General features: G+C 38.3%; 2 protein-coding genes and 1 pseudogene across 6 annotated transcripts in view; 2 read left to right on the top strand and 1 right to left on the bottom strand.

Annotated features, from left to right (window-relative positions):
* CUNH9orf64 (chromosome unknown C9orf64 homolog) overlaps nucleotides 1–3110 on the top strand; it is a 13505-nt gene extending 10395 nt beyond the window's left edge. For all 3 annotated transcript variants that reach the window (XM_029201330.1, XM_029201331.1, XM_029201328.1), the window contains exon 4: nucleotides 1973–3110. In XM_029201330.1, the coding sequence (XP_029057163.1) occupies nucleotides 1973–2205 (233 nt within the window). In that variant the 3' untranslated portion in view covers nucleotides 2206–3110. The remainder of the gene's footprint in view (nucleotides 1–1972) is intronic.
* An 11514-nt stretch (nucleotides 3111–14624) lies between these two features.
* On the top strand, nucleotides 14625–103525 carry KIF27 (kinesin family member 27). 3 transcript variants are annotated; one of them, XM_029203846.1, is made up of 18 exons: nucleotides 14625–14722; nucleotides 18578–18962; nucleotides 25271–25471; nucleotides 28536–29479; nucleotides 34013–34156; nucleotides 40512–40718; nucleotides 48323–48492; nucleotides 48989–49092; nucleotides 50709–50864; nucleotides 53865–54070; nucleotides 60473–60670; nucleotides 68248–68361; nucleotides 70961–71137; nucleotides 77281–77496; nucleotides 85625–85831; nucleotides 87311–87509; nucleotides 89468–89632; nucleotides 102719–103525. In XM_029203846.1, the coding sequence occupies exons 2-18, from the start codon at nucleotides 18665–18667 to the stop codon at nucleotides 103201–103203; spliced, it is 4191 nt and encodes a 1396-aa protein (XP_029059679.1). In that variant the 5' UTR covers nucleotides 14625–14722; nucleotides 18578–18664; the 3' UTR covers nucleotides 103204–103525. The 3 variants fall into 3 exon arrangements, with proteins under 3 accessions (XP_029059679.1, XP_029059681.1, XP_029059680.1); XM_029203848.1 differs by lacking the exon at nucleotides 89468–89632 and having other exon boundaries at nucleotides 102719–103473; XM_029203847.1 differs by lacking the exon at nucleotides 50709–50864 and having other exon boundaries at nucleotides 102719–103473.
* Nucleotides 55941–59260, bottom strand: LOC114883848 (annotated as a pseudogene).
* Nucleotides 103526–119089: the final 15564 nt, after the last annotated feature.

Consider the following 119089-nt stretch of genomic DNA (forward strand, 5'->3'; position numbering starts at 1 on the left):
TGGGTGCTGCTTAACTGAGTGCATCTGGCTCAAGGTTGCAGTCCAGCTGTTAGCTGGGGCAGTGGTCTTATCTAATGGCTCCACTTGGGTGTGGTATCTACCTCCAAATTCACTGTCATGGTTGATTTGGCAAATCTGGCAAGTTGATAGTCAAGTTTGAAGGAGTTGATTAGCAAGAGAACTGAAGAATAGATTTGTATGCTGGCACCTGGGGCAAAGTAAGGAAATGGAGGGACACAGCCAGTGTCTGTTCTTCCACCTGCCCCAGGGATCAGGGAGAGATGGATGGAGGGGACACTATTTAAGATCCTAGGTGACAGAGTGGAACTCAAGGGGGCTAGGGTATTCTCCCTAGGCCTCAGTGGATCACAGGGCCTCTCAGGTACTGTGAAGCTCTGTGCAAGGGTACAGATTGGTGGCCAGAGGCCAAATATAGCTTGCAGATGTGTTTTGTTTGGCTTGAACAGTGTTTTAAGTGATTTTTAATTAGTTATCAGCACTTGACAAATAGGAGATTTCACATGAAAGTCAACTTTCTGGCTTCTCTTGTAAGAGTAGAGAAATATAGGTACATTGGGTTTACCTTTACACGGGGCAGCACATGCTCTCTTGCTCACCACAGTTTGCATCTGGCAGCTGCATCCACTTACTCTATCTGGCTTATCTTTATAGGCAGTTGAGTTGATGAGCCCAGCTCTAGTCTCCCTGGCAAAGCACTGCCAGCGCCCACCCTGCAGGATCAGATATACCCTGGAGATGGGCGCTGAATATACTGCAGGTCCTATAGGAGCTCGCGGCTCCATATTCAGGCAGAGCTGACTAAAGGATCCTGAATCCAGGATGTAAGGGCAATCTGGCTGTGACATCTGTCACCCCATTGATGGCCAGGGTTGATTCGGCTGATCTGGCTGGCTAGGCGGGTGTCCCCTTCCTCCCTCGCTGCTCCATGTGCGTCCCTCCTGAAGCTGCACGCTTGGTGGAAGAGGACGACCTTCCCTGATAGAGGAGGACCATTCTTTGGTCAAAGGTATACGAGTAGCTGCACTCCCCTGCTAGAACCTCCAAACAAGCTCTCAAGGATCCTAAATCCGAAGAATGATGATGGTTTTCCTTGCTTAAGCTAAGAACTTTGATTTCCTAGGTTTTCCTTGATGTACCTGGCATGTCCCCAAGACAGTGTTAAGTGGGGAAGGGAGGTACTGTTTATTTGGCCCCCTAGGAGTCCTCCACATTTTGCAATAATGTTTTTATTTTTCCTGACATTAAACCCAAAATTTAAATCCTCTCTAAAAGTAATTTAATAATCTTGCTGTCATATTTTAAAATGTATGGTTAGGGACTTCCCTGGTGGTACAGTGGTTAAGAATCCGCCTGCCAATGCAGGGGACACGAGTTCAAGCCCTGGTCCGGGAAGATCCCACATGCCGTGGAGCAACTAAGCCTGTGTGCCACAACTACTGAGCCTGCACTCTAGAGCCCACGACCTACAACTACTGAGCCTGTGTGCCACAACTACTGCAGCCTGCGTGCCTAGAGCCTGTGCTCCGCGACAAAGAGAAGCCACCACAACGAGAAGCCCACGCACCGCAACAAAAAGTAGCCCCCGCTCGCCGCAACTGGAGAAAGCCTGCACACAGCAACAAAGACCCAGCATAGCCAAAAAAAAAAAAAGTATGGTTACCCCATACTTTTTATTTATTGGGGAGCTAGTATATGCAAGGTGCTAGGTTAGGTCCTAGGAATATTGAGACAACTAAGCCGGACATGGTCCTTGTCCTTGTGGAACTTAACTTGCAATTTTGAATTAATGCCTGAGTTTAGAAATGGTTTAAATTACCAAAAATAAATCTGAGATTTACAGTTTTAAAATCAGTACTATTTAAATACTGTGTTTTGTCCTATAGTAAAGTTTTGAGTAGATTTCATTTCATTGACTATTAGTGCTTCTTGCTCTGTCTTTTTTCCCTTTCAGGAGAAGTGCTTTCGTATGGGAATAGGCAAGAGGTGGAAATCAGAGGGTGTTCACTTTGGTGCGTTGAGCTGATCCGGGATTGTCTTCTGGAGCTTACTGAAAAAAAGGATGAAAAAACTAGTGGAGAGATCAATTCCATTCTTCTGGATTATTTCTTATGGGACTATGCCCGTGATCACAGGGAAGATATGAAAGGAATTCCATTTCATCGCACACGTTGCATATATTATTGACCCACAGTGTAAACTGATCCTAAAAAAACTTGCATTTTTTTTTTTTTCTTTGCGGTATGTGGGCCTCTCACTGTTGTGGCCTCTCCCATTGCGGGGCACAGGCTCTGGATGCGCAGGCTCAGTGGCCATGGCTCACGGGCCCAGCCGCTCCGCGGCATGTGAGATCTTCCCGGACTGGGGCACGAACCCATGTCCCCTGCATCGGCAGGCGGACTCTCAACCACTGTGCCACCAGGGAAGCCCTAAAAACTTCCATTTTTATATCACATAATTATTTGTATAATTTTGCTTTGTTATTAGAGAAGGTGGTAGAGGTTACAGCAACAAGAAAATTGATTACCCAGGCTCTCTTAAAATATTTTTCCTGACATATCACTCTGTATTGCCAACTTTTTCCTTTGTTTGCTTGTTTAGTTCTAACTATATTTTCCTTTTCTGTGGATACATGACAGAAATAGTAAAGGAAATTTAAAGCTTTCTTTAAAGCTCAGATTTCTATGTTTTTTTTACATCTTTATTGGAGTATAATTGCTTTACAATGGTGTGTTAGTTTCTGCTTTATAACAAAGTGAATCAGTTATACATATACATATGTTCCCATATCTCTTCCCTCTTGCGTCTCCCTCCCTCCCACCCTCCCTACCCAGATTTCTTAAAATTAATCATGCCTTATAATGTTATTGATCTTTGGTAATAATATTTCATCCATTCAGTTGGTATCTTTTTTCAAGGTGTCGTAATTTTCTATATACCTTAATCATTTGATAGAGAGAGAAAGTAGGGTCTTTGCTGTATGAATGCTGCTGCTCTTGTAGAAATCAATCTTGACAGATTTTTAAAAACTTCTTATTGATAAACATAATGATTTTCAATTTAGAATATCTGTCCAGTTTTCTTTTTTTCCTTCGGAGTAACTACATTAGAATTTATTGAATAAAGATTTTTAAAACTTCTCTTAAATCTGGAATGAATTATTTCCTTAAAATAGAATTTACCACACATACTTTTAAAAGGTTTGCAATGAATTTGACTATTTACTTTATGTTGCAGGACTCTCATTACCTACCAAGCAAGCACTCGTCTCCCACCTTCATCCCCACCTCCCTTCTAATGTAATCTTGATTTTTGTTACCTACCTTATCACCTCACTGTGACTTGGTGTGAATCAGAAAAAGCCGGCCTTTCTCCAAGCACTTCACTGCCATCTGCTGGAAACTTGTCATAATAGCTTTACAAATGACAATGAGTGGGAGTGTGAGTGGGGCCCCCTGGAGTCCTGTACTGCACAACTTGCCCCACCAGAAGTAGTGGTCCTGTATCAGTCTCTCCCCTATGTGACTAAGGGGAAGGTGATCTTGTCCCCAGTTCTGGAGATAGACCCGAGTTAATATGAATGGTGTATTATTCATGATGATCCTATTCTCTGCCTGTGATTGTTCTAATAATAGATATATAATCTAGTTCTGGCCAGTGACACTGGAGGGCAAGTCTGCAGGGAGGCTTATGGGAAAAGGTTTCTTCACTTTTAAGAAGGGGCCATGGGAGAAGATCCCTCTTCTTCCTCTGAGCAATGTTCTGCCTTAAATGTGATACCTGAAGCTGTAAACGATTGTGTGGAGCCAGAGCCCTCCTGAACCTGCCCTGCCTGAGTCCAACCTAGCTATGGCCTTCATTCCTGAGATAATGAGCTCAGCACCTTATTATTGCCATAATTTTGAATTGGTTTTCTGTAGAAAGTATCACAGTTAATAGTTTCCAATTTAACCTGCTCTTACAAGGCTCCAGGAAGCGCAAGCAGAACAGTTGCTTAGACCTCAGGGCTGGCCCAGCTCCTCCTCCTGTCACCCTTCTTGCTCCTGTCCCTGTCCTGCCCACCGCTGTACCCTTTCCCCTGCTTCCTGTCTTTTCCCTCTTCTCCCTCCTCCCCACCTCTCCCTCTCCTCCCCTCTCCTTCCCCCTCCAGGCTCAGCCAGCTCTGGGCTTCCTGCTTTCCCCATTTACTTCTCCATCATGTAAAAGACAGGGAAGGCAGTTTAGGGCTGTATGGTGCTCCTTGATGTCCAAGACGCAGCTGTCTTTTCTCTTGTTTACACTGAGCATAGCCTGGACTCGCCATCCAAGGTGTCTGCGTTCTAATCTAGGCAGCAGGGTTGAAGAAGCTATGAAGTTGAAGAGTGCAAGGGTTGACAGAAAGGCTCTAGCAGTTACCACGTGCAGTTTTGCTTTCATTTCACTGACTAGAACTTAGTCACATAACCACAACTTACTGCCAGGGAGGCCAGGGAACTATTCTCTATTCCAGGCATTGGGTACCAGCTAAACTAAGGAATGTGGATGAATATTAATAAACAGCAAGTTTTCGTCACCATGCATGGATTTTATAGTTTTCATACCTGATACAGACTAAGAATTTAAATAACAATTCACCTAATGGTTTTAACAGCCAATGATGCTCACTTTCCAGATCTGTTGTTTCATTAGGGATTGCAAAATAGTAATATTCTAATTCTAATATTCTTGGTTGTGTGAGCCTTGCACAGAGAGAACTTCTCTCTTGATGGATTTCAGGATAGACTGAGGAACATAATGAACTTGGAGCCACAGCTCCTGAAGTTCCAGAAGATGAGAATGTAGAAATAGGATCTAGAAAGTTTTCTGGTTATGTTGATTTATTGTGCATGCTAATCTCAAAGACAATTAATGTAAATGTGCACAGTTCCTGGAGCCCTTCCCCGCCCTCCCCATCACAGCCCTCCATTCAGGGGAGTCCTTTGTTTACTGTCATTAAACCAGTTCCCTAGCAGAGATCAAACATTAGTTCTGATTCCTTGGTGACTGTTTCCTTTAATAGCTTTTGCTTTGTAACAAGCTCAAAAAACATTTTTTAAAAACATATTTCATTGATTTCTTTAGGATTATTTGGTGGTTTAGCCGTGGTACCATGTCGATGTCCTCCAGCCAAAGTAAACAGGTTGGGTTAATTACTTGTTGCAGCATGGGATGTCTCAGTAAGAGGATGCCTTGGGGCAGGGTCTAAGGAAGCAAGGTTCTCTCTAAATTGGATGCCATCAGCCAAAGGCAATTCTGCCTTTGGCTATCTCAAATCTTATCCATAAGGAGGGCAGGCTGAAGCAAGGAAAAACAGAAATTGGTAAAGAAGCATCAGTCACTCATTTCAGCCAAGATAGTAGGATGTTTGGTTCTGTGTGTGTGGCACAGTAGCCTAGGCAAAATTATCAAGTGGCCTTATTTTGTCTCACTTTATCAAGGTCTCTGAGTAACCTTGTCTGAGATTATGTTCAACAGGCGAATACCATGGCATAGCTGTGAGTGCCAGGGCAGCTTTTGTCAGGGGCTGCTTTTGTTCCTTTCTCAACCTTTAACTTCTCCCTGATTAGCACTAAAGAAATTAATAGATTTCATTCAATTCAGTCCAGAAATCAATTAATGAACTCCTTCACTGTTCCTCTTCCCTGAAGCTGAATGGATAATGGTTTAATAATCCAGTTGCGGAGGTACAGGTTTAATGAGCCACAGTACGTGACTTGAGGCAACTACACCTTCCTTTTCCTTGTAGCTCTATGACTCATCTCTCTCTCAGTGTGCTTAGATCAGTTTTTTCCTTTTTTCTTCTTTTTTTACTTTGTTTTTTTATTCTTAGCCCTTTCGTGGATGTTATTGCCAAAGAGAATACCTGAACAAGTAAGGAAATTGACCTCATTCAGTTAATTGCAATATGAAGAGCAGCCCAGATGCGAAGATCAGGGTTTCTTGGCAGGGTGGTGTTGCCCTAGTCTTTTATAGGGAGGAGTAGACAGGTTACAGGTGGGGGAATTCACAGGTGGGTTTGTTTTGCAATCAGGAGGCATCTCAGTTCCCTGAAGAGGAAATTTTTATCTTTGTGTCTAGCTATTTTGAGGCAGACAGATAGTTCTAATCTCAGCTAATCATTCACGAGACAAAGAATGAGGAATTGGGGAGTCTGTGGCTGGCCTCCTCAACAGGTTTGGGTGAAAGGGGAAAGATCCGTGTTTGGTCTTGTCACAGTCACAAGTCAAGCAGGGAGACATGAGAAAGAGTCGACAGACAGTCTTATCTAAGTCACATGGAGAAGGGTCGTTCTTTTGGGTGAACTGTTTCCCAGAACATAAAAGGGTGGGGGATTTCAGAAAACAAAAAGTTAAAAGGTTGAAGGGATTTCTTTTTATTCTTTTTAAAAATATTTATTTAGTCATTTGGCCGCGTCGGGTCTTAGTTGCGGCATGCGTGATCTTCATTGTGGCACGTGGGATCTTTCGTTGTGGCATGCAGTCTCTTTAGTTGTGGCTTGCAGGCTCCAGAGTGTACAGGCTCAGTAGTTGCAGCACATGGGCTCTGTAGTTGTGGCATGTGGACTAAGTAGTTGCAGCATGCGGGCTCAGTAGTTGTAGCACACGGGCTCCTGAGTGAGGGCTCAGTAGCTGCGGTGTGCAGGCCTAGTTGCCTTGCGGCATGTGTGATCCTAGTTCCCTGACCAGGGATCTAACCTGTGTCCCTTCCATTGAAAGGCAGATTCCCAACCACTGGACCACGAGGGAAGTCCCTGGAGGGATTTCTTTTTTTCTAATTTTTAAAATTAATTAATTAATTAATTATATTTTTGGCTGCATTGGGTCTTCGTTGCTGTCCGTGGGCTTTCTCTCGTTGTGGTGAGCGGGGGTTACTCTTTGTTGCCGTGTGTGGGCTTCTCATTGCAGTGGCTTCTCTTGTTGTGGAGCATGGGCTCTAGGCGCACAGGCTTCAGTAGTTGTGGCTTGCGGGCTCTAGAGCACAGGCTCAGTAGTTGTGGCACACAGGCTTAGTTGCTCTGCAGCATGTGGGATCTTCCCGGACCAGGGCCTGAACCTGTGTCCTCTGCATTGGCAGGCAGATTCTTAACCAATGGATCACCAGGGAAGCCCCTCTGGAGGGATTTCTTAATGTCACTGTTTTCTGAAAGTACAGAGCTCAGGTAAAGTTCAGTGTTGTCACCATCAACCCTTTCTTGTGCTTGTGCGTTTTTTGGGAAAAAGATAAGCTGCCATGGCCTAGGCAACATTTGTATTTGCTCTCAAACCATGGGAGGTAATGATCCTCAAAGTAAGGAAGTCCAGAATTGTGAGTTCTCCATAGTATAAAGTATCCAGAGTTAAGATCCAAGGGTCTGGGCTGCCCTAAGGGGAATCACTGTATGCTCACTCCCTTGGTTCTGTCATCAGCTTTTGAACAAATCAGTTAAAATCTCTATGCCTATTTAATTTACATATGCAAGAGGATAATCTGAGTCTGATTTTCTAGTTCTGGTTCCAGTTTTCTTTTTGTATCATTTTGTAAAATATATGCATGTCTCATTTACAGGCTGCAGTAGGATGATACCGTGGTGGTTAATTTTGTGTCAGCTTGACTAGTCCAAGGTGCCCAATTAGTTGGTCAAACACTAGTCTAGATGTTGCTGTGAAGATATTCTCCAGGTGTGATTAACATTTACAATCAATAGACGAGTAAAGCAGTTACACTCCATAACGTGGGGGCTTCAGCCAATCAGTTGAAGGCCTTAAGAGCAAAGACTGAGCTTTTCAGAAGAAGGAACAACCCTGCCTCAAGGCTAAAACGTAGAAACCCTGCCTGAGTTTCCCACTTGCTGCCCTGCCCTGAAGATTTTAGACTCAAGACTGTAACATCAGCTCTTATCTGAATTTCCAATTTGCTAGCCTGCCCTACAGATTTCAGACTTGACAGCTCCCACAATCACATGAGCCAATTCCTTAAAATATATCTCTTTCTCTCTAGATAGATGAATGGATGGGTGGAGAGATAGATAGACATATATAGATTATATGTCTATAGTTAGATCTACATATCTATCTCTCTCTATATATTCTGTTGGCTCTGTTTCTCTGGAGAACCCTAATACAGGTATGAATAAATAAAATGGCAAAATAATTTTTGTCTAACTCAGGGATATCAAATATAAAATAAGAAATTGATAAATGTATAATGGGACTAAGTAATTTTTAAGATTCCTTTCAGGTATAAAATTTGCTGACTAGGGCTTCCCTGGTGGTACAGTGGTTAAGAATCCGCCTGCCAACTCAGGGGACATGGGTTCGATCCCTGGTCCGGGAAGATCCCACATGCCGTGGAGCAACTAAGCCCGTGCACCACAACTACTGAGCCTGCACTCTAGAGTCTGTGTGCTGCAACTACTGAGCCCCTGCGCCACAGCTACTGAAGCCCGCATGCCTAGAGCCCATGCTCCGCAACAAGAGAAGCCACCACAATGAGAAGCCTGCACACTGCAACAAAGAGTAGCCCCCGCTCGCTACAACTAGAGAAAGCCCACGTGCAGCAATGAAGACCCAATGCAGCCAAAAATAAATTTAAAAATTAAATCTTTAAAAGAGAAAGAAAAAATCAAGCGTGGTTCCTGTACTAACCGTATTTCAGGATAACCTGATAGTGGGAAAGCTCTTCTTTATAGAACAATTCTAGCTAATAAATGCAAAAAAGAATATTAGAATTAGAACATTACCATTTTGGAATTCCTACTGAAATAATACCTCTGTAAAATAATATCAGTGGTTGTTAAAACCATTAGGTAAAATGCTGATGGGTAAATTTTAAAGGGATGGATTAGGCTGAAAGCACCTGAACTCACTAATAATCTTAACATCACCAGAAGTGAGATACTCAGACATCATGTACCTCCTGGTGTGTTGCAATAGGGAAGTACACAGCCCTGTATTCTTGCCAGAAAAATTGAGCCTGAATCTAATCAAGAATCTAGATCTACAAGTTTACAGGAAATGTAGGAAAAAAGAGGAACAAGTTAAATGGCAACACAAAGATGCCATCGCCAAATATAGAATGTGAGATGTTCTAAAGGACAAATGGCACAGTTTCTTCAACAAATAAGTGATTAAAAAAAATGGTGAGCATTGGTGAGGATGTGGAGAAATTGGATCCCTTGTGCACTGATCGTGGGATTGTAAAATGGTGAAGCTGCTATGGAAAGCAGTACGGCAGTTCCTCAAAAAATTAAAGATAGGATTACCACACAATCCAGCAATTCCATTCTGGGTATATACCCAAAAGAACTGAAAGCAGGATCTTGAAGAGATAGTTGTACACCTTTGTGCTTAGCAGCGTTATTTTCAACAGCCAAAAGTTGGAAGCAACTCAAGTATCCAACAAGAGATGAACGGATAAACAAAATGTTATATGCATACAGTGGAATATTAGCCTTAAGAAGGAAAGAAATTCTGACACATGCTACTGAGGCAAGAGACAGATGGGCCCTCAGGGCAGACGGTTTGCGTTCGTTCCTTATAGACGGATACTCTGAGATGGGAATAACAGGACAACTGAGAGAGGAGGCTCAGCCCTGCCCAGATAGAAGATAAGAGACCTCATTCTCGAAGTTAGAAGACCTTCCCGACTACACATGTGCAGAAAGGCTCCTTGGAGGTCAAAAGGGGAGTCATGCCAAGTGACCAAACCTACACATAGGCCTCGTTGGTAGAATCCATCTTGGCTAAGAGATGCATGCACAAACATGGGAAAATCCTGAGATACACCAAATATGGACTCTGAATCAGACAAATCAAAATGATTGGTCAAAGGAAACATGGAAGAAATGCCCCATATAAGTGATTTAAACTGCTACAAGGGCGCAACTCTCTCTGAGCCTGCCTGTGTGTCTGTCCACACATACTGTACTTTTTTTTCTCTTAATAAATACTTTACTTGTTTCACTACTTTCCGTCTTTGTGGGAATTCTTCTTCTGCAAAGACGTAGAGCCAGGGCCTTGTCACTGACCACTGGTCTAGTGGCTAGGATTCAGTGCTCTCACCGCCACGACCTGACCTCAGTTACTGGCCGGGAGCCGAAATCTCACTTCAAGCCGCTGCAGGCCAAGGCCACCCAAGATCACTACAACATGGATGAAGTTTGAGGATATTTTGCTAAGAGAATAAGTCTGTCACAAAAGGACAAATACCATATGAATCCACTTATATGAGGTACTTAGGGTAGTCAAATTCATAGAGACAGAAATTAGAATGGTGGTTTCCAGGGGGGGAAGGGGTGAATGGGGAATTGTTTACTGGGTATAGAGTTTCAGTTTTGCAAGACAGAAAGTTCTGGAGATTTGTTGAACAGTGTGAATGGACTTAACACTACTCAACTGCATACCTAAAAATGGTCAAGATGGTAAATTTTATGTTATGTGTATTTTACCACAGTTTTTAAAAAGGTGGAGGTAACTGTTACTAAAAGAGAATTAAGGGACCTGTCAACCAAATGCTACATGTGAACCATGTTTGGATCCTGATTTGAGTAAATACAGGGAGAGAGAAAGATGGAGAGGGGAACAGACAGAGAGAGAGAAAGATGTACATTATGTAGAAAGCTATAGCTGAGCTCAATCTTTGAGGAGGCAGTGTTGACTTTGTCATCTGACACATATAGGCTTCAGTCTTGCCTCTGTCACTTACCAACCATGTAGCCTTGAGCAAATTACTTGCTGTCTGTTTTTTAGTTTTTTATTTCCATAAATATTTGTTGCATCTCTGCGACGAGCTTAGTATTTACTATGTATTAAACGCTGCTCAACTATGGGGGCATAAAAATAAATAATATATGGTCTCTGCTGATGCTGGAGAATAAAATGTGAGGCAAGAAATAGCAGGGATGAGTCTAGAAAGGTAGGCAAAAAGTAGATTAAGGAAGGCCTTTGTATACCATGTCAAGAAGACTGGACTTTATCATGAGAGCCGTTTTATCTTTTTCATAAAAGAGCCATGCAGTTTATACATTTTAAAATTTGTCCTCTATGTTTATAAAAATGTGTTATAAATTTAAAAAATTTAACTGCAATTCAATAAAAAAACTCAATGGAACTTTCTTCTGGAAAATGTCAAACTGATTCAAAAGTTCTTCTGGAAGAGAAATGCTAAGAATAGTCAAGAAAGTTACAATAATGAGGAAGGGCTTGCCCTATCAGCAAAATATACAGCAAAATGTGCAAATATACAGTCTGCCTCACTGAATGCTTGCCCGTATTACATTATGAAGAGATGTGGCCAACTTTATAGGCGAAAATGGTTTATCATTTTAATTTTTTAAAATATTTATTTATGAGCTTCCCTGGTGACGCAGTGGTTGAGAGTCCGCCTGCCGATGCAGGAGACACGGGTTCGTGCCCCGGTCCGGGAGGATCCCGCATGCCGCGGAGCAGCTGGGCCCGTGAGCCATGGCCGCTGAGCCTGCGCATCCAGAGCCTGTGCTCTGGAACGGGAAAGGCTGAGGTGGTGGGAGGCCCGCGTACCGCAAAACAAAAACATTTATTTATTTAATTTATTTTTTTTGGCTACGTCAGGTCTTAGTTGCAGTATGCAGGGTCTTTGTTGAGGCATGCGGGATCTTTCGTTGTGGTGCAGGCTCTTCACTGCGGCATGCAGGTTTCTCTCTAGTTGTGGTGTACGACCTTCTCTCTAGTTGTGGCTCGTGGGTTTCTCTCTAGTTGTGGCATGCAGGTTTTCTCTCTCAAGTTGTGGCACGCAGGCTCTTCATTGCGGCATGCAGGTTTCTCTCTAGTTGTAGTGTACGACCTTCTCTCTAGTTGTAGCTCGTGGGTTTCTCTCTAGTTGTGGCATGCAGGTTTTCTCTCTCTAGTTGTGGCACGCAGGCTCCAGGACACATGGGCTCTGTAGTTGTGGTGCGTGGGTTCCAGAGTGCGTGGGCTCTTGTAATTTGCAGCATGTGGGTTCTCTAGTTGAGGCGCACGAGCTCAGTAATTGTGGCAAGTGGGCTTAGTTGCCCCACAGCATGTGGAATCTTAGTTCCCCAACCAGGGATTGAACGTGTGTCCCCTGCATTGGAAGGTGGATTGTTTACCACTGGACCACCAGGGAAGTCCCTATCATTTTAATTTACATTGTTTTGGTTTATTAGTGAAGTAAAACATCACTGACATGTAAGCCAGACTTCAGCTTTCTTCTAATCCTCTGCCTTCTAGGTTCACGTGGTTTTGTCCAGCACCAAACTTGACTTAGGGGCTGGCAGATCTTTAAGTTGCTACAAACAATCCTCTGTCACAAATACCTCGGTTAGCAATGTAGACTTTACTGAAGATTTTGCAGGGGAGAGAGAGGAAGAGGTTCACCTTCCTCACAGCATGCAACCTAAAGATCTCCATTAGCCATTTCTGTTCTCCCTGGAATTCCTTTATCAGCTATCCTTTCCCTCTCTCTGATTCAGCTTCTTCCCAGCATCTTGGGCTTCCTCCATCTTTCTCATTCCTTCTCAAGAGCAGTCAAATAATTCTCCTGGTTCATATGCGCAACACCATCTTCTTCTCTGAAGCCTGGGTACCTACCAAAGGTCAAACCCAGGAGACTTAACTTCCACCTGGGTGTAGGCTGGCAAAGCATCTTCTCTGCAAACTTAACTTCCACCTGGGTGTAGGCTGGCAAAGCATCTTCTCGGCAAAAGAAGTCTGTCTCTCTACATGGATTTCTCATTCCAGCTGCTGAGTAGTAATATTCTCCATGACGTCACAGAAATGGTATAGGCAAAGGGCAGATTTGTGGTCAAGTTTGTGTCCTGCATAGATCACTATAGCAGGTGTGCAGGAAGGATTTGTGAGGGCAAGATGGGAAACACAGGAAGATCACAGGTTCTTGCCCTGCCAAATGGTGGGAGTGCAGGCTGCTGCACTCCAGCGCCCTCCCTGCACTGCTATCCAGTTGCTTTGCTTCAGTATAGAGAGGCACATGCAGCCTCTTCCCCTAGCCCTGTCCAACCAGAAGGCCAGTTTCCCCTTGGTGCCACTCCCCCAGGCTCTCCAGGTCACTCTTAGAGCCTCCTTTGACTTAAGAGAGATGCCTCTTACTTGTGAACCCTCTATTCCCCACTCCACAAGGACCAAGACCCCATGACTCTCCTTCAACACCCCAAGTCCCTCTTTATAAGGGCTATAAAAGGAGATAGGATTGGAGTTGGAATGGAATTAGTTTTGTTCTGCTGTAAGTCCTGGGGGTGAAGGGGGTGATAATGACTGGTGTCTACAATGTGGGGAACTTAAGTGACCCCTTCTCTTCAACTTTGGACTCAAGACACCAATTTGGGGGCAACAGGAAATGTCCCGTTCCAATCCTGTTAGGCATTTGCTGACCTCGTCTGCAGACATGTGGCCTCCTGAAACCTGCTGCCTAGTCTTCCCGGGAATTCCCAAACCTAAATTGTTACTGTTATTCATTGCAGTTTTGTCAGCAGACCAGTCATGATGGGCAACTTTTTAAAAAAAATTCTAAAAGTGCAACATAATTAACAAATTCACATCTTTGGATTTTAAAAATTCAAAATAATTCAATTTAATAATTTAAGCAGCTTTTTTTTCTGCTTTCACTTTTAAGTTTTATGAGAGAAGGACTGCTTTTTGAAGATACTTAGATGGTGCTATTAAAAATGGGAGGCATTGAGGCATTTAAAAGTAAATTGGAAAAGTTAAACATAGAATTACCATATGACCCAGCAATTTCATTCCTAGGTCTATACCCAGAAAAACTGAAAAAAACAAAACAAACCATTAAACAGATACTTGTACATGATGTTAATAGCAGCATTATTCATATTATTCCCAAAGTGGAAAAAAACCCACATATCCCTCGGCTGATGAATGGATAAATAAAATGTGGTATGTCCACATAACGTAATATTATTCATCCATAAAAGGGAATTAAAGTTCTGATACATGCTACAACATGGGTGAAACTGGGAAACGTTTAGCAAAAGAAGCCAGACACGAGGCCACAAATTGTATGATTCTATGACTATGAAATGGCCAGAACAGGTAAATCCATAGAAACAGAAACCAGATTAGTGGTCGCCAGTGGCTGGGGAAGAGAGGAATGGGAGTGACTGCTAACTGGTATGAGGCTTTCCTTTTGGGGTGATGAAAATGTTTTGGAAATAGGTGATGGTTGCACAACATTGTGAATGTCTAAAACGCCATTGAATTGTACATTTTAAAACGGTTCATGTTATGTTATGTCATGTTATGTTATGCGGACTTTTATTTAACTTCAATAAAAATAAACGGAATTGGTAGCTAAAATATTGAAAGCAATGTGAATCTTTCTCATATTCATCTTACAAACTCCTGGAGAGTTCTCTGGCTCAGCACTATGAGGGGGTCCCTGGGTAGTATTTACTTTGGAGCTAATCTGGGAGGCGGGGCCTCCAGGTGGCCGGCTCTAGGCTCCTCCCTGACGGGGCGGGGGCATGGGCGGGGCTTGGCGGGCTGGGGCGGGGTCTGGGGAGCTTCCGGCCGCCCTGAGGGGCGGGGGCGCGTCAGCGCGGGCTTTGCTGGTTGCCGGGAGAACCCGCGACAACAAAAGGCGCGGGCTGAGGCGGTAGATGCGGCGCGGCGGTGCGAAGTGAAGGCGAAGAGTCCTGCGCTGCGTTAACCGCGGGAGACTGGGGTTTCTCGAACCGGTCAGTGAGTGGCAGGCGGGTCGGGCCGGGCTGGCGGGGTCGGCCCTGGTGCGGCGCCGGTCAGCTCTCTGAGCCGGTGTCCCCGGCCGGCCGTTGGGAGGAGAGGGGGCCGGCCGGGGGATTGGGAGCCTCCGCGGCTCGGCTGGCGGGGAGGGCGGTCGGGGCGCCCGCAAGGCGGAGCAGTGCGTCCGAGGGGCCTGGGCCTATGCTGGGACTCCCAGGCGAGCGGCCGGGGAAGTTGGGTGCCCCTTGAGGTAGAAGGGCTTGGAGAAGAGGGACGCGCGGGAACCCCGGGAACCCCGGACCGAGCCTCACTGAATCGGATCCTGTGTATTTCTTGTTTTCGTGCTTCCAGCTGCGGTATCTGAAGAGGGATGGAAAGGCCCACCTTCCTTGGGTGTTTCGTTTTGTCACAGGCCTCCTTTTCCCATTGCGGATGTTGAAACTTCGGTGCATTATAAGTTCTGCGGAAATCTGAAAGACCCCTCCCTTAGAGCAGGTGATAATTGAGAAAGAAAGGGTGCCCAGATTCTTTCTTTGAAACACTTTTAAAATAAAACTTCGCCCACTCCAACTTTAAAAATCTTTGTTGTTTCCCCTCTTTGCTTCCTGTCTTCTCCATCTGTTCTGTATGCATTTGGGGCCTTTTCTGAGATCCTTATGAGATTCACTATCCACTTGCCAGAAAGTTTCTTAAGAAAATATTACTTACAAACTACATTTAGACAGTCACTACTTATGAAAAGCCAAGGGCACAGGATGGCAACGGTATTTGGAGACACTTTTCTGATCAACGGCTTGGCATCAGTGATCAAATATTTCTCCTTCCTTTGCTCAGATTTCAAAACTCCATTGAGTATGCCAGCCAATCAGATTTCACCTTTCTTTACATTGATTGGTGAGATTAATACGTACGCTTCTGATGGCTGTAATTGATCAGAATCTGAAGAAGTATAAGTGCTATGGATTTTTTAAAAGACATGTAAATTCTTTTTTAAATTTATTTATTTATTTATTTTAGCGGTACGCGGGCCTCTCACTGTTGTGGCCTCTCCCGTTGCGGAGCACAGGCTCCGGACGCGCAGGCTCAGCGGCCACGGCTCACGGGCCCAGCCGCTCCGCGGCATGTGGGATCTTCCCGGACCGGGGCACGAACCCATGTCCCCTGCATCGGCAGGCGGACTCTCAACCACTGCGCCACCAGGGAAGCCCAGAACCATTTATTTTTGTTTTGTTTCTTTAAACATTTTTGAGTATCTTTTTTAAGTTTTATTTAGTTTTTGGCTGCGTTGGGTCTTCGTTGCTGTGCGCGGCCTTTCTCTAGTTGCGGCAAGCGGGGCCTACTCTTCGTTGCAATGAGAAGGCTTCTCATTGTGGTGGCTTCTCTTGTTGTGGAGCATGGGCTCTAGGCGAGTAGGCTTCAGTAGTTGCAGCACGCAGGCTCAGTAGTTGCGGCATGTGGGCCCTAGGGCTTCGGTAGTTGTGGTGCATGGGCTCTGTAGTTGTGGCTTGCAGGCTCAGTAGTTGTGGTGCATGGGCTTAGTTGCTCCACAGCATATGGGATCTTCCTAGACCAGGGATCAAACCCGTGTCCCCTGCATTGGCAGGCGGATTCTTAACCACTGCGCCACCAGGGAAGTCCTGTGAACCGTTCTGAATTAACTTTTGTATACGACGTGAGGTAGGAGTCCAACTTCATTCTTATGCATGTGGATATCCAGTTGTCCCATGACCACTTGTCGAAAAGACTATCTTTCCCCCATTGAATTGTGTTGACACTGTTGTTGAAAATCAGTTGCCCATAAATGTGAGGATTTATTTCTGTATTCTCAGTTCTTTTCCATTGATCTTTAAGTCTGTTGTATGCCAGTACCACACTGTCTTGATCTGTTGCCTGGTTTTAAAATTGGGGAAGTATGTCCTCTAACTTTGTTCTTTTTCATTATTGTATTGGCTGTTCTATGTCCCTTGAATTTCCATATGAATTTTAGGATCAGCTTGTCAGTTTCTACAAAGAAGTCAGCTGGGATTTTGATAGGCACTCTGTTGACTCTTTAGATCAATTTGGGGAATATTGCCATTTTAATATGTTAAGTCTTCTAATCCATGAACATGATATGTTTTTCCATTTATTTAAATCTTCTTTACTTTCAACAATATTTTGTAGTTTTCAGAGTGTAAGTTTTACACATCTTTTGTTAAATTTATTCTTAAATTTATTTGATTCTTTGTAATGCTGTTATAAATGGAATTGTTTTCTTAATTTATTTTTCAGGTTGTTCATTGTAAGTATAGCTACCAATTTAATTTTTTTAAAACATTGTCCCTGCAATTTTTAAAAAATATTTGTTTATTTTACTTTTGGCAGCATTGGTTCTTAGTTGCGGCACATGGCATTGTTCATTGGGACGCACAGGTTCAGCAATTGTGACGCGCAGGCTCCAGAGTGCACAAGCTCTGTAGTTGTGGTGCATGGGCTTAGTTACCCGTGGTGTGTGGGATCTTAATTCTCCGACCAGGGATCGAACCCGCATCCCCTGCATTGGAAGGCAGATTCTTTTCTGTTTGTTTTTAAAAATAATTTATTTTATTTATTTATTTTTGGCTGTGCTGGGTCTTCGTTACTGCACACGGGCTTTCTCTAGTTATGTTGAGTGGGGGCTACTCTTTGTTGCCGTGCGCGGGCTTCTCATTGCAGTGGCTTCTCGTGTTTCAGAGCACGGGCTCTAGGCTTACAGGCTCAGTAGTTGTGGCGCATGGGCTTAGTTACTCCACGGCATGTGGGATCTTCCTGGACCAGGGCTCGAACCCGTGTCCCCTGCATTGGCAGGCGGATTCTTAACCACTGTGCCACCAGGGAAGCCCAGAAGGCGGATTCTTAACCACTGGACACCAGGGAAGTCCCCCAATATAATTTTTAATGTATTAATTCCACCAGAGATCTTCAGAAATAAGTACCATGTAATTTAGGAGTGGAACAGCAGTTTTTCTGTTAGTTTTGGTTATTTTTAAATAGAAAATTTAGTTTTAAATTTACATTGACTTATAGAAATCCTTAAAACTATTTTCATGGATTGATTTCTAACATTTGCGACAAAGAGGAGTTGTTATTTTTCAGTACATAGCTGTAAAATCTAAGGGTTTGCTTTGCACTACTTGTGTACATGTACAATTACCCAATTATTTCCTTGCCTTATGTTTCTTTTTAATTAATTAATTTATTTATGGCTGAGTTGGGTCTTCGTTGCTACACAGGCTTTCTCTAGTTGCTGAGAGCAGGGGCTACTCTTCGTTGTGGTGCGCGGGCTTCACATTGTGGTGGCTTCTCTTGTTGCAGAGCACGGGCGCTAGGCACGTGAGCTTCAGTAGTTGTGACACGTGGGCTCAGTAGTTGCGGTGCACAGGCTTAGTTGCTCCGCGGCATGTGGAGTCTTCCCAGACCAGGGCTCGAACCCGTGTCCCCTGCATTGGCAGGCGGATTCTTAACCACTGCGCCACCAGGGAAGTCCTTGCCTTATGTTTCTAATTCCCCAATTATTCAATATTTAGATTAATGAGCTGGGAAACATATTACCACTATAGAAAGAATGGCATAATGGAATCCCATGTACTTATCACTTTGCTTCATCATTTACCAACTCAAGGCTCCCATCCCCTAGATTATTTTGCAGCAAATCCAGACATCATATCACTTCATCTATAAATTATAGGTATACTTTTTCAAGACAGATTTACTCTTTGTAGCTATCTTATATTAGAACAAAACCTGCTTTAATTGACTTTGCTTTAGAAGCTGCTTAGTTTATTACGATAGAGAAGTCAATAACTAAATTTTGTTTTTATTTTGATACACAGGAGTCCAGATCTTACGTAAAATGGATGTTTCTCACGCTAGATACTGAATATTAAGTAGAAAATCTGTTTAGTAAAATCTAAGCTGCCATGGAAGAAATACCAGTAAAAGTTGCTGTAAGAATTAGACCTCTGCTGTGCAAAGAAGTTCTTCATAATTATCAAGCTTGTGTGAGAGTTATTCCAAACACCCAACAAGTTACCATTGGGAGAGATAGAGTCTTTACTTTTGATTTTGTTTTTGGCAAAAATTCCACTCAAGATGAAGTTTATAATACCTGTATAAAGCCACTAGTGTTGTCACTCATTGAGGGCTATAACGCAACTGTTTTTGCCTATGGACAAACTGGATCTGGGAAGACATACACCATTGGAGGAGGCCATGTTGGTAAGATTCTCATACTCTTTTACTTTTATTTCAGACAGTAGAAAGAAGCTGAAATACCACAGTGCCTGACACATAGTAGATGCTCAGCATATTAACTGAATGAAATAATCAATAGGATAACAGATGTGTTCATAAGATCATCATCTTTGAAAGATTTGCTTTAAATATTGAAGTTTCATTAAACTATTTATGATTATATTTGCTTGAGGAAAGACGTTTAAGACAATGTTCAGTATTCAGCCCTTTGCTGTTTTTCCCCAGTTTTGAGATATAATTGACATGCAACATTGTATTAGTCCAAAGTATACAGCATAATAGTTTGATATATCTATATATTGCAAAATGATTACCACAGTAAGTTCAGTTAACATCAGTCACCTCAGTTACATTTTTCTTCTTGTGATGAGAACTTTTAAGTTCTACTCCCTTAACAATTTTCACAGCTTGGTCACATACTTACAGCTATATTGTTTTTTTTTTAAGAGGCCATGAATACAATTTTAATTCCTTAAGGGAAAAGGTTATTAAAGTTATCTATTGTCCTAAAATATTTTAGCTAAAATACTTCATACCAAAAGAAACAGATCGCCATTAGGAAGAGTTTTTGATGTTTTTTTCTGCTAGTTTAAAAAAAAATAATGTTCATTGTAAAAAGAATTGCAAGTGATGCTTAAGAAATCTAATTAAACTAATGAAAGCTCCTCTCATTCCCAGGAAATAACAGTTTGATGTATACATTCAGAGTCCTCTAGACATTTTTCTAGGTATATTACAAGTACTCACACATGTAGTTTTTTGGGTTTTTTTTGTTGTTAGTTTAATTGTTTGATGAGGTATTTCATACCTGTGATTCTGTAACTTTCTTTTTGCATTTAACGATATAAAATATCATTTCATTTCTTTCCATTTGGGTCATAGAATTTCACCTCATTTTTTTTGGCTGTACATACAATGTTCCATAGTTTGAATGGATCATAATTCACCCATTCCGGTATTAATGGACAGGATTAATGGTTGGTTTTGATTTTTACTGTTATAAAAAGTTACAGTGTATATATCTTTATACATTTAACTTTGCATCCATTTGTTAGTATTTCTGTAGAATAGATTCCTAGAAGTAGATTTGTTGAGTAATGGGTATGCACATTTAAAATGTGGATAGATACTGACAAATTATCCAAAAGGGTGTACCAGTTTATATCCTGCCACCAATATGTGAAAGCCATTTATTTGCTCATATCCTTGCCAGTTACTGGAAATCAGAAATCCGAAATTTTTTTTTCACTATCTGATAAGTGAAAAATTGCACTTTGTTGTTTGAAGTTACATTTCTTGGTGTATTTGTGAAAATAGCATTTTTGATTTCCCAGGCTATCTGTAAGACACCAATTCTGGGTCAGTCATCTGCTGTTTGATTATTGACCATGCAAATAATGTAGTTTTTTTCTCCAATAAATAATTTATTGAGCTTTTGCAGTGGCTAGAGTACCATGCTAGGTACTGTGGTAGATGAAATCTCTTATTTTTCAATATGATGCTTATTTAAATTACTATTCATTTCCCTGCTTTTCAGAACCTTGGATTTACCAACTTTTACCAGGTGTAATCTTCTCTAAAAACTTTCATTTGCATACTCTTTTTTTTTTTTTTTTTTTTTTGCGGTACGCGGGCCTCTCACTGTTGTGTCTTCTCCCGTTGCGGAGCACAGGCTCCGGACGCGCAGGCTCAGCGGCATGTGGGATCTTCCCGGACCGGGGCACGAATCCACGTCCCCTGCATTGGCAGGCGGACTTTCAACCACTGCGCCACCAGGAAAGCCCTGCATACTCTTTAAATAGTGTATAAGAGCTAAATGATGGCTATTAAAGTATAAAACTTTACAGTTTTTCTCTCTGAAATAGTCTTTCAGGAATATAAGAGTGACAGTGAAAATGTGATCTTTAGGTTACCAGAATACATTTTGATGATTTATTTGTAAATATTATTTGTAATTCAGCTTTTCTTTTTTTTTAAGTCTTTTGAGTTACTCTTCTTTGTTATCTGTTGAAGTGGGAAATGAATGAGCTATTCTGATCAGCCTCATATTCTGGCTAATCTAGAATGCATATATTCAATATATGCTGGAGTTTATAGATAGTACTATTGGCTAGTTCCTGGAAGCTCTCCAAAAGGAATTTTCACTTTCTCTTGTACTGGAAAAACCTGCAGCTTCCCGTATTTGCTACATGATGGCAATCAAAGGCGGTCCAAGTTAGTAAGGTTCAGATTTTCAGGATGTTTGTTGCCAAAAATCTGAACATTGGTAATCTTCAACTTGGAAGCAAGTTGTTTTTAAGGTTCATTTGTAAGCCACCTTTTTGTAGCTTGGAATATATTTTCCATGGAACAATGCTAAAAATGGTGGGCAGTTTTCTAAATTGGCCTACAGAAACTTATTTAACTTTAAGTCCAATTTATTCTTTTACTTATTCTAAATTTTACCTTGTATATTATTTTTACTATTTTAAAAATTGTGGTTAAATAAATAAATGTAAAACAAAATTTACCATTTTAACCATTTTTAAGAGTACAGTTCTGTGACATTAAGTATATTCACAGTGTTTTGTAATCATCACTGCTCTTTCCAAAACTTTTCATCTCCCCAAATAGAAATTTTGTACCCATTAGGCAATAACTGTCCTCCCCCTGCCATCCCCTGGTAACCTCGAATTTACTTTCTTTGACTGTAAGTTTGCCTCTTCTAGATATTTCATAGAAGTGGAATCATACAGTATTTGTCCTCCTATGTCTGGCTTCTGTACTTAGCAGAATGTATCTAAAGATATCCTACATGTTGTAGCATGTATTGGAACTTCATTCCTTTTTATGACTGAATGATTTTCCATTGTATGTATAAGTCATCTTTTGTTTATCCATTCATCTGTTGATGGACACTTGAATTGTATTCCCCTTTAGGCTATTGGGACTAATGCTGCTCTGAACATTGGTGTACAAATACCTGAGTCTCTTGTATGCATTTCTGTTCATTCATGTTATTGTGTTAATCTGTGTTCTGCGTTGCGCAAGTGATGGAGGAGAAGAGGCGTAGAGATGTTCCCTTCCTCATTCCTGGATTGAGGTCTTGGCTTGGGCAGAACTGGTCTTTCTGTACCTCTCTTCTGCACACGTCCTTTGTTGCCATTAGACCCTGGCTTGCTCCCCTGTCCCTTTCTTATGCCTGTTTACCCTCAAACTACCTGTACCTTTCCATCCCAGAAATCTCAAAACATGCTTTTTGGCTAAATGTGAAAAAATACGACACAAATAATTTTTTTTAAAGGGTTCTTGCTAACATATATGAGTTGCATTCCAATGATTGGGATTCTCCCCAGACCATAATAAATGATCTAAAGAGAGATATTTTAGATATTTTAGGTACTACCTCTACCTATTTTGAACTTCACTGGTGCCACTTATGCCTATTGCATTCCTGGGGTTTTCAATAAATATTTTCTTATTAAATCTTTTATTTTTGCCTTAAACTGTTATCTAACTATCATTTAGTTTTTTTCATTGTCATGTCATTTGATTGTAAACTGTTTTTGTGCTGCTTGCAATTCTATACAGTATATTTAGTTTATTTTTAAGTTATTTATATTTAAAACTTTTATTTTTAGACTATATATATTTATTTCTAAAGGTAAAAATTCAGATATTACAGCCATAAGATAAAAGTAAAAGTTTTCCTTTCTTTTCTCTCCCTGTTCTAACTCCCCAGAGGTAACCACCATTTTTTGTGAATTTTTTCAAAAATATTCTTTGCATAGATATGTATGTTTTCTTTTATGCAAATGAATTTGCTCTCCAGTTGCTTTTTTTTTTTTTTTTACGGTACGCGGACCTCTCACTGTTGTGGCCTCTCCCGTTGCGGAGCAAAGGCTCCAGACGCACAGGCCAGCGGCCATGGTTCCCGGGCCCAGCTGCTCTGCAGCATGTGGGATCCTCCTGGACCAGGGCACGAACCCGTGTCCTCTGCATCAGCAGGCAGACTCTCAACCACTGCACCACCAGGGAAGCCCTGCAGTTGCTTTTTTTAACTTTATGGATCTTAGACATCTGTTTAACAATAGGTGCATGGTATACCATTGTTAACCATTCTCCTACTAATGGATTTATTAGTGTTTGGAATTTTTTATCAATTACAGGAAATTGTTACTGATCCTTATACAACACCTTTGGGTATGTGTATATGTATTTCTTTAGGACTATATCTGAGTCAAAGGGTGATCACGTTTCAACTTTTGATACCATTTATACTAATGTTTCTCCAAAAAAGCTGTGCTGGTTAACATTGTCATAGTATTCTAGAGGACCAGTTTGCTCACCTTGAGGAAATGGGGCATTATCAAATTTAAAAATCATTGCTCACATGACATTTTAAACAGTGAATAGTCATAAACAGTGATCACAGTTTTTCATTAATTACATTGATGTTCACAATTACATTGTGAATACAGTTTTTCATCAATTACAATGATGTGATTTTTAATAGTATTTTAGTGTTAATAATTGAGAGAATGCTGGGTAAATCAGTCTTTACTGTATCTTAAAATAATTAGTTACATTTCTCACTTCCCCTCTGTTTTACCCACTCTCGCTGCCATCCAACCACCCCACTTCTCTCTGCTCCTCTTTGCAGCAGAACCTTGAAGGTATTATCTGTGACTCGTGGTGTCAGTTCTCCTCTCGGTCTTTCTTACACTCACTCCGTTCAGACTTTCACCTCCACTACCACTGACACTGCAATTGTCGAGCTATCACAAATGACCTTCACTTACTAAATTTAGTGGTCAATTCTCATCAAACCGGCCTTTCAGCAAACTTGACGCATGCTCTCCACTTGGTTTCCAGGCCACCACGTTCTTGGTTTCCTCCTACTTAACTGGTCACTCATGCTCTCTTGCTAGTTCCTGATAAGTGAACCAACAAATGATGAAGTGCCCAGGGCTCAATGTTTGGTGTTCTTCTCTTCTGACTCTCAACTTTTCCCCTTGGTCTCATCCAGCCCTATGACGTTAAATACCATCTATATGTAGCTTCCAGTTTTTTACCTCCAGTCCAGATGACTGTCTTGTACTCTAGTCTCATATATCCAACTGCCTATTCAACCTTCCCAACTGTATCCCTAATAGATACCTCAAACTTAATAGGTCAAAAAATGAACTTCTGACATTTTCCCCTTAAACCAACTCAACACACACTCTTCCCTATATCAGTTGATGGCAACTCCACTGGCTCAAGACAAAATATTGGAGTCATCCTTGACTCATCACTTTCTGTCACATTCCATATCCAATCTGTCAGGGAATCTTAATGGCTCTCCCTTCAACATAAATCCAGAACCTGGTCAATTCTCACCTTTCTCTGCTGCCAAGCTTATGTCACCGTCATGTCCACCTCTCCCCCGAACCCTCTAGACTCCTGGATTAGTGCACTGGTCTCCTAAGTGGTCTCCCTACTTCTGCCCCTACCCTTCTATGACTGAGGCAAAACGCAGCAGACAGAGTGGTCTCTTTTAAATCCCAAGTTACTGCTCTGCTCCAGTGGCTCTCATCTCACCCAGAATAAGACCTAAAATCTATCGTGGTCTACAAGGACCTACATGGTCTTGTTTCTGTCACCTCTCTGACCTCATGCCCTGCTACTGTCCCCTTGCTCCATCTGCTCCAACTACAATGGCCTCCTTGTTTATGGATCACACCATTTTAGCACCTTTGCGCTTGCTGTTCTGGGACATTCAGATACCTACATGGCTCCTCTGCCACCTCTTTCAAGTTTCTGCTCAAAGGTCAGCTTCTCCGTGATGCCCACCCATCATGACTTTCCTATTTAAAGTTACAAGCACCTCCCATCAAATACACTTACACTTCCAGTCCCCCTTACCTTGCCCTATTTTTTTCTCCAGGCATACTTAATGCCTTTTAATATACTATATAATTCACTTATTGTTTTTAGCTGTTGTCTGTCTCTCCTAGTACAGTTCCTTAAGGGCAGGGATCTTTTCCTTGTTTTGTTCACTGATGGTTCCCAGTGTCCTAGAATACTGCCTGGCACACAGTAGGTACTATATAATTATTTAATGAATGCATGAATGAAGTTTGAGTAAGAGCATGCATGTGAAAATTTTCACTTCTGAACTTTATAGGAAAAAAATGTTTTCTTTTTCTATTTTAAAATTTTATAATAGAAATTTGAGAAAATAAATTTATTGATTGTAGCTTTTCTTATATCTTAAATTTCAGATGTGCTTTCTTTCTCTAAATTTTCAGCTTCAGTTGTGGAGGGTCAAAAAGGTATCATTCCTCGTGCTATCCAAGAAATATTTCAAAACATCTCTGAAAATCTTAGCATTGACTCTAAGATAAAAGTGTCTTATATAGAAGTATACAAGGAAGACCTAAGAGATCTTCTAGAATTGGAGACATCTATGAAGGATCTTCACATCCGAGAAGATGAAAAGGGAAACACAGGTAAAGTAGCCTACTTAATTGGTAGTCTTCATTAGCAAATGAATATGGTTTAATTCAGTTTCTGGATATTTTCCAAGGATTCTTTAAAAACAGACATAGAAACAAAATGCATTTGTTTTTGCTTTTAAATTGAATAGCTTATTGATTACCAGTAGCAGTTAACGCACCCAGGTGAAAAGTAGAAGTTCAGAGTGGTTGGTAAGATGAAGTTATTAAGGTGTAATTCCAAATACAGGTGACCCTTGAACAACGTGGTGGGGAGGGTGGCGATTAGGGGTGCCGACCCTCTGCGCAGTCAAAAACCCAAGTATAATTTACAGTCATCCTTCTGTATCCACTGCCTCAGCGGATTCAACTAACCTCAGATTGTGTAGTACTGTAGTATTTACTATTGAAAAAAATCCACATGTAAGTGGACCTGCACAGTTCAAACCCATGTTGTTCAAGGATCAACTGTATTTATTTCCTATAATTGCCACCTCCCCCGCCCCTGGGCTGATCTTAAGAAAGTGTGACATAGGCTAAAATAATTTTTGTACTTTTTTTTCTCCCAGAGTTACCCTGAGGTTGGGGATGGCTTCTCCCTTTGGTGTTTTGGTGTTCATCCAAGTTGATCCAAGAACTCTCCTTTCTTCCTTTCTGATTTTTGTCCCAGCACACCTATTGCTTCCTCTTTTTTTTTTTTTTTAAATTTAGAGCTTATGTGTTTGCTCCTTCATACTGACATTTACTCGTCCTTTGTTGTGCTTCTCAACGTCTGACGTTCTGTGCTGTCAACCTGTTAATCTCATTAAACATCTATTTGTTTGGAAATGGGAGAACGTTAGAATGGGAAGGTCAAAATACAAGTATTTTAAAGAATAACACTTTCTGATTTTCTGACTTAAAAGGTAATATGTTCAACGTAGAACATTTTGAAAATATAGTAAAGTATAAGGAAGAAAGTTAAAGATCATCTTTAATCTCAGAGCTCAGAAATAGCAACTTCCAATTTTGGTGTGTTTCCTTCCAGATTTCTTTTTCTACACACATCTGATTAAAAAAAAAAATACACTCACAACCCCACATATTGTATGGCATCTTTTTTTTTTTTTTTTTTTTGCGGTACGTGGGCCTCTCACTGCCATGGCCTCTCCCGTTGCGGAGCACAGGCTTCAGACGCGCAGGCCCAGCGGCCATGGCTCATGGGCCCAGCTGCTCCGCAACATGTGGGATCCTCCCGGACCAGGGCATGAACTCGTGTCCCCTGCATCGGCAGGCGGACTCTCAACCACTGCGCCACCAGGGAAGCCCCTTGTTTTGTTTTTTAGAAAGAAAGCATACATAGTACTTTGTGACCTTATTAGATAATTTTGTATAGTTTATCTTTTCTGGACGAAATCCAGACGGATGTTTTGAGCTTCTGTAAAATGTAATTATTGAATGTGTTTATCTTTTATTAAAAGTTACCAAAAAAATACATGTTTATTGTAAAATAGACAGTAGGGAAGTATACACTATCACTCCTCATAAATTTAATGATGGAAATACTCCACACCTGATAGCAATCCTGCAAAAATTTTGGTAGGATGTAACAGTCTTAAGACAAATTACCATATATCTTATAAAATGTCCCAATCACAACCAAAATGCATTTGTTTGACATATTTATTGAGTTTCTCTGTATCAAGTGGTAGTTGGTATCCAACCTGGATGCTGCACAATTAACATCACCTTGGAAGCTTTTTAAGAAATACTGATTTCTGGGCCCCACTTTTCACAGGTTCCGATGAATTAGTTAAAGATGGGGCGTGGGTGTTGGCACTTTCCCTTTTATAAAGCTCCCAGGTGATTTTCAGCTGGGTTTGAGGACCATAGATAGTGCTAAGCTATAGCCTAACATTAGAAAACTTTTAGAAAAGTTATACTATGATTTATGGTTAAATTGTTATATTTTATAAACTGATAGTTTAGCACTCCTTGTTGTAGTACAGGTACATTAGAACTTTAAATGAACTGGGCTGTTAAAAAAGGTGTCATGATGGAAACAATGCAAGAAAAGTGAATATTTTTTAGAGAAACAGTGACATGACAAGATCTGATTAAAGAGGAAGCTTGGTGCTGTAATTCAAGCACAGACTTGGGAGGTTTACTGCTGTGATTCAAATCCCAAATCCACCTACTCCTTTTCGAAATATTTTTGGATATAAACAAATAACACATGTAGTAAGCTTAGGTTATTTTGGGTTCTATTCTGTTGTTAAAATAGAAACTTTTTTGCCTTTTTTGAATTGCCTTGCACTCTTATATTATGTAGGGGGAAACTGTTTTTAAAATGAATAAACAGGGCTTCCCTGGTGGTGCAGTGGTTGAGAGTCCGCCTGCTGATGTAGGGGACACAGGCTCGTGCCCTGGGCCGGGAAGATCCCACATGCCTCGGAGTGGCCGTGAGCCACGGTCACTGAGCCTACGCGTCCAGAGCCTGTGCTCCGCAACGGGAGAGGCCACAACAGTGAGAGGCCCTAGCACAGCAAAAAAAAAAAAAAAAGAATAAACAACTTTATTTATATTGAAATTTTCATTTATCATTGGTTATTTACCAAAAACTTTAAACCTTAGGATGGCTTGAATATTAACGAAACTCAAAAGAAACTAATTTAATTTAATTTTAATCTACTACTGATTAATTCTTTTGAGTTATATATATATAATTAATATCTTTCAATCAGTATATTAGACTCTACAAATCAAAATACTGGAATAAAGAATTTTTCTTTTGTCATGTGTTTTAAAGAATTGAGTGTGATGTGTGATTCCAAAAAAACCCACAGATTGTTTAAAACATACATATATATGACATCTTTTAGAATTTAAACATCAAAATGAATGCCATCTATTAAAATAGTCCTGTTAGCAGATTATCTAAAATTATTTAATGATGTTGCTGATGTTACTTTTATTTTGAAATGCTATGAAGTTTTTTAAAGGGACTGTCTTAGCTGGGCGGTATAAGCAAATGATAATTGTTGTATGGTTAATTTAACTCTACTGGATTTTGATTAAAACTTGCTGTTGCTATTTTAAGTGATTGTTGGGGCCAAGGAATGCCAGGTGGAGACTGCAGATGAAGTGATGAGTCTCCTGGAGATGGGGAATGCAGCCAGGCATACGGATACCACCCAAATGAACGAGCACTCCAGTAGGTCACACGCGATTTTCACAATCAGCCTTCGTCAAGTGGTGAAAAATAAAGAGGCAGCTGAAGATGGATCGTGGTATTCCCATCAGCATATTGTCTCAAAGTTCCACTTTGTGGATTTGGCTGGATCAGAAAGAGTAACCAAAACAGGGAATACTGGTGAACGGTTCAAAGAATCCATTCAAATCAACAGTGGCTTGCTGGCTTTAGGAAACGTAATAAGCGCTCTTGGGGACCCACGCAGGAAGAGTTCACATATTCCATACAGGGATGCTAAAATTACCCGGCTTCTGAAAGATTCCCTGGGAGGCAGTGCCAAGACCGTCATGATCACCTGTGTCAGCCCATCCTCCTTGGATTTTGACGAGTCCTTAAATTCTCTCAAATATGCCAACAGAGCACGCAACATTAGAAACAAACCCACCTTAAACTTCAGCCCTGAGTCAGACCGTATGGGCGAAATGGAATTTGAGATTAAGTTGCTTCGAGAAGCTTTGCAAAGCCAGCAGGCTAGTAGCAACCAAACTAGCCAGATCCATCGGGAGGGGACTCCTGATAAAAATAGGATCCATTCTCTTGAGGAGCAAGTTGCTCAGCTACAAGGAGAATGTTTGGGTTACCAAAATTGTTTAGAGGAAGCCTTTACCTTCCTGGTGGACTTAAAAGATTCTGTCAGACTAAACCAAAATCAGCAACACAAACTGCAGGAGTGGTTTAACGTGACCCAGGAGGTCACCTCATTCAGAGGACACCAAGGCATTGGAAACCTGGAAGAAGGACCACAGCATATTACAGTTCTCCAGCTGAAGCGAGAGCTTAAGAAATGCCAGGTACTTAGACACTACCTTTGTAAGTAACTTGTTTAAAGACTAAATTTATCTGGGCAAGTAAGAGTTGTTTTGGAATTTCAGAAGTTATTTTGGAAAGGATTATATATAAAATCTCATTTGCCTTTACTCTGTTTCTTTCTCCCTTTTCCTATTGCTTTCTCCTCATAATTCATCTCTTTCTTGGTTCCTCCTCCTTTCTTCTTCAAGTGTATTTTAATTTGTTGTATTTATTAAGTAGGCTCTTGTGAGACTGGTCATTAATTTAGAGGATGAGAAGAAACACAGTTTCAGGACAAAATTAGGTTAAATTTTATTGAGTTTTTAATCCCTCTTTAGGTCAGTGCTTCTTGAAAGAAAAAGAATGCTACCTGACTCCTTGAGTTTGGTGTTTTGATTTTTTAGACAAACAAATAAATCATCATATTTGATAATATTTAAGGAATGTAGCTATGTACATGTATACATATTGTATATATGTATATTGAGTTAAAATTACATTTTCCCACTTTTCATTTGAAAAACATTTGTTATTTAAAGATTATGTGTCACTGGGGAAATAATGGAGAATAGACATACCTAGTTTTGCTTATGTGGAGTTTGCAATCTGGTGGACAAATGGATAGTCCACCATTTTTTTTAAAATAGGAAAAGATATAGGTAATAAGACGGCTTTCTAGTTAGAAATCTTTCCTCAATATCTATTTGTATGTATTAGAAAGAAACCTCTATTACAGCAATTCTCAAACTTTTTGCTCACAAGTTTTCTTTACTTTCTTCAAATTGAGGTTCCCTAAAGAGCTTTTGTTTGTGTGGGTTGTTATCTATTGATATTTACCATATTAGAATTAAAACAACAAATTTAAACTATTAATTCACTCAGAACTAACAATAATAACCCAATTACATGTTAATATAAAGAACATTTTTTCATTAAAAATAACTATTTTCCAAAACAAAAAAATTTAATAACAGTGGAATTACTTTATATTTTTTCAAATCTCTTTTCATGTCTGATTTAATAGAAGACAGGTGGATTTTCATATCAGTCAGCATGCAATTTGTTGCAATATGTTGTTTTAGTTGAAGTATATGAAGAAAATCCAGCCTCATCTAGATTTGTAGTTGGAAGAGAGGAATATTTTAATGACTTTTTCAGATAATTGTGCATATTCTTTGACATTATATCAGAACTCAACAAGCGGAAATTTCCTAAAGGTTACCTGCAATGTGGGATTTGAAACCATTTTGTTACATTAACATTCACTGATTTTTACCTTGTACTTTGAATGGATCTTTTATCCACACATGATTTTGAATCAACATGCATTAGACACTTGAAAAATATTTGATTACTAAATTATGAAGATCTTTCAATGCTGACACATTTCACTATACAGTATCAAAAAAATCACATTCCTTAATATCACCACTGATCTCACCTGCAAAGTTGTTAATTACTGGAAGCTGTCAAGTTTACAGTAGCAGAAGTGTTTTCCAAAATTCTAATTTTTGCATGAAACTTGACTTTTATCATTTGCAACAAATACTTTAGTTGTTTTCCTTGAAATGATGGTTCTGTCACACATACAAGTGTGAATAGTTTGTCTGTTGTTCTTTAGAGTAAAAATAGCACCCTATGAAAAATGTGGCTAGTTCAGCTTGCAACTCAAACAGTTGCACAAGATTTTTTGCCCCAGATAACTATCACCCTTCAGTATACAGCAGAACTACTTTATGCATACCTCCCATTTGACACATAGAATACTAAAAAAGTGCTCATGTGTTGAGATTTAATGAAATCATGTTTATTCCTTCATCAAGATATTCTTAAGTGAAACTGGCATTTGTTGGTTTGTTTGTATTGTTAGTGCACAGCAGTGAAGAATACAGTGGCTACCACTACAGTTTGGTGACACTTTCTTTATTCATACTAGGAGCCAGCAGTTTTACATATCATTGTTTTTGCACCATCAGTACAAATGACAACATGGTGAAAAAGGCAAATATCATTTTAGTATAACTAGGAAAATGGTTTTAACCTCATGGATACCCTGAAAGGATCTAAGGTTCATGCTAAAAGATTCACTACTGAATACACTACGAGAACTGCTGCTCTTTTACAAAGCTTTGATCTTTAAATATAAGCATATAAAGTACTGCTTTTAAAATCATGGATTTTTTTTTTTTAAAGGCAGTAACTCTGCTCTGCCTTTTTCTTAAATAGAGCAGGCCTGGCCCTTCCTCTTTGGTATAAGAAACTGGCAGAACATTAAGTACAGGTAATAGGAAGCTTGAACTTTGTGGTACACTATAGAAGTTGGTGGTAGAAAGCATGCTTCTAAGATGACTGATTTTGGAAGCCCACAAAACCCATCTGCTTGGGGGTGAGATGGGTAGTAACCTCCTCTCTCCGTCTGTTGGAAACTCTAAATTTAAACTTGCTCTAGATTATGTACTCTAGATTATGATATCCCAAAGATATTAACAGTCTTGATGAAAAATGGTACCATGATCAGATTGTTTTGGGAAATGCTAGGTTGCAAAAAACAAACAGGTTTCTTAATCCAAAGACTTCCCAGAACTTTGAAAAGTACTGATGTATATTGTGAGTCTCCAGGTGAGAAATATAGCATTCAGTGTTTCCCAATTTAAAAAAAATGGATTCCCTTTTTTGGTCTGCAATCTTCTAGGCCTAGTAATCTATGGCTACCACTGAACAGCAAATAGACAAATGATTGGTGTCATTCCTTACCCCATATGTCTCTTAAAAAATTGTTTTTTAAACTTCATTTCTGTTCTTTTTTTCTGTGAGAGAATATAGTAGTTAAGAACATGGGTAACAGACTTCCAAGGTTTGAATCCCAGCTCCTCTGTTTACTAGCTCTCTGACATTGGACAAATACTTAACCTCTCTGTGCTTCAGTTTCCCTACCTGTAAAATGGAAACACTAATAATAAGCTCCGTTTAGGGTTGCTTTGAAAGCTATTAGAGCATTATTAGTTCCCATGAAGTGATGAGAAAGATGCCTGAGCTATAGTAAGGCTTAATACACGTTAGCCTATTATGATCTCCTCTCATTTATTTCTCTTCTACCTGGGCCTAGGTTATACATTTGTGGCAGCTAAGGGATTGGACTCAGTAGTTGTAGGTAGGGCCACGTGCCAGGGGTTCTGTGAAGGCAGCTCATCCCCTCATAAATACCTCTTAAGTCTCTTTGTTACTTTTTTACTCCATAATTTGAACACAAGGACAGTATGTGAACATGAATATACTCAACAGATAAACACTTTTAAATAAATAATAAACAATAAAACTGTAGTTTATAAAGTATATGTAAAAATATTTAAATATTCAGCACTGGGAGAGCCGTTACATTTTAAGCTTCTCGGATGGGCAATTAATTGCCCATAGCAGAGGGTATTAACTAATGAGAATTATAGTTATATTTTATTTTAAAAACAGAAAAGTCATAAAGGTCATATAAATATATAGGGTTATAAGGACCATCAGGGCCATGCGTTCCCTCCTTATTTGGTCATTCAAAGATGCCAAGCAGAGAAAAGAAGGGACTTGCCCAAAGTCCCAAGGGAAGGCTGTAGCAAATTCAAGGCTGGCCTCAGTCCGTGGGGTCCCAGTGCAGAGGCCCATCCACCTCCACGCCACCACCTGAGAGGTCACGCACATGCTCTGGTTTTGTGAATTAAATCTTGTTTGTAAAGAGAGCACCATTTTGTAAATAGGTACTCTTTCTTCTCTTTTCCTGTGGCTTAGCGGAAAGAGCATAGGCTTCAGATCTTGGAGTTGACTGTCAGGAATTTGGTTTATCCATTGTGTTGTCCTGGGAAGAGGTGTTAACTCACTGAGCTTTAGTTTCTTCATGAAAAAGGAATCATGTCTATTCAGTGAGATATTTTTAAAATGCCAAGTTACAATCTAGCATAAAGTAGACCCTTGACCAATGTTAATTTTCTGTTTATTTAGTTCAAAATTTGTTTTAAAAGTATTATTTGCATGTCCCGAGTTTATTTGGAGACAGGCAAACTAAGAAAACTATACGTTTAACCATATTTCCAGACATCTTCAAAATATATCTCTTTTTAGTGAAAGGGTGCAAAATTAGCAAATGTTCTTTATTTAAACATCCAAATGCATTGTTATACTCTATAGGTCAGTTTGGGAAATGTGACCTCTTTGATTTTTAAAAACATTAAAATCTCATGGCAATTCTAGAAAACTTATAAAAATCTCATTGAATGTACTCTTGAATAACTGGCTTCAATCTTGAAGTGCAGGAAATAAAAGTAAGGAAAATCTTCCTGTCTTTGTGGTGACTAATTCTTACATTATAGCAGTAATAGGTCCTCTCAGCTGTTTCTGCCTTTCTTATAAAGAAACCAGAAACAAAGGATAAGAAAATTTTAAGAGACATCTTCAAGGTGTCATTAAACCACAGTTTTTGTGGTATTATGTGGGCTCTCTCTCGAGTACTTTCCACATTGAATCTCTCTTGTGCTTTCTTTCCCTCCCCACAGTGTGCTCTTGCTGCTGCTGAAGTAGTATTTAATCAGAAGGACCTGGCAGTGAAGGAACTAAAGAATCAAATGCAAATGATGATGCAGGAAAACAAAGGACATGTTATATCTTTGAAAGAAGCGCAGAAAGTGAATAGGTTGCAGGTAGAGTTTTTTAATGTACCTTGCTCTGTATATTTCATTGGAATAGTACATGACTAAATAAAATAGCATTGTAAATGATAAGTGGGAATGTTTGCAAAAATAGGTTTCAGATGGAGTTCTGAACACAAGCACCTGAAAGAGTTATTACAGTTTTCCTCCTAAATTGGTGTGAAGGGAAAACATTTTTATTGTTAGCTTGACTTATATTTCAAAAATACAAAACCTGGGGCTTCCCTGGTGGCGCAGTGGTTGGGGGTCCAAGTGCCGATGCAGGGGACGCGGGTTCGTGCCCCGGTCCGGGAAGATCCCACATGCCGCGGAGCGGCTGGGCCCATGGGCCATGGCGGCTGGGCCTGCGTGTCTGGAGCCTGTGCTCTGCAGCGGGGGAGGCCACGGCAGTGAGAGGCCCGCATACCACAAAACAAACAAACAAACAAAAAAACACAAAACCTTATACCCAGGAACTTAATTTGCAAATCATATTATGGTTATCCTTTCTTTATACTTTCCCTCCCGTTGTTTGCCAAAGTAATAGGCAATATGATATTGTCAAGTGTTGGAAGGTAAACACATAATTTAAACTTTTTGATTTGTTAGATTATCGTTTTATACTCCATCAGTGATTTGCTCTTTAATTTTGGCTAAATCTTTCAATTTCTCTCTCTTAGCTTTTCTGTATTAACATGGATGTGCCTGCAGAGTAACATGGTATGTCCCTAAATATTATACTCCCTGGCTATGAACCCTACCACCCCCCCAAACAGTTAATTTCATTTAAAGACTTTAGCTTCCTATCAAGGAGTAACTACTGCTCTGAGTAATAATCTGATTCAGGACAAATTAGACTTTGATTTTGACATTATTTTTGTTTTCTTTTTTAACCCTTCTAATTCTGTAATAATTTAAAAACATAAAACATATATAAAATAATATGTGTTGTTCAGTGATTTATCACAAAGAGAACAGCTGGGTAGCCACCACCAGTTCAAGAAATAGCACACTGCCAGCCCCTCGGAAGCCCTTAGTCTCTCCTCCTCGGAGAGAGCTGCTCTCCTAATTTTCATAATGATAATTTCCTTGCTTTGCTTTGTGGTTTTACTATGTATCCTTGAACACTACAGTTTAGTTTTTGGAATTTTTATAAATTTAATCATTCAATATATATTCTTTAGTATCTGGTTGCTTTTATCGAACATTTTATCTGTTGTGATTCATCCACGTTGTGTGTAGCTGTAGCTTGATTAGTTTATAGCTGTACAGGATTTCATTGTATGAATATACCACAATTTATTTTTCTGTTCTACTGTTGATAGACATTTTTTTCTATGAATTTTCTTAAACATGTCTCCTGGTGCACACGCACACACATTTCTTTTGGATTTGTGCCTAGGAGTTGAATTGCTAGGTCATAGGGTAGGCGAATCTTCAACTTTAGTAAATGATACCAAACTTGTTTTCCAGTTTAAACTTGCACCAGCACTGTGTGAGCATTTCTGCTGCTCCACTTGCTTGCCAGCATTTGTTATTGTAAAGTTTTAAATCTTAGGCAGTCTGGTAGGTACATAATATTATTTTACTGTGGTTTTAATTTGCACTTCCCCGATGACTAGTGAAGTTGAGCACTTCTTCATGTTTTTTTGCTATTTGGATACCTTCTTTTGTGAAATGCTCATTCGAGTTTCTTGCTTGCTTTCCTATTGGACTGAGTCTTTCTATATTATCTTCTAGGAGCTTTATTGTTTTGCCTTTTACATTTTGCTGTACAGTTCTCCTGAAATTGATTTTTGCGTATGGGGTAAAGGTCAAATTTCAATTTTTTTCCATATAGATATCCATTTGTTCCAGCGTCACTTTTTGAAAAGACCATCTTTTCACCACTGTCTTTGTCATAAATCAAGGTTCATTCATGCATGCATCTATTGTATATTTCTGGGACTTCTGTTGTATCTCATTGGTTTTTCTGTCTTTGGACCAATGTCACATTTCTTATTTATTGCAGGTTCCTAATAAGTCTAGATATTCTATAGAGCAAGGCCTCTGCTCTGTTTCCCTCCTCCCCAAGAATGTCTTGGTTGCTCCATATAAATTTTAGAATCAGCTTTTCAAGGACCACAAAAAAAACCAAAAAAACAAAACTTTTTTGTGATTTTGGTTGGGATTGCATTAAATCTATAAGATACATTTGGAAAGAGTTAACATCTTTTGATCATGAGTCTTTTCACTAACCCATGAACATGGTATATTCCTCCATTTACTCATGTTTTCTTTGGTTTTTCTCAATAATGACTTTTTTGTGTGTATGTAGAAGTATTGCACATTTTTTGTTAGATTCATTCCCAGATACTTTATTTTTTTATGTGACTATAAATGGAATCTTTTCAGATTTTCATTTTTTGTTGGTATGTGTAACTGTATTGATTTGTGTATGTTGATAGCTTATACCCAGCAACCTGATTAAATTCATTTTTTAATTCTGATATTTTATGTAAATTCTTTAGGATTTTCATTTATAATTATGTCATCTGCAAATGAAGACATTTTTATTTCTTCCTTTATGATCCTTATACCTTCTGTTTTTTTTTTTTAACCTTACTTCATTGACTGACATCTTTAATACAGTGTTGAATACAAGTGTTGATACCAAGCATCCTTGTCTTGTTTCCAACTGCTGAAGAAAAGCTTTCACTGTTTCACTATTAAGTATCATGTTTGCTGCAGATTTTTTTTTTTACTTTTTGGCTGCATTGTGCGGTATGTGGAACTTCCCCGACCAGGATCAACCTGTGCCCCCTGCAGTGGAAGTGTGGAGTCTTAACTGCTGGACCACCAGGGAAGTCCCGATATATATATATTTTTAATTTATCCTTTATCAAACCAAGGAAAATTTATTTGCTGAGAATTTTTATTATGAATGGATATTAAATTTTATCAAATGATTTTTCTTTATCATGATTTCCTCCCTTTATCCTGTTAATGTGGTGAATTATATTGATTTTTCTAATTTTTAAACCAATCTTATATTCCTGGAATAAACCTTTCTTTGGGTCATGATGTATTGTGTTGGGGGTCCCCAAGACCACCCTCAGGTTGGATGATGCACCAGGAGAACTCAGCATATAGTTGTGCTCATGGCTAAGATTTATTACTGTGAAAGGAGAGCAAAGGGAACGGGGACATAGAGTGAAGTCCAGAAGAAACCAGGCACAAGCTTCCAGGAGTTGTCTCCCGGTGGAGTCACCCGCATGTGCTTAATTCCCCCAGCAAAGCCTGTGACAACTCACGTGAAATGTTGTCTACCAAGGAAACTCAGTAGAGACTCAGGTTTTATTGAGGGCTGGTAATGAAGGCATTCTCTGCCCAGCATGTACCAAAATTCCAGACTACCAGAAGGAAAGCAGGTGTTCAACATAAACCACCTTGTCTGTACAAACACTTTGAGCACAGTGAGCCACTCTTACCAGTTAGGGTGTTGGGAACCCTCTTAGGATCCAAGTTCCCAGACACCAGCCAATGGACAACCTCTTAAGCAGGTCTTTCAAAGGATAGCAGTCAGGTCTGCTGTGTTAACTGTTTTCTACAAGTGTCCTTGATTTGGTTTGTGATTATTTTGTTTAGGATTTTAGCATCTCTATTCATGTGTGAGATTAGCCTATATTTTCCTTTTTCAAAATATTCTTGTTAGATATTGTAACAAATTAGGTTATCCTAATAATATAGGTTAGGTAGCATTCCTTCTCTTTCTATACTTTGGAAGAATGTGTGAAAAATTAGTGTTATTTCCTCCTTAAATGTTTGGTTGAATTCACCTGAAAAACATTTGGGATTGGAACATTTCTTTGTGGAATGTTTTATTATGAATTCAATCATATTTTCTTTTTGCCCCCCTTTTGATAAGGTTTATTTGTCTAAGAATCTAACAACTGTGTCTAAGTTTTCATATTTATTGGCATAAGTTTGTAATAGTCTCTTATCTCTTTAATGTTTTTAGACGTGTGATGATATCCCCCTTTTCATTCCTGGTTATTTGTGCCTTCTCTCTTTTTTTTTTCTCTTGATCAACTTCACCAGGGGTTTATCAATTTTATTAGTCTCTTCAGAGAAGAAATTCTTGACTTTGTTGATCTTCTCTAGTATATGTTTATTTATTATTTAATTAATTTCTACCCTTATCTTTATTATTTAATTTTTTCTGCTTTTTTGGGGGATAGGATCCTATGCTATCTTTCTAAATTCTTTAGATGGATGCTTAGTTCATTGAGTTTTAGCCTTTCTATATATTTTTAGCCTTCTATAATATATGCATTTAAATTTATATGTTTCCTCCTAAGCTTATTTTTACCTGCATTTCACATTTGCCTCAAAATATTTCCTAATTTTTATTGTGACTTTTTTCTTTGACCTATGGGTTGTATAGTTATTTTATTTACAACACATGGAGGATTTTATTAACTTTTAGCTTAGTTGCATTTATTAATTTTTAGCTTAATTGTATGATTTCAGTTCTTTGGGTTGAAAATTGCTTTATGGGTTAGCATAAGGCCAGTTTTTGTAGATACTACAGAAGTGTTTGAAAAGAATGTGTATTCTGCAATCATTGGGTACTCTTAATCTTGTTTATCCTGTTATTCAAATCTATATTTTTACTCACTTTTTGGGGGTCTTTTTGTCATATCAGTGATTTAGAGTGATGTTAAAATCTCCCACTATAATTTTGGATTTGTCTTGAGAATAGTGACCATTTTTGCATTATATATATTTAAGCTCGGTTATTAAGTACATAGAAATGTAGAATTGTTACATCATCCTGGTAAATTGACCTTTTTTTTAAATCACTTTTTACCTCATTTTATCTCTTCTAATGGTTTTTGCCTTAAAGTCTATTTTATATTAATATAGCTATACCAGCTTTCTTTTGATTAATATTTACATGGTATCTCTTTTTCCATCTTCTTTTTAATCCTTCTGTGTCTATTTTAGTTGTGTTTCTTGTAATTAGCAGGTTAGATAATTTTACAATTCTTTCTGACAGTCCTTATCCTTTAATTGGATTACTTAGTTCATTTCTGAATTTAACATAATTACTATTACATTCTGGTTATAATCCCACCATTGTGATTTTTACTTATCCTATCTGCTCTATGTTCCTTCTTCTCTCCTTCTTACCTTCTTTTGGATTAATTGTGTATTTTAAAATTTACTTCATTACCTTAGAAGTTGTACTTTCACTTCTTTTAGTGGTTATTCTGGAGAGTATACCATGCACCCTTGACTTAATACAGTCTAATATTAATTGGTATTTTTACCCTTTTCCTAGAGAGTATAAGGACTCCATTTAATATCCCCCGTCAACTTATATGCTATTGATGTTTTATATTTTAATTATCTGAATACATGACTTTTAAAATAAAGTTACATTTTATAGCTCAGCATTAACACAGTGAAAGTTTAGGGTTTTTTTTTTTTCTCCTATTTAAACATTATAATACATGTGAAATATTAAGATGAATGACATTTCTTATTTACATAATTTTGTGCTTATAAAACAAAGATTGATGTTAGAGCTTTCTAGATTGGATATACTTCAAAATTTTTCTTTAGAGGATATGTAAGAAGCTAAACCACACACGGTGTCTCCCCCGCCACCCCCCCATATAATTTGTTCTGCCTTTGATTTCCAAGTTCTTTCTCCCACGACTCTCAATTGCCTATCTTCTATCTCTTTGTGTTTCTGGCTTTCTTTTTCGCTGAGTAAAGGCTTTCACTTCACTGCACCTGTTACCACTTTCTGTCCCCTTTGCTGTCACCTCAGCTCTTTGCAATTTTCTACACTTTTTAACATTCTGATCTCTTGTTACTTCTTGGATTTCACTCTGAAGGTTCAAACTTTTATAAAGATCAGCTAATCACAGTGCTTCAGGTTGGCAAGCTAACCAATCACAGTGTGTGGGGCACTGTCTTGCACACTCTTTAGGCTGTATTTATTGGTGCTTACTATTCAAAAGTTTTTACCACTCAGGACAATCCTAAATTCTTGTGAACACCAGAAAGCTAGTCTTTGTTTTTTGGGTTTTTTTTTTTTTTAGAAAAAAAAATTTTTTTTTTTTTTGGCTGCGCCACGCACCCTTCAGGATCTTAGTTCCGTGACCAGGGATGGAACCTGCGCCCACTGCTGTGGAAGTGTGGAGTCTTAACCACTGGACCGCCAGGGAAATCCCAGAAGGCTAGTCTTTGGATAAATGAGGTTTTACTGTTTTGTTAAGGTAGTTGTAATTTTGGTGGATGTACAGTTATTTTTAATCATTATACACATACTGAGGTTCTCTGTTTTTAAAATTCTTATCTCTCTTCTACAAAGAATGAAAAAATAATAGAACAACAACTTCTTGTGGATCAACTGAGTGAAGAACTAACAAAACTTAACCTGTCAATGACTTCGTCAGTTAAGGAAACTTGTGGAGATGGGCCAGATGCCAGGATACCTGAAAAGAGACCATATACTGTACCATTTGATACCCGTTTAGAGCATTATATTTATATTCCAGCAAGATCAGATTCCAGGAAGGTAAAGTCTAAGTATTAATTTCTTTCTTATTATGAGATTTAAAAAATATTGTATATAATATAATATCACAGTGTATTTGTATAGTCTTAGCAGGTTTTTTTTCCATTTGGTTTCATACACTTTTGTTTATACTCTTTTGTTTGTTATGTATACTCTTTTTTAAATCATGCTTCTTTTTAATAAAAAAATTAATAGGTAGGAGAATGTATAGATATATTTGGAAGGAATAGTTGAAGATAATGCTTACATTTATCAAGGAGAAAAAAGCTACCCTTTGCTATTGTATTTTCAGACGTGACTAAGTCTGATATCTTCATGAATTTTTTCTATCTTTATTTACCCAACCCAAGTTGATGAGGTTGGAGGTATTTATTTTGACTTACTTTGCCTGTCTGATTATTTTCAAAATGACATTTATGTGTTATTCAGTCTTGCCAAGTTTGACATAATCAAGACTATATAAAAATGAGTATGAAGTTTCATCTTAATTTTTATTTATTTATAAAAAATATGTGTGTGGGTGGTAAATATGTGCATACACTGATTTCTCTTGAAAAATCAAGGAATCTCCACCATGGAAAAGACTAATTAGCAGATTCATGAATTTTGGTTTCCATTTATTAATTTTAGGACTGGAAATGATTTGTTTGAGATCTATACATTGGTTACAGTCAAAGGGATAAGAAATATGAGAGATGTCATAGACTTTGCAGTCAGGCTGGCTTGGGTGTGGATACCATCTCTATGGTGTAGGCCTGGATGGATGACTAAAACCGTATGAACCCCAGGCTCCTTATCTGTCAGAATGGGGGACCTGCGGGGGTGTATGGAGGATTTACATGAGATGTTGACTCCAAAAGTGCCTGGCACACTGCATCCTAACACATGTTCATGGGGTGCTTCTACTATGTCCCAGGCTCCATGCCTCAGAATGAGTGGGACAGATGCTACTGTTACCTCTATAGTTTTCAATTTTGAGTGGTTGGATTTAAAATTTAAACCATCGTTACTATTAATTTCAGTTAAACTTTTTAGAGTTATTGACATTTTCTTCTTGGTTGAATACATGGTGAATTTGCATAGAACATTTGAGAAGAAAGATAAGGTCTTCGTAGGATTCAAATTGGATATCTATTAATTCAACTTAATTATATATCAAGTCTTCTATATTAAAAAGAATTTTTTTTACTATTGGCTAGTAATGTGAAAGAATTTCCTGTTTCTGTTCATTCTTTGTTTTTCTTTTTAAATTTTTTTTTGGCTGCGTTGGGTCTTCATTGCTGCATGTGGGCTTTCTCTAGTTGAGGTGAGCGGGGGCTACTCTTCGTTGCAGTGTGCGGGCTTCTCATTGCAGTGGCTTCTCTTGTTGCGGAGCATGGGCTGCAGGCGCGCGGGCTTCAGTAGTTGTGGCACGTGGGCTCAGTAGTTGTGGCTTGCGAGCTCTAGAGTGCAGGCTCTGTAGTTGTGACGCACGGGCTTAGTTGCTCTGCGGCATGTGGGATCTTCCCTGACTAGGGCTCAAACCTGTGTTCCCTGCATTGGCAGGCAGATTCTTAACTATTGCGCCACCAGGGAAGTCCCTCTGTTCCTTCTTTTATTTTATAATAATAACAACATTTTTTTCTGATTATAAAAGTTAGACATTTATTATCTCTCTCAGTCTCTGTTTCTTTCTCTTTTTACTAGATGTTCACACACACGCCTGCGCGCGCACACACACAAACACGCACGCATTCTTTGAGGAGACAGAGCTCCATGGACTCTTGAGAAGGGGTTAGGCCCCTCTGTTCCTTTTTTTTTTAAGATTAAAAAAAAATAATAAATTTATTTATGGCTGTGTTGGGTCTTCGTTGCTGTGCACGGGCTTTCTCTAGTTGCAGTGAGCAGGGGCTACTGTTCGTTGCAGTGCACGGGCTTCTCATTGCGGTGGCCTCTCTTGTTGCGGAACACGGGCTCTAGGCGTGCAGGCTTTTGTAGCTGTGGCACATGGGCTCAGTAGTTGTGGCTCCTGGGCTCTAGAGCGCAGGCTCAGCAGTTGTGGCACACAGGTTTAGTTGCTCCGTGGCATGTGAGATCTTCCCGGACCAGGGCTTGAACCCATGTCCCCTGCACTGGCAGGTGGATTCTTAACCACTGTGTCACTAGGGAGGTCCCTAGGCCCCTCTGTTCTTATCTCTAGTTGTTTGATTAGACCTGAAACAGCCATGACTGGAATAAAGACTTCCACAGTTATTGTTTCAAATTAGCAAATTATTATTTTTAAAATTTTAATTAGTTTCATTGCCCCCTTTCACTTTCAAGGGTTTTGGTTTGGAAAACATATTGTGTGGTTACCATAGCTTAGGAGAGGGCAGATGCACTATAAGACTTGTAGCTCCTCTGTGGTTACAGGTAATCTCAAAGTTCCCTTATGACCAAGTGGGATTAAGATGTAACAGAAAGAAAGAACCAGTGAGTTTGCCAAAAGATTGCTGTGACATGGAAGGAAAAGACCCGGCCAGAGAGACTCTGCATTATGTTGAGGAATGGCAACACTTACTCCCAGTGCTGTTTCCTTCACCATGGATGGACATATATTCAAATTAGCAAATTCTTAGTTTTGTTTTTAAAATTTTCCTTCTACCCCAAAAGAACCCTTCTAGCCACTAAAAGAAGGGGAAAAGGGAGAAAATGCAATGATCAGCAGTTTTGAGAGTTCTCTTGCTCCTATTGTGTGTCCAGGAATCCTGGCCCCCACTCTTGCTTGGACTGGTTACTGCAGCAGACATGAAGACTTGCATGGAAAGACGCAAAGCCTGCCAAGACTTGTTCAAGTCCTGTTTCCTGTTCCATTGTTCTAGAGTGAGCAGAACGTTTCATATTAAATACCAAAACTAGTTAAATTAGGCTAAAGAAGATGTCTGAAATCTCATTTCATTTTTTCCTGGATTTCTGTCTCCTTGGCAGAAGTTGAGCTAATATTTTCCAGCTCTAATATTTTCTTTTAGAATTTAGCTCAAATATTTTCTTGAAGTAAAAATAGTCTGACAAGGGAAGTATTTCCTTGACTTAAAATACTTTCAAAGAGGGCTTCCCTGGTGGCGCAGTGGTTGAGAGTCCGCCTGCCGATGCAGGGGACACGGGTTCGTGCCCCAGTCCGGGAAGATCCTACATGCCGCGGAGTGGCTGGGCCCGTGAGCCATGGCCGCTGAGCCTGCGCGCCCGGAGCCTGTGCTCTGCAACGGGAGAGGCCACAACGGTGAGAGGCCCGCGTACCGCAAAAAAAAAAAAAAAAAAAAAACTTACAAAGGAAAAGGGGAACAATGGCTTAATTAGTTTTTAAATTGATTGCATAAAGAGTTTGATTTCATTTCTTATATGTTTGTTTATACATATTGGAGGGAAAGAGTGAAAAGATCTTATTTATTTTAAAAGTGTATTATATATATATAACTTATATACTTTTGTAGCTAGCTTTTCTCACTTAATGTATCACAAATGCTTGACAGTCATTAAATATTCTATATCATGATTTTGACAGGTAATAATATTTTATCCTAAGGACATACCATTGTGTGCTTTTTCCTATTGTTGCACATTTAAGTTGTTTGCAACCATCTCTTAATCTAAAAAGTTTAATTCCAAAATGGAATTTTAGGATTTATCTACTTATGTAGAAATCCTAAAGAAATTGCCCTTCACAACTAAATAGTATAATTTACCAAATTACTAGGAAAAACGAGAAAGAAACTCATTTGTCTCAACAGATGCCAGAAACTCATCTAATGTAAACTCATGTAAAATTGAATCTAGATTTAAATTTAAGGAAAAAAATGTAACAGAGGTTTCTATTTTCTTAATGTGGTAAATATGATATAATTAAAGCCAAACACCAGTGTTATATCAGTACATACCAAAAAGGCACTTTGGAAGGAAAAAAATTACAAAGTGGTACCAGTCTTTACTTAGGTTTAAAATAATACCATATATGCTGATGATGCTACCATTTTTCATGGATTATAAGACTCACATTTTTTTTTTCACTTTATCATCTTTGGTGGTAGGATATGTTTTACAATTGATGGTATGTCATAGATGATAGCTTTTTTCTTTCTTGCTGGTATAAAAATAATGGTGTGTCTTACAGTTGATGACATTTTAGATTTGATAAAATATTGTATTATGAAAAGGAAATAAAAGCAATAGGTAAATATCACTTTCAGTACTTGACATAATTGTATAGTAAGAAAACCAACAAAAATGTTCTTAAGGGATTTTTTTTCTTTCTTTCTTTCTTTTTCTTTTGGCTGCCTTGAGTCTTAGTTGCGGCACGCAGGATCTTTCTTTTTCATTGCGGTGCGTGGGCTCCTCGTTGCAGCACACAGGCTTCTCTCTAGTTGTGGCATGAGGGTTTTTCTCTCTCTAGTTGTGGTGCGTGGGCTCCAGGGTGCGTGGGCTCTGTAGTTTGTGGCATGCGGGCTCTCGTTGAGGTGCGAGAGCTCAGTAGTTGAGGCATGCGGGCTTAGTTGCCCCGTGGCATGTGGGATCTTAGTTTCCTGACCGGGGATTGAACCCGCGTCCCCTGCATTGGAAAGTGGATTCTTTGCTACTGGATCACCGGGGAAGTCCCAAGGGATATATTTTTTAAACCTCTGGAATCTCCAAACTCACAAAAGTGGAAATATCTGTAAAATCTTTTCTGTTTTTCCTGAATGAATTCCATTTTTATTGAGTCACAAAATTCTTATGCATTAAATCCCATACACTGAAGTCAACAGCCTTTTCAGTTTTCATTAAGATTTTATCTTTCACACAAAGGCCATTTTTTTCTCACAAAATAATTAATTAGTTTTGCTTTTTAATCACGTCTTCGCATAGATTGTTGCTCATGGTGAAGCAGAGCTGTGTGAGATGTGTCTGCTGAGCTTTGACCAGGTTCCCTTGCCAGCCCAGCACTCATTCCTGCAAAACATACCAAGTTCACAGTAGCAAAATGACAAATTACATCTTATGAACCTTTGTGGAACTCTCAAATTCAACTACAAAATTAAATATGTGAAAGCCACAATCTGGTAAATGAGTTGCAACACATCTCATGAAACAAAATCAAACGCATCACTAGTGAGAAGAGATTATCTTATTGTATGATGATTGAGAATATTATGCTCAGATCTGGGTACAACACCTAAGTCAAATTAGATTATTTTTGGAGAACAACCAAGTTGCTGAAGGACCTTGGAGAAAATCTGAAGTAACTCTAGATTTAGTCTGATTCAGAGGAGACATGATAACTGCTTTCAAGTATTTGAAGGCTTATCATTACTGTTAGACTTTGTCTCTAGAACTAGGACCAATGAGAAGCAATAAGGCAATATAAGAGGCAATATAAAGAGGGATTTATTAATGAGAACTGTCAAAGTAATATGAGAGGTCTCAGGGCTTGTGCGGGTCCCCACAGTGAATTTGTTTAAGCAGAGGTTAAATGATAATTTGCAGTATTACAGAGGAGAGTCAAACATGGGATGAGTTGAACTCTAATCTTTAAAGTTCTGTCCAGTCCTGTTGCTATGTAATTCTCGGAAAAAATGGTTAGAATAAAAAAATTGCCTTCTAGTTGGATACACTGCAGCTATCTGAATTATTACTCAGCTTAATGAGTACTTACATTGTGATCAGTGTTGCTTGGGGTATGGTTGAAAATGCAAAAATATTCTTTGTTGGGAGCAGGGAGTGCAGAAGCAACTGAAAGAAGCAGGACCCAACACTTAGGTAGGAAGGGGCCAGATTATAGAAGGCTTGGTGAGCCAGAAGGGGCTAAGAACCATTCTTTTGGGTGGAATGACTGTTAAGGAATTAATTTACTGAACGTTACTCATTGTGGCAGAACCCATTTGGTGTTCATTATTAAGCTGGGTCATTTGCTTTTCTTTGTAAAAAGAAAATTTTAAAGCAAGTTACAATCCCAGAAAACAAAGTTTGATTCTGAACAGAAAGTTTTATTTGCTCCTGAAATAAAGCCCTCCTCCCAGCCCCCACCCCCACCCCCATCAAAGAGCAACCTTGAATCCTGTTGGTTATGGTGCAGGTGGTCATGCTAGGTACAATGTGCTTGTTAGATAAATACTTCTTGAGTTGGTTCTTCTGTAAATAATTTCCATACCCCAGAATTGGGAGGCCACCTAGAAAACTTTACCCCCCATCCATCATGGTGCTGATGTGATGGATGGTCTTATTAGGTAACCAACAGTGGAGGTACAAAAATCAAGTATCAAGAAATATCCAGTATCAGGTTGGTTTTCCTGGGAGGTGGTGTGTAAAGGACCTACGTCAATTGAATCTTCACACCATGTGATATACACATTCTACTGTATGTAGTAATTTTAATAGCTTATAATGATTTATATTAATAAATTGAATGTCTCCTCTAAGATCTTATTATTTACCTTTTTTGAGAAATTACCCTCAGGTTTGGTTATAGAGAAGTGGTTAAAAAGGAAATATTTGGTAACAGAAACTAGAATAAAAGTATAAAGGCAATATCTAATTCATTGTTTTCCAAGGTGAATTTTTGAGAACTTAAGGCCAATAGAATAATAATATAGAAAGTTTCCAGGCTAGTCCATGAAAATCTATTTATCCCATGATACATATTAAGTGTCACTTAGAGCACTAATTCAGCTCTCCCTGACTACTACATGTAAAGTCTGAATAAATACATTCAAATTTTCAAATCAGGAATATTTTGCCCTGGCAGAAGGAGTGGTAGTGGCTCTGGATTTCTTCATGTGGTGGGATTTGGATTAGAGGGGAATTGCAGATCCTTAGCAGCACTGCAATTCTCCAAGTGTTCAGAAATGGGAAGATTGCGGCGGGGTGGGTAACAGTTGTCTCCTATTACACTGTGTATGGGCTTCACATTTGTTGGGGAGTGCCTGAGCTATGTTTAAGAGCTGTGATGTTGGGACTTCCCTGGTGGTCCAGTGGTAAAGAATCCGCCTTACAGTGCAGGGCCTGGTCAGGGAACTAAGATCCCACATGCCGAGGGGCAACTAAGCCTGTGTGCCACAACTGTTGAGATCACATGTCTCAACTAGAGCTGGCGCACCACAGCTACAGAGCCCACACGCCCTGGAGCCTGCGCGCCACAGCTAGAGAAGAGAAAACCCGCAGGCCGCAACTAGAGAGAAGTACACATACTGCAATGAAAGATCCCGCGTGCCTCAACGAAGATCCCGCATACCGCGACTAAGACCCAACGCAGCCAAAAATAAATAATAAAGAAATCTTTAAAAAAATATATTAAAAAAAAAAAAGAGCTGTGATGTTTTCACTCATGCCTCTTTTTGGTTTCATTTTTGAGTGCTATTTTCCTTGAAGTTATACAAGCTTTCTAGAAGAGGAAGAGCTGTGTATAGATTCTGAAAGAAGTGTGTGTCCATGAGGCACAATAGTATTATGCAATGAATTTTGACTTTTTTTGTGGGCGGGGGGGATGTATATTTTCAGTGATTGGCTATTTTAAGAGTACCTGTCTAACCTCTTTAAAAAACATTTTGAGTGATAGGATAAAAACAGACACAAAAAAATCACGTTTTTTGTTGTTGGGTGGGGGAATCACTTGTAAGGTCTACACAAGTCCTTCTGTATACTCTCTGGATCGACTAGTTGCTGGATTTCGAACACGAAGTCAGATGCTGCTGGGTCACTTAGAAGAGCAGGATGAAGTCCTCCACTGCCAGTTTTCTGATAACAGTGATGATGAAGAGTCAGAAGGCCAAGAGAAATCTGAAATTAGGTATGTTAATATAGACTGATTTAATAAACATAATTACGTGATGCAATTAATATATACAGATGTAGGTTTTTTTCATTAAAGTATATCTTTTTCCATTTAATAGGAGAGTTAAGTGGTTTTTGCTACATGTACTGTCAACTAATGTGTTATGAAACCAGTGTTTGAACACAAGTCATCAGTCTAACAACTGTAAAATAATTTTGCTTTAAAGCATTTTTGGTGGTTGAATTTTAATTTTCAGAGAGAATGATTTTGGATTTCCTAATTCTGCTGCCACAGTGGCAACAAACATGATGAATTTTCCACTGGGTCCAACATGGTGGGGGATATCTTTTTATTTTGTGGAATATTAGTAAGTTCCATTTATTTTGTATTAATCATTTAAAGAATAATTAATCAATTTAAAGAATAATTTGGGGGGAAACTAATTTGAGGGCATATTAGAAACCACTAACAGACAAGTTACCTTTGATCCTGATTTTTTTTTTTTTTTTAGACATAAAGGTTGCTCGTGGATTCAAAAGCCAGGCTCTGTTTGTTCTTTTGTTGAATTGAATGATATTCAGGATCAAACACAAAAGTCAAGATTGGAGAATGAAGGTACACAGACTTTCTCAAGTACTTTAGATCTAATATTTATGACACCTCTCTTTTTCTTCAGGCAATAATTTAAGAAGCATCTGGGAATTCTCCAAGACGGGAACTTGATTACGAGTGCTTTCCTGGCTTTTTCCTTTGTGTTCTCTGCTCTACCTCTGAATTTTTGTTCGTTTTTACTCCTTAATGAAAACAGTTTTTCCACCAATCAATTCAAGCTAGAGTTATAGGCTAAATCTCTCAGAATGGGGATTTTATATTCAAACGTGAGTTGATATACATTGTACTCTTGACTTATTTAAAATGCATCCTAAGTAACTTACTAGCTCTCTACTGCTTCACTGGCACTCATGCCTACCATTAGTGATATATTTGGCATTAGAGCCAACTTAGTCTAGTGGGTACTTATAATGTTCACAACTGATGAGAATTTATGCATCAAAAAACAGCATAAAAGACATTTATGTTGCAAAAAGTATACGCGGAGATTTTAGCTCATTTCTCTTAGCCTATGTGTGGTCACAACACCAAGAGTAAGAGTACAGAGAATATAAATAACGTGATAAGTCCTACCCTGTGAAAATAGCATCTTTTTAAGAGCCTATGGGGGACTTCCCTGGTGGCGCAGTGGTTAAGAATCTGCCTGCCAATGCAGGGGACACGGGTTTGAGCCCTGGTCCGGGAAGATCCCACATGCTGCAGAGCAACTAAGCCCACGCACCACAACTACTGAGCCTGCGCCCTAGAGCCCGTGAGCCACAACTACTGAAGGCCGCACGCCTAGAGCCCGTTGTCCACAATAGAAGCCACCGCAATGAGAAGCCTGCTCACCTCAATGAAGAGTAGCCCCTGCTTGCCGCAACTAGAGAAAGCCTGTGTGCAGCAGCGAAGACCCAATGCAACCAAAGATAAATAATTAAAAATAAATTTGAGCTTATGCGTGTAATATTAAAAAATGAAATTGAGATAAATTTTTAAAATGTATAAATAGTGTAGATAAGTGCTACCAAAGTAGCCATCCTTGAACTGTTTGTTACTGGTCTACAACCAGGTAAGAAACTTAATTTCAGGATGTAAATCAGTGCACCAGCTCCTTCATTGAGGAAGTCTCACTGTGAAAAAAATGTCAGCTGAGCTAAAAGAGTGAGGTAATTGATTTATGTTCTAGTACAAGACAGAAACAAACAGTGTGAGGCCACACTCTTATTAGCCTGGGGTAGAGGGAGACTACATTCTCTGATTACCATAAAACTATGAGTTAATAGGAAAAAAATTAAAACCTCTACCTATCTGGAGATTTTATATCTTTCTTAAATAACTCGGGTTAAAGAAAAAGTCAAATTGCAGAATATCTAAGGGTAATGAAAAACTGTGTCAGAACCTACAGGATATGACTAGAGCATATACATATGTTTTAAGGAAAGGAAAACTCACTGTGAGCTGGGAAACTAAAGTCCCAATTGCTATGTATTTTTTCCTTTTTTTTTCTGTCTGTCCCTTCCTCTGTTACCTCTAGACTGCTTGTGTGTCTGCCTTTTTTTTTTTTTTAACTCTACTTCTGTCAAATATTTCTGAGCAGATAGTTTTTATTTCTCAGTTTTGTTTCTTTTATTTTAAAGATTTAAAGATTGAATGTCTCCAGGAGAGTCAAGGGTTGAATTTGCAAAAATTAAGGAATTCAGAGCTCATGCTTACTGAAGCTAAACAAAAAATGAGGGAACTTACTATCAACATCAAGGTGAAGGAAGATCTGATTAAAGAATTAATTAAAACAGGTAATAGTATCCTGTGAACCAGCTTATATGAGAAAGAAAAGCTTCTAGGGCTTCCCTGGTGGCGCAGTGGTTGAGAGTCCGCCTGCTGATGCAGGGGACACGGGTTTGTGCCCCGGTCCGGGAAGATCCCACGTGCCGCGGAGTGGCTGGGCCCGTGAGCCATGGCCGCTGAGCCTGCGCATCCGGAGCCTGTGCTCCGCAACGGGAGAGGCCACAACAGTGAGAGGCCCGCGTACCGCAAAAAAAAAAAAAAAAAAACTTCTGAAGTTGCTTCTGATGTTGTAACATTTACTTTAATTTTTGATGCTCAGGACTATCCACGTTAGCTTGGAATTCGTTCTAACAAGGTGTGCTCTAGAGCCAGTATGTGGAGGTTAATTATCAAAAGAACTTTGTTATATTTGATTTCATCTATGAATTTTTCTAACCAGTGTGAACTCTGTGTTGTGCTGAAACTCTATGGCACTTAATGTTTTTTGCCACTCTTTAGAAACATTATATTAGGCATCTGGGATAAGTCTGAGATGTTTTCCGAGTTCATTTTTAGTAAATACTTATTTTAAATTATTAGTCTTTATTTTCTTGGATAGTTCATATTTAACCTTAATTATAAACTTTATATTTTAAATGTAGCTAATTTTTGTTTTTCTGAAGATATAAGGATTTGTCCTTGAGAGCTGTCCTCTTGAGTGAGCCAGGCTTTCATCTCCTCCCCTTAATCTACCAGGTTGGGCATATGTACCACATCCTCTCCTCACCCTGCAACTCCATTAGGCTTGCCTTAAAATGCACATCTCAAGCTTTTGGGGTTCCCCTCACTAATACACTCCAAGTGTAAGCCTTGACTACTCTGAAATTCAGTAAAGAATTGAAGGAATAAGACACACTAGCATTTCTTTCCCCCAATTTCAATGCAAAACAACTCTGGTCACATTTGGGGAAACTGAAGGAAATACTATCCTCCTCTTCTTCAAGCCCAAGACTATAATCACACTCAAACTACACGAATTGTGGTTCCCAAATCCTCTGCCAGCAAGGAGAAACCTGCCTGGCCTCTCCCTCCTCTTTCCTGCAAGCTTGCTTTCTGACTGTCGGTCCTCCTTTCTCATCTTCCTCTCCTCTAGCTGCTGTCCAATGCGTTTTCCTTTCTCATTCCTAGTGGTGTATGGGCTATGCATCGTCCCAGCTCCAGTTATCCCAGATGTTTGATTTTGACCATTCTCCTTCCTCATAGGCAGGATCAATGCCAGTAAACCTCTCTTAGGAGTATCTAGGAAATGGTTTAGGGGTTTAAATAGCTTCTCTATCCCCATGATTTTAGGGTAGTGAGTGTAGAAATTGAGGATATTTACCACTCTGAAATAAACGATTTTCTTTCATATAGGTTATCCCACCATGGGATAACTAACTAAACAAGCACACTTTTGTAACCTGGTATACCCATCCTGGTTGCCTTAAAATAGAGGATACCTGAACTTAAACAGAGAAGGTCCTCTCTTGTTCATAGAACGAAGGGCAGTTTGGAGCTTTCCTAAAGTCCCTTAGAAATGGTGATTAGCAAAAGGGTCAATGTGTACTTACTTTTCCAAGTCCTCTCACTGAAGACTTCCCCAAACAGTAGCTACTTCAGCCAAAATTAATAACAATGACAATTATACTGTATTTCATCAATTTTAATACACAATTTTTTCACATTTTAATATCTCTGAAATCAGGATGCATCTTAAAAATCAGTGGCATTTTAGCATTTTGTCATGGTGTAATTGGTACTGTATATTTTTTTTCTTAGTGGTTCATAAAATATTAGCGTGTTAAACAATTTATGGGATCACAGATTCATTAAAACATTGTTGTCATATGTATTTTGAAGTTAGTTGAAAGCATAGAATTGTAGAGCCAGAAGACAACTTACAGTGCATTTAGTTCAATAACTCCCTTTATTAAAAAATTAAGAGCTTTACAGTATACCAGTATAACAACCTGTCCTGGTGATTATTCACCCCATGACCTCTAGACTCTTACTTCCCACTGCTGCTAGTTTGCCAGTCTGGTTCAGGACAGTTGACTATTCAGAATAAATCAGAACTAAATTTTTAGGGTCAGTAGCTGGGCTTAGAATGAAAAGAGATATAGAAATACCTATATTCTATTTTTCTCTATGTTCTAAATATTCATAAGAAAAGCATTTTTAAAAAATTATCTTTAACAAGTTAAAATGAAATGAAAAAGGAGAGGGGGCTAGCTCTATATTAAAGGACTCTTAAGAAACATAACAATAAGATGTACTGTGACCTTGTTTGGATTGTGATTAAAATAGACTAATTGTAAAAGACATTTTGAGACAGTTGGGGAAATCTGAATAGGAACTGGTGGGTATTAGCATTGTTAGGTGTGATAATGACTTTTTGGTTATTTCCATATTCTGTTTAGATGCTTATTGAAGTATACATAGGTGATGACATTATATCTGGGATTGCTTTAAAGTTTTTAAGTAAATTGAAGAAAAAAAAGTATAGATGAAGTAAGTAGCTGTGGCAAAATCTTGATAACTGTTGAATCTGGGTGATGGACTTTCATTATATTATTTCTCTACTTTTGATATGTTGAAAAATTTTCATAATAGTAAAATAAAAGAATTCGGAGACAGATTATGGGTGGTAGGAAGACAAAGTGTAGTAAGCAATAGGCCAGTGAGTCACCCCAAATACCTTTTAACTGAAGTTTGATGCCAGCAAAGGTAAACTGCAAATTCAGAACAAAAGATGAACCAGGGAGAAGATAGAATGGCACCAGATGGGGACAGTCATTAAGGAACTAATTATTAAAAGGACAGGTGGCAAGTTGTGTTTGATGGGGATGGGAGGGACAGCTGGATTTTTGATGCTATGCCTTAAATAGTTACTGCCCAGCTTTTTAAGAGTAGGGAAATTTTATGTTTTTGGTGTTTTACTTAGTTTTTAAACATAATTTATAATTATTACTATTATTATTATTATGAAGGTAATGATGTCAAGTCTGTAAGCAAACAGTATTCTCTGAAAGTAACAAAACTTGAACAGGAAGCAGAACAGGCGAAAGTGGAATTAACTGAAACGCAAAAGCAGCTAGAGGAACTGGAAAACAAAGATCTTTCTGATGTTGCTTTGAAGGTAAAATTACAGAAGGAATTTCGTAAAAAGATGGATGCTGCGAAGCTAAGAGTCCAGGTAATTTAAAAAATATAATTGAGAAAACTTATTTAAGGCTTCCTGATTTTGAGGATTCTTGTACCTAGTTAGGAAAGAAGTAGGATTCAGTTTTTACTAGCGGGAGGAACTGGATGGCAAGTTTTCTTTTCCAGTATGCTGGTGGGTTTACATAATTTTAGTCTGGGTAGTATATTTCTTCATTCAGGAAGTGTATTATTTTAATCTTTTTATCAAAAACCACATGGTGAGCAATAAAGATAACCACAGAAAATAGTATCCTTTTCTGAAGGATAAAAGATTAACTAATGATTAAATAATACATATATAACATCTGGTATGTATATAGCACTTTCTTGACACTCAACAAATATGATAACTGTTTCAGACAGTTTTCTGAAATCATAACTGATTGGTTTAAGAAAGGTTAATAACTTTGAGTACCACATCTTATTCTTAATTTCCTAATGCTGGACTTTGCTATATCCTCATACATAGCTACAGTTTAAAAATTCTATTCTTTGAGAAATATTCCATTATAGAGAGATTTTGTGTATGAAGCCGTTCCCAGATGCTTTTGGTATAGTCAGAGTGCTTTGTTAGTTTGCTTATAATGAATTTACTAAAGTGCCTTTTCCAGTTCTTTTGATTCATAATCTTTTTTAAAAAAATATTTTATTTATTTATTTTTTCGCTGTGTTGGGTCTTAGTTGCGGCACGTGGGATCTTTCGTTGTGGCATGTGGGCTCTTCACCGTGGTGTGCAGGCTTCTCTCTAGCGCATGGGCTCATTAGTTGCGGTGTGCAGGCTCTCTAGTAGCGTGTGGGCAGGCTCAGTAGTTGTGGTGTGAGGGCTCCAGAGTGCATGGGTTCTGTAGTTGTGGCATGCAGGGTTAGTTGCCCTATGGCATGTGGGTTCTTAGTTTCCTGACCAGGGATCGAACCAGCGTCCCCTGCATTGCAATATGGATTCTCAACCACTGGACCACCAGGGAAGTCCCTGATTCATAATCTATTGCTTTCATATTGTTTCCACTGTACATAGAATGGAATTGTAGTTAACCTAGTCAGAGCATTAGTTATCTATTTTTGAAACTGTACCACAGTTATTTTCTTTCAACAAGATAAGTGTTCACCGCACACCTCCTGTGTGCCAGGTCCTGTTCTAGATGGGGATGCAGGAGTGAACAGAGCAAAAAAGTCCCTTCTTCTAGGGTTTTTAATGCCATCTCAAACATCTGCACATCGCCATTTTTTTTTTTACTTAAGTAGCCTCTCAAGTCAACACCAAGTTAAAATAACGTGACGTGACACTTTGCACTTTCCTTCAGAATACATTTTTTCCCTTAGCAATTCACCTCCGAGAGTCTTGCGATCAATTTTTTTTAATTTCTTGACCGTTAAATTAAGGCTGCGACGTCTAACAAAGTACTCGTTTTAACAAAACATTAATAGAACAAAACAATTAAGAGCTTTCCTTTATGATTATTACGAAATTTATTTATATAATTTCATAGGTTTATATCCTACCTTCAGTTCTTTTTTGTTTTTTAAAGACACATTTATTCAGTGTCGTGATCAGACTATTACAGTTAGCAATCAACAGCATGAGTGCAAAAAAAAAACCCTACATTAAATAAAACCCTTTGTTGGAATGCTTTACACTTTCCGCAGAACAGAAACTAAAATAACCTGTTATACAACTAGGCACAAATACAGCCCTTGAGCTTTTTTGCCCATACACATGAGTATTGTCTAAAACATGTCTTCTTTGTAGCAGCTAGACCCTGCCACCGCTGTGCTTGGCCGAGTTCACAAATCTCTTGTAACCTGTAGCTTCCCTGTCACTTCCCTGGCTTCCTCTCCTGCTAAGCTTTGTTTCCTGGCAGCAATTAAAACCTTCTGCCACTGCCATAGCTACTGCTGCTGCTGGAACTACCATAGCCACCTTGGTTTCGTGGTTTGGCAAAGTATTGGCCTCTACCACCATAGGGGCCAGAACTTCTGCCTCCAAAGTTTCCTCCTTTCATGGGTCCAAAATTTGAAGATTGATGGTTGTAATTGCCAAAATCATTGTAGCTTCCGCCACCTACAAAATGGCTTCCGTCATTACCAAATCCATTACTGCCATCCCCACTGCCACCATATCCCCCCCCACCACGGCTGCCACCAAAGGCATCTCGACCACTGACGTTCCCTCCACGACCAGAGTTGTCATTCCCACCAAAACCCCCTCCACGACCACCACCAAAGTTTCCAGAACCACTTCGACCCCTTTGGCTGGATGAAGCGCTAGCCTTCTCTTGCTTAGATAGGGCTTTCCTTACTTCACAGTTGTGGCCATTCACTGTGTGATATTTCTGAATGACAGTCTTGTCTGCGGCGTCATGGTCATCAAAGGTTACAAAAGCAAAGCCTCTGTTTTTGCCACTGCCTCAGTCAGTCATGATTTCAATCACTTCAGTTTACCCACACTGTTCAAAATAATCTCTTAGGTGATGTTCTTCAGTGTCTTCTTTAATGCCAACAAAAATTTTTTTCATGGTTAAGTGGGCGCCAGGTCTTTGAGAATCTTCTCTTGAGACAGCCCTCTTTGGTTCCCCAACTCTTCCATCCACCTCGTGTGGCCTCGCATCCATGGCCGCATCCACCTCCTCTGCAATGGCATACGTGACAAACCCGAAGCCTCTGGAGCACCTGGTGTTTGGACCCCTCGTTACCACACAGTCTGTGAGCACTGCCCGCTGCTCAGGTGGCTCCTCAGACTCGCATCAATTGTTTCAAAGCTCAGACGTCTGATGAGGAGCTTCTGCAGCTGTTCGGGCTCTTTGGGAGACTGACTTAGACACGGACGGCAGTACAGGGGGGAGGCTTCAATGATGCTTACTTGGCGGCATCCACGGGCAGAAAGGTTATCCTACCTTCAGTTCTGATTGTAATTCTTATACTCAATATTAATGAGTAAGAACCGATCTTGTACTGGTCATCTGTCTATTCAGATTTTCTATTTCTTCATGATTCAGTCTTGGAAGACTGTGTATCTAGGGATTTATCCATTTCTTCTAGGTTATCCAATTTTTTGGTATATAATTGTTGATCATACTCTTTTTTGTCTTTTTTTTTGGCTGTGTTGGGTCTTCATTGCTGCGCACGGGCTTTCTCTAGTTGTGGTGAGTGGGGGCTACTTTTCGTTGTGGTGCACAGGTTTCTCATTGTGGTGGCTTCTCTTGTTGCAGAGCATGGGCTCTAAGCACGCGGGCTTCAGTAGGTGTGGTACGTGGGCTCAGTAGTTGTAGCTCGCAGGCTCTAGAGCTCAGGCTCAGTAGTTGTGGCACATGGGTTTAGTTGCTCCACGGCATGTGGAATCTTCCCACACCAGGGCTCGAATCCATGTCCCCTGCATTGGCAGGTGGATTCTTAACCACTGCGCCACCAGGGAAGCCCCTGATCATACTCTTTTAGGATCCTTTGTATTTCTGTGGTACCAGTAGTGACTTCTCTTTCATTTTTGATTTTATTCATTTGAGCCCTCTCTTTTTTTCTTTCTGAGTCTGGCTAAATTGTCAACTTTATTTATCTTTTCAGAAAACCAGCTCTTAGTATCACTGATCTTTTTCTATTGTTTTTTTAGTCTCTATTTCATTTATTTCTTCTCTGACCTTTATTATTTCCTTTCTTCTACTAACTTTGGGCTTTGCTTGTTCTTCTTTTTCTAGTTCCTTTAGGTGTAATGTTAGATTGTTTATTTGAGATTTTTCTTGTTTCTTGAGGAAGGCCTGTATCACTGTACACTTCCCTCTTAAAACTGCTTTTTTTGTGTCCCATAGATTTTGGACAGTTGTGGTTCCATTTTCATTTGTCTCAAGGTATTTTTTGATTCTCCTTTGATTTCTTTGTTGACCCATTGGCTGTTTAGTAGCACATGGTTTAGTCTTCATGTGTTTGTGTTTTTTCCAGTTTTCTTGAAATAGCCAAAATTATTATTTTTCTAAGGAGGTTATTATATTAACCATATAAATCTATAGCTAAGCCTTGTGTGTGGATTTAGCAAAGATTATTTTTATGGTTGTGATTAAAAGATTAAATGAAAGATTATTAATAGGGTTTGAATTATCATGTTCTTTTTGTTTTCCATGTTTCTTGGTGTGTATCTTTTTCTGCTGAGGGTACTGATGAGGAAAGGAAAGAACTTAATTAAATTCAAAAGAAACATCTCATAGAAGGAGGTCTGAAAGAAGTGTCCCACACAGTTTTAGAGATTTCTGTGCCTTTGCCATATGCATGCACAACTGATGGGGATTGGGATGCTAAAGATGATAAGGATGGTGGTGGGGATGAGAAGTGTGGTAGTTAAGTATCTGCCAAGTGCTATATACATACTAGATGTTTTATATGTATTATATGTATTATTTAATCATTATTTAATCCTTTGAAGTGGGTATTTTTATTTATTTATTTTTTGTGGTATGCCGGCCTCTGTGCCACCAGGGAAGCCCTGAAGTGGGTATTTTTACACTCTTACAAATGAGGAAGCTAAGGTTTACAAAGGTAAAATAACTCACTCAGTCACATAATTGTGATGATAATAATGGTTTTCAGTACTCTAACATTTCATACCATTTTAACATTGAAATACTAATGGTTTTATTGGTATAATGAAGTTATTTTAGTTTTTAAAACTTAAAAAATTTGTTTTAATTAAAAAATATCTAAAATCTGTATTCTTGGTCTTTAGATATATATAGCATTATATGCTGCATTACATGCTCTGTTTAATGCTAACAGAGGTGCACGTTTGAGCATCTGTGGAATAAGTGCAAATGACAAACCTATCTCACTTTTAAATAAGATTATCAGTACTTATACTGATATCTTCAATATCATGTGGAAAAGACACTAAAATTCTAGTATTAACATTTTTTGCTCCAGTATTGCAATACTGTCAAATATAAGTGACAGGGGCTTCCCTGGTGGCACAGTGGTTGAGAGTCCGCCTGCCGATGCAGGGGACGCGGGTTCGTGCCCCGGTCCGGGAAGATCCCACATGCCGCGGAGCGGCTGGGCCCGTGAGCCATGGCCGCTGAGCCTGTGCATCCAGAGCCTGTGCTCCGCAACGGGAGAGGCCACAACAGTGAGAGGCCCGCATACCGCAAACGCTCTTCCGATCTGGTTTAGGTATGCTTGACAAAAGTGCCTCTGTGCACAGAGGCATGGGAAACTGCAGAGTCCTGTGGCCTCCAAGCTAGTAGTACTCAAAGTAGTCCATCTGCAGATTGTTCATTATTGGTCTGCAGTGAGATAAAGGTAAATGGGAGCACAGCTTCTCTCATCAACAAAGTCTTACATGAAAACATCATCAGCTGAATCTAATAATGTGCTTCATGGTGCAGGCTGACAACAGTCTGTGAGTGGCACTGGTCCACAGACCACATTTTGAGTAGCGCTGCTCTAAGCTACAATGCCTCTGTGAATACTTAGTTTAATTAAAACAAAATGTGTTTATGTCAACAATTTATCACCAAGATAAAGGAAATAATTAATCATAGTCTGCATAACTTACAAATGACCTCACCTTTTTTATGTCACATAAGAGGTACTTACTTAGTGTAACACTAAAGTACAGCATACAAATCTAATATATGTTTGCTTGTTTGATCAGGATTAAATTGAAATACTCTGGTATTTTATATTAGTAAACTCTTCAAAAAATTTTAATGCTGTCTATGGATAACTTTACCTAGAGAGAAAAAGCCTTATTTAAGGTAATTAAAATAGTAACTACAATGGTTGGTCACTCTCAGGGAAAATGGTATCATTTCTGATCATCTTAACTCAGGGATTAATGATTTAGGCTGCAGCTGGGTATTAAAGATGAGCACAGTGGAATACTATGCAGTCATATAGAAAGAACAAATCTATGAGAAAACACCTCTAAGATACGTTAAACAGAAAAAAAGGGGAGGTGGAGAATAGTCTACCTAGAACATAAAGTTACTTATGTGCATATAAATTATTTCTCAAGGAATATTTAAGAAATTGGTAATTTTGTTTCAGGAAACAGGACAGGTAGATTAGGCATCTGAGAGAAGAGTCATTTTAAATATAAGTTTAGTTTTGTATTGTTTTAATTTTTATTATGTACATAAAATATTTTAAAATTAAAACAATAAAAAAAGCAACGATGTCAATTTTGTTCTGTTTGGCTGTCAGCACCAGGAAGTCTCATTATTCTTTATATCTGGTGAAAATTATGATATTTGCTTGACTGTAAAAGTAGAAATGTAGAAAACAGTTGTGAAACTATCAAGAATAAATTAAAATCTAGGCAAAAATGCCTACCTGCGTCATTAAATGAAAAGTTTAAGTTTAGTGGAGGGATATGAGAGGTGCAGTTTTTCATTTTGAAATATTCATATGATCCCAGGTCTTACAGAAGAAGCAACAAAATAGTAAGAAATTGGCATCACTGTCGATCCAAAATGAGAAACGTGCTAATGAACTAGAGCAGAATGTAGATCACATGAAGCATCAAAAGGTACAGCTGCAAAAAAGACTTCAAGAAGAAAATGAGAAAAGGAAGCAACTGGATGCAGAAATTAAGCGGGGTCAACAAAAAATCAAAGTAATATTGTCATACTTTCCTGCTAAGCATAGTATGAAATGTTCAATGGCTCAGAGCTAATGTAACCAAGGTCTTGATTCAGTTGGCTTGTGAGGTATCTCACCTTGGCCTGTCCTTGGCTGCTGTCCTCATTCACTTTAAAACTTTGTTGATCTACATAGTAAAAGCTATTTATTGAATTCTGAGTACTGTCTTGAAGGCTTTGACTTCCCAAAAGAAAGTGCCGTGATGATTTCTGTAACTAGGATCTTAACTTCAGTTGAGGCTGTCAAAAACACAAATTTATAAAGCTGACTTTCTAAAAAAATATCTAACATTTGAATAGGATTTGCCATTTTCAAAGTGCTTTGACATGCATTGTCCATGTGGCAGCATAGAAAAAAGTACAAGGTAAAATGGTACCATTTCATTCATAGTGTGCAGAAAAGTGATCAGACCTGTATGCCCAGCCGTTCTATAGAATGGATTGGGCTGGGGAGGAACTAGTGGTGTCAGCCTGGGCTCTGGAGCCAGGCTTGCATGTATTCAATCCCAACTCTCTCAGTTCCTGGCTAGATAAGATCATTTACTGAGAAAATCACTTACCCTCTCTGTGTCTGTTTATTCTTATCTAAGATGGCCTTATCATACTTGCCTCAGTAGGGCTCTTTTGAAGAAGAGAATGATGATAATGATCATAATAACAACGACAAACACTTACCTAGCACTGTGTACCAGGCTCTGTTCTGTTCAAATGTTAAGCCAGACCCAAGGTTTGGAACATAATTGGAGATTTCCTAGATTTTAAACTTTGGAAAATAATATATTCTCAGACCTTCAAAAAAAAAAAATGACAGAATTTAGTGATGGAAGGGAACTTAAAAGAGCATTTAAGCCAAATTACTGACTCTTTTTTTTTTTTTAATGAGCTTTATTGAGATATACTTCACACATCATACAGTTCACCCATGTAAAGCGTACAGTGAGTTTTGGTATATTACATTATTGATTTTTATAAAATAATATAACATGAAATTGACCATTTTAACTTTGTTTAAGCGTATAGCTCAGTGCCATTAATTACATTCGGTGTTGTGCAACCATCACCACTGTCTTTTTCCAAAACTTTTTCATCACCCTTAATAGACACTTGGTAACCATTAAGCAATAATTCCCTTTCCCCTCTTCCCCCCAAGCCCCTGGTAACCCTAATCTACTTCTCTCTTTATGAATTTGCCTATTCTACATATTTCATAAAAGTGAAATCATACAATATTTGTCCTGTATCTGGCTTTTTTCCTTTAGCATCATGTTTTCAAGGTTCAGCCATGTTGTAGTATATATCAGAACTTCATTCCTTCTTATGGCTGGGAAATATTCCATTGCATGCATACACAACATTTTGTTTCTGCATTTATCTGATAGGCACTTGGGTTGTTTCCATGTTTTGGCTATTGAATAATGCTGTGATAAACATTGGCATAGAAGTAACTGTTCAAGAGCCTGCTTTCAATTTGGAATTGAAATACCTAGGTGTGGAATTGCTGGGTCATATGCTAATTCTATGCTTAGCTTTTTGAGGAACCACCAACTGTTTCTGATAGTGGCAGCACCATTTTACATTCCCACCAGCAATGTATGAGGGGTCTGATTTCTCTGCATGTTCATCAACACTTGTCATTTTCTGTTTCTTTTTTATTATAGTCATCCAAGTACATGCGAAGTGGAATCTCGTTGTGGTTTTGATTTTCATTTCCATAATGACTAATGGTGTTGAACACCTTTTCATGTGCTTATTGCCCATTTGTATATCTTCTTTGGAGAAATGTCTTTTCAAGTTCTTTGTCTACTTTTTAATTGGGTTGTCTCTTTGTTGTTGAGTTGTGGGAATTCATTATGTATTCTGGACATTAAACTTCATCAGATACATGACTTCCAAATATTTTTTTCCATTCTGTAGATTATCTTTACATTTTCTTTTTTTTAAAAAAATTTATTTATTTATTTATTTTTGGCTGTGTTAGGTCTTCGTTTCTGTGCGAGGGCTTTCTCTAGTTGTGGTGAGCGGGGGCCACTCTTCATCGTGGTGCACGGGCCTCTCACTCTCATGGCCTCTCCTGTTGCGGAGCACAGGCTCCAGACGCGCAGGCTCAGTAGTTGTGGCTCACGGGCCCAGTTGCTCCGCGGCATGTGGGATCTTCCCAGACCAGGGCTCGAACCCATGTCCCCTGCATTGGCAGGCAGATTCTCAACCAGAGAAGCCCTTTACATTTTCTTGATAATATTCTTTGATGCACCAAAGTTTTACATTTTTTACGAAGTTCCAGTTTATCTATTTTTCCTTTTGTTGCTTGTGCTTTTAGTATCATATCTAAGAATCCGTTGCCAAATCTAAGGTCATAAGGATTTACCCCTATGTTTTCTTCTGGAATTTTATGGTTTTAGCTCTTATATTTAGGTTCCTGGTCCACTTTGAGTTAACTTTTGTATATGGTGTGAGGTAGGGGTCCATCTTCATTCTTTTGCATGTGGAAATCCAGTTGTTCCAGCACCATCTATTGAAAAGACTATTCTTTCCCTGTTTAATGGACTTGGTACCCTTGTCAAAAATCAGTTGGCTGTAGATTTATGGATTTATTTCTAAACTTTCAGTTCTATTCCATTTGTCTATACGTCTATCCTTGTGCAAGTACACACTGTTTTGATTACAGTAGCTTTGCAGTAGATTTTGGGAAGTAAGTCCTCCAACTTTGTACTTTTTCAGGATTGTTTTGGCTATTTGAGGACTCTTGAAATTCCACATGCATTTAAGGGTCAGCTTTTCCATTTCTGCAAAAAAGGCCATTGGAATTTTTTTTTTAATGCTTTAATTGTGTTTAATGCATGGTTCTTTTTTTTTTTTACAGCAGCACTCAGCAAATTTTTATTTTCAAATTATTCCTTTTACGACGATCTGTTCTTGGGTTTTTCTCTGTAGATCCACTTTTTAAAAATTTATTTATTTTCTTTATTTTTTTGGCTGCATCTGGCCTTAGTTGAGGCATGCAGGATCTTTCGTTGTGGTGCAGGCTCTTTGTTGTGGCACAGTGGCTTCTCTCTAGTTGTGGTATGTGGGCTTCTCTCTAGTTGTGGCATGCAGGTTTTCTCTCTAGTTGTGGTGCGTGGGCTCCAGGGTGCGTGGGCTCTGTAGTATGCAGCACACAGGCTCTCTCATTGAGGCGCGCAAGCTCAGTAGTTGTGGCGCGTGGGCTTAGTTGCCCTGCGGCATGTGGGATCTTAGTTCCCTGACCAGGGATTGAACGCAAGTCCCCTGCATTGGAAAGCGGATTCTTTACCACTGGACCACCAGGGAAGTCCCAGCCATTGGATTTTTTTTTTTTTTTTTTTTTTGCGGTACACAGGCCTTTCACTGTTGTGGCCTCTCCCGTTGCGGAGCACAGGCTCCGGATGCGCAGGCTCAGTGGCCATGGCTCACAGGCCCAGCCGCTCCATGGCATGTGGGATCCGCCCAGACTGGGGCACGAACCCGTGTCCCCCGCATTGGCAGGCGGACTCTCAACCACTGCGCCACCAGGGAAGCCCGCGGCCATTGGAATTTTGATATGGATTGTGTTGACTATGTAGATCTCTTAGTGTAGTATTGGCATCATGACAATATTAAGTTTTCCTGTCCATGAGGATGGGGCATCTTTTCATTTATTTAAATCTTCTTTAATTGCTTTCAGAATGTTTTATAATTTTTAGTGTACTAGTCTTTTACCTCCTTGGTTAAATTTATTCCCAGATATTTTATTATTTTAGATGTTATTATAAATGGAATTGCTTTCTTAATTTCCTTGAGTTACTCATTCTAAATAATAATGGTAATAATCATTATTATAGCAGTAAATAATATTTATTATTTGTCTTCAGTCAGTACTGTGCTAAGCACTTATGTGCTTTATCTCATTTGTCTTTTTCTCTTCCTGTATTTTCATCTTTTCCTTTTCTCCTAGATTCTTTCTTTAAACATCTTAGACTTTTCTCATCCTAAAATTATTCTCCTTCAACTTTATACTTCTCTCTCTCACTTCTCCCCTTTTTAACCAAACTTCTTGGAAGAGTTTACTATATTTGATTCTGTTTCCTTTCCTTTCATTTGTTCTCTTCTCCTCTCCAGTCTGGTTTCTGGGTCTTGGCTGTACCGTTCACTTCAAAGCTCTTGAGAAGTTCACTAGTGCTCTCTCTGTCACACCTCAGCTGCATCCACCATAGTTCACCACTCCCTCCATCTTGAAATATTTCCCCCTTTGCCTTTGTGAAATTATACTCACCTTGTTTTTTCTTCTCTGATTGCTTGTTCTTTGTCTTTGCTAGCTTATCCTACACTATCGTTTCCTACCTATGGAAATTACTCAGGGCTCTAGCCTATGCCCTCGTATCTTCCATACTCTGTCCTGGGTGACCTCTCACCTTGTCTTTTTCCATGACTGCAGTTTAACTCTGACAACTTCCAGATTTAATCCTTAGTACCAGATTTGCCATTTGAGCTCTGGATTCATATATCCAGCCATTGACATCTTTATTAGGTTGTCTTATAGATGAATTCCCTTACCTACCTCGCCACGATTCCTCCTCCCTGCTCCCTTCATGGGGGAGAAAATATAGTTTTCCAGTGTACTTTCCATGACATTTCAATGTATTCAGTTGGGTAAGCTAGAAATTTAGCAGTCATCCTTGACTCTGTCCTCTTCCTCATTACGCATATCCAATGAATCACAAAGACCTATAAATTGAGTCTTCTAAATATCTTGAATCTGTTCAATTCTCATTTCACTGACAACAGCCTAGTCTGTTCGTTCCTGTCCTTCCTCCAGTGTGAGGATCAGGCCTGCCTGTCAGTCCTGTGGTCTTTGGGTCTCAGCTTCTCATCTCTCATGAACGCTGGCTTAAAGCAACAAGACATAGCACTCTCTAAATCTATGTTTAGGGAAAAGAAAAATACTTTTGAGCAGAATGCATACTCTGCTGAAATGCAACTCTGCCTGTAACTTAAAGTTTTTACATTCTTATCTAGGGTAATTTTGTTCCTTCTCTCATTCTAGGGAAATATGACCCATTTAAGGGGAGAATGAGTATTCCAGAAAAAGGAACAGTCTGCCCCAAAGATATATTGAAGTTTCTACTACTTCATGCAAAAACAAAACCTGCTCAGAGTCCTAAGGGATATCTTGTCTTCTGTTTGGAGCTAACTGTCTAACATTCCATTTTTCACTTGACTAAACCATTTCCAGAGAATACTATGACTTCTGCATAGGTTCTCCATGTTCTTCTGCATAGGTTCTTCAGTTCTTAACTGAAGACTATGGATGAGCTATAAAGGAAAGGTATGGGAACCCCTGAAATGTGACCTGGGCTTTTTACTTCTCTAAGCACCAATTTCCTCATCTATAAAATGGGATTTATAATGGTATCTGTTCCATAGGGTTATTGTGAGGATTAAATGGGATAATTAAATAGATGTAAAAAGCGTAGCACAGTACCTGGTAGACAGTTATTTTACTATTATAATAGAGATTACAATATAAGGTAAAGGTAATAATGTCTAGAGCAACATGCAAAAGAGGGGATTAGACCACCTGCAGTACACTTTCAAAGCATTTGTAGAAGAATAGGAATAGTAGGCAGTCAGCTCCAGTATAAGGTGCCTTTATTTCAGCATCCTGAAGTTGCTGTGACTGTGACAGGGGCTAAATTATAACTGTGAACTAGAGCTAGGGAAGCATGAAAAATTAATTGGTAGTAAATATAACAGGGTCCAAATGCACTCATAATTCAACTCAAGTGGGCATAGAAAATTTCTTTATCTAGTCTATAACAGACCTGTGTTCCTTATGACACCCCTCCCACCCTGCCCTGCCCAAACCATGTCACGAGAATTTCTGGAAATATCATGGGAACTAACCAAATAACCAGTCTGTCCAAACCTTATTCTGATAGTTTAAACATTTCCTTCAAATAATTCTCAGTTCTCTTGAATAAGAATATTCAGTCTCTTGGCCTCTTCCTCCCCATGATTCTCAAAGATAGAGTCTGGTATATGTGGTGTTCTGGTGTGTAGCTTTATTGCATCACATGGTGTTGAGGGGGAAGGGACTTTCTGAGTTTCATTTGGTCCTTGGATGTGACTGGCTGGAATCTGCTCTCTCTTGTTCACCTTTCCCTGCTGGCACTTGATGTGAAGCCAGTATAATTCATAGATTGGTCTCACTTTCAGCTTAGAGCCTGGAGGTGCTTTGGCTTCATCTCATCTCCTAATGGCATTATAAATCCCTGTTGAGACTATTAGATCTTCCATCTAGCTTGCTAGCCCAGTGGCCTGTCCTCACCTTCAGTTTTGGGGTCAATTCCCCACAATAACTGACCCCTATTTGTTCTCAACTCAGGATCCTCATCATCTGAGGCCAAGGAGTCCAATTAGTCTCTGTTTCCTGATCGTACTTCTCTGTTCTTTCAGCAAGACTGGGCAGATCCATGTGTGTGTGAGGCCTCTGCGCTGCAGTCCTCATTTTCTCCGTCTGCTCTCAGTGATACCTCTATTTATCATCCCCTTCCTGGGCCAAAACTCAGAGAGAAGAAAATTGGGACACACATCTTTTTTACTGTCTCTTTTCTCCTTTCTGCCATTTCCAGGGCTGGAAAATGGTAGACTTCTCTTTTACTTCCTTTTTATCAGTACTTCTGAAATTACCTGTGGAAAAGATACAAGTTTCATTTTATTATTAATTTGTCACAGCCCAATACCTTTGTAAAACAAGAACTAGTAGAAAAATGAAATAAAAACTAAAATATACAAGTCTATCTTTTAATTATTAGATTCAACAGACATAAAATTATTCTGTTAAATTTTTGTAAAAGGTTCTAAACACTTACTTTTAATTTCTGTACTTATCCATCATGGACCAGTAAGAAATAGCAGTGTGGACCAGTTCACTTTGAGTTCATGGCCTCCTTCCTGATTCCTGCTAAGCTTTGGTGGTGGATGGCAACATCGTCTCTAAACCCCAGTAGAACACAAGGGCCCTCTTGACTTGACTCTTAAGATGTGAATGGAAACTAAAGGAATTTGGAAAATACTCTTCAGAGGACCATGATCAATCTTGAAAGACTATTTTCATGCTGCAAAATCTGATTTTTGAATGCTGGAAACTGAATATAACTTTTCTTTTTACATTTCTCCTGTGATAAATTCTAATATCCCCATTGCACATGGGTGCCTTGGGTGGACTAACAGAAGGTAATGAACTCAGAAAGGCAGAAGAAAAGAGCAGATTTATAATTTTCATACTCTTATCCCTGTTATGCAAATTTGTAACACTGGCAAAGAATGAAAAAAAATACCTAGTTTTTCTAGTAAATCCTGATTTTTACTGTGAGATTTTATTGCTTGAATGAGGGGCTAACATTATTTTCTTCTTAAATGGTCCCAACCTTCATCTACTCGTTTTCTTTCTTTTTGCAACTAAGAAAGTAAATGTTAAAATGATTATCTGCATAAATATTTAATGATGACCATGTAGTAAAAACAATAAGGTGTTTTCAATTCCTGTTATCTATAGGAACTACAGTTAAAAACAGAACAGCGAGAAGGTCTAAAACTGAAAGCTGAGGACCTTGATGCATTTAAGATGAAAAGGAGAAAAGGTTCGTTTGGAAGTATAGACCAACTCCAGGTTTGTCGATTCTATTTAGTGTTTCCTGGTTTCTCTTCAATTTGATGATTGTCTAAGTAGGGGTAAAAAGTGGTGGACTCTGAATAAAATCTTAAAACACTAGACTTTGCCACTCAAGTACAAAATTTCTAATATTTCTTCTGAATTTTTTGTGTTATTAAAAAATTAATTTCCCATCCGGAAATGTGCTGTATTCTTATTTCAGTAGAAATGGGTTTATCTGAATGTTGTGGAATGTAAACATGAAAACTAGATTGTATTTATTCCCATGTCAAGACTGGTTTAGTCACCTGGAAACATACATTTCTAAAGATAAGAGATCTCTACTCAAGCACAACCAAATTGTATATGCACCATATATAATATATTAAAAAGCTATTGTTTTAGTGCCACATTTAAAAAATGAAATCCATAGATTAATATCAAAGTTCAAAGAAACAAAATTTTAATTTTATATAAATTAGAAATGGCAGTTCTAAAAGTCTTAAAGATTACTGTGCTTAAAACTGTAATTACCCTCAAATGCAAATACATCACCTTAATTCTGAAAAATTTATTTGCTCTCTCTTCTTAAACCTTATATATTTTAATAGTAAAATTTAGGACATGAATGTATTCTCAGTTATTTTACTAGTGTATTTTAGAAATTAGTTGAAGAGCTCTCTCTCTGACGTGCTTGGTAATATTTCTGGGTGGAAGGGTATGTGGGGGAGTAGGTGAGGTAGGAATGCATAGAATAGTTAGACCTGCTTTTCAAAATGTTAAGGATCTAAATTTTAAATGAATACAATAATAGATTCCCACAGCTTGCACTGATTATGTCGGGTTAAAAATAATAATAAAACAAACAAACAAAAACCTTCATGCTTTTTAATGTTGTAAAACAACATTTTCCAGAATTTGACTCTAAACAAGAACAAGATTATATATTAACCAATATGACTATCCAAAGACCTTTTAATAGGACATGGATTTGATATGAAGCTCTCTTATAAGAAGAGAGTATTTAAAATTGGAACTGTGTGGTAGGAATATTTATTATAAGAAAAGACAAAATAAGAAATTTTCAGAAAAGTTACTAAGATACAGTGAATTACACAAATCATACCCTTTATTATATCAAATGCAGAAAAATCCATTCATTTATTATTATTTCCCTAAAAAAACCTGTATTATGTTAGCAGACTCCTACCCATTCTTCAAAGCACAGCTAAAATATTGCCTACTCTGTGAGGCTGGCACTGACATTTCTTCCATTTCTCAGACAGAAGCGATCCCTCCTTCCATTTTTGTATACATAGTACCTAGGAGTTTGCTGTATACAACATTTATTATCAACCATCATAATTTTTTGGTTTCTTTCCTGTTGGAATGGAGCTTACAGAATATCTGTTATTCATCTTTCAAACCCCACTCACAGTCAAGAAATGTTTGTAGAATATGTTTTAAGTTAATTGCTAGTCTTCATAGGGTCTCATATATGGAGTTTCTAAGGTATAGCTGGATATAACAAAACTAAAGTATTTCTGTAGTTGCTCTGGGATATGCTTCCTGTTCCTAATAATTGTAGAGCTGCTATTTTAGGCCTCAATATTATTTAGATGTGCTGTTGCTTTTAGGACCATACTATCTAGGTCTGGATGGAAAACTACATAGCTCTGGACCTGCTTTGCCTTGGCCACTTTGCTCTCTTTTTCTCATGCATATTCACTGTCTTAATATAGATTTCTAGGGACAGTTTTTATCAAGTTTGAGAAGAACTGGAAAATAGTTCTATATTGATTTGTTTTCTTATTATTTGTTATTTAGGTGGCATTGCTTCATTACTATGTCCCAGTGCAGATGGGCACTTGGTAGAGTTCATCTTGGACAGTCATTCCATTCACATTTTTGTTTGTACTTATTTCTGGGTATCCTTAACTGAAGAGAATACTGAGATGTTTGTTTTGGAAATCTTTACAGCTCAATTTATTTTATTTTGTAATTATTTGATGTTGACAGGCTGCAATGCAGAGTGGATTTCCATGCTCCATTATCTATGTCTTCCACAATGCGTATTCATTTATTCACCTCATTAGTTGATTGATTGAATCAAGAATTCATTTAACATTTTATTGAAAGCCAATCATGGGCCAGGCAGTAGAGCAGGCACTGGGGCTAGAGAGGCAAAAAGCACTATCACTGCAATCAGTCAAGGAGCTCAAGTAGGGGAGAAAGACTATAGAACAATCAGTAGTATTAGTGCTGTGAGAGAGGTGTGCACCTCTGTAACAGAGAAGATTTCCAGCATGTTCTCAGAACTAACTCTCAATATAAAGAAAACTATCAGCCTGAACAATCTCAGACTCAAAACATATTTGTGGAATAAATTTTAATTCCTTATAAAACAACACAGAAAGATGTTAGCTTAGAACCACTTATTTCTTGACAGTTTTGGACAGACACTATTTTACTATTCTCACTGTTCATTTAAGGTATTCCAGATAGTTTTTAAATGTTCATTTAAGGTGTTTTAGTCAATCTGAAGCTATATTATTACCATATAAATTTTATGGTAAAGAAAAACAAATTATAACATTTCTTTGGAATTTTAATGTAGAAATTGGATGAGCAAAAGAAATGGTTAGATGAAGAAGTAGAGAAAGTTCTGAACCAACGCCAGGAATTAGAGGAGCTGGAAGAAGACTTAAAGAAACGGGAGGCCATAGTTTGTAAGAAGGAGGCCCTGTTACAGGAGAAGAGCCATCTGGAAAATAAGAAGTTACGATCTAGTCAGGTATTATATTTAATATGCTCTTTGATTCTGGTTGTAAGCCTTATAAACTAGGATTTATTTTTCTCTATGAAGTAAATCATACCACTGTAAAGTTAGAAACCAACAGAAAACTTTTCTGGTTTTCAGTGTATTTCGCTTATTAGTGCTTATTTAATGACTATCACTAAAATCTATTTTGAAGTAAAATGTTCAATGTTCTACCAAGTATGATTTACTTATTATTAACTTTTGGGGGGTATTTTAAAAATTGTAGTATATTATACATAACATAAAATTTACCATTGTGACCATTTTAAAGTGTACAATTCAGCGGCATTAATTACATTTACAGTGTGGCACAACCATCACTGTTGTCTATTTCCAAACTTTTTATTGCCTCAAACAGAAACTCTAACCATTAAGCAATAATTCACCATTTCCCCTGGCAGCCTCTATTATTAACCTTAGTGGATATTTTATTTATTTATTTATTTATTTTGTGGTACACGGGCCTCTCACTGTTGTGGCCTCTCCCGTTGTGGAGCACAGGCTCCAGACGCGCAGGCTCAGCGGCCATGGCTCACGGGCCTAGCTGCTCCGCGGCATGTGGGATCTTCCCGGACCGGGGCATGAACCTGTGTCCCCTGCATTGGCAGGAGGACTGTCAACCACTGTGCCACCAGGGAAGCCCCCTTAGTAGATATTTTAAAAATAAATTGTACCATTTGATGCTGTAGAGTGAACATTGATAATTTGGAAGAATAGACTTGAAAACGATCTATCACTTACTACTCACAGTTGGGGTTTGCAGGTTTCCTATAAAAGAAAGAAGATTTTGTATAATGAAGATTTGTTTATTTTTCTAATTATAAAGACAAGGGAGACTTCCCTGGTGGCACAGTGGTTAAGAATCCACCTGCCAATGCAGGGGACATGGGTTCAATCCCTGGTCCGGGAAGATCCCACATGCCTCGAGCAGCTAAGCCCGTGCACCACAACTACTGAGCCTGTGCTCTAGAGCCCGCGAGCCACAACTACTGAGCCCACGTGCCACAACTACTGAAGCCCGCACATCTAGAGCCCGTGCTCCGCAACAAGAGAAGACACCGCAATGAGAAGCCCGCACACTGCAACGAAGAGTAGCCTCCACTCGCTGCAACTAAAGAAAGCCCATGCACAACAATGAAGACCCAATGCAGCCAAAAAATATTTTTTTAATGAATAAATAAATAAAGTTTAAAAAAAAAAAAAAAAGACAAGGGTATCTTTATAAAAAATTTTGTTGTAGGACTTGGGTTCTCTGAGCCAGTCAAAGAAGTGGTTTTATGAAGGACTTCACCTCAATTTCAGGGTTTTGTTTGTTTGTTTGTTTTTTTACTTTTTTTTGGTATGCGGGCCTCTCACTGTTGTGGCCTCTCCCATTGCGGAGCACAGGCTCCGGACGCGCAGGCTCAGCGGCCATGGCTCACGGGCCGAGCTGCTCCGTGGCATGTGGGATCCTCCTGGACCGGGGCACGAACCCATGTCCCCTGCATCGACAGGCGGACTCTCAACCACTGTGCCACCAGGGAAGCCCAATTTCAGGTTTTGAAAAAGGAATGATTGTGGAGGAAGTAGAAGGACCCAGGAGAAGCTTCTTTGGATATATGTATATATATATTAGATATTGTAGCAGTAGCAACAATAGCATCTAAAAATGAAGCTAGCTTGCCCCAGACTTGACAAAGACTGTCTACGCAAACCTTTGCCTCCAGCTGGCCTTGAGTCTGGGGTCAGTCTATAATATTGAGTCATGGAACAGAGAGATCAGTGACCTGCCCTTTATTAAACCTGCCTGTCATCCAGCATCTAGACCACTGGGATCTGAGGTGATGGTGACATGTTCTTAACTTCTCCACCTCAGTATAGCAGGTGGACAGGCATGGGGACCTGCACTTAACCTCTGCTGTGTCCTCTGTTCCCCAAACATGTTGAAATAGCTTTTAGCAGCAGGCTGTTGGACATTGGGGTAGGGGCAGCCCCTCCAACCATCCTAGTTGCTGGTGCTACATCCAGGTAGCTTGTTTACATTGGCTGTCAGGGTCAGGTTTTAAAAGCTGCGACCCCCGAAAAAGACCCATGTAAATGACAGCAAAGGAGGTTAACAAATTAACGTATCAAGTGAATAAATAGAAGAAAATACCTGGGACCTTTATGGTATGTTCTGTATCACAAAAGAAAAAAGAGGAAAAAAATAAAAAAGGAATAAGAAGGAGACTCTTATTTCTGAAATACATTTACTTCATGATACAGGGAGAAAAAAGAAAAGAAAATAGCGGTTTTCTAGTTTCAACAAGATGTGGTATTTAGGAAGTCAGAACATACTGAGGTAAGCAGAGAGTGCAAATAAAGGAAACCCACAGGAAATCATAGCAAAATTGATTCTTTGAAGATTGTTTTAATAAAACAGAAGAGAAACTTGAGACATATTTCTGGGTTCCTTTTAAAACAAAAGTCATAAGAATATTACATATTTTTTCAGTATTTAAGAAATACCATAAGATGCGATCATATGCATTTCAGACAAGAAACATGATATAAAAAAGCCTATATTCATAACATATAGAGATTTAACTCAAAATGAATCAAAGACCTAGATGTAAGTGCTAAAACTATAAAAGTCTTAGAAGAAAACATAGGTATAACTCTTTGTGACCTTGGGTTAAGCAATGGTTTCTTGGATATTTCACCTAAAGCACAAGCAACAAAAGAAACATTAGATAAATTGGACTTCATCAAAATTTAAAATGTTTGTGATGCAAAGGACGTTATCCAGAAAGTGAAAAGATAACCCACAGAATGGGAGAAGATATTTGCAAATCATATGTCTGATAAAGGACTTGTATCTAGAATAGATAAAAAACTCTAACAACTCAATAATAAAAAGACAACCCAATTAAAAAATGGGCAAAGGATATAATAGAAATTTCTTCAAAGAAGTTATACAAATGTCCAATAAGCACATGAAAAGATGCTCAACATCATTAGCTGTCAGGTAAATGCAAACTAAAATTTAAATGAGATACTGCTTCACACCCACTAGGATGGCTATAATCAGAAAAATAGATAATAAGTGTTAGTGAGGATATGAAGAAATTGGAACTCTCACACACTGCTGGTGGGATTGTAAAATGGTGCAGTTGCTTTGGATAACTATCTTGTAGTTCCTCAAAAGGTTAAACATAGAATTACCAAATGACCTAGCAATTCCACTCCTAGGTGTATATCCAAGACAAGTGAAGACATACGTGCACAGAAAAACTTGTACATGAATGTTCATAACAGCATTATTCATAATAGTAAAAAAATGAAAACAACCCAAATGTCCTTCATTTGGGACAATATATAAGTGAAATAATGGGATATTATTCAGCAATAGAAAGGAATGAAGCACTGATACATTCTACAACATGGTTGAACCCTGAAAACGTTACGTTAAGTGAAAGAAGCCAGTCACAGTAGGCAGTTCCATAGAGACAGAAAGTAGAATACTGGTTACTTAGGACTGGGTGGGGGCTTGGTGAGGAAATGGAATGACTGCTAGTGGGCGTGGGGTTTCTTTTTTGGGGCTGATGAAATGTTCTAATATTGATTCTGGTGATGGTTGCACAACTTTGAGAATATACTAAAAACCATCTAATTATACACTTTAAATAGGTGAATTGTATGGTACGTGAGCTATATTTTAGTAAAGCTATTACTCAGAAAAACTATAAACCCATAAAGGGAAAAAACAGTAGGGGAGACAACAGAGGACAAAAGGTTACCAAAAAATGTAAGATGGAAAGCAGATAGATAAGTGGTTACTGACTTAGCAGAACAGAAGAAGCTGAAATCCAAATGTCTAGAAGAGGGACATCAAGGAGAGCCAAGCCTTTAACTTTAGCTTTTTTTTTTTTAAATAACAGCTTTATGAGATATAATTCACATAAACATGAAAAAGACTCAGAAATGAAGGGACCATGATTTTTAGATGGCAGGAGTGAGGCCTAAGGATGAAAACAGGGCATAGTCAGGAAAGCATCCTTTTCTGATTCTGGGACTAGATGATTTATTTTCTGAAGATTGTACCAGGTACAGCAGAGGGCCGGGGTAAGTCAAAATAAACAGGGAATGAATGAAAGTCTGAATCCTGAGATATCCATTTCCTAACCCCTACTTGGATCCCAAAATGCTGGCAGCCAGACTTACACTTCCCAGCAGGAGATTGGTGGATTTTTCTGAAACAGTCCCAGAAAAAAAGACCTTAAAAAATTTACATTTGGGAGCCCCCAACTAAGTGGCCAGATCCCAGATATATCCTATTGTGACACATCTTGCTCACAACAGTTTATCAGGATTTTAATACCTGACTCTTAAGTATGACGTATATTTCAGGAATGCTACTAACATTAGGGACAGAGGCCAAAACAAAAGGAAAATAAAAAAAGAAGCTCAGATCTATCAAATTAGAGATAGAGCAAGGAGCTAAAAAAACTTCTTAAAAAACCTTAGTATCTTCAAGGTGGTAAAAGATGATACTCTATCCACAAAGCAAGAGTTGCAGGCTATAAAAAACATGAAAGAACTTTTGGAAATTAAAAGGATTGGACGATAATGTTAAGGAAGTATCTCAGAAAGTAAATAAAAAGATAAATAGAAATTAGGAGGAATAAAATTTAATTGGCAGGTAAACCCACAAAGTCCATCATCCAAGTAACAGGAATTCCAGAAAGATACAACAGAGAAAACAGGAGAAGAGGAAATTATCAAAGACATAATACAAAAAAATTTGTCAGCACTGAAGATATAAGACTCTGGGTTGAAATAGCTTATCAAAGGCACAGCAAAGAGTACTAAAAGCATATCATTGTGAAGTTTTGAGTACACGAGGGGAAAAAATATATCCTGAAAGCTTCCAGATAGAAGACTAGTCACTTGAAAATCTTGAGAGTCAGAATGGCATTAGACTTCTCAACCCTCTTCATTAGAAGTTAGAAGACCTGAAGCAGTCTTAAAACTCATAAGGAAAATGGTTTCCAAACAAGCATTCTCTTTTTAGCCTAACCATCAATCAAATGGGAAGATAGAATAAGGACATTTTCCAGTGAAAAAATTATCTACTACCTAGCCTGTCTCAGGAAACTGCTAAAGGATGTGCTCCTTAAAAGTGAGCATGCAAGCTATGATAAAGGAAGACTCAGGATCCTGCAAATGTGATCTAACTGGAAAATTTCAGGATAATACCAAAGGAAGTCCAGGAACAACCAGTCCAGTTTGGAGCAGGAGGATGGAGGCTCCAGGCAAAATGTTCATGTATTCAGAAAATCATGTGAACTGACCATTGGTTTATCTAAAAACTGTAATACAACTTATGTTGGGAGAATAGAGGGAGGGGAAGTACAGAAAAGGAGGCATAGGAGTGCTAAATCCTTGTCTTCCGTAATAGATAATCAGCAGACAGTATCTAAAATTGGTAATGTTATTTAGGAACATGGACGTAAACACCAAAAGAAATAGCTTAAAAGGTTAAAGATGGTTGTTTCTAGGGAGCAGGACTCAGGGGAAAGGGTCAGGTAGGGGACTGCTTTTTAAAAACATTATTAAACCTTATGGCAGTATATACATATAATTACTTTGATGAAAAACTCTTTTTAAGATTATCTTAAATTGGTCATAATGAAGATCACCGTAAATCTAACTGGCCATAATTTTGACCGGAATGAAATAAGAATAGAAACAAATTGTATGTTTAAATAACAACAAACCAAATGTCAACCTCTAGGAAATGTTAGCATAATTAATTCTACTATGTAACAGGCCAAGAAAGAAAAGTTTAATTTGGAAAATAATACAAAAGAAAAATACTGCCTCTCAAACCTGTGTTGTATAGTCTGGTTTGGCCAAGCAATACTTAGTAATAAATTCATTGTTTGAAAAATCTCCACTTTTTTAAAAAAGGCATTCAACTTAAGATTTTAGAAAATGAAGCTCCCCAGTCCCCCAAAAAACTCCATGGGAGAAAACAATAATGTAAAAGCTAAAAATATGTTCACTTAGTAATTTTCTCTGTGTTTTTCCTAATTTATTTACAGCCTGGATTTCTAATAACTGGTCTTGGGGTGTCTGGTTGATTGTCTTTTTAGGCTTTAAACACAGATAGTTTGAAAATATCAACTCGCCTGAGCTTGTTGGACCAAGAGTTGTCTGAAAAGAATGTGCAGCTCCAGAACAGCACAGCTGAGGAGAAAATAAAGATTTCAGAGCAAGTTCAAGCCCTCCAGAAAGAAAAGGATCAGCTACAGAGAAGAAGAAACAGCGTGGATGAGAAACTTAAAAATGGTAGTGTGTTATCACCTGAAGTAAGTCAGTATGCTTTGGAACTAGAAGTACTGTATGATGGATCACTTGGATGATTTCCTCCATTTTTGTTACTTAAACATAAAAATGACAAATCTGGTCAACTCTGTTTCCTTGAGACTTTTGTCAGATGTAATGAGTCTGCCTGTCACCTGTTTGGTGCCATGAGGCATGCTTGACTAGAAACTGTGATGTCCTCTCGTAGAGGTCCATGAACGTGGCCCCTTCCAGGCATTGCCAGGGACTGGGAGACTAACGTTTCTTTTGAGTATGGTCTTTCTCAGCTGGGGTTTCTCATCTGAAATCACAGAACAAAGAAAAAGATTTGAGGGACACTTTTTTTCATTTCTTCCAAAGAGGGCACCTGTCTTCTCTCTATGTATCTTTCTTGAATGATACTTGGTAATTCATCACATATAACAGATGTCTAGGGCATTAAGGGTTAATTCTTTCAGAAAGTATGGGAGCATGTTCCACTCTAAGTCCTAGCCAAGTAGATGCATAAAACTCAAACCCCAATAAAAACACCTTTTAGGGGCTTCCCTGGTGGCGCAGTGGTTGAGAGTCCACCTGCCGATGCAGGGGGACACGGGTTCGTGCCCTGGTCCGGGAGAATCCCACATGCCGCAGAGCGGCTGAGCCTATGAGCCATGGCCGCTGAGCCTGCGCGTCCAGAGCCTGTGCTCTGCAACGGGAGAGGCCACAACAGTGAGAGGCCCGCGTACCGCAAAAAAACCCCAAAAAACAAACAAAAAACACCTTTTAGGATTTTTCATTTAGGGGAGGATATGGCTTCTCTCACCTTTATTTTTTTTAACTGTGTAAAAGATGTTTCATTTGTTGGCTAGCAAACTGTCCCAGACTTTGTCTTTTCAAAATTTTACTTCAGTTGGCAGTGGTGTCCATACCTTATTACTTTATCAGACAAAGATGAACTTTTTTTTTTTTTTAATTTATTTTTGGCTGCATTGAGTCTTTGTTGCTGTGTGCAGGCTTTCTCTAGTTGCAGCAAGCGGGGGCTCCTCTTCGTTGCAGTGCTCGGGCTTCTCATTGCAGTGGCTTCTCTTGTTGTGGAGCACGGGCTCTAGGTTCGCGGGCTCAGTAGTTGTGGTGCACGGGCTCAGCTGCTCCGCGGCATGTGGGATCTTCCTGGACCAGGGCTCGAACCCGTGTCCCCTGCATTGACAGGTGGATTCTTAACCACTGCGCCACCAGGGAAGCCCCAAAGATGAACTTTTGAGCCTGGATTTTCTCTGCAAATATTTATAGTTGATGTCCAAAGTAAGGGAAAACTGCTGAGAGAAAGTAAGTGGCTGGGAATCATGTATCTTGTAGTGTTTTAGATTGGAGCAAGTGTGACAAGAAGTGAAAGGGGCTGGTTAAGAAGGAACAGGGGAAAGGATTTCATGACATTATTGTTCATTGAGTTGATGAAAGAAATTGAAGACAACCTTGACTGGGGGCTATGTGACATTATAAGCTTCTACTGCCCTATTTTATAACTTAATTGGGGTAGCTTTGCCAAGGATCACAGAATGAGTTTGTCCTCCTGAGGCTGTTAAATTGGAGCCCCAAGCCTACAGATGTGAAGGTCTGAGAGCCTTAGATTCAGCAAAACATAGGATTTAAGGAATTCTTGCCTGCCCAGGACAGTTACTGGGCCCTATGGGAGAAAAAAAAAGCAGGAGAAAACATTATGCTTCTCTTGAGGAATTCATACTACATCTGAGGAGACAGATAGAAAGATGAGAAAACTCTAAACCCTGAAGAACATAAAAAAGCAAGTTATAGATAATGTAATAAAGCTATACTTATTACATTATTTATACAAAACAATGCAGTGATCATTTGGGGGAAGATTCAATTAAGGCAGCCTTGTTAGATCAGAATCTTGAGCTGGATTATGAAAAACATGGTATATATTGATAGATATAAGAAAGAAGGCCATTTTAGATAGAACACTGTTAAATAAGGCATAGAGATGGGAATGAGCAAATTATGTTTGCAGAGGGGTAGAGTGGCCATTCTTTTTTAATTTTAATTTTTTTGTACAATTGTTAAGGTTACACTCCATTTAGAATTATTACAAAATATTGTCTATATTCCCTGTGTTGTACAATACATCCTTGTAGCCTGTCTTACTCCCAAGAGTTTGTACCTCCCATACTCCCACCCCTATAATGCCCCTCCCCCCACACTGGTAACCACTATTTTGTTCTCTATATCTGTGAGTCTGCTTCTTTTTTGTTATATTCACTAGTTTGTTGTAATTTTTAGATTTTGCCTATAACTGATATAGCATTTGTCTTTCTCTGACTTATTTCACTTAGCATAATGCCCTCCAAGTCCATCCATGTTGCTGCAAATGGCAAAATTTTGTTCTTTTTTATGGCTGAGTAGTATTCCATTGTGTATATGTACCAATTCTTCTTTATCCATTCGTCTGTTAATGGACACTTAGGTTGCTTCTGTGTCTTGGCAGTTGTAAATAATGCTGCTGTGAACAATGGGGTGCATGTGTCTTTTCTAATTAGTGGGTGTTTTTTTTTTTTCTGGATATGTACCCAGGAGTGGAATTGCTGGGTCATATAGTAGTTCTATTTTTAGTTTTTTGGGAAACCTCCATACTGTTTTCCACTGTGCACCAATTTACATTCCCACCAACAGTGTATGAGGATTCCCTTTTCTCCACATCCTCACCAACATTTGTTATTTGTGTTCTTTTTGATGATAGCCATTCTGACAGGTGTGAGGTGGTATCACATTGTGGTTTTGATTTGCATTTCCCTGATGATTAGCAATGTTGAGTATCTTCTCATTTGCCTGTTGGCCATCTGCATTTCTAGAGGGTCAATTCTTATCTTCAAGAAACATTTAAGTTTCTTTTTCATGAGGAATTCTGTAACTAAAAACATTATGTAGTGTTTTGTGGTGAAAATGCAGCACAATGCATGGTACTTGTTTGGCAGCCACCCTGGATTTGTTTGAGGGAAGGGTGAGCCGCCTACAACTGATGGGGTTCCATTTAGTCCTGTGAGCGTCTGTGCACACTGCTTCCACGTGGTTGGTTCTTCTTAGTGTAGCTCTGAAATGGGCTCTGTTCTCACCACTGTTTTCACGCCGAGATTGATAGTACTAAATAGACCTCCAGTAGCAGATGATCACGAACATGAGATTCTGCTGTGACACAAGACATCAGTAAAATCTAGGTGGAATGGTTTGCTGTTTTGATGTCTTTAAACTTGCTCAGAATTATTTTTTCTTTCCACAATAAATCAGAATATTTTTTCTAATTGTATTACTTCATGGGAAATGATAGAAAGATTTTAGATCACTATACTAGTACAGGATTACCCAACAATTTAATATAGACAAATCACCTCCTTTTTTGGGGGGTAAAATCCAGAAACTAAAATTTAGAAAAAATAAAATATTTGAACTCTATTTTTCTAATAATGCAGAGCAGTTACCTAATAAGTGGAGTATAGGAAGAATACATATGAATATCTATGTTTATTTCATCTTTTACATTTTCAATTTCCTGTTTTTTCGGTTTTTTTTAAAATTTCATGTTTTATCATTAGAAAATGCATATAGTTTATAGAGAAATACATGCAGTGCTTGCTCAGAAGGTTTTGTTTGTCATGTTTGTTTTTTACTAATGGGAAATTTGTGATCTAAGATGTTTGGAGACCACTGCTTTAGATCCTTGTTACTCTCAGTGTGATCTCTGTACCAGCAGCAATAGTATCACCTGGGAGCCTGTTAGAAATGCAGAGCCTCAGGCACCACCGAGACCTGCTGAATTAGAAGTCTGCATTTTTACAAGCTCCCTGGTGCATGTTTGGAAAGCAGTGCTCTGTGACAAAGCATAGTCAACTCTTGATAATCTAAGGTTTGAGTTGTGGCAAATTCTTCATCCTGGGACAGCTTCCCATTGCCCCTCATCTTCTCAACCTACAACTTTTTGCTGGGTTAGATGGAACCACAAATATTTATATATGCTGGAGCCTCACTAGAGCAGGCTATCCTCAGGGTTCTATAGATATGCTGCCTTACATTATCTCAGTGCTTCGCTAACATAGATCCAAAACTATAGAAACTAAATTTGTACCAAATTGTTCTCAGCCATTACATAAAGGCAAACTCTTTCCACATTTATTTATTTATTTTTTGTGACCTTTCTAAACTGTTTTAACTTACAGGCCTTATAAAATGTCAGTTTTATGGCAATAAATATTAGCTCCTGTGCTTGCAGAAAACATGAACTTACTACTTTGCAGGAGAGAGAGTTATCAGCAGAACTATGTCTTTTTCACAAATAATGGGGCTCACTGTGCTCAGGTGTACTAGGTAATCCTTTCTTTTTTTTGAATTTTTAATTAATTTATTTTTTTATGCAGCAGGTTCTTATTAGTTATCCATTTTATACATATTAGTGTATATATATCAATCCCAATCTCCCAATTTATCACACCACCACCACCCCCTGCTGCTTCCCCCCATTGGTGTCCATACATTTGTTCTCTACATCTGTGTCTCAATTTCTGCCCTGCAAACTGGTTCATCTGTACCATTTTTCTAGGTTCCACATATATGCATTAATATACGATATTTGCTTTTCTCTTTCTGACTTACTTCACTCTGTATAACAGACTCTAGATTCATCCACGTCTCTATAAATAACCCAATTTTGTTCCTTTTAATGGGTGAGTAATATTCCATTGTATATACGTACCACATCTTCTTTATCCATTCATCTGTCGATGGACATTTAGGTTGCTTCCATGACCTGGCTACTGTAAATAGTGCTGCAATGAACACTGGGGTGCACATGTCTTTTTGAATTATGGTTTTCTCTGGGTATATGCCCAGTAGTGGGATTACTGGGTCATATGGTAATTCTATTTTTAGTTTTTTAAGGAACCTCCATACTGTTCTCCATAGTGACTGTATCAATTTACATTCCCACCAACAGTGCAAGAGGGTTCCCTTTTCTGCACACCCTCTCCAGCATTTGTTGTTTGTAGATTTTCTGATGATGCCCATTCTAACTGGTGTGAGGTGATACCTCATTGTAGTTTTGATTTACATTTCTCTAATAATTAGTGATATCGAGCAGCTTTTCATGTGCCTCTTGGCCATCTATATGTCTTCTTTGGAGAAATGTCTATTTAGGTCTTCTGCCCATTTTTAGATTGCGCTGTTTGTTTTTTTAATATTGAACTGCATGAGCTGTTTATATATTTTGGAGATTAATCCTTTGTCCGTTGATTCATTTGTAAATATTTTCTCCCATTCTGAGGGTTGTCTTTTTGTCTTGTTTGTAGTTTCCTTTGCTTTGCAAAAGCTTTTAAGTTTGATTAGGTCCCATTTGTTTATTTTTGTTTTTATTTCCATTACTCTAGGAGGCGGATCAAAAAAGATCCTGCTGTGATTTATGTCAAAGGGTGTTCTTCCTATGTTTTCCTCTAAGAGTTTTATAGTGTCCGGACTTACATTTAGGTGTCTAATCCACTTTGAGTTTATTTTTGTGTATGGTGTTAGGGAGTGTTCTAATTTCATTCTTTTACATGTAGCTGTCCAGTTTTCCCAGCACCACTTATTGAAGAGACTGTCTTTTCTCCATTGTATATCCTTGACTCCTTTGTCAGAGATTAGTTGACCATAGGTGCATGGGTTTATCTCTGGGCTTTCTATCCTGTTCCATTGATCTGTATTTCTGTTTTTGTGCCAGTACCATACTGTCTTGATTACTGTAGCTTTGTAGTATAGTCTGAAGTCAGGGAGTCTGATTCCTCCAGCTCTGTTTTTTTTCCCTCAAGACTGCTTTGGCTATTCGGGGTCTTTTGTGTCTCCATACAAATTTTAAGATTTTTTGTTCTAGCTCTGTAAAAAATGCCATTGGTAATTTGATAGGGATTGCATTGAATCTGTAGATTGCTTTGGGTACTATAGTCATTTTCACAATGTTGATTCTTCCAATCCAAGAACATGGTATATCTCTCCATCTGTTTGTATCATCTTTAATTTCTTTCATCAGTGTCTTATAGTTTTCTTCATATCAGCAAATTGAAGAATAAAAACCATATGATCATATCAATAGATGCAGAAAAAGCTTTTGACAAAATTCAACACCCATTTATGATAAAAACTCTCCAGAAAGAGGGCATAGAGAGAACCTGCCTCAACATAATAAAGGCCATATATGACAAACCCACAGCAAACATCATTCTCAATGGTGAAAAACTGAAACCGTTTCCTCTAAGATCAGGAACAAGACAAGGGTGTCCCCTCTCACCACTGTTATTCAACATAGTTTTGGAAGTCCTAGCCACGGCAATCAGAGAAGAAAAAGAAATAAAAGGAATACAGATTGGAAAAGAAGAAGTAAAACTGTCCCTGTTTGCAGATGACATGATACTATATACATAGAGAATCCTAAAGATGCCACCAGAAAACTACTAGAGCTAATCAATGAATTTGGTAAAGTTGCAGGATACAAAATTAATGCACAGAAATTTCTTGCATTCCTATACACTAATGATGAAAAATCTGAAAGAGTAGTTAAGGAAACACTCCCATTTACCATTGCAACAAAAAGAATAAAATACCTAGGAATAAACCTACCTAGGGAGACAAAAGACCTGTATGCAGAAAACTATCCACATTTGTTTTTGGTAGAATATAATCATAGTATGCATTCAAAAGTCAAATATTTTCTTGGGTTATTCACTTTTATTTTCTGGTTCTTCTTATTCACCTAAGTACCTTTCAGGATTTAAGTTTGTTTTTCTTAAAAAGGTGAATATTATTTTCTTCCTTATGGAGTGATTATCAAATCTTCAAATTCAGTAATTGCACAAAGAAATAAAATGCCTGCTGAACATTTTTTTTTCCAAAATGGCTCTTTCAGGAGATTTTATAAAATGGCTTTAAAAAAAGTAAGTATTATTCAACCTCCCATTGGAATAGGTTATTACCTACCTTTTCCCTGAATTCCAGAAAAGGAGTTCCAGAAGTCATTCTGACTGTTCTTTGGGGAGATTAGAAATAGTAACCTTATTTTTCTTTGAAATGCTATGGGGAGGAGAGGAGAGAAATACTTGGGTCATATACCCAAGACATATGAAAATGTTTTTTGCTCCTCTCCCTTCATTAAGTTGTTCAGCAGATACGTACTGAGTTTAAACTATGTAATATGTACTGTGCTAGGCAATAAGGATGTGAGTATGGACAAGACCATCTGCCCTCAGGGAACTTAAAGTTGAAGTGGCCTCCACCACAAGTACGGGGATACAAAAATATATATCCAGGTCTTACCACGTCCAAAATAATTTCTTACCAGAGATTTGTGTCCCCTAAATAAGATGTTATTTGGATAATTCAGAGAACGGCTAGGTTTTCTGACAGCAGTTCATCAGATTTTTTTTTCCTACAGAGGAAATCTTCTTTGGCATATGAAAAAAAGGTTTTGCTGCCACCATTTTTAGTGCCTACACTTTCCCTCTAATGACATCTCCTAGGAATCTTATGAAATGTTTCATGTCCTTAAATTCTCACTACTTTTTCTTATGTTACACAGCGTTTTTTCCCTTAGAGACTCTCCTCTGATTACTAGTTCTTAATAACTTATTTTAATATATTTCCTCTTTCCTTCCTAGCAATATATTGTTTTGATAGATCCTTGAAGGGACCCCCGAGGTCTCCAGATCTCAGTGACACATAATATGCACTTCAGGAGCCATGGAGGGAGATAACATGATGACACTGTCAAACCTGTGGGCTGAGGCTTTGTTCAAGTGTATTCCTTCGTGATCAGCATTTGCTTATGACCTTGGGATGTTTCATAACTCACCTAACCTTCTTCCTCTTCCATTTTGCTACCCAAGGTTTACTACAAAGATTCAATGATTATTTGTTATATATATGTGTGTGTGTTTGTATGTGTGTGTGTACACACAGTGCATTGTGTAGCATAGCAAGCACTCAATAAACATTTTTTTTAATTTAGTAGAAGAATGGTACTGTCCATTAGACTCAAATAGCATAATAAGATCTTAGTGTATGACAAAGTCCAAGTTATACTGTTTCATTCAAAATGAGTGATTTCTTTTGTATTATATCTAGGAAGAACATGTTCTTTTCCAACTTGAAGAAGGGATTGAAGCTTTGGAAGCTGCAATTGAATACAAGAACGAACATATCCAGAGTCGCCAGAACTCACTCAGAGTGTCACTTCAAAATCTCTCTCATAGTGAAGAAAATGTCTTAGAAAAACTAATCTGCCTGAGTCCTGTTGAGATTAGAGCTATTCTTTTCAGATATTTCAATAAGGTTTGTTTTTCAGGGACAGAGGATTTTCTTATAAAGAGGGGTTGAGATGCTTATACAGCTCACATTTATGTAGAATTTACAGCACTGAATGTTGTCATCTGAAATCTTTGCACTTATCCAAGTATGTAGGCCTAACTTTGTGAGGTTCTTAAAGTTGAAGGGCCTTTTGAAAGAAGGGCTTTTGGGAATAGTTTTAAAAACCAAAGAATTTAAGTTATATTCCTCAGTCACTATTTCTTGGTTGTATGTTTTCTAGATTTGATTGTTCCTACTCAGCATTCGTGAAAAATCAAGGGCCCTCCAGGTTTGGGTTCCCTTTCCTTCATTGCTGTAGGGTAGGGGTAACCTGTACCTTCTCATTATACCCTATGAATTGAAATGGAGGTGAAATGGTGCATCAGTGACAAAGATAGTAATAGATTTTAGCATTAACCTGGATGGGCTTAATATAAATTAAAATATTTTATACAGATTTGACAGCTTACTGATAGAGATGTTTCACAGCATTGAAAACTATACCTGTCTTTTCTCTAATGTCTTCTCTTAAGATATATATTATGAAGTGTTAAACAAGTAGATAACTCTTTTCTCTGAAAAATATATTCAGTTTAAGGGAATAGCAGACAGTTGATGAAAAATGAAACACAGAAGTTTTAAAATAAAGTTCTAATTCTGTTAGACAATTGAAACAAAGATGACTAAATTAGTGGAAATGTGATACACAGGCCTTCTCTTGGATAATTACCCTCAGTAGTAAGCTTCTATTATTGATGCAAGTGCATCCCATCACTGGGTGTGTGGAGGGCAGAAATATGGTGCATGTTGTCTGAGGCTTTGATACAGATAACTCTTCTGTGGTGTTCTTAGAGCAAGGGTTCTTAACCCAAAGCACCCAGGTGAAGGTCAGTGGATTTTCTGGTCTTAAGAACTCTTTGTAGAAATGAGTATTTTTCTGGAGAGAATGTCATTACATTATTAACAAGTTCTGTGACACAGATATTGTCTGAAGTGTTTTTACTTTATATCAGTGCAGAGAGGGACCCACTGGACTAAATGTACAATCTGAGACCGAACTCTATAGCTTAAAAATTCTGTCACTTATTTATAACATTCACTTTGGAGTTAAAAATGAGAATTATCTAGATGTTACAGAAGTCTTTAGATTCTTGATATCTTTTTAGACTGGAGAAATGGAGTTGTAGGATTATAAATGTAAACTACAAAGATCATGTCTAAGAAATGATGGAGAGGTGACTGTTAGAGTAGAGCAACATTATATTTAAAATGAAGTTGTTACCAATTCAGAATCTCAACGAATTAAAAAGGCTGTTAGGTTATCTTGTGGGTATATTACAAAGCATTTGCCTTGTTATACCATGGGGATTAAGGGAGTTCATCTTTATGAAGTCTAAGAGAAGTAAATTAGTCTATTAGTCTGTCTAAAACACACTTAAAAGATCAAAAAAATGTCTTTGCTAGGTGGTTAATCTGCGAGAAGCTGAACGGAAACTACAGTTACAGAATGAAGAAATTAAAATGAAAGTTCTGGAACGGGATAATGTGGTTCGTGAGTTGGAATCTACACTGGAACATCTGAAATTGCAGTGTGACCGGAGACTGACCCTTCAGCAAAAGGAACACGAGCAAAAAATGCAGCTTCTGCTACATCATTTCAAAGGTAACTGCCCCTTCACATCAGTTGTGTAATGGGGACGTGTAGGAGGGGGATTGGGAAAGGAAGGTAGGACAGAATTGGATCACTTAAAGCCCAACATGTATAAATAGTTACTACTTATATGTGTTTTGTGCTTTACATGTTTTGGTCCACATGTTGGGATAGTTGACTTTGATGCAGGGCTATTCATGCTTGAAATGCCTTCTCCTCTGCCTGTCCCCAGTGCCACACAGAGAACTGCTGCAATCCTGTTACTTTGTTGTGGTCTACTTTTTATGTAGGAATGTGGGATGACTTCTGGCTTGGTGGTGTACAGTTGAAAAGTTCCCCATCTCTAGGATATAGAACCTTGATATTTAAATCACTTTCCCTTCATAAAATTAAACTGATAGGTTCTGTCAGATTTCTGGTTATATTTCTTGTTACAGTTTTCAGTAAATTATAAATTTTATGCATTAAGGTTATAGCTTAGGTCAAAATTAGTCTACCATTGATGGGCACATAGTGTTATCAGTGCACAGTAGTTCAACCGTCAACTGTGGTATGGAGTTGTCATAGCAATTGGTCTTCAATACCTGGGCTTATGGCTGGTACACACAGTTCCTATGGCAACAAAATCACTGCCTGGCGATAACTTCAACGCCTGGAATGCTTCAGTCCAGGTGGCTTGGCTGTTTAGTCTTGATTCTTATGAATCTATAGCTGGAAATGTGCTAAAAAGGATCTGGAAGAAGCAACCTGAGTAAGCAGAAAATTGGAAAATATATGCATTTGAGTGTTGAGGCAGTTTGCCTCTAAGTTAATTCTATAACAAGTTAATTAGCAACCAGTTGCCTGATGACAGGATTTCCTTGACTGGATTCCATGTTATTTCATTCAAACATGCTTTCCTTACCTTATGTTAATTCTGTCTTAAGTCTCTAAAAGTGATATTTTAATAGAATTTTTAATATGTTTTTCAAGTGGTTGGCATTTTACCGCAAAAGTTCATGCTTTAGCCAAATGAGAACATTTAAAAAATCATTCATTTCTATAGCTGGGACAAGTTTTTCACAGCAAGGTTATAACTGAAAATGTTAACAACTTATGAATTTTCTAATTTCACCTGAATATAGGCCATAAAATTAAGTTCATTTTTATGATATCCTTCATGGGGATTCTGATTTGTAATGTTATTAATTTAAAATGTTTTTTAAACAAGATGATGGGTTAATATAAAATTACAGATATACTTAGATCAATTTTTACAAAACAACCAATTATAACAAAAGAAAATTACAAAGCAGTAGGACCATTTTATAGATTTACCAATAGGAAAGAGTAGGTCTGAAAGTGTGTATTTCTGAAGGTCAGTAAAACTGCGTTTTACTGGTTGTAGAACCTAACCCAAAGGGGACAGTTTTAGACATTCCTAAATATTAATTAGAAGCTTTAAAATTATATTGTGTCATAAACTAGAGCTTTACTTATACTTTCCCCCCCTTCTCCTTTTTTGGTGGTGTTTTCCTTTGTAATTTAATCTTTCTAGCCTCTTTTGACAGGTTTCCAGTTTTTGAGGGTTTTTTTGGTTCTATATTTCTTGGGCCTATAAACTTTAGGCTTATAACTTTCCATATATCCGTGGTTCCTGATATAAACTTCAAGACATTGATGCAACTGGACAGAGTTCCAAATGTGAACCTTACTTCTGCTCTTCTGAGGATAAATTTAGTTAGTAGCTACTCAAAAAGTGCTTATGAATCATGAAAAATGCGGTAGCTGGTAGGGATTAGGGTGGAGAAGGGCTCATCCTACTTTGAAAAATTTTACAGGCAGAAGACTCCAAATTGTAGCTGAAAAATCCAGCCAAGTAATAGATACATGTAACATACTTCTGACCCTACAATACAGTCTGGGAGTTCTGTTAGAATTTTCAATCATTTACTTTAAACTGATTTTAAATGTAAATTTCTGTTTTATAGAGCAAGACGGGGAAGGCACTGTGGAAACTTTTAAAAATTATGGAGATAAAATCCAGCAGCTGGAAAGAGAGCTTTATTTCTATAAGAAAACCAGCAGAGATCTTAAGAAGAAACTTAAGGAATTGGTAGGGGAAGCAATTCAGCGACAACTAGTACCATCAGAAAGTAAGAGATTTAGTGTTACTTGTCACGCCAACACCGTAGCATGGTTTGTAGTGGAGCCTTTCCCAATTGATTGGATTATTTAGGATTAGATATTTAACTTCTCTTTGTCTCTGTAGACAAAAATAGTTGTCTAGTCTATGTGTAACACAGAACCACTGGAGAAAAGAATAAATGAACAAATGTATATGTGTGAAGGAAATGATCATTTATTCGATTGCCTGCCATGTACCAGGGGCTCTTGTCACTTAATTCTTAAAATAACCCTAAATATAGGATAGCTGTTGTTTTCCTGTTTTATAGTAAATTAAGCCTTCTGATTATCATAAAAAAGTAAAATAGAGAATAATAAAAGTAAAATAATATTTATGTATTTCTAAGATCAGTCATGTTTTTTCATATCATGACCTCTAGAAATTCAAACATATAATAAAACCCATCATGGAGACAAGGAAGTTTTCTTGCATAATTATATGTAGATATGTAGAAATAACCATCTTCCTCAATGAAATGATAAAACATGACAAAGAACTTTGCAAAAGCAAGAAGTGCCATGAAGGTGATGTACTGTTATGATTAAAACATATTGTCTTACTACCATGTGTAAAATAGATAGCTAGTGGGAAGCTGCTGTATAGAGCAGGGAGCTCAGCTCAGTGCTCTGTGATAACCTAGAGGGGTGGTATGGAGGTGGGGTGGCAGGGAGGCTCAAGAGGGAGGGGATACAGGTATACGTATAGCTGATTTACTTTGTTCTACAGCAGAAACTAACACAACATTGTAAAGCAATTATACTCCAATAAAAAGAAAAAAGAAAAAACATATTGTCTTTAAGCCACCAATAGAGAGGAATCAATATCTCTAAAATAATGTATACTCATTTTATAAAAGAATTAGCCTTCCTTTAGAGAAAGTATTCTTCTAACAAGTTAAGAATGGCTTTTGAAAGTTGACTTTACAGCTCTTTTTAGGAACACAACTATTTTGTACCTGTAAAGAAAACTAAAGATGGGTACAACAAGATATAAAGAGTACACCTGAAACTAATATAATGTTATATATCAATTATATCTCAACTTAAAAATATAATTATAAAAATGAAACCATAAAAATATAGAAACCAATGGAAAATGATATATATGCACAATGAAAAGATATATACTGAATATATAATATAAGCAGAATTAACATAGTTTTAAATCTTAAAACTTAGTAATATTTTAGAAAAGTAGTTCTAATACTACCTTATATTTATTGTATTTATCATTTACAGGCATTTTCCCAAATAGTTCAGTTTAGCCCTCACACTCAGGGTAGGCCGGTATATGCTAACCTCATTTTTAGATGAGGAAATTAAAGCTTAGAGCGGTCCAGTGACTCACGAGCCGACCAGTAATTAGAGCATGGTCTAAGGTCCCTGGTCTTCTGATTCCTGGTTCTGTGTTCTAGTATAAAAGTCATTTTAGGATAGAGATGTGATACAAACATACGAATTCTGCCAAAGAGACTAACCTTTCTGATTTTCAATGTAGTAATGCAGAGGTATTTACTCATATAATTAAAATATTTACTTGAAATACAGCCTGCAACATATAGCTGAACCTTTTACTTGAAACGCTATCGGCAAAAAATTAAAATGTAAGCAGGTATTAAGTAGGACACAGAGCAATTAGCACAAAACCATTTTTGCTTTAAAAAAATTCACTTTCAAATTTGAGATATCTGAAATTAGATGTTTACTGTTTAAATGGCCCATGTTTATACTGCTGAGTCTACTAGACATCTCTTAAAATGACAGTGTGGTATATGGTGGTAAACAGGTTTAAGAAACCTGGATCTGGGACTTCCCTGGTGGGCCAGTGGATAAGACTCCACGTTCCCAATGCAGAGGGCCAGGGTTCAACTAGATCCAGCCTGCCGCAACTAAAGATCCCGCACGCAGCAACGAAGATCCCATGTGCCACAACTAAGACCCGGCGTGGCCAAAATAAAATAAGTAAATAAATAAATATTAAAAAAGAAAGAAAGAAAGAAACCTGGATCCTAATCATGCTCTTGAATGAAACAAATATAAAAAGTTTAAAAAAGCTAAATAATCTTGGAGATGTGTAAAGTGAGCATAACTCCTGTTTTACCAACTGACCTGGGAAGTCTAGTCTTTCTCTTTCTTTTTTCGGCTGCACCACGTGACTTGCAGGATCCTAGTTCCCCGACCAGGGATCAAACCCCGGCCCCCAGCGCTGGAAGCTCAGAGTCCTAACCACTGGACCACCAGGGAATTCCTGGAAGTCTAGTCTTAAAAATAATAATGTTGAAGATGTTATCTCAGCTAATTTGCTATATCCCCTAGAACCATCTTAAATATGTTTATTTTTTGGCTATAAAAAGTAATACATAGTCATTATAGAAAACTTTGAAAATATAGGAAAAAATCAGAAAAAGACCACCCATAATCCTACCCACAACTATTAACATTTCAGCATAATTCTTTTCACTGTTTTCCTTATGCTTTAAAAAAATTCATTTGGAATCATATTGGTGATATAGCTTGTACTATATCCTACCTCAAAATGCAGCTCCAATAAAATGACATTAAATAAGACTTGTTTGATTTATAAAATATAGCAGTTTAAATATATCAAATTTTCAGTTCCCTAAACTGTATTATATGCTTAATAATCAGTATCCTAATTAATATATAACTGTCTTGGTATTCAGTTGATTGGGTTTTGTTAGTAGTCTTTTCATTGTCTGCCTACCAGACTTTATCTGCTTTGAATATTTTTAGCATTTTCAAATAGCAAAAGAATTAATCTTTTGACTAAAATATCTTGGTCACTTCTAAAAAGTGACCAAAAAGACTAAAAGCACTTGGTCATGCTTCTGTCACAGTGCATCTATTTTCTAACATTTTGTGAGGATAAAATCAGTATATATGGACATGCAGTCTGTGTACTTGTTTAAGTATTTAAAACTCTATACTTTTTTTAATTGAATAATATTGTATTTTATCCCAAAACAAAGCATAAAAGTCTTGAAAGATACACAATTTAAGACATAAATTCTTATTTCGTTAAATCCAAGCAACTCTTTAAATTCAGCTTTAGCCATAATTAGAAGAATTTAATTATTGTTTCTTTTCTTTGGAGAGGATTGTTGTTTGAATATAAAAATACTTACATATCATTCATTTCAGAGCTTACATTGAATTTCACTGAGAAAGAAAATTCTTTTTTAGCCAAAGTTATGAACTTAATTATAAAATATATAATATTTTGAAGACGTTACACTGGAGGCACAAGTTTATGACACAATAAAAATTTGATGAATGTATATGATACTAAATGCATTAATTAGATTTGTGTGTTATACCATACATTTGTAAATATATAATTTACAATGTGGTCAATTACATTAGTAAAACCATTCATCTTTTTTTTTTTTTTTTTACCTTTTATTTTAACATCTTTATTGGAGTGTAATTGCCTTACAATGGTGTGTTCGTTTCTGCTTTATACAAAGTGAATCAGCTATACATATACATATATCCCAATGTCTCCTCCCTCTGGCGTCTCCCTCTCTATCCCTCTAGGTGGTCCCTAGATCCCTCTATCCACCCTCTCTATCCCACCCCTCTAGGTGGTCGCAAAGCATCAAGCTGATCCCCCTATGCCATGCAGCTGCTTCCCACTATCTGTTTTACATGTGGTAGTGTATATATGTCCATGCCACTATCTCACTTTGTCCCAGCTTACCCTTCCCCCTCCCCGTGTCCTCAAGTCCATTCTCTATATCTGCATCTTTATTCCTGTCCTGCCCCTAAGTTCTTCAGAACCTTTTTTTTTTTGGATTCCACATATATGTGTTAGCATAGGGTATTTGTTTTTCTCTTTCTGACTTCCTTCACTCCATATGACAGTCTCTAGGTCCATCCACCTCACTACAAATAACTCAGTTTCATTTCTTTTTATGGCTGAGTAATATTCCATTGCATATATGTGCCACATCTTCTTTATCCATTCATCTGTCGATGGACACTTAGGTTGCTTCCATGTCCTGGCTATTGTAAATAGAGCTGCAGTGAACATTGTGGTACGTGACTCTTTTTGAATTATGGTTTTCTCAGGGTATATGCCCAGTAGTGGGATTGCTGGGTCGTATGGTAGTTCTATTTTTAGTTTTTTAAAGCACCTCCATACTGTTCTCCATCGTGACTGTATCAATTTACATTCCAACCAACAGTGCAAGAGGGTTCCCTTTTCTCCACATCCTCTCCAGCATTTATTGTTTCTAGATTTTTTGATGATGGCCATTCTGACTGGTGTGAGTTGATACCTCATTGTAGTTTTGATTTGCCTTTCTCTAATGATTAGTGATGTTGGGGGTACTTTCATGTGTTTGTTGGCAATCTGTATACCTTCTTTGGAGAAATGTCTATTTAGGTCTTCTGCCCATTTTTGGATTGGGTTGTTTGTTTTCTTGATATTGAGTTGCATGAGCGGCTTGTAAATTTTGGAGGTTGATCCTTTGTCAACTGCTCCATTAGCAAGTATTTTCTCCGATTCTGAGGGTTGTCTTTTCGTCTTGTTTATGTTTTCCTTTGCTGTGCAAAAGCTTTTAAGTTTCATTAGGTCCCATTTGTTTATTTTTGTTTTTATTTTCATTTCTCTAGGAGGTGGGTCAAAAAGGATCTTGCTGTGATTTATGTCATAGAGTGTTCTGCCTATGTTTTCCTCTAAGAGTTTTATAGTGTCTGGCCTTACATTTAGGTCTTTAATCCAGTCTGAGTTTATTTTTGTGTATGGTGTTAGGGAGTATTCTAATTTCATTCTTTTACATGTAGGTGTCCAGTTTTCTCAGCACCACTTATTGAAGAGGCTGTCTTTTCTCCATTGTATCTTCTTGCCTCCTTTGTCAAAAATAAGGTGACCATATGTGCGTGGGTTTATCTCTGGGCTTTCTATCCTGTATCATTGATCTATATTTCTGTTTTTGTGCCAGTACCATACTGTCTTGATGACTATAGCTTTGTAGTATAGTCTGAAGTCCGGGAGCCTGATTCCTCCAGCTCCATTTTTCTTTCTCAAGATTGCTTTGGCTATTCGGGGTCTTTTGTGTTTCCATACAAATTGTGAAAGTTTTTGTTCTATTTCTGTGAAAAATGCCATTGGTCGTTTGATAGGGATTGCATTGAATCTGTAGATTGCTTTGGGTAGTAGAGTCATTTTCACAATGTTGATTCTTCCAATCCAAGAACATGATCTCTTTGTATCATCTTTAATTTCTTTCATCAGTGTCTTACAGTTTTCTGCATACAGGTCTTTTGTCTCCTTAAGTAGGTTTATTCCTAGATATTTTATTCTTTTTGTTGCAGTGATAAATGGGAGTGTTTCCTTAATTTCTCTTTCAGCTTTTTCATCATTAGTGTATAGGAATGCAAGAGATTTCTGTGCATTAAATTTTGTATCCTGCTACTTTACCAAATTCGTTGATTAGCTCTAGTAGTTTCCTGGTAGCATCTTTAGGATTCTCTGTGTATAGTATCATGTCATCTGCAAACAGTGACAGCTTTACTTCTTCTTTTCCGATTTGGATTCCTTTTATTTCTTCTTCTTCTCTGATTGCTGTGGATAAAATTTCCAAAACTATGTTGAATAATAGTGGTGAGAGTGGACATCCTTGTCTTGTTCCTGATTTTAGCGGAAATGCTTTCAGTTTTTCACCATTGAGAACGATGTTACCTGTGGGTTTGTCATATATGGTCTTTATTATGTTGAGGTAAGTGCCCTGTATACTTACTTTCTGGAGGGTTTTTATCATAAATGGGTGTTGAATTTTGTCGAAAGCTTTTTCTGCATCTATTGAGATGATCATATGGTTTTTCTTCTTCAATTTGTTAATATGGTTTATCACATTGATTGATTTACGTATATTGTAGAATCCTTGCAGTCCTGGGATACACCACAGTTGGTCATGGTGTATGATCCTTTAATGTGCTGTTGGATTCTGCTTGCTAGTATTTTGTTGAGGATTTTTGCATCTATGTTCATCAGTGGTATTGGCTTGCAGTTTTCTTTCTTTGTGACATCCTTTTTTTTTTTTTTTTTTTTTGCGGTACACGGGCCTCTCACTGCTGTGGCCTCTCCCATTGTGGAGCACAGGCTCCGGACGCGCAGGCTCAGCAGCCACGGCCCACGGGCCCAGCCGCTCCACAGCATGTGGGAGCCTCCCAGACTGGGGTACGAACCCGTGTCCCCTGCATCGGCAGGCAGACCCTCAAGCACTGCGCCACCAGGGAAGCCCTCTTTGTGACATCTTTGTCTGCTTTTGGTATCAGGGTGATGGTGGCCTCATAGAATGAGTTGGGGAGTGTTCCTCCCTCTGCTATATTTTGGAAGAGTTTGAGAAGGATAGGTGTTAGCTCTTCTGTAAATGTTTGATAGAATTCGCCAGTGAAGGAATCTGGTCCTGGACTTCTGTTTGTTGGAAGAGTTTTAATCATAGTTTCAATTTCAGTGCTTGTGATTGGTCTGTTTATATTTTCTTTTTCTTCCTGGTTCAGTCTCGGAAGTTTGTGCTTTTCTAAGAATTTGTCCATTTCTCATTTCTTCCAGGTTGTCCATTTTATTGGCATAGAGTTGCTTTTAGTAATCTCTCATGTTCCTATGTATTTCTGCAGTGTCAGTTGTTACTTCTTTTCCATTTCTAATTCTATTGATTTGAACCTTCTCCCTTTTTTTCTTGATGAATGTGGCTAATGGTTTATCAATTTTGTTTATCTTCTCAAAGAACCAGGTTTTAGTTTTATTGATCTTTGCTATTGTTTCCTTCATTTCTTTTCATTTATTTCTAAACTGAGCTTTATGATTTCTTTCCTTGTGCTAACTTTGGGCTTCTTTTGTTCTTTCTCTAATTGCTTTAGGTGTAAGGTTATATTGTTTATTTGAGATGTTTCTTGTTTCGTGTGGTGGAATTGTATTGCTATAAACTTCCCTCTTAGAACTGCTTTTGCTGCATCCTGTAGGTTTTGGGTCATCGTGTTTTCATTGTCATTTGTTCCTAGGTATTTTTTGATTTCCTTGTTGATTTCTTCTGTGATCTCTTGGTTGTTAAGTAGTGTATTGTTTAGCCTCCATGTGTTTGTATTTTTTACAGACTTTTTCCTGTAATTGATATCTAGTCTTATGGCGTTGTGGTCGGAAAAGATACTTGATACAATTTCAATTTTCTTAAATTTACCAAGGCTTGATTTGTGACCCAAGATATGATCTATCCTGGAGAATGTTCCATGAGCACTTGAGACAAATGTGTATTCTGTTGTTTTTGGATGGAGTGTCCTATAAATATCAATTACGTCCATCTTGTTTAATGTATCATTTAAAGCTTGTGTTTTCTTACTTATTTTCATTTTGGACGATCTGTCAATTGGTGAAAGTGGAGTGTTAAAGTCCCCTACTATGATTGTGTTACTGTCGATTTCTCCTTTTATGGCTCTTAGCGTTTGCCTTATGTATTGAGGTGCTCCTATGTGGCGTGCATAAATATTTACAGTTGTTATATCTTCTTCTTGGATTGATCCCTTGATCATTATGTAGTGTCCTTCTTTGTCTCTTGTAATAGTCTTCATTTTAAAGTCTATTTTGTCTGATATGAGAATTGCTACTCCAGCTTTCTTCTGATCTCCATTTACATGGAATATCTTTATCCATCCCCTCACTTTCAGTCTGTATGTGTCTCTAGGTCTGAAGTGGGTCTCTTGTAGACAGCATATATATGGGTCTTGTTTTTGTATCCATTCATCCAGTCTATGTCTTTTGGTTAGAGTATTTAATCCATTTACATTTAAGGTAATTATCGATATGTATGTTCTTATTACCATTTTCTTATTAATTTTGGGTTTGTTTTTGTAGGTCTTTTCCTTGTCTTGTGTTTCCTGCCTAGAGAAGTTCTTTAGCATTTGTTTTAAAGCTGGTTTGGTGGTGCTGAATTCTCTAGCTTTTGCTTGTCTGTAAGGGTTTTAATTTCTCTTTCAAATCTGAATAAGATCCTTGCTGGGTAGAGTAATCTTAGTTGTAGGTTTTTCCCTTTCATCACTTTCAGTATGTCCTGCCACTCCCTCTGGTTTGCACTTTCTGCTGAAAGATCAGCTGTTAACCTTATGGGGATTCCCTTGTATGTAACTTGTTGTTTTTCCCTTGCTGCTTTTAATGTTTTTTCTTTGTATTTAATTTTTGATAGTTTGGTTAATATGTGTCTTGGCGTGTTTCTTCTTGGTTTTATCCTGTATGGGACTCTCTGCACTTCCTGGACTTGATTGACTATTTCCTTTCCCATATTATGAAGTTTTCAACTATAATCTCTTCAAATATTTTCTCAGTCCCTTTCTTTTTCTCTTCTTCTTCTGGGACCCCTATAATTCAAATGTTTGTGCGTTTGATGTTGCCCCAGAGGTCTCCAAGACTGTCCTCAATTCTTTTCATTCTTTTTTCTTTATTCTGTTGTGCAGTAGTTACTTCCACTTTTTTATCCTCCTGGTCACTTATCCGTTCTTCTGCCTCAGTTATTCTGCTATTGATTCCTTCTAGAGAATTTTAAATTTCATTTATTGTGTTGTTCTTCATTGTTTGTTTGCTCTTTACTTCTTCTAGGTCCTTGTTAAACGTTTCTTGTATTTTCTCCATTCTGTTTCCAAGATTTTGGATCATGTTTACTATCATTACTCTCAATTCTTTTTCAGGTCGACTGCCTATTTCCTCTTCATTTGTTTGGTCTCGTGGGTTTTTACCTTGGTCCTTCATCTGCTGTGTTTCTCTGTCTTCTCATTTTGCTTAACTTACTGTGTTTGGGGTCTCCTTTTCGCAGGCTGCAGGTTTGTAGTTCTTGTTGTTTTTGGTGTCTTCCCCCAGTGTCTAAGGTTGGTACAGTGGGTTGTGTAGGCTTCCTGGTGGAGGGGACTAGTGCCTGTGTTCTGCTGGATGAGGCTGGATCTTGTCTTTCTGGTGGGCAGGACTGCATCTGGTGGTGTGTTTTGGAGTGTCTGTGGCCTTATTATGATTTTAGGCAGCCTCTCTGCTAATGGGTGGGGTTGTGTTCCTGTCTTGCTAGTTGTTTGGCATAGGGTGTCCAGCACTGTAGCTTGCTGGTCTTTGAATGAAGCTGGGTCTTAGCGTTGAGATGGAGATCTCTGGGAGAGCTTTCACCGTTTGATATTACATGGAGCTGGGAGGTTTCTGGTGGACTAATATCCTGAACTCAGCTCTCCCACCTCAGAGGCACTGGCCTCACACCCGGCCGGAGCACCAAGACCCTGTTAGTCACAAGGCTCAGAAGAAAAGGGAGAAGAAGAGAAAGAAAGAAAGAAAGAAAAATAAAGTTATTAAAAAAAATAATTATTAAAAATAAAAAAATTAAAAAGTAATAGAAAAAAGAAAGAAACAAAGAAGAGAGCAACCAAACCAAAAAACAAATTCACCAATGATAACAAGTACTAAAAACTATAGTTAAAAAAAAAAAAAAAGCCAGACTGACAGAACCCTAGGACAAATGGTAAAAGCAAAGCTATACAGACAAAATCACACAAAGAAGCATACACATACACACTCACAGAAAGAGAAAGAGGAAAAATATATACATATCTATCTATATATATATAAAAAAAAGGAAGAGAGCAACTAAATCAATAAACAAATCTACCAATGATAATAAACTCTAAATACTAAACTAAGATAAACATAAAGCCAGGAACAAATTAGATGCAGAAAGCAACCCCAAGTCAACAGTTGCTCCAAAAGTCCACCTCCTCAATTTGGGATGATTCGTTGTCTATTCAGGTATTCCAGAGATGCAGGGTACATGAAGTTGATTGTGGAGATTTAATCTGCTGCGCCTGAGGCTGCTGGGAGGGATTTCCCTTTCTCTTCTTTGTTCAAACAGCTCCCGGGGTTCAGCTTTGATTTGGCCCCGCCTCTGCGTGTAGGTCGCCGGAGGGCGTCTGTTCTTCGCTCAGACAGGACGGGGTTAAAGGAGCAGCTGATTAGGGGCTCTGGCTCACGCAGGCCGGGGGGAGGGAGGGGTACGGAATGTGGGGCGAGCCTGCAGCGGCAGAGGCCAGCATGATGTTGCACCAGCCTGAGGCGTGCCGTGTGTTCTCCCGGGCTAGTTGTCCCTGGATCACAGGACCCTGGCAGTGGTGGGCTGCACAGGCTCCTTGGAGGGGAGGTGTGGACAGTGCCCTGTGTTTGCACACAGGCTTCTTGGTGGCTGCAACAGCAGCCTTAGCGTTTCAAGCCCGTCTCTGGGGTCCGTGCTGATAGCCGCGGCTCTTGCCCGTCTCAGGAGCTCGTTTAGGCGGTGCTCTGAATCCCCTCTCCTCGCGCACTAGCCCCTTCAGGCTGTGTTCACGCAGCCAACCCCAGTCCTCTCCCTGGGATCCGACTTCCGAAGCCCGAGCCTCAGGTCCCAGCCCCCGCCCGCCCCAGCGGATGAGCAGACAAGCCTCTCGGGCTGGTGAGTGCTGGTCGGCACCGATCCTCTGTGCGGGAATCTCTCCGCTTTGCCCTCTGCACCCCTATTGCTGCAGTCTCCTCCGTGGCTCTGAAGCTTCCCCCCCGCCCAACCCCTGTCTACGCCAGTGAAGGGGCTTCCTAGTGTGTGGAAACTTTTCCTCTTTCACAGCTCCCTCCCCGAGGTGCAGGTCCCGTCCCTATTCTTTTGTCTCTGTTTTTTCTTTTTTCTTTTGCCCTACCCAGGTATGTGGGGAGTTTCTTGCCTTTTGGGAGGTCTGAGGTCTTCTGCCAGTGTTCAGTAGGTTTTCTGTAGGAGTTGTTCCACATGTAGATGTATTTCAGATGTATTTGTGCTGAGGAAGGTGATCTCCATGTCTTACTCCTCCTCCATCTTGAAGGTGTCCCCCAAAACTCTATTCTTGTATCAATTTAAACCACTATAAAACTCTACATGTCAGGATACTAGAGTCAGAAGATCTGGTTGGGATCCTAATTTCTTTTACTGGCTGTGTGACTATGGGTGAATAAATCTTTCTTTAGTTTGTTCCTTCGGTGTTGAAATTCTGGAAGAGGGAAACTTTATATTGTGAGGAATCTAAGTGGGCTTGGAAGTGAGCCTTTCCAATGAGCCCATCTCTGCTCTTTCTCATATGATCTTTAAAAATTAAGGGGCTTCCCTGGTGGCGTAGTGGTTGGGAGTCCGCCTGCCGATGCAGGGGACACAGGTTCGTGCCCCGGTCTGGGAGGATCCCACATGCTGCGGAGCAGCTGGGCCCATGAGCCATGGCCGCTGGGCCTGCGCGTCCGGAGCCTGTGCTCCGCGGCGGGAGAGGCCACAGCGGTGAGAGGCCGGCGTACGGCAAAAAAAAAAAAAAATTAAGATGCCTGGCTCCCTCCCCGAGACACTGTGACCTGGGCATCAGGATTTTTTTTTTTCATTGAAATATAGTTGATTTACAATATTCTGTTAGTTTCAGGTGTACAGCAAAGTGATTCAGATATATATACACACACACGCTCTTTTTCGGGTTCTTTTCCATTATAGGTTATTAGGCCAAAGGATTTTTAAAAGCTTCCAGGTGACACTAATGTGCAGCAAAGTTGGGGAGCCACTGTGAGCACTATGATCAACTTTGTACCTGCTAATTCCACATGAGGATCTATGTCATTTGCTAGTTCAAGTTTTTTGTTTGTGAGAAGAATTTTAAAAACTAGAAAATCAATCCTTTTTTTCTTTTTTTATTGAGTAGAGTTGATGTATGATATTATATAAATTTCAGGTGTACAAAAGAGTTATTCACAATTTTTAAAGGTTATATAGAAAATCAATTATGTTTTAAACCAGGGTCACAAACTAAAATACCTGCAGGAGCCAGGAAGCCAAAGTGAGCGGTGGGACTGCAGCAGTTGTCTAAATTGGCAGGGGCAGCTCTGCTCCAGCTGCTGTTGCCAGGCAGAAATTGTCAGTTTTTCTCATTTTCTTTAAAATCCGGAAATCTATATTTTTATATGAAACTTTCCACTTTTTAAATTTTGTATCACATATTATTTTATAGGCTAAGTAAAACATGTCTGTGGGCAGATTTGGCTTGGGAGCTGCCAGTGTGCAACTTCTGTTTTTAAACTTGGTTGTCGCAGGACCAGAAGTGTCCTAATTGCATCATCAACATATGTTAAAGTTGGCATTGTTTCTTTGCATTAGGTCTAGTACCTATATGGACTTCCCTTAAGTAAGTTTTGTCTTTGATATTAGACTATTCTATGATTTGAGGGCCTCAAGCTTTGATAATTTCACTCACTCCTATCACTCATTCCAGCAAGGTGGTCCCCACTGAGGGGTATGCTGTCATTTCCATTTTGATGGTGAAAGCAGTGGCATGTACCCCAGAGTACATTCAGACGGAAGAACCCTGCTCTCATGCTTGGAGTTCAATCAAGACTAGATTTTTGGGCTTCCCTGGTGGCGCAGTGGTTGAGAGTCCGCCTGCCGATGCAGGGGACACGGGTTCGTGCCCCAGTCCAGGAGGATCCCACATGCCGTGGAGCGGCTGGGCCCGTGAGCCATGGCCGCTTAGCCTGCGCGTCCGGAGCCTCTGCTCCACGGCGGGAGAGGCCACAACAGTGAGAGGCCCGTGTACCGCAAAAAAAAAAAAATTTAAAAAAAAGACTAGATTTTCACACATATAATGCCAAGTCCCAGAACATTCCCTGGAGATATGACCAAGATTTGAAATGTGATTTACCAGTGGCAAGCCCAGCAGAGGCAGGTGTGGAAGGGCACCAGAGAGGCCTATTTAGCACCTCTGTGTTTCCAGGGGTACCAAAATCTCTAGAAGACTACTTCTCAGTTTTGTTCTATTAATTGAAAGTTCTCAGTTATTCACATGCAAGATGCCTCTAAGTGAAATAAGAATAATTAATGTTCACACTTCTGTTCCTCTCAAAGAAGTCACTTAACAAAAAAAGCTGGAAGACAATTTATATTGCATGATAATAATGTAGTTATGTTAAGATATCATGATTAAAATACCTGTTTTGGAGGAAACCTCTTGATTTTTTTTTCTGCTTTTTGGATTATTTTTAGATCATGATGCTGGAAATGGAGTACAGAACCCAGAAGAAGCAGGCATGGTTTCAGAAGAATTAAAATGGGCATCCAGAACTGAAAGTATAAAATTAAGTGGAAGGGAAAGACAATTGGACAGTTCCACAAGCAGTTCAAGAACACAACCAAATCCTCAGAAGCTCTGGGAAGAAGGCACAGAATTACCACCAATTTATAGCTCTTTAGCACCCACTAGTGGGCATTTGTTAAGCAATGAGGCCAAAACAGAAAGGGATGGCAATCAGTTTACAAAATCTCACAGTCGACCAACACCCCAAATTCAGCCAGTAGGAAATGTGGCACAGTTGCATACTGTCACACGTGTAAAGTTGTGTCGCAAAGAGTTACGTCAGATTTCTGCCTTGGAACTGTTGTTACGAAGTTCCAGTCTTGGAGTTGGGGTTGGATCTATGACTGCTGATTCCATTGAAGTAGCTAGGAAAATGAGTGACTTAAAAACTTAGGCATTTAATAAGAAAAATTTTAATTTAGTAGGTGGGTAAGATTCCTTTTTCTAATCTGTTAAAAATTAAAGCTTAAGCTCACTAGCTGTTCCCTCAGGATAAAAGAAGAAGGGGAGGAAGTAATCCCTAATCCTTTTGTATACCATGGATATGTATATCTTCTATAGTATATTTGAGGAGTTTTAATTTGTATTTCCATAATAACCAAACACATGCTTTATCAAGTAATGGAACATTTAAATGTTTCCACTTCTAAATTTGCTTAAAATTTTTTCCAGGCATATTTGAAGAACAAAACTAAGAGTAGAATAATAAACTAAAATATCCATTAAATGTATATTATTATATAATATAAAAGTATATTATTAAGTATATTGTTATATTATAAAAGTATGTTATAATACAATAATTATAATATAAATTTATATTGTTATTCTCAAATACAAGTATATTTTGTTATTGTTTTAAAAAACAGTTAGGGGGCTTCCCTGGTGGAGCAGTGGTTGGGAATCTGCCTGCTAATGCAGGGGACACGGGTTCGAGCCCTGGTCTGGGAGGATCCCACATGCCACGGAGCAACTAGGCCCGTGAGCCACAACTACTGAGCCAGCGCGTCTGGAGCCTGTGCTCCACAACAAGAGAGGCTGCTATAGTGAGAGGCCCGTGCACCGCGATGAAGAGTGGGCCCCACTTGCCACAACTAGAGAAAGCCCTCGCACAGAAACGAAGACCCAACACAGCAAAAATAAATAAATAAATTACTAAAACTCCTACCCCCAACATCTTATTTTAAAAAAAAAAGAAACAAATATTGCTTATATCAGAGAGAGAGTCACCTGCTGCATATTTTTGGCTGAAACAGCTGAAAATTTGTGCCAGAATGCACTCTATGGGCTAAGGCAACTGGCTAGGTTTAGGGATTAAGGTTAATTTATGCTCCTCAGAGGCTGAGTGATCATTCTTGACTCTTTAAACACAGTCTCTGCTCTTTTTTCTGGAATTGCTTTTAGAGTATTATATTATTGGTTTGCTAATATTTTGGAATATAGGTTTATCATCTCTGTCTTGCCCTATCCAGCATGTCTCTCATTATGCTACTAAAATTGGGAGAAATGAATACAGTTCCATGGAATAGGGAAACAAGGACAGAATAACACTAGAGTATTCTAACATATCAAGGAAAAGGTATCTGGTCATATGGAGTACACCTATAAAGCTTGACATCTAGCCAGAGGATCTTTAGCTAATAAGTTGATGGGCTTAATCTGAGATTTTTTTCCTTTACAGCCTGGTTAGTCAGGCCTGTACACAGGCCGCCCAGATTGCACGGGGGTTGTAAATATGTAAATGAAATTTTTTCTTCAAGATATTTTTGTTCTAAATCTTATTATATAATGTAAACCTCAGTTTGGAATTAAGAACTAAACATTGCTTCGCCCAACAAATTTTTCATCGTAGTTTTCAATCACAGAAAACATTTCATTATAATGACCAGAGGTATGATTTTGTTACTTATATTGTTATTTTTGTTACTTTTCCAAACTTTTGCTTGTAAAATGAAGTTTTTTCTTAAACCAATTAATGTTTGGGGGGCAGTAGCAAAATCACCCTGATTTATGGAAGCTTACTCCATGAGAGTAACCCAATTTATTACTGACTCCAACTTTTCCTACATGATACTAAGTTTTTTTTGTTCTTTCTTTTGTTGCTATTGACCCTGACCATCTTACCTAAGACCCAGACTGTTGCCCTGTGCTCAAAGACTGTTTTCCTTTTCTAGTTTCTAGCCCCTAGGAAGTAGGGTTCCTTGGTCTTACTGGTAAAAAACAGTTCCTATAGGAGAAGAAAACCAAGCCAAAACAAACTTCTAAATTGGTGAATAGTTTCTAGATCTCTTAAGTATGGTATTAAAACTCATTTGAATTATGGGTTAAATAGACTTCTGTGGACTTAACCTGGAAACGGAACCACAAGTTATAACTTCGGCCCAATGAGAAACTGTTTCAACCAACAAATTTACAAACCAACTTAGAGATTTTATTTTTTTAACAGGGACTACTTGAAGTCAGATTCCTGTTTTCAGCTAGTTTTCTCTTTTTGCCTTTGGTTTGTATGATATGTATTTAATATATATATTGTATATAATGTGTGTTTTAGATAGATAGACAGACAGACAATGGCAAAAGGCCAGTGCCTTAGCAAAGCACAGCAATCATATATTTATTAATATGTACATATTTATTAATGAAGCCCCTAATTTTAAGTTCCTTATAAAATTAAGTAATAATTTAGAAATAATTCATATAAGAATGTATTTTGACATTGGAATTCTGCTTGCCCAAGAAATTGACACATATTTGCTTTACCTGTGGAAATATAAACACATTTTCTAAAAGCCAGCTCACTAACAAAGCAAGAAAATTTATATTAAACCAACGAGTAGATTTGATAATGCAAATGTGAACTGACATCTAAATAACAAAGGTACAATTTTTTTTCTTCCTTTTGGTTAAACATACATCCTTTATATGCTATGATAGATTTCATATAAATACTCAAACAAACATATAAATCATGTCCTGGATAATATATTCTGGGAGTGAACCTCTTGTCTTTCTAGTTTAGTCAGTGCAGTCACAAAGGAAAGAAAAATTGTCATCTCCCCCAAGGCAAGTACAATTCTTTTTACATTAACTAGTAATAACTTTACCCTCTGTTTCACATGCTCTCCTTAGTCTAAACATTTTGTCTTTTTGCGTGTATATGAAATATGTTTGTGGGGGTTTTTTTGTTCATTATTTTTTTTCCACCTATAACAGAGCATTTGGAAAGAAACATATTTGCCTCCATAAAGTACTAGTTCTTTCCCTAACTCCAGAGTGTTGTAGATAACAGAGTTGGAGAATTCTATGAGTCTGAGAACTATGGGTGGCAAGGACATCAGTGAAGGTGCTTTTGTGCTTTAATGTTTGTTTTCCTTTGCTAATGTTTTTCCCCCCCCTTAGTTCTTCATATCTTCATGAACTCAGTGTCCAAGGAGTCAGCAAAAATATACATATGATCTTCAGTAATGTGGACTTTATTGCCATTGGCTTGTTTGTAATAGTCCAGGTCAATAAAGTGATAAATGCTTATTTAAGAATGGGCGTCTTATATTTTAAAACAAAGTGTCATACTAAGTCTTAGAATGAATTGCTAAGAAGTCAAGTCCTTAGTGGGAGTTTAGTTCTATAGTCAACACAAATTCTCATGCATTAAAAGCAAGTGTGACATGTTTTGCTCTTTCATTTATTTCCTTAGGGACATACTTGTGATTTTATAAAGCACCTGGAGTATGAATAATGAAAGCTCAGTGTCCATTCATGTCTACAATTCCTCTCTCAACTTTACTGGAATTTTTTAAAATATTCATTATGTATATTTTACATTTAAAGATATAACAGGCTGCAGGCTGCCTTGATTAGATTGATAACACATATATCTTCTATGTTTATATTTTCAAAAATTGAAAATAAAGTTGAGAGTGAGATCTTGCCACAATAAATATCTCATGCATTGGGTATGTAGTATTTTGAGCTCATCTGGGCAGTAATACTCAAAGGGTGGATATAGGAACATCTTTCTTATGGCGAGGAGTATTTTATCACTGTCATTGTTTACCTTGATGCTAATAATAAGAAGTAGACTGACTTTTCATAAGTTTCATTGTTTTAAAATTCTCTACAAACAATGCACCCCTTAATGCCTGCATCAGGGGTGACTGCTTCCATTCCTTGCTTTTGGAATGCAGTGCATACGTGGCAGCGAATACTAGAGTGGTGTTTGATTTTTATGATGGCCTTCATGTTGACACCAACAATACCTCAATGTGGTGATAGAACAAGAGAAATTATAAAAAGAAAGCTCAGAAAAACTTGATGTTATAATGTTGGCTTTTGATATTTTGCATAGTTCTTTTTGTCCCTTTTTATATCTTCTTTCCTAGGAATGTCCACAATGAATCAACAGAATTGTCACTATTGTAATTTAACTGAACCCAAATATATTGACTTAGATTTAGGTATTAGGTTCTATTGGTAAATTATTACACAAAACTCCACTGAGTGATCTCTACAGTACTCAAAGAGAAAAATAGAACAATCTCACAGACTTTGTTATAATGAGCAAGATCCTTATATGCCCAGGGAACAGAACCATTCACAACAGAAGAGTAGAAAACTAAACATCTAAAAACTTGTATACTTAGGATTTTTGGAAATTTAAAACTCCATTTATTAGTAAATACTTGTGTAATTAAAGTAGAACAAAAGAAATGCATCTTGAAACAATATTTGCATACTGTATTATTGTGTTTTCAAGCTTATTACAGTATATACAAAGCAAGGTATGATTTTTCAAGTCCAAAGTGGTAAATATTGTTAGAATTTATTTGATCTGAGGGGTCTCTTAAAAGAACCACTTCTTGAACCCTGCCCCAAGTAACAACAAATTATAGGCAGATTATAGCTTACTTACCCCTCACTCCCCATAGTGTTCCAGGATTCAAATAGCTCTGATAAAAAGAGAAGAAAAAGAGGTTTATTTTAAAGCATTCCATAGGCCAGCAAGGAATTTTCAAAAATGTTTTAAGAGAATATATTTTATTTCTCTTGAAGCAACATAAATTTAACTTCACTCTTTGGCTATCTCTATACCCTAAAGAATACTCCTAGTTAGTACTGAATTTGCCATTTGAAAATATACATCCCAGTTTTTAATACTGATCTCTCTTCCTATGATTACTATTAATTCAGGATTGTATGAAAAAAAGCCACCCTAGACAGAATTTGAATGGAAATTGTGGAGCCATTCAGTAGAGAATTACAAGAAACATTAGTTTTAGATAAATTTCATCAGTTGTAACATAAACTGAAGAATTTAAGTGAAGGACTTAAGTGATTTTACCGTTGAAGAACCATGAAGAATATGCAAAAACAAACACTGTAGGCAGAATTGACAGGATTTATCTTTATAAAACAATACTTAACCATTTTGCTTAATTTCTCTCTCTGCTAAAATATTCCTGAATTTTTCTCCTGAAAAATCTTTGGCTAAAAGACTTCCATTCATAATTACAAACCAGCAGCTCTTAGACTGCCTTGAGAGGCTGAACTGATGTTATTCATTTTTGTTTGTGGCCTTCAGTGGTATTTCATTGTCCACCATGAAAAGGAGTAAGGAGTGAATCTGAATTCATAATTTTGATAATTTATAAGAAGTATTATCAAAGTTTTGTTGTCACTTTCTAGCATGATTGTTTTTTCTAGATCGGGAAAAGGGCAAGGTATTTGTATACTGAGGTGCCAGTCTTCTTTTGAAATTCATACCCATCACCTGGGGGTTGGGCAGCGGCAGCATTTAAATTGTTCCATTCAAAGCCTGGAAGTAAGCCTGTCTGTTTCACTGGACATTTTCCCTAGGTGTCACTGGCTGTAAGACAACCAGAACATGATCAGAATGACCCAGGTTATAATCTTATTAATGGAGTACCTTAAATAATTATATTTTCTAAAACACCAAACAGCCATTTCTTTTAAAAGAAAGCAATGTATGAATCACTCCCTTGCATTTAAAATCAAAACCTTATTTTTCAAATGCAACTCTAATTATTTAATAAATTATTTGGTAGTGAAACTACTGTTTTTACTACATGTAAATAGTTTGTTGCTTTATCAAATAAATATATAAAAGCACCTTGAAAACTAAAGGATCATACATGTTTATGATAGAATTACAAGTAGGTTTTCCATGGAGTTGGTTGTCAAAATGTGATAACTTTTTAGCACAAATGTGGTTGCTTATTTTATATATATCAAAAAACATTTTAAAACAAATTCTCAGAGTTTTAATTATATATGTTAGCAACAGTAGAAATAACTAGTCTCTGGGAAGTTTCATGTGAATTCAGTTCTCACAAGAAAATATTTTAAAGACTTGGCTGAGTCTATTTTTATAGGCCTCAGAAGTGCTTCATGACTATTTCTTTGATTTACAAACAAAAATGTTTTTACTGGGTTTTTAACCACCAGTTTTTGGCCATTTATTACTTATTTCTTTAGTAACAATTACATTTTTTTGTTATTGATGAATTCTGGCTAGAAAATAACTTTTCTGGGACTTCCCTGGTGATGGAGTGGTTAAGAATCTGCCTGCCAATGCAGGGGACACGGGTTCAAGCCCTGGTCCGGAAAAATCCCACATGCCACAGAGCGACTGAGCCTGTGCGCCACAACTACTGATCTCGTGCGGCACAACTGCTGAGCCCACGCACCGCAACTACTGAAGCTGGCACGCCTAGAGCCCGTGCTCCGCAACAAGAGAAGCCACCGCAATGAGAAGCCTGTGCACCGCAATGAAGAGTGGCCCCCGCTTGCCACAACTAGAGAAAGCCTGAGCGCAGCAACAAAGACCCAACGCAGCCAAAAATTAAAAAGAAAAAAAAAGAAAGAAAATAACTTTCCTTAAAACTGAAAAGTCTAGTTTCTATTTGGTAAATATTTTAAGCTCAATTTTTCCCTTAGGGAAACTGTAAAAGTTAATTTTTTGGTACATGTATAGGTATGTGATCAAATTAACAGCAAAGTCAGTCTTTGGCCTTTCATACTCTTAGCTACTATATACAAGAAGTATATTAGAATTAAATCTAACATTACCATGGCAGTCTCCTTTGTAAGTATTCTGAGGGAAGCTCATTTCCCTTAGTTCACAAGTATCTGCCAACGTTAAGGAATATTTTGTCTCTATTTAGATCAAAGCACCCATGACCTGTGCAGCCAAGTAATCAAAGAGAAGGCCAAGACTTTAAGTGTAATGGAACCTATAATCAGAAGTATTCTAGTGGATTGTGAACAAATAGGAAGAATACTAACATACACTTTTCCTGGGAGAGTTACTTTCATTGGTCCTCTTATAAGGTTTATTACAAAGTTCACTATCTCACTAATCACTGAGAAGGGAAACTAGATGTAAGGACCTGATTATGTGAGTTTAATTGGCCAGGCTACAGCAAACCAAAACACCCTTCAACACCAGCCCAGTACCCCGGGGTTTAGTTCTTGTACGGGGAAAAACCTGTAGCTCTTTCAAAGGGTGAGCTGATAATTAAAGTTACCTGTATTCTGAAGATATCACAAAAATGGCATCTATAGACAACTGATGGAAATTTTCTTTAGATATTTAATTTGGAGGCATTTTTCTGCTTTATGTTTTCTATTAACCTTTTATCATTGAGGCTAGAGCTGAGAACTAAAAGCCCTATCACTCAAGGAACTTACATTGATTGCAGTGATGAGTACTATGGAGAAAATAAAGCAGGGTAAGGGAATAGAGAATCAAGGATGCTTTTTTTTTAGTTAGAAATGGTTTCTGAGTTAGACAAACACACAAAGCTGTAAAAAACAGATGTAAGCTCACCAACTTAAAAATTGCTTTTCAATTGACCCAGTGCATGCATGCTCAAAAGGGGCAATTATCATAAATTGCATCTGAACACAGAAATCCCATCCAGCAAGTTTTTATGGGAGGGGAAGAGCACTGACTAATTTTGCTGAGCCATTGGAAACTGCTCTAGATCTACTGTTTTGATCTATACAGTTGCTTAGAACTTATTTTAAGTTTAGGATCACATTCCACTTAAAAATTTTTTGAGATATAATTCACATAACAAAAAATTTACCATCTTAAAGTGCACAGTTCAGTAGTTTTTAGTATATTCACTGTGTTGTGCAATCTTACCAATTCCAGAACATTTTCATCATGCCAAAAAAACCTCTGTTTTAATTAGTAATCAGTCCCAATTTTCATTTTCTCCCATCCCCTGGCAACCTCTAATCTCTCTGTCTCTGTGGAATTGCCTCTTTTTGACATTTCATACATCCTTTAGTGTATGGCTTTTTTCCTTAGGATAATGTTTCCAAGATTCATTCATGTAGCCTGTAAGAGTATTTCATTCCTTTGTATGACTGAATAATAATCCATTATGTGGATATACCACATTTTGTTTATCCTTTCATGAGTTGATGGACATTTGGATTATTTCTATAATTTGGCTCTTATGAATAACCATGCTATAGAATGCTATAAACATCTGTGTACAAGCTTTTGTGTGAATATGTTTTCAGTTCTCTTGGGTATACGCCTAAGAGTGGAATTTCTGATTCATGTGGTAAATCTACGTTTAACTTTTGGAGAGATTGCTGAACTGTTTTCCATAGCAGCTGCACCATTTTACATTCCCACCAGCAGTGTATGAGGGGTCCAATTACTTTACATCCTTGCCAACACTTGTTATTGTCTGTCTTTTTTATTATACCCATCCTAGTTGATGTGAAGTGGTATCTCACTGTGTTTGAGTTACATTTTCCTAATGACTAATGATACTGAATATTTTTTTCATGTGTTTATTGGCCATTTGTTTATCTTCTCTGGAGAAATGTCTTTTCAAATCCTTTGTCCCTTTAAAATTGAGCTATTTGTGTTTTCAATGTTGAATTGTAAGAGTTCTTTATATTTGCTAGATACAAGTCCCTTATCAGATATGATTTGCAAATATTTTCTCCCATTCTGTGTTGTCTTTTTACTTTTTTGATGGTGTCCTTTGCATTGCAGAAGTTTCTGCTTTTGATGAAATCCAGTTTATCTTTTTTTCTTTTGGTTGTTTTTGCTTTAGTTGTCATATCTAAGAAACCATTGCCTACTCCAATATCATACAGATTTACACCTGTCTTTCCTTCTAAGAGTTTTATTGTTGGGACTTCCCTGGTGGCACAGTGGTTAAGAATCCACCTGCCAATGCAGGGAACATGGGTTCGAGCCCTGGTCCGGGAAGATCCTACATGCAGCAGAGCAACTAAGCCCATGCGCCAGAACTACTGAGCCTGCACTCTAGAGCCTGTGAGCCACACTACTGGGCCTGCATGCTGCAACTACTGAAGCCCATGTGCCTAGAGCCCATGCTCCGCAACAAGAGAAGCCACCATAATGAGAAGCCCGCGCACCCCAACGAAGAGTAGCCCCCGCTTGCCGCAACTAGAGAAAGCCTGCGCGTAGCAACAAAGACCCAAGCAGCCAAAAATAAATAAATAAATAAAAAGAGTTTTATTATTTTAGTTCTTTCATTTATGTCTAGGGTCCATTTTGAATTAATTTTTGTATGTGGTGTGAGGTAGAGGTTCAACTTCATTCTTTTGCATATGTATATCAAGTTGTCTCAGCACCATTTACTGAAAAAAACTGTCTTTTCCTTACTGAGTTGTCTTGGCACCCTTGTTGAAAGCTAATTGACCATAGATGTTTGAGTTTGTTTATGGACTCTTGATTCTATTCCATTGGCTTATATCTTATGCTAGTGCCACAGTTGATTACTGTAGCTATGTAGTAAATTTTCAAGTTGGGAAGTGTCAGTTTACCAGCTTTATCTTTTTTCAATATTGTTTTGGCTATTTGGGGTCCCTTGAGTTTGATTATGAATGTTAGGAACAGCTTATCCATTTCTGCAAAAAAGTCTGTTGGAATTTTGATAGGAATTACATTGAATATGTATCTATATTTGGGGAGTATTGCCATCTTAATAATATTAAGTTTTCCAGTCCATAAACATGGGCTGTCTTTTATTTATTTATATCTTTAATTTCTTCTAACCATCTTTTGTAGTTTTCAGTGTACAAGTCTTATGCTTCTTTGGCTAAATTTATTCCTGAATATTTCTTTTCTTTTGATGCTATTGTAAATGGACTTGTTCTATTAATTTCATTTTCAGATTGTTCATTGCTAGTGTATAGAAATACAACTAATTTTTGTATATTGATCACAATTTGTGATGGATAGTAAATTTGGGTTAGAAACACACCACACCATGAATCAAGGAACTTAGGTAATGCTTACCCATACGAACTGACTGAACGAGCAGAAATCCACCTTTTTTTTTTTTTTTTTTTTTTTAATTGGCCACGCTGCATGGCTTGCAGGATCTTAGTTCCCTAACCAGAGATTGAACCTGTGCCCCCCTGCAGTGGGAGCTCGGAGTTCTAACCACTGGACTGCTAAAGAATTCCCAGAAATCCAACTTTTTTTTGTTGATGACGATCATAACTTTTTAGCTGATTATTTTAAGATTATTCCTTCAAGAATTATTTCTGTTTTTCTTATTGCTAGGTGAAGGATGGTAAGAGCATAGAGCACCACTAGGTAATTTGGCTCTTGTAGTCTATAGTCTCAGGTCTTTCACATGTATTTTTCCTATTTAAGTAAAACACAAATGGAACAATCCTCAGCACCCTGTCTCTCTGTGTCATGAGGATACTTTCTGCATATTCCTCAATGCTATATATTTTAAAGATTAATGGTGATGCAGAGAAAGCTAATTTATTCAACCAATTTCTATGTGCTAGGTGTTATGCTAAAAAAAAACATAGTTTAATAAATCACAGACCCATCCACCAAGAAGCACACAGTCTGTTGAATAAAGACAGACAGTAACATTTTGACCATTTGAACGCATACAAGGAGCCTGGCACTCTAGTGACATACAAGTGAGTAAAAGGCCAGGTTTCTGTTTTAATGGGACTCACAATATAAAGGAGAATATAATGGCTCTGGTAAAAATATAGAGGGCACTATGGGAGTATGGAGGAAGGGCTTTTAACGTTCAAGGGTAAGGGAAGGCTTCCCTAAGAAGGTGCCCCTTGTGTCTTAATGGATAAGTTGGGTTTTAGAAGGTATAAGAATAAGAGGAATAGCATTTTAGATCAGGAAACCCCATTGCAAAGGCTAAGAAAGGGGAGACAACACCATATACTCAGGGAACAGCAAGCAGTTTAGTAATGGTCCTAGTACTTTGGGGACTCCAAATAAGGATCTGCTGAGTGACTGAATTAGTGCTGGGTGTAAGGGATGGCTGAAGTTGAGGATAGGAAGGTAGCTTAGATCACAAAAGGACCACACTAAAGAATCGAAAGGCTATGGAAAGCCTGCTGCATTTATTCTGTACAATTTACACAGCAATTGGACTGGTTTACTTTTGCTGCCCGAAATCCTTTCTCTTTAGACAGAGTACAGATGATGTACAAAATACCAGAAGAGAATTTAAAACCCATTAAGTAGAACTAATTATTTACAAATAATTTATAGGTGATATCTGTGTCTATATCTATGCATAACATCGATTTTAATCACTGCAAGGCTCCTGAGGAAAATCCTTTTTTTTTTTTTTTTTTTTGGGTCTAGTGTGAGAGGGTATTTTAAAAATTAATTATTTTTGAAAGTACAAAATAGCCTTTCATAAAACAATTCCATATTCACGTAGGTCATTTTTCAAATCCAAGTTAGTGACGTTTGACTTCATATAAATAGTACACTATAAATAACACCACAGTAAGGGCAAGGGAAGGAGGTAGCTGAGTCAAAATACTAGCAAAGCCATATTGACATTTCTATTTTGTAGTGGGCAGTGTGAAGGTAGAATGAAAAAGTTTAGCTTATTTGATTCATCCAATTCTCTTGAAAAAGATATTTTAAAATTAATTATTAATCAGGAATAGTTTTACTTACAATCTTAATATTACTGCGGGATGATTAATGATCAGTCTATTAAATTGACTGAATTAAAAACAATAATACTGGGCTTCCCTGGTGGCGCAGTGGTTGAGAATCTGCCTGCCAATGCAGGGGACACGGGTTTGAGCCCTGGTCTGAGAAGATCCCACATGCCGCGGAGCAACTGGGGCCCGAGAGCCACAACTACTGAGCCTGCGCGTCTGGAGCCTGTGCTCCGCAACAGGAGAGGCCGCAACAGTAAGAGGCCCACGCACCGCGATGAAGAGTGGCCCCTGCTCGCTGCAACTAGAGAAAGCCCTCACACAGAAACGAAGACCCAACGCAGCCAAATAAATAAATAAATAAATAAATAAAATTTATAAAAAACACACAAAAAACAAGAAAACAATAATACTACAACATTTCCCTCTTCTCACTTGGCATTAATTTTTTCTTGTCATTTTTTTCAAAGTGACAGCATATATGGTTTGAGTCAAATAATTACAAGGCTTGTAACAATAAACAGAAGGCCCTGCTCCATTGGTCGTCACTCTGATGCCTGCTTCTCAAAGGAAAACTGCTGTTCTACTATTTAACTCCACGTTTCTAAAGAGCACATTTCTTTTTTCTTTTTTTTAATTAATAATAATCTTTTATTTATTTATTTATATTTATTTTTGGCTGTATTGGGTCTTTGTTTCTGTGCGAGGGCTTTCTCTAGTTGTGGCAAATGGGGCCCACTCTTCATTGCGGTGCGTGGGCCTCTTCACTATCGCGGTCTCTCTTGTTGCGGAGCACAGGCTCCAGACGCGCAGGCTCAGTAATTGTGGCTCACGGGCCTAGTTGCTCCGCGGCATGTGGGATCTTCCCAGACCAGGGCTCGAACCCGTGTCCCCTGCATTAGCAGGCAGATTCTCAACTACTGTGCCACCAGGGAAGCCCTAAAGAGCACATTTCTATTGCCATGGCTTAGTTATTCTGTTTTAGCCATTTTATGCCATATTTTATGGCATATTTTATGCCAAATTATGCCATAATTTCCCAATATGCTTATATCCCATTGTTCAGTGTTTATATATTTTAATCTCTATTTTATATATTGTCCACAGCATCCCATGTTATATCAGTCAGGAGAGGTTAATTATGTTGCATTAACAAATTACCACAAAAACCTCAGTGGCCTACAACAATAAAGGGTTATTTCTCATTTACACAGCATGTTGGCGGCAGGCCAGCTGCAGTTTGCTCTGCGGTGTCTGCATTCAGGACTCAGATGGCCAGAGGCAGCCTCTAACAAGTGCCCACCTTGTGGCAGGCCCAGAGACACGGCTCTAAAGCTTCTGCCTGTGCCTCTATTTCCCTGGCCACCGTAATTCACCCTGCCGGGTCTGACATCAATGGGGCAGGGAAGTATAATTCTCCTCCAGGAAGGTAACATCAAGTATTAAACAATCATATAGTCCACCACAATTATTTTGTTTTCCCTGGAATTTATAGCCCCCTCTTCCTTGGGTTGCTTAGTTTTCTCTATACCCTATCACCATTTCATCTCTATATGTTCCACCAGAGCTGTGAAATTTCTCTCATAAGGTTCAAACACAGTAGGTAATCGATCAATTCTGTGGCTTTTATAGTTGTTGTTTTGTTTTTTCCTTGGAGACATCCCTTCTGGAGCCCTCCATCCTCCTGTGTCAGAGTAGACTGTTTGCTCTCCAGGCCTGCTACACAGTCGTCATCCTGGAACTTCCCTTCACCTTTATCTCAGGAATTCTCCCTATTTTCTCTTTTGTTGGAGCTCCTGTTTACCAGGTAGGTCCTATGTGTTTCTGTTTCTTGGTTTACACCCTTATTTTGATGAGGCATCTCCCTCTAGTAGATTCCTGAGCATATGTGAGTTAAAATTTTTTACTTTGACATCTTTTTCTGCTCCCTCCATTGTCTCTGTTTCTTTTCTTTTTTTCTTTTTTTTTTTTTTTTTTGCGGTACGCGGGCCTCTCACTGTTGTGGCCTCTGCCGTTGCGGAGCACAGGCTCCGGACGCACAGGCTCAGCGGCCATGGCTCACGGGCCTAGCTGCTCCGCGGCATGTGGGATCTTCCCCGACGGGGCCACGAACCTGTGTCCCCTGCATCGGCAGGCGGACTCTCAACCACTGCGCCACCAGGGAAGTCCCTCTTTTCTTTTTCTCTTCTTCTTCTTCTTTCTTTCCTTCCTTCTTTCCCTCCCTCTCTCTCTGACTTTTTCTTTTTTTCTTTCTTTACCCTGTTTGTTCATTTCAGGCTCTTTCATGTAAGGAGGTTTCTTCAAATATCTGGAGATCCTGGACTATTCACTATTGACTAACAGTGGATGAGAGCTTCTGTTGGTAGGAACAGGACTTGTCTACTGTTGGGCTTCATTGTAAAGAGATAGGTGACAAGCCACATTCTCCATTACAGAAGCCCCAATTGTCAATATTTGTAGGCCTTTACTCTTGGACCAGCTGGTTTTCCACCCAGAGGAAGCTTCTAGTTCCCTGACATGATCCCAGCATTCTAGAATCTGAATTCGGGAATGAAGCTGGGGTGGGGGGGATATGTCTCATAACTCAACATGCATAACTTCATTTAATTCTGCTTTTCTATGGAGTGAGTCATCCCTGTCCTTAGCTCTGCCTGGGGTCCAGAGGAGCTCTGCGTCAAACTCTCCAGAAAGTAAACTTCCTGTCTGCTGAGTTAAGGCAGGAGGGAATGGGTTAGGGACTGGGGGAAGGAAGGATCCTACTGTTCATCATAAAGTCTTCATAATAAATTCTCATTCTCAGTCCCACTCTACTTCTGCTTTCAGAGGTGCGGCAGCTCTAGCTTCAGACCCTTTCCAGGGTCTGGGATGTGAAAAGATTCACTCTGGCTGGGTCAACCTCCTCCCAGAAGCTTAGATATTAAATTTCTTAGTTTGGGTAAGTTAGTTGTCACTCATCCATCTCCTTCCATGTTTCTAAGTTTGTTGACATCCTTCTTCAGCAGGGATCTTTTTTCCTGTTTGCATTGTCTTTATGGGTTTATACCTTTTTTATCCCTTCACTCTCATTTTAATGAGGTATCTGGAGTGAGTAGGGAAAAACATGTGATCAATGCACCGTGTTTAACCAGAAGTCTCCTTACCATTAACACGAATAGATGTAACGAACATGTTTTCTAAGTGGGAAAAGTCCAACTATAGTTATAGGCAATTCCATAAGAATTAGATATAGATTAGTACAATAATATACCTAAATTTTATTGAGTGCTTATATGTGCTAAAAAGTCTTTTAAATGCTTATATGTATTATATATATTAATATTTTATCCTCACAATAATCCCATGAGATGGATGCTGTGATTCAACACCTAGCAGTCTGACTCCAGACCACCTATGCTATATAATGGGGTACTTCATGTTTTAAACTACAGGTAATCTTGTTATTTTCAACTTGTCAGGCCTCTAATCAATCCCTATTTATTGTTAGCTTAAGCTATAGCTGAGGTTTTTCACATAGAATTTTAACATTTACAGCACATTATTTGATGTGGCAAGGCTAGCATCACTTTTGATGTGTCTATTTGAAGATACATGTTGGAGGTAGAAGGAGTAGTTTATGACAAATTTTAAAGCATAGTCATTTAAACTGGGAACCCTGGCATGTGTTTGTTTTATAATACAGACAGATGGGCACTTCCTCTTAAAGAAAGCAGTCACCATCTGTAATCTGAGAGGTCAAAGAGAAGCAATTAGAAATCTCACATTAGTAACAAAACTTTAAAGTGCCTGAAACATGCAAGAGTTTAACATCTTAAATCACTGATGGCCTTGAACACCTTAATTCAGAGCATTCAGCCCCTCATTCTTTGAAGATTTTAGGACCAGGCTCATTATCACTCTCTTCAAAGCTACTCACTACTCCAACACCACTGTCACGTCTGCAGATAATTCTTTGCAAGATATAGATATAGATATAGACATAGATATCTTTCAAATCCTTACTGCCTCTCAGTTCCTTGACCATCTCTCTTGGAATGATCTTTGCCCTCTGCCATCGCATCTATCTATGGTCATTCCCTACACCTTGACATTACTGACATTACTTCTAATTTTAATTTCAAGCCTACTACTCTCCAACCCCTCTCTTCTCTTTTCAGGTCATTCTCTACGGTACCTAAACTCCAACAATTCTTCAACCCGATCAGAAACACCATTCCATTCACCCTCCCATCTTTTCACAGTTCCCCACCCCTCTCAAAGCCTTATTTCTTACCACATCTGAAATTATAATGCCTCCTTTGCATCTACCCTCAACT

Source organism: Monodon monoceros, unplaced genomic scaffold, assembly GCF_005190385.1.
Source record: "Monodon monoceros isolate NGI ecotype Baffin Bay Population unplaced genomic scaffold, NGI_Narwhal_1 Super_Scaffold_5, whole genome shotgun sequence".
NCBI lineage: Eukaryota > Metazoa > Chordata > Mammalia > Artiodactyla > Monodontidae > Monodon > Monodon monoceros.

Coding starts and splice junctions, on each gene's coding strand:
- KIF27 (XM_029203846.1), top strand. CDS start 18,665: ATGGAAGAAATACCAGTAAAAGTTGCTGTAAGAATTAGACCTCTGCTG. Junction 40,719..48,322: donor CAAGATCAGATTCCAGGAAG/GTAAAGTCTAAG, acceptor ATCACTTGTAAG/GTCTACACAAGTCCTTCTGT. Junction 60,671..68,247: donor GGGGTCAACAAAAAATCAAA/GTAATATTGTCA, acceptor TGTTATCTATAG/GAACTACAGTTAAAAACAGA.